The sequence below is a fragment of the Microtus oregoni genome, unplaced genomic scaffold (assembly GCF_018167655.1).
Source record: "Microtus oregoni isolate MIOR12 unplaced genomic scaffold, Mior012 000086F_ref0000336, whole genome shotgun sequence".
NCBI classification, from domain to species: Eukaryota; Metazoa; Chordata; class Mammalia; order Rodentia; family Cricetidae; genus Microtus; species Microtus oregoni.
Window position 1 is genome coordinate 1,104,309 of NW_024544552.1, and position 106,081 is coordinate 1,210,389.

A 106,081-nucleotide genomic window follows, 5' to 3' on the forward strand; every position below is an offset into this window, starting at 1 on the left:
TGAATATCTGCACTTGGCAAGGACAGAGTTTTCTTAGTTGGTGCAGCTTTACTTTTTCTGTGGCTCCTGAGTTGTGTGATATGAAGGCTGAGTGGTGTAGTAGCCTGAGCTCATCCCTCTCCACCCTAAATGACTGCCAGTAGAGCCTTGCTTTCTGTCGCTGTGAGAAGCTGTGTGATTATTATCATAGTTTGAGGCTCCCTAGCTCTTGAGGTTTGTGTGGTTCTGGTTAGGAGAGCCCTGGAGATCCCTGGAGATCCCTGTTGTCTTTCATCAGAGAAGGAAGAAAACTTTTCTTCTTCAACTTTATAATTTGTTCTCATTAGTTATGTGTAACATGTAGCCTCTGAAACATTTCTGCAAATCCTCGGGGATTTGCTGAGTGCAGAGTTCATCATGCCCGCAAACAGTGCTTTCTGCTGCTCAGTGGTATTTGTCTGGCAGGAAGCCGGAGTAGAAACTGGGACCCACAGTGCTCATTGAGTTTTTGTCTCTGACACAGGTGCTACTTTGAATAAAACTTTAATAAGTCCTCTTCTCCTTATTTCTTATTTAGACTTTGACCGCAGTCTGCAATGGCCACTCTTGATTGGCCTATATAAGCCAGCTGTAGCAAAAATTCTTGATATGTCAGTTCAGTGGAAAACTCCCATCTGATTAAATGTATCCACTGCTTTCCTCCAGGTGATTGATGTCTGATTATCCCAGACTGCATTCAACAAGAATTCTATTAGATCAGTTTAGCAGGAATCCCCTCTGATCCAGCATATGTTGCAGTAATTTCTTACCCACAGAAATCCCTCCCTGTGCCATGGCTAAATCTCTGCTTTTTCCATTCTGTATAAACAGTTGTGCCCGTGCTCCATTTGTAGGTGGATTATTTTCTTTCTTGATGTTTTGCTTTTAGATCTTTGTATATTCTAGATACTAACCTTCTCTCAGATTTATAGCAAGTAAATATTTTTCTCATTCTGAAGGCTGTCTCTTGACTCAAGTAATTGTGTCTTATGCTACATAGGAACCCTTTCCTTTCCTGAAGCCCCATCTATTAGTTGTTGGTCTTTTTATTGCTTTTATTGAGCTCTACATTTTTCCCACTCCTCTTCTTTCCTCCCCTCTCCCTTCCACCTTACCCCTTAGCCCACATGATCCCAATTGACTTAGGAGATTTTTCTTTTTTTCTCCTTCCTAAGTGGGTCCTTGTGTGTCTCTCTTAGGGATTGTTTGTTTTCTAGGTTCTCTAGGACTGTGAACTGTAGGATGGTTATCCTTTGCTTTATGTCTAGCATCTGCTTATGTGTGAGTACATATTACATTTGTTTTTCTGGGTCAGGGTTACTTGTATCAATATGTTTTTTTTTTCTGTTTCTATTCATTTGCCTGCAAATTTCAAGATATCATTTTTTTTTACTACTGAGTAGTATTCCACGGTGTAAATATACCACATTTTCCTTATCCATTTTTTTTGAGGGGCATCTAGGTTGTTTTCTGGTTCTGGCTATAACAAACAATGCTGCTTGTTGCTTTGAACATAGTTGAGCACATGTCTTTGTTGTATGATTGAGCATCCTTTGATTACATGCCAAAAGTGATATTGCTGGGTCTTGAGGTAAATTGATCCCTCACTTTCTGAGAAACTGCAGTACTGATTTCCAAAGTGGCTGGTCATGGTTGCATTCCCACCAGCAATTCAGGAGTATCCCACGTACTCTACATCCTCTCCTGAATAAGCTGTCATCAATTTCTTTGATCTTGGCCATCTGACAGATGTAAGGTGGAATATCAGAATTGTTTTGATTCACATTTTTCTGATGGCTAATGAAGTTGAGCATTTCCTTAAGTATCTTTCAGCCATTTGAGATTCCTCTGTTGAGAGTTCTCTGTTTAGGTCTGTACCCAATTTTGTTTGTTGAATCATTTGTTCTTTTGATGTCAAGCTTCTTGAGTTCCTTGTATAATTTGGAGATAAGTCTTCTGTCAGATTTCAGGTTGGTGAAGATCTTTTCCCATTCTGTAGGCTGCTTTTTTGTCTTGTTGACAGAAGCTTCTCAGTTTCAGGAGGTCCCATTTATTGATTTCTACTCTCAGTATCTGTGCTACTGGGGTTTTATTTAGGAAGTTGTCTCCTGTGCCCATGCATTGAGGGCTACTTGCCGCTTTCTTTTCTATAAGGTTCAATTTAATGTGGCTGGTTTTATGTAGAAATCTTTCATCCATTTGAACTTGAGTTTTGTGCATTGTAATAGATATGGATCTATTTGCATTTTTCTACATATTGATATCCAGTTATGCCAGTACTATTTGTTGAATATGCTTTCTTTTTTCCATTTTATAATTTTAGCTTCTTTGTAAAAAATCAGGTATTCATAGGTATGTAGATTGATATGTGGGTCTTTAATTAGATTCCATTGGTCCTCATTTTTTTTTGCCCAAACCAAGCTGTTTTCATCACTGTAACTCTATACCAGAGTTTGAAGTCAGGGGTGGTGATTCCACCAGAAGTTCCTCTATTGTACAGGATTGTTTTGCCTATCCTGGATGTTTTGTTTTTTCATATGAAATTGAATTGTTCTTTCAAGGTCTGTGAAGAATTGTGGATTCTGATGGGTATTGCATTGAATTTGTAGATTGCCTTTGGTAAGATTGCCATTTTTTACTATGTTAATCTTATCTATCCAAGAGCATGGAAGATCTTTATATTTTTAAAGGTCTTCTTTGATCTAGTTCTTCAAAGATTTAAAGTTCTTGTCTTACATGTCCATCACTTGTTTGGTTAGAATTACCTCAAGATTTTTTTATGTTATTTGTGGTTATTGTAAAGGGTGATATTTCTCTGATTTGTTTCTCAGTACATTTAACATCTGTATACAGGAGAGCTACTACCCCCCCCCTTTTTTGCGTGTGTTCATTTTGTATCCTGCTGCATCCCTGAAGGTTGAAGGTGTTTATTAGTTGTAGGAGTTTCCTGGTAGAATTTTTGGGGTTACTTATGTATAGTACCATATCATCAGCAAATAGCAAAAGTTTGGCTTCTTTTCAATATGCATCCCTTGATCTCCTTTTGCTGTCTTTATTGCTCTAACTAGAACTTCAAGTAATATATTGAATAAATATGGGGTGAGTGAACAGCCTTTTCTTGTTCCTGATTTTAGTGTGATCGCTTTGAGTTTCTCCCCGTTTAGTTTGGTGTTGGTTCTTGACTTGCTGTATATTGCCTTCATTATTGTTAGGGATGTTCCTTGTATCCCTGATTTCTCCAAGACTTTTATCAAGAAGGGATGTTGAATATTGTCAAAGGTTTTTTCAGCATCAAATGAGATGATCATCTGTTTATTTTTTCTTTCAGTTTGTTTATATGGCAGATTACATTGCCAGATTTTCATATGCTGAACCAGCCCTGCAATTCTGGGATGAAGTCTACTTGGTCATGGTGGATGACTTTTCTGATGTATTCTTGGATTCAGATTGCCAGTATTTTATTGAATATTTTTACATCAATGTTCATGAGGGAGATTGATCTGTAATTATCTTTCTTAGTTGTGTCTCTGTATAATTTGGGTATCAGGTTAACTGCAGCCTCATAAAAAGAGTTTTGCAATTTTCCTTCTGTTCCTATTGTATAGAACAATTTGAGGAGTATTGGTATTAGTTCTTCTTTGAAATTCTTGCAGAATTCTGCACTGAAACCATCTGGTTCTACGCTTTCGTTTGCTTGTTTGTTTGAGAGACTTCTAATGACTGCTTCTATTTCCTTGGGTGTTATAGTTCTATTTAAGTTGTTTTTCTGGTCTTGCTTTAATTTTAGTATATGGTACCTATCCAGAAGTTGTCTAGTACCTTTTCCAATTTTGAGGAGTACAAGTTTTTTTTTTCTGTTTTTCTCATATCCCCTTTTCATTTATAATTATGTTAATTTAGATATTCTCTATCTGTCATTTGGTTAATTTGGATAAAGGTTTGTATAATTTGTTGATTTTTCTAGATGAACCAACTCTTTGTCTCATTGATTTTTTTGTATTGTTTTCTTTTATTCTATTTTGTTGATTTTAGCTTTCAATTTGATTACTTCCTGCCATCTAGTCCTCCTGTGTAAGTTTGCCTCTTTTTGTTCTAGAGCTTTCAGATGTGCTGTTAACTCTCTAGTGTGAGATTCTTTTCATCTTTTTAATATAGGCATTTAGTGCTATGAATTTTCCTCTTAGCACTGCTTTCGTTATGTACTGTAAGTTTGGATATGTTATGTATTCATTTTCACTGAAATTTAGGAAGTCATTAATTTCTTTATTTCTTCCTTGACCTGTGGTGATTCATTGAGCATTGATCAGTTTCCATGAGTTTGTGGGCTTTATGCAATTAGTGCCATTGAATTCTAACTTTAAACCATGATGATCTGATAAGACACAGGGGGGGTTCCAATTTTTTGTATCTGTTGAAATTTTTTTTTGTTACCTAGTAAGTGGTTGACTTTAGAGAAGGATTCATGAAATGCTGAGAAGAAGGTTTATTCTTTTGTGTTTGGGTGAAATGTTCTGTAGATATTTATTAATCCCATTTGGAACATAACAGTTCCTTTATTTCTCTGTTTAGTTCCTGTCAGCAGACCTGTGGTGAGAGTGGTATGTTGGAATAGTCTATTGTTAATGTATAGGGCTTGATGTATGATGTATGATTTAAGCTTTAGTAATGTTTCTTTTACAAATGAGAGTGCCCTTGTAAGTAGGGCATAGATTTCAGTATTGAGACTTCATCTTGGTGTATTTTTCTTGTGATGAAATGACCTTCTTCATCTCTTTTGACTAATTTATTTTGAAGACTGTTTTGTTAGATATTAGAATAGCTATACCAGCTTGTTTCTTTGGTACATTTGATTGGAATTTTTCCCAACCCTTTACTCTGAGCTAACGTCTGTCTTTGTAGTTGAGGTGAGTTTCTTACATGCTGCATAAGAATGGATTCTGTTTTCTTATCCAATCTGGTAGCCAAGGCTCTTGTTGGAGTAGTATTAAGTACAGATTACTATGAACTGAAGATTCCTGCAGGTAAGTCATTTCTCTATCTGATTTTCTCTGTGAGAAGTTTGATAGAAACTGGTATTCCATTTAAACTTGAAAAGACTCAAGGTAAGTTGGAATTTCCCCACTCCCAGAGGTGCCTGGTGAACTGGAGGCTTTTGGAGTCTCACATAAGAACACTTCCAGGATGGGTAGGATGGTATAAACAGAAACACAATGGGAAATGGAAATTCTGAGAAAGTTCTGAGGAGAAGTCTCTTTCCACCTCCAGTGTGAACAGAGGTTGAGTGTGGAACTAGACTTCCAGGATCAACTGGTAGTGAAATTCTGATTTCCCACGTTCCTATGGAGTGGTACGGGGGGGGGGGGGGGGGGAATGCGATAAAATGAGAGATTTAAGTAAAATCGGAATTGTCATGATATGATTATCAGGTTTCCAGTCACTCATAATATGAACCAGAAAATCTTCAGTCACTGTTTTAAATCTCCCATTTCTTTGGTGACATTTTTTATTTGCTGAGTATATCTCAAATGCATAAACCTAAAGAAACACCCCCTAACACATTGGAACCAAACACGATCACCTTAAAATCATGAAGAAAAAGACAGGACTGTGGTTCGACTATAGAATGTGTCCACAGGTCTTTGTGTCTGAGTACCTGTTCACTGTTGCTGGGGCTATTAGGAAAGTTTGCGGACCCTAGCGGAGACAGAGCACCACTGGAGGAAGTGAGTGTTGGCAGGGCTTGGTTTAATAGCACAACCTCACTTCTTGTCTATTATGTGTTTCATGACTTTGGGTGCAATATGACAGCACAAGCATGTGCCTCTATGCCTTTCCCCCTTCAATGGACTGCACCTTCAAACTGTAGCTGAAATAACCCCTTCTTTCAGTAGACTTTCCCAGGCATGTTTTTTTTGTCTCAGCTACAAGAGAAATAACATAAGAGATAAACTAAATTGAAGCAGCACAGATTTCTCATAAAGAACTAAGGATGTGATCTGATTTTGCAGAGATAATTGTTTTTTCAATTGATAAGTGACATATTTTCAGATTAATAAGGCATGATCATTATAGAAAATTTGGATTTCTAAATTAAGAAACATCTTCATCTTACTAATTCCTTTAATATTAGATATAAATAGTTTAACTTTGACACTGATTTCATTTTAAGCTTTTAATAGTGGAGATAATGAACACATCAGTGGAAGATTACTGACACCACAGCACAACACAATTGTCTTGTCTTAAAAAGCCTGTCTTATTTTAGAACTGCCAAATCTAATGTTTTGTTTGGTTAAAAACTTATTCATCATAAAATAGAAGTAAGGAGACTTAACACTCAGTCAAACTGGATACCACATTAAAATGTAAAATAATAACTCGATCAAGTTAATTTTATAATGTATATTGTCTCTAAACTGCAAGGATTTCTTCCATTCTCTCTTTAGTGTGTAGCTATGATCCAAGAAGACATTGTTGAGCTTCATTATGTACATTTTACATTATTAAATCAATACTGTTTTAAAGTTCAGTTTTTATTTGCATACAGCAAAATGAGGAGAACAGGATTGATTTGCTGGTGGAGAGTGCTTGCTCAGGACCAGAGTTCAGTTGTCATCCCCCACACTAGAGGGCTCACAACTGCACATAGCTCTAGCTCCAAAGGATGTGATGCCCTCTTCCAGGCTCCACAGTCCCCTGCCTATTCGTGCCATTCATTCAAGTATACTTACACCCATATACAAAAATAAGCCATAAGAAAAGCAAAGGAGTTTATTTGTTTGTTTGTTTTGAGACAGGGTTTCTCTGTGTAACATCCCTGGCTGTCCTGGAACTCACTATGCAGATCAGGTTGTTCGCTAACTCAGAGATCTCTCTGCCTCTGCCTCCTGAGTACTAGGATTAAAGGCGCGCACCACCACTGTCCAGCTCTGTTTTCTTCTTAATGATTATATTTTCATTAAGAATAAAATATCAAAAAATGAAAATACAATTTCTGACTCAAAAAAGCAAAGAAATGCTAAAGTATATTCTTTGAGCCAGAGAGGAGCTCGCCCATGAGAACTTGTTACAGAAAAGCGTAGAGACTGCTGAAATGATGGACATTGTGTGTAATGATTCATGTCTATAAACATTGCTATAAATAATTTCATAATAATTTTAACTGGGATTAAAATGCATGCTAAAATTCCAAGATCACCAACTAAAACTGTCAAGAAAAACAGTCATAAAACTGCCGGGCGATGGTGGCGCACGCCTTTAATCCCAGCACTCGGGAGGCAGAGGCGGGTGGATCTCTGTGAGTTCGAGACCAGCCTGGTCTACAAGAGCTAGTTCCAGGACAGGCTCCAAAGCCACAGAGAAACCCTGTCTCGAAAAACAAAACAAAACAAAAAAAAAAAAAACTTGAATTTATGCTAATACTTAACTTCATTTCAAATATTTCTCATCTTTTGCATGTTTATAACTGGTGGAAGGTTATCAGGAATAGTACTGAAGTAGAAAGAATACTTTTTAAAAAATATCTTTATTATGTCAATATCTGGATATATACCTTTCAGCTTTGTAGAAAAAGAAAGAAGATGAAAATAGACAATGTTACTTTAAAAAAAAAAGAGTAGCAATGAGCAAGGGAAAGATGGGGGTAAAGGAATGTATTAACACTTAGAGATCAGGATCATCTTCCCAATGGCCTTGAGGCTGAACATATTATGACACGGTTGAAACAAACTCTGCAGTCCACAATAAGAAAATGTGAATTTCTGTTTTCTTATATTTTTATAAATTATACATTTTATCTGTGAATTTGAAAGCACAATTCCCAAGTACTAGGATCTTGGATGATCATTTCAACTTTACAGGACGCATTTTCCTGTCCAGAAAATATAACTTAACCTTCTCTTCATTATTCTAAATTTTAAAAGAGTTTTAGTATGTAAAAATAATATATTTATTGTATCCTAGATACACAAATTATTGTGGCTTGAATCATGATCTAGCTTCTCTTTGTTCACAACGCCCTTCACGGCTTTCCCCGAAAGGATCACCCCAAATGATAATAAGCAGCACAATTAGATGTGTTTCCTGAAACAGCAACCACTGGGACCTTAGAACCCTCCGAGAGAAGCTCTTTGGAGAGAAACAGATACAATTCACCACCTGGGGCTGAAGTTGAGGAAGGAAGCTTCCTGGTATCACTTGGAGACATCACGATGCTCAGAGTAGGAGCTTCTGAGCTGGACCACAAGTCTTACTCTCGCAGAGCAGTCTTCTGAGAGCTGTCTATGGCATGGCTACCAAAAAGCAGGATTCGGTCCCACTGTGAACTTCTTCATGTGAGTGAAGACTCCCCTTTTTCCCACAACACATCCTGCTCTCATTCATGCCTTGGCTCACAGCAAATCTGAGGGTGGGAAATGAAGTGGCGCTTGATGGCTGATCATCAGTTGATAGACGGCTGATGACGGCTGATCTTCGGTTGATAGATGACTGATGCACAACCTTGGCTTTACCCCATTCTTCCTCCAGTGCTTTGCATGTTGGTGACATGAAAAAGAAACTTGCTCCACTCAGGGAGGGGGTTTGCACAGGAGCAGAATGTCTTGGGGGGAGTAATTGTACAGATACAATCAATTTAGATTGTGCAAGGTACTTAATCTACACTTACTAAACATCCCACAGTGTCTGAAGAGATCAATCATTGTGTGAGATAGCAATGTTGAAGTATAAAACAGAAAATCTGTTTTCTAGTTCTTCTCTGCTTTGACTTCAAGTTACCTCTGTTAACCTTTCTTGCTGAATATAAAGAACATTTAAAATCCTTTCCCCTTTACTGTACTTTTTAGCAGGCAAAGTATTTGTTTTTGTCTAAATGTATATTCCCAGGTAGAAGGTCAGGATGAATGAATACATGGCGCATGTATTTTCAAACTTGCCTATATGTGAATACATGTGCATTCATTACAAAAAAGTACAATTTATTTTCAGTGTGGTAATTAATTAAAGAGGTATAACATAGTTTGAGTGTGAAGTGCATATATGTGTGTGTGTGTTTTCCTATATTTGCCTAAATGTACTTAGACATATAGGATTTTATGTTAATTTGAATGTAATGATTAACATACACAGACATGTATAGGCTGTACCTATATATGTTTGTGTCTAGTGCAGTACATATTTTTCTAAAGTTTAATTACAGTATAAATCAGAGATTCTTTTGTGTGTGTGTTCCCAATAGGCACAGAGAGGAAAGAATCCATCTCACCTGCATCTAAAGAGGCCAGACATCTTCTGGCCTGGTGGAAGAAATCAACAGAGTTAGCAGGACTATCAATCAGAATGGCACAGAACAATGCCACCTGCTGGAGGGGCTTTGTCTTCCTGGGCTTCTCTAGCTTTGGGGACCTTCAACTTCTGCTGTTTGTCTTATTCCTCTCTTTGTATCTTGTCACCATCACCAGCAACATCTTCATCATCATAGTGATCAGGCTGGACAGCCATCTGCACACACCCATGTATCTCTTCCTTTCTTTCCTGTCCTTCTCTGAGACCTGTTACACATTGGGAATCATCCCGAGGATGCTCTCTGGTCTGGTTATGGGGGGACAGGCTATTTCCTTTATGGGATGTGCTACCCAGATGTTTTTCTCTGCTTCATGGGCTTGTACCAACTGCTTCCTCCTGTCTGTTATGGGCTTTGACAGGTATGTGGCCATTTGTGCCCCACTACATTATGCCAGCCGTATGAACCCCACCCTCTGTGCCCAGCTAGTGGGCACCTCCTTCTTGAGTGGATACCTTTTCGGACTAGGAATGACACTAGTCATTTTTCGCCTCTCGTTCTGTAGCTCGCATGAGATCCAGCACTTTTTCTGTGATACACCCCCGGTGCTAAGCCTCGCCTGTGGGGATACAAGACTTAGCGAGCTGGGAATCCTCATCCTTAGCCTGCTGGTTCTCTTGGTTTCCTTCTTCTTAATTACCGTCTCCTATGCCTACATTCTGGTGGCAATCCTGAGGATCCCTTCCGCGGAGGGGCGGAGGAAAGCTTTCTCTACTTGTGCCTCACATCTCACTGTGGTCGTTATTCACTATGGCTGTGCCTCCTTCATGTACCTGAGGCCCAAAGCCAGCTACTCTCTTGAGAGGGACCAGCTTATTGCTGTCACCTACACTGTGGCAACTCCTCTCCTCAATCCTATTGTTTATAGTCTGAGAAACCGAGCTGTGCAATCAGCTCTGAAAAATGCTCTCCAAGGGAGTTTACTAGGTAAAGGAAGAAAATAAAAGACACTGCCCTTTGTGTAAGCAAGTCCTAGACCAGGTTCAATCCAAGGGGCCAAATATTCCAAAATTTTGGCAAAACCACTGTATCTCAAAGCCCACATCTCTCCTCTGCCTTTCCTCCTAGGATACCTGAAAGAATAAGACAGGATTTCCTGCTCTGGTCACTGTGCTCAACTTGATGAGCTCAAAAATCTTAATATTCACCTTCCGCCTCATGAACGTCATTCCCAATTATCAAAATTCAACAAGAAATATGAATTTTCTTTATTCATTAAGATCATTACGAATTTCCCAGCTGAGCTAAAAAGGCGAGGGAACTTCAGAGTGTTTTAAGTTCAAGGCTGAATTGTCAGAATCCAGGTACATTGGAGAGAACTGTAACATGATTACACAATGAGAGTATTTGACCAATAATGTTCTTCTAATGTCTGAAACTCAGCATGCAACAGTCCAGGAACTTCAAGGCAGACAGAAGCCCTGCTGTTGCATTTGCTTCTCACGCCTCAACCTAGCCATCATCTTTCTGACTTTGTTCTTGAACTGTTTATTTTGCCTGCTCTACCTTCTACCTGTAGCATTATATATATGCTACATGTTCTGCTGGGGATTGTTAGGGATAAATAAAAGTGACTTCTCATGGTGCCCCGGCAGGAGTGTGAACACAAGCTCCTCAACTAGCTGGGTAAGTCACTTGATGTTTTCAGCTTTGGCATCCTCATACTTTTTTGTTGGTGGCTAAACATGTTACACATAGATAAAAAATTTATCAATATACTCAAGTTATAGTCATTTTTTAATAAATGTAAACTGTCAGTTTTAGTAATGTAGTATGGAGAGGAATGTTGGTTTTTGGTCCATGGAAATGTTTCTCTAGGTAAGGACCTGCGAAGGCTTCATGCCTAAGGAAGCACATGACCCTGCGTTGTAAGAGGGCCACTTGTTGGTTTACGGCTGCTAATCACACAGATATTGTATTAATTAAATCACTGCTTGGCCCATTAGATCTAGTTTTTTACTGGCTAATTCTTACATCTTAATTTAACCCATCCCCACTAATCTGTGCATCACCACGAGGTCATGGCCTACCAGCAAAGTTTCAGCACATCTGTCTCAGGAGGCAGCTCTATGGCTTCTCCTGACTCCACCTGCTTTCTCCCAGCATTCAGTTTCATTTTCCTCACCTGGTTCTGTTCTACCCTATCAGCCCTCATCCTTTTCTGTTCCCTTCCCACCTCTCATCTACCTCCACATCCACTCCTCTGTTCAGAAAGGGATAGGCCTCCCATGGGAGTTAAAAAAGCATGGCTTATCAAGCTGAGGCAGGACCAAGCTCCTCCCCCTGTATCAAGGCTGAGCCAAGCATCCGAGCTTGGGGAACAGGTTCTAAAAGGCAGCTCATGCACCAGGAACAGGTCCTGATCCCATTGCTGGGGGCCCCACAAATAGATCAAGCTACACAACTGTCACCCACATGTGTAGGGCCTACGTCAGCCCCATGCAGACACCTCAGCTGTCAGTCTAGAGTCCGTGTACTCCCATAAGCTCAGGTCAGCTGTGTCTGTGAGTTCCCCTGCTATGATCTTGATAACCCCTTGCTCATACATTCTCTCCTCCCTCTTTTCAACTGGACTCCCAGAGCTTGGCCTAGGGCTTGTAACCAAGATTATTTTAACTGGCTCTTGTGGTAGGATGTTTTTCTAAAGATTGAGAAGGGGTTAATTTCTATGCAAGTAAAAGAATTGAGACTTATTATGGTAATTAAGGGTCAATATTCATGGGTGAGGGACTCTTTGAGTGAAATGCTAACAGTTTTACATAAAAGTTTCCTAAAAAACGTATCTGTCCTGAAAATATCTACATATAGTACCATATGCTCTTGGATTTTCCTTCTCCTTAATTCATAAATTCTGAACAATTTCCCTTACTCTTAGGAAAAGATAGAAATAAATAAATACAAGCATTATTTGTATCATATGAAAGTGTAAGAGAGTATCTGGGAACTTAGAAAACAAGAGGATATCCTGATATGCCAGAATTGTGTCTTTCTCAGAGCAGAAACACCCACTCTAAGGGTAAACTGTGAAAACAGGAAGGAAAGTTTTGTGTTATCTTTATGTGGTTCTGCTTCATAGAAAAAGATATAATGATACACATTTTTATTTTCAAACTGTAATAATTTACACATACTCCAAAGCTCCAAACTTTAAATCACCTTGAATTTTATTTGCTACTTTATTATCATCTTTCTTCATAGTATAATTAACTATTTGTATTTAATAATAATATGTTCCCCAAATGCAGAAGCACAATTTTAGTTAAATTTCCCCTTTAAAAAGAAATACTTCTCTAATCAGAATGCAGAAAAATCCTAAAGGTGTGCAGAACACACATACACACACACTAAAACCTTATCACCCTAGTTAGAGGCTAGGTACATTCAAATAATCATATAGGTAGGTGTCTGTCCTCTCTCTGCAACATCCTCTTCAATTTGACAAAATTTTAGATTTTTTTTTTTTTTTTTTGGTTTTTCGAGACAGGGTTTCTCTGTAGCTTTGGAGCCTGTCCTGGAACTCCCTTTGTAGACCAGGCTGGTCTCGAACTCACAGAGATCCGCCTGTCTCTGCCTCCCAAGTGCTGGGATTAAAGGCGTGTGCCTCCACCGCTCGGCTAAATTTAGATATTTTAATAAATGTAAAACACACATACACACACATACACACAAAACACACATGCACACAGAGCATCATCTTCTTTCCTTCCACACTTGTCTGCTTCTTCTCCCACATTTCCTGACCCACTATGATTTATGATGCATAAAAATATCTCTATCAGTTGCCAAAGAACGAATTGGTGAAGCCGACATAGTCGTAGCCAGCAGGTTGACTTCGACCCCGTGGGTCCATATATTGCTGCATATGTATGGTGCAGAACGACACTTGTTCTGGTGTGAGAGCCTGGAAAGAGAAAGACAGTTACAGAAATCCAACACTAGTTCTCTGTGTGGGCTCCCGAACAATCCTAAACACAGGAGATGGAGAGTCTTCAGGAGAAGCAGCCTTGTTTCTATCACTCCCCTCTCTCATAAATTTATTACCTCCAATGAATAAAAATGATTCATATTTCTACATGAGTCTTTTTCATATCTCCTTCTTTAATCGTTTTTGATAAAAATGAATATATGCTGCATTGTGTTTCATTATGGTCTTTCAAACACAGTTTAATATTGTTGATCTCATCCCCCATTCTTTTCCTCCACCTTCCTGCCTGTACAGTGCCCGTCTATTCTCAGAAGTCCTCTGTTCATTTTACATGTCGCATGTGCTCTGTCAGGCCCCAATTCTGCCTCAAACCCTCTTTTCCCCTCTGTGGTTCTCCTTCTAGTCTCTTGGTCTATCCCTATTCATACCCACCTATAAACATGCTTACAAACAACATCATCTAGGGCTCCAGGGTGAGACAGACTATTACTCAGACTAGCCTTTCTGACTCCTGATTGCCACACTTAACACAATAATTTTTAAATTCATTAATTTTCTTGCAAGCTTTGGATTTTTTCTTATGACCCATATGACCCAATAAATTTCACGCACACACACATACACACACCCACTCTACTTTATCTATATCTGAAAATGGACAATAGATAAAGGTAAGTACATAAATACATATATATCATATTTTCTCATTATCTATTCAATAATCCATGGGCATCAGAAACTTAAATCTTCCTATTATCTAAGTTAGGCTTATTAGGTAGAAATGATAATAAATTGTTGAAAAATTGAGTTGCAGGATTTGAACTGACTATAATAGTCAGTAGAAAACCTTTAGAGGTTTTTGATCTGGAGTAAGGTTAAAGATTTAACTGAAACAAGTGATACTTTGTTGAAGAGAAGGTCTGTGGCAATGTAATGGGTATGTGGGTGGGAGTTTATAGAGGAAATAGCCAAGGCTAAGGTGACTCAATCCAAGGTTACAGGGTTAGCACAGAAGAAGCAGAAATCTCACCTGTTTCAAGTCCTCTTTGGTAATATAGGCCTTGCCCTCTGCCAGGGCTTGGAATCCACTTTCTATGTCATCACTGGTCTTGATGTTTTCTGACTCCTTGTCAATCAGGAATGATGTATAGTCCTCCAGAGAGACATAGCCTTTCCTGTAGGAGAAAGAGAGCAGGAGCTGAGCCTTCTGAAGGCAAGCCATGTGTATTCCTTCCATCCTGTGCAGTATCTCAGGGCCAGAGAGAAGTCAGAGCCTCTGTAGTTCTCTTTCAAGCAGTCTCCCTGACACATGGGTTCTTGACTCCACTTTGACCTCTTATTACCTTCTACAAAATCTCTGAGACCCCAGAAGTGTCTACACGGCTTATCAGCCATGGTTTTTGTTTCATTTCCTATCAGTGCCCAGATAATAATCCCCTTTCCACTTCCATCTTTAGAATCAGAAAGAATTAGCTTCTTACTGCAACCTGGTTCTGTTACATCTACCATTGGCACCCAATACTCCACCATAAACTGTGGGCTTCGAATTACTAATTTCTCCTTACAGAAAAGAGAGGATACTTATTTTCTAGACCCTCTCTCAGAAACAGCTGGAATTTACAGAATAAACATAATCATCAGTTGAGAAAAGAGTAGAGCTTGGGACCAAGTTGAGGCCAGCGCCATTTACTTCTGAGCTACCCCAATAAGTAAGTAAGTAAGTAAGTAAATAAACAAACAAAGCAAGCAAGCTTTCCAGTTGTCTTATTTGCTTATTTTCAAGTAAGTTAATTTAGTGTTCCATAGACCATTTCACTCTTTGTTCATCTCCAGTCAAGTCCCAACCCAACCCCTAACCTCTTCTTCTTACCTCCCTGGATCCACAGCATTCAGGAATTTCTCAAACTTGGGCTCCGGTTCACCTTCCTCTACCATAGGCAGGTAGTAATTGAGTCCTCTCAAGCAGGACCTGAACTCTTTATGAGTTAAACGCCCTGTCAAATTCTCATCAAAGTGTCTAAAGAACAAAAACATTTTTTTTCAAGCTCAAAAAAGATCCACAATAGAACAAAAAAGATCAAGTCCTGTTATATTGACTAGATCTTTAATGCATGCCATAAGATTGCTGGAACACAGAGCAGAGAATCGATCTGTTTCTCTGAGTGTTTTGTTAAACCCAGTAAAGGAAGTACTAACATAAACTATTTAATAGTCATCTCTCAAGTTTTACCCCTATAAACAACTCAAATTCACAGAGAAAATGTATTCACTAGTTGAATAATGTTTTAAAGACATGTTTTACTTTCAAAATCCAGGATCTCACAGATTATTAAAATCAGATATTAAAAACTAATACTGATGCTAATTAACGTACCTAGACTAGATCTTTACTGAAGATACCATCAAGACACATAGAGGGGGAAGTTATTATTTGCAAACTTACTCTGAACTTTCTAGAATACAAAAGATCAACCAACTATGAATTTATACTCACTTATATGTGGTGCTAAATTCCTTCAGTGTCTCTTCACTCACACCTATGGTGTCCCTAGAAGGAAAAATATAAGTTAACTCTGGAAATGAAACAGGAAATGTCAAAGGACTGCCATATGAAAGGTAGAGGGATTGTAATGAACAATGTATCATTTGAGTGATCTAGTTCAGGGGTTGCCAAGCTATGCTCCAGGAGCCAAGTTCAGCCTCCTCTTGTTTATAAACAATCTATGTATCTAGAACTACTTTAATTATATATAGTTCCCCCTGGGAAGGAGAAATAGACAATATCTACAGACAAAATTAGGAGCATGAGGGTGGGGGAGAGGGGAGTGCAGAAAGGGAGGAGGAGGAAAGAAAAGGAAGGGGAGGAGAACTTGAAGGACTGGGATATTTGAGATGGGGGAAGGACAGAAATTGAGAAAAAGGAAAGACATAGTTTGATTGAGGGAGCCATTATGGGGCTAAGAAATCTGGCACTAGATAAATTCCCAGGAATCCACAAGAATGACCCCAGTTAAGACCCTAAGCAATAGTGGAGAAGGTGCCCAAACTGGCCTTGCCCTGTAGTCAGATTGATGACTATCTTAAATGTCACCATAGAACCTTCATCCGACAACTGATGGAGATAGGGACAGAGGCCTGCATAGGAGCACTGGGCTGAGCTTCCGAAGGACAACTGAGGAATGGGAGGACTAAGAATATGAGCAAGGAGGTCAAGACCATGAGGGAGCTAATGGGAGCTCATCAGCTCCTGTCAGACAGGGAAGGAACTAGCATAGGACCAAGCTAGATCTTCTGAATGTAGGTGACAGTTGTATAACTGGGCCAGACTGCGGGGCCACTGGAAGTGGCATCAGAATTTGTCCCTGCTGCTTGTACTGGCTTTTTGGAACCCATTCTCTTTGGATGTATACATTACTCAGTTTGGATATAGTGGAAAGGGCCTTGGTCCTTCCTTGGAGCAATATTCACTCTGAGGAGTGAATGGGGTGGGGTTGGGGGAGGAAGTCTGAGGGGATGAGAAGAGGGGAGTGGGAACTGGGATTGGTATATAAAATGAAAAATGATAGTTTTTCTTTTAAAAAAAGAATGTTTTTAGCATTTCTTTATAGTTGAACACAATCAAAACAAAAAATATTTCATGAAGCATGAAAAACAGGTAAAATTCATATTTCAATATCTACAAATAAAGTTTTATTGGAATACAGCCATGCTAATTCAGTTACAAATTTTCTTTGGCTGCTTTTCAGTACATTAGCAAAATTGAAAAGCTTCAACAGAAATTTAATAATCCGAAAAGACTTAATTATTTATAATGAGGTAATTTACAGAAAAATGACTGTCAATTTCTAATGTACAAAAAAAAAATTCCAAAAACTATTCAGACATAAACCTGTGATGATAGGTTTAATTTATCTAGGAAAGATTAATTTCTTCCCTTGTGTCCGTTAGTTCACAATTTGAAACTTCCATCCCAGATATTATATCTTCAGCATAATTTTATAAAAGGGAATGATTTTTTTATCTGATTTTTATTTTTATTTAAAGATCATAAGATGTTAAAGGAACCCTGGAAACTGGATGGAGGACATGAACGTCTAGAAAGACGATGTGTACACACGCAGGGAGGGGTACATCTCTTATTTCATAGTAGACCCTGGTACAAAGACAATTGGCCCAGTTGTGGAACAGAAAAGAGAGAATACTGGGATGGTAGGTAAGCCTAGCATCTTGGAAGTGTCCTAAGCCCAGCCTAGTTAAGCTGCAGTATCTAAAACCACCCTCCCCTCGCCTTGCCCTGGGTTCAAACCATCATTAATTACTTGGCCTGGATCTGTTGCTCCAGATTGTGTTGCATTCGCATTCCCAGCTGGTGCAGCTGATCCCACTGCTGGGCCAGTCCAATGGTGCTGTATTTGATGTCAAGGATCAAGGCCTCTTCCATGTTGTCCCCGAGATTTTCAATAGTAGTCAGATGTCGCTTCATTGCCTGGATCTCCTTTTGCTTCCTCTGGGAAAAAGACAAAGAAGGGAGGCAGTCAATCATGCCGGCAGTGACAACCTAAAAGGTAGGGAAAAGGGACTGAATTTCCCAAATTTGTTCGTCTTCAGAGGTCTTCTTATTCTCTGTGAAGATGAGCAACTCAGGAAAACTGCTTCACGTCCACAATCATCCCTTTGTTAAACAGTAGGGAATCTATAAGAGATGATGTCTGTCATCCTGGAACTCAGACACCACCAGGTTTAGTCATTGTACTATGAATTCTTTCCATCATTCACTGGGGCTGAGCTCTCTGGTTCATCTAATGCTCTCAGTGTATCCACTTCCTAGACTCCCTCATCGTCAGTGATGATGGCTTGATATTACCATCTAAGCACATTATGTAAAAATTTTCTACATTTTCCCAGAGCATTCTAACAAAGGGGAAATGTTCAGTAAGGAGTCAATGGAAAAAGTGACTCTCAGGGATGGGTGAAAACTTCAATGATATAAAGCAGATCAATGCTACCTGACATCTTATTTTTCTCTCACTGTGAAAAAGTCATATTTAACTATTTTTTTTATGCTGGAAAGAGGCAATAAAGCATACAAGACTGAGAAATACTCTTTAAAATCACTGCTTCCCTCAGTTGGAAGGAGAAGATTTACATTTAGTTATATCATCTGGCTACATCAAATAACAGAAATGTATTGATGTGCCAGGTTATGGGCTAGAAACATGTACATTTGCTCGTTTAGATAAGTACATCCGCAATATTTAATGTATATATTAGCTTGGTTTTATTGTTGCAGAAATTGACACTCAAAGATTGAATTAAACTGAGGCTTGTATCAATAATGTGGTGGCCTATAGTTAAAATGCAAATGGGCATGAGTAGGACTCCAACCTTGGTTTTAACCTTAGGTAACCTCTACCTAAAATATCACTGGGTTGCTTCTATGTGGTTTTCCCTGTCCTTTTTAAAATTCAAGCCATGTCTTCTGCTAGCTAACAAAACATTACTCACTTTATTTGCCTCGAGCTGGGATTCCAGAGTTCCTGTTTCCTTGAGCAATGATCTAATTAAGAATCAAAAGAAAACATTATTTGTTATAATAGAAATCCATAATTCACAGACCCATTAGCTCAAAGCCTTTGCAGTTCACTGCTTCTGTTTCTTTAAAATTACACAGGCTCCATAAAATAAAGTTTCACGGATCTTGATTTTAATAAACAAGCCTCTATCTGTCTATCTTTCTAGATAGTTGAAAAGGAACGTAAAGCCAGCCCTAGTTTTCTGGGTTTACAAGAAGATTCACATGTCTTTCTTAGTTCTACTCTCAAATGTACTTATCCCTTGGTATCCTTGAGAAGGCTCTATGGTGATCAACATAATGGATGTTGCAGTTACAAAATGGAAATGTGGCATGCAGTATGTGTATATAATCTTTATAGCTTATAATACCTGCTGCAATTTAAATAGTTGTTATATACTTTAAAGAGAAAGATGACAAAAAATAATGTTTATATATTCAGTAGAGAGAGTTTTTCTGAGCATTTTCAGTCCATAGTTGGTTGAACATATAGACACAGTTCTCCATGGATATGAAGGTTTTACATGTAAGACGTGTGAGAGAGGTGCCACCTACTATGGGTGCAGGAATAGGAGAAAATATGACTTTTTATGCTGCCCCCCCATCTTTAACTAGGAACTGCCAGATTATGATGAGATAGGATACTTCAGCCCCAAAGTTTCCCTAACTAATTATTGTAGGACAACATAATGAAATAAACACAATTACAGAAAAATACTGACCCATCCAGAAAGTAAGCCCTGTACATGATGGACCGGAGGATGAATCATGAGAAGAAAGAAGAAAAAATACATTAGCACACATAATAATTCTATTTCTTCATGTTGATGAAACATTTTAGGTCTGTTTTGGTCACATAATAGGAACCCATCCATCTATATGCTGCTTCCAAAACCTCTGGTACTTTGGGAAACTCAGAGACTTTGTAAAGTTCTCCCTTTTGGGACAAAGCAATCAGTATGCTAAATCTCTAGCATACACTACAGGGTAATGTAGGAACCAAAACCAGGGGCAAAGGGGGGGGGGATGCTTTGATTCATACAGCCTCAGCCAGATGTATGTTTTTAGAAAAAATGCAGTTTTTCTTCTTCTTTTGTGTAGAAGCATTAATTATGGATCATCCATCCAAAACACTATACCTCAAAATATCACATTACTGACCTACTTAATGGGCACAGTCTTCATACTTTGGCCATTTGTTCTAGCATAGTGTACTTTTTTATGTATCTCCTTTTCCAGGTCATTTACTCAGAAGATATGATACACATCATCTTTACATACATCTTGCACATAATAAATGAAATTAGGCTATATTATACTACTCCATTTTCATTATGGCTTTAGTTGGCAGGCAAAGTAATGGCTTGGTATTAGATGTTCACCGTAGGTTCTGTTTTTGGTCTTGTCAATAAGTACATCGGTGACCTTGAGTGAGACAATTTTTCTACTTGAACTTTCCACACTTTTAAACAGAGGAAATAAGATACATTCTGCACTTTTCAAGGTTGGTCTGACAGTTAAGTACATAATGGCTCTTGAAGTACTTTATAAAGTGCAATGTGGCATACAGTCACAGGACTATTGTGTTGAAGAATAAGCATACACAATAGGAGGGGAAGTATGAGTATCAAGAAGAAAATAAAAAGGGTGGGTGAGAAAAATGGACAAAATATGGGATTATGAAAAGCAGATAAACAGAATCAAAATATGGCCATAGGGACAGAGGTCATACTACTTTCTTCTGCCACATATGTTATCCCTTTTGAAAACAGTATATGTGGGGGTCTTGGTTTGAGGAAAGCACAGCAGACCTGGTCTCCTGGATCCACTTAAGGAAGTCACTGGCTCTCTGCTCAAACTCCTGGCACATTTCAAAGTTCTGGATCTGCCTAGCCTCTTCTTTCTTTAACTCCTGTTCCCGCTCCTACAAGCAACAAAGAGCAGAGCCGATTCACATGGAAGGAATAATTTTTATTATAAAAGAATCACTTTGTAGGTATAGGTACACATCTCTTTCCCAAAGTGAACCTGTCTTCCACAGGTGCACATTGACGTGCCCTATCTATCTATCTATCTATCTATCTATCTATCTATCTATCTATCATCATTTATATCTATGTCATCTATCTCAATCATCTATTTATACACCATCTATCTATCTATCTATCTATCTATCTATCTATCTATCTATCATATTCTTTGTTTACTTCAGTCATTTTTCATTTTTCCACAAACTTCAAGACAACAAACCATAAGATATATTTATTGTGACATAAGATATATTTATTGAAACAGGAAACTTTCCAGTTTTCCTTAGATAGTCTTGATTCTTGACTTCTGCCACAGTGTAATTAATGAAAACATTCCCCTCTTTTCCCTAGACCCCCAACTTCCATATGGGTTCACTGGTCATGTTTCCTGTAGCAGAAGAAGCCTGCGTTGTCCCCCAAGATACCTTGATGATGTCAGGCAGGTGCTTCCAGATCCTGTCCAGCACCTCCACTGTTAACCAGGCATAAGGACTGCTTGGTTGATTTAAGGCTTTAATCTGCTGGTCTAGCTTCACTAAATGGTTGAAGTCTTCTTGAGCCCCAGCTAGAGAGGCCAAGAAGGCCTCGTGTTCCTTTTGCAGCTGCCGAATCTCATTCAGGGAGACACAGTGCACAGGCTCTGACAAGTCTTCTTCAGCATTCTCACACCAGTTGTTGAAGGCTGAAGCCTTGTGTGCAAATTCCATGAATAGCTCCTCAGCCTGCAGAAAAAAGACACCCTCATTGCTTCTGATAGTGTCCCTCAAGAGAAGAGACTATTGAGGATAAAAATAGTGTCTTTAAATACTTGCAGGCAGCAATCTGAACTTGTGAGACTGAAATTAGCAGGGATGCTGTGGTTAGGTGAGATGAATATAAGTTAGAGGAACTACCAGGGTTTAGCCTTTTCTCATTGTGAAATTCTCTGATCTTCCCACAATGTACAGATGAAGAGAGTGACTGGCTCACAATGTTCTTTTACCTTTGTGACTCTGAGAGAAGCAATGGTAGTTTCAATCACCTTATTTCTTGTTTGAAAGTCTTTATCACAGTCCTACCTGGCAGGGGATACACTTAGAAACAAGTGATACATGAGAACCAAGGAGAATGAATGACACAAACCAAACAACTCAGTTCTATCCTTTACCCACTCCCTCTTCCTCCCCTTCAACTTTTGTAGATGGTTTACCAATACAATTCTTTGACAGGACCAAGTCACTTTCCCACATTCCTTTCCAAACCTTGTGATCTCATATGATGTCTTTCAATTTTAAAAGTCATGGATTAAACCCATCTTCTACACATTGACCTACGCCCCATGCATGACCTCCATGCTCCTACACTGTTGCCCAGAGCTACCCATATGCTCAAAGGATACTAAATTTATATGACTGGGAGACAGAAAAATCATAGACAGCTCCAAACAAGAAGTGATAAGGAATAATTCCAGATCAAAAGTACACTATGGGTTTTTAACTCAAGTGATTGAATTGTCTGCATGGCTTGTCTGAGCAATTATGAAAATAAATTTTCTTCTTTCAATTTAAACTAGTTAGAAGAAAAATTTTCTAACTAGAGAAGGTGATTATCCTGCACTAATTTCAGTAATTCATATGTTAAAGTAAACACAAAGAAAATGAATAAGATTTATAAACCATTTCATGTTTTATTAGGAGTAGTATAGATTGATTGAATATTTATAATAAAAACTTAAAACATGTTTTGTTATTCAAAATTAAGGAAAACTGAGTAAGAAAGTCAAGTAACTTTCTTTGTTGAATGTATATATGCACAGAAAGATGCCAATATAACTGTTTTATATTTTCACTTAAGATTTATTTCTGATATGTGTATATTGTTTAATAGAGTAGGGATTAACTAGAGGTTGAGACTTTGTGAGTTTCCCTGCATTAAATTATTTAAGTACAGTTGCTTCTCTCATCTAGAACTAGTGACATCACTGACTATTCTGAACCAGTTTTTCTGTGGTGCTGAAGATCAAAACCAGTGGTTTGTGCATACTGGGCTAGTGTCTTACCATTGACTTATGTACTGGAATTCACTACCAGTCTTTAAATTCTTTGACAGAATCTTGCTATACAATCCAGTCTGGCCTAGAACTCTTGATTCTTTTGCTTCTCTGCCTGAGTAAGAAATCTGGAATTTTCGGCATGCACAACCACATCCAGCTCGGCATTTTTTATTGTTGATATGCCTTATGATTGTCATTTAATATGCCTCAGAAGTTACCATTGGAAAGAACACTTTATAGACTCTTAGGTCTACCAGACCACTGCATTCCTAGATCCATTATCTCATCTAATAGGAAGAACTCAGAAAAGCAGAAAGGGATGAAAACATCTTCCTGTCTCTTAAAAGGGCAGAACAAGGTAACACACTCAAGGACGCCCTCCTAGTCTAGGAGATATCCTGAGAACATGTTTTACAGCTACCTTTCCAGTGACCCTTTTATCTAGGTTAGAGAAATATACAGAACTTGGTTTTGTGATAGTTTTAGTTTTGTGTATAAAGGCTTTCCACACTCTGGTTCTATCTACCTCTCCCACTGTATGTGGCTGGCTTCCAGCCTAAGTCAACTATAAAATCTCTTAACCCATTGAAAACCAAACAAAAAGACCTTCTATTCATTCAAAGAAAATTAATTCCTTTTGGCTCAATAATAATGTTTTGTTGATCGTTTTCTTTGTCCTGATATGTTTATAAATTTTTCAAATTAGGTTTCTAGTCATCGTGTCTGAATTCTCTGGCTAATAACCAGATAATTGAGACCCTATCATACTTCATTGCACTTCCTTTTCACCTTACTCTGTTTTTGTTCCCTCCCCCCCTTTCTCACCTTCTGTAAAGGCAGCTGCTTCTCTTGTAGTTTCTGCCTGTGAACTTTAGAGGCTTCCAGCAGTTGCTCCCAGCGCTTCAGCAAGGCTTCGTGTCGCTCCTCAATGGCTTTGCTTTGGCTGTGCTCAGCAGCCACAAGCTGGTCCTTCAGACTGGTGATTTCAGAAAGTCGTTCTTGCTGGAAGCTCTGAAGACTGGCATCCAGCGTGTCCTTAGAAGATAAAAACAGAAGCAATGAACAGGCTCAGTGATGCATCCAAAGAACCACACACATCTGTGTCCTAACAGACTTTTATCATGGTTAATGGCAATTGTTAACTTAATAGGGTATGTTTAAAAAAATGTGGTTAGAAAGTGGTCTGAGGACAAAAATTGTAATTTTGAGAATAAATATCTGAATTTGGAATGATGGTTAAGTACTAGTGTGTGTGTGTGTGTGTGTGTGTGTGTGCGCACATGTGTGTATATATACATATATATGATTATATTGTAGGAATAAAATTGTTAAGGGGATGGAACATGATGAGATATTTCAAATATTTACAATTAAAATAATGAGATTCATCTTATAACACACATATGTTCTAAGAATTTCTTACATTGTCACACTCTACTCTTAGAGTAGAGGCAGTACACTGTTAGGGGCCTTGGGTACATAAACTCAAGAAAACTCTGTACGTACTGGTTACAGAAAATTAAATTTTTGCAGAAATGTTAATATCAAAGCCACAAAATTCAGGACTGCTAAGTGAGTTTTAACAGAGTGACTTGCATCAGAACACTTCTATCTTCCTCCTCCTCCTCCTCCTCCTCCTCCTCCTCCTCCTCCTCCTCTTCCTCCTCCTCCTCCTCCTCTTCTCGTCTCTTCTTTTTATACAAATTCTCACTAGGTAGCACTTATTGGCTGGGGTGTGTCACTATGAATATCAGGCTGGCCTCAAACTAATAGACATGTGCTGCTGTGGAATAATGGTCCTGTACCCTGTGAGTTGTATTGTTTTACTAAAACGGCAATTGGCCAGTAGCCAGGCAGGAAGTATAGGCAGGACAACCAGGCAGGAAGTAGAGGTGGGACAAAGAGAACAGGAGAATTCTGGGAAAAGAAAAGAGTCAGTCTGCAGTAGAGACACAGAGGAAGCATGATGAGGATGCCACACTGACAAAAAGTACCAAGCCATGTAGCTAACACAGAAAAGAATTATGAGTTAATGTAAGATATAAGAGTTAATAAGAAGCTTGAGCTAATAGGCCAACCAGTTTATAATTAAGGTAAGCCTCTGTGTGTTTCTTTGGGATTGAATGGCTGCAGGACTGAGTGGGACAGAAATCTCTGTCAACAATGTGCCTTCATCTGCCTCCCTCTGCCTATGTCTCTCAAGTGCTGGGATTGAAGCCTAGCACCTTAGACTAATTCCCCCTTTGAAAATAATTAAAAATTTTATTTTATATTGATTTTATTATTTATGTGTGTGGTATTTTATCTGCATGGATACCTGCGGAGATCTGAAGAAGACATTAGGTCTTTTTGAACTGGAATTTCAAATAGTTGTTACCACCATGTGGGTGCTGGCAATTAAACCCAGGTCATCTAGAAGGGTAGTCAGTACTGTTAACTGCTGAGCCATCTCTCCAGCCCTTCTGAGGACAATTTTAAAATTATCAAAAAATTTATTGTTTGAGTAGATTCAGAATGCAACTGAAGTAGTTACAAATGGAGGGCTTATGATGCCTGAAAGGAAGAGTATTGCAGCAATGTCAATATTCACTCCACTTTTCCCTTCCCATGAATAAGCTGAGCAGGGTGAGACATTCAGAGGACAGCACCTCTGAGCCTTTGGCAATCACATGCCATTAAAAGGACAGAAATAGCCATTCTGGGGAATTGGGGCATCCAGTTTGGCAGATGCTATAGAAAGAGAACTGCAAGATTGTAGAGTCATTATTCTTTTGCATTTTAATTTCAAAGCACTTTAGATTCCAAAACTGAGCAGGTGGTGTCCTAGGAGTCAAACAGAAATTATATGAATAACCTCAGATGCTAGGCATGATTTCTTGTGATGTCCGAGAGCTGACTTCAGGATCTACCAAGCAGATGTTCTACCTAAAGTGCTTAGGAAAAGGAGCAAATGAGGTGTGGAAATCTTTACTCAGAGGATATATTTTGTATCCTTTTAATTCATGACCAAAAAGTAGAGAGTTTGGTGGAGCAGGTGTTAAGCATCAAATGAAATTTGTGAATTAATTACCTTGAATGTAATCAGATTTACCTTTCCAAGAAAGCAATAAATCAGAAAGTAGCATGGTATTCAAAAATATAGTATTTATTAAAGACACCATGTAAAAGGCTTCATCCTCTATGCAATAATGATGTTGTGGGTTCTTTAAGAGATAGTACTGAACAAGAGGCCCTTAGACCACTTGAACCAATGTGCACTGGAGAGATTTGCATTGCTCCAGTATCTTTCCTACTTTCTTTATGACCTCATCCTTCCTCCCATGATCTTCCCATTTGCCAAGAAACTTTGTTGTTTCTTGTACTGTTTGAACTAATAGCATTATACTATGAACAAAATACTCTTTTTAAAACAAGCTATATGTGCACTTATTGGAAGGTTGAACTCTTGTTTTCTGTCTGTGTGGGAGTGTTTATATGTGTGTGTGCCTGTTTCCATGCTGAGGCTATAGGTTGGCATTAGGTATTTTCCTCATTTCTCTGCATTGTCTTTTCTGAGAGAAGATTCTCTTGTTGAATGCAGAAGCATACATTTCCTAGATCTTTCTGTCTGCCTCCCAGGACTGGTGCTGGGTCTGATCTCAGGTCTTCAGGTTTGTGAAGCAAGTACTTTACCCACTGAGACATCACCTCAGCCCTAATCAAACAGTTAATTATGGCAACAAAATGGCCTAATTACAGAAATTAGTAGGATACACAAATGGAGATAATCAGAAAAGTAAAAAGTTAACTTTTGACAAAATTCAAGATGACAAACACCTTGAGCAAGGCCTCGAGGGGATGGAGATAGATAGATAGATAGATAGATAGATAGATAGATAGATAGAGCATATTATATGCAAATTGAATTATAAATATTGCCCCCCCCCCCCCGGTCCCATTGACATAGCATCTTTCTCTCACATGCTTTGCCAGGAGTGTGAGGAAGGCAGTGAGGTCTGCACCATTGGTCTTGGTCTTCAGAATTGCTTCCTTCTCACCTAGAAAACAAGGAGTCAGGAGGGAATATTAGATGATTATTTGTAGTAGTCAGTGAGAATGCTCTCTCCTTCTCAGAACAGGTGACTCTGGAATACACATGCAGTGGGAAGAATGGCTTCTGTCCTTAGGATAAAACTGAGGCTGCTAAGTGCAGAAGAAACACTGAATCATGGAATGAAGAAAAGTTGAAGATTGAACATGAATTACTAACAAATCAACATATACTGCCACTTCTTTCCTAGGAGATTTTGTGGAGGATTTTCCTTCCTGAATAGTACACGAATTTACCAGTCCCTAACAACTGTGTTCTCTGGGTTTATAACACTTAATTCTCTAACATCACTGTGTATGTGTGCACATGCACACATGTTTGTAATTGTGTCCAAAACAACTAAAAATGAGTAGTTTATCTCATCTCCAGAGATAAAGAATAAATCCTGAGACCATTCTTCAAATAGTATTCTTTGAACCAAGGATGGTAGCCCCAGCATCTCATACCTATCCACGATTCCACCACATCTGCCTTCCAGTTAAACTGCTGGAAGGCATGGTCATCGTCCAGTTGTGACTTCCAAGCAGCTAATGCCTTGGTCAGAGAAGTTGTGTTTTCATTCAAAATTTGGATCTTGGTAGAAACCTTATCCTTGTTTTGAGTTTCTTCCTGTGATACCAAGGTTGAAAGAAGGAGTTAGGCAGACATGCTGAGTGACTAGAAACGTGATTCTTTGGTACCAGTAAAAAGCTCTAAATTCCTTTTCCAAAATACCCAATTACTACACTCTAGGTCTATTGCAATTATTCCATCCCTGGTATGTATTCAAGAATGCCCATTCTAGCATTTGCACAATAGTGGCATATTTGTTTACTCAAGTGTGATTTTATTTATGAAGCTTCTGGAAGACACAGAGTAATCTCCATTTAAGGGATCAATGAGACGATGTAAGGATAATACAAACAAAAAAAAAAGACTTGAAAATTATTAGGAGGTTCTCATGTTGCCTTCTTCTCAAGAAGTCTAGCAGACAATGAATTTAAGGCTCTTGGGATACTCTATGGATGTATGGGCTAGTTTTATGTCAACTCAACACAAGCTAGAGTCACTTGGGAAGAGGTAAATTGAATTGAGTAAATGTCACACCCAGATTGCCCTATGGGTAAGTGTGTGGGTGGCATTTTACTGATTGCTGATAGGTGTGAGAGGGCCAAGGTCACTGTGGGTACAAAACAGGCTAAGAAAGCCAAGGGGGGCAAGCTAGTAAGCAGTATTCCTTCATGGCCTCTATTTCAGTTTCTGCCTTCAAGTTCCTGCCCTGCTTGAGTTACTGCCTGGAATTCCCTCAGTGATGGGCTGTTAACTAGAAGCTTACAATGAAATAAACTCTTTACTCCTCAAGCTTCTTTGATCCTGGTATTTATCACTGCAATGGAAAGCCTAACTAATATAATAGTCAAAACTAGTTTTAAGATTTACAGAGATTGGAAGAGATTCAACAATGTATTTTTATGGAAATCTGAAAGGGGCACATATAAGGACTTAAAAAATTAGTTTTCAGAAAATATCAATTGAGTGGGCAACATCCTGGTGGAGAAAACAACTGAATTCTGCTTTGAGGAGGTTAATAAAAGTCTGTGTTATGGGCTGAGCATGGTTGAGCACTTCATCAAGTCCAGCATTTAGGAAGCAGAGGCAGAGACAGAAACAGAGCCAGGCAGAGTTCTGTGGGCCACCCTGGTCTACACAGCATTTTCAAAGCCATCCATGAGTTACATGTAATTTCAAAAGAATCTCTATATAATTCTTTTTTTATTACTTTCTATAGGTAATTTCATCACTATTCTTGTTTCTGTATTTGGACCAAGTGCTTTGAGAAAAGGTCACAAACCCCTCAGAACTCACCTTACTAATGATATCCTCTCCTTGTGCACACACAAACCCCTCAGAACTCACCTTACTAATGATATCCTCTCCTTGTGCAAACCCCTCAGAACTCACCTTACTAATGATATCCTCTCCTTGTGCAAACCCCTCAGAACTCACCTTACTAATGATATCCTCTCCTTGTGCAAACCCCTCAGAACTCACCTTACTAATGATATCCTCTCCTTGTGCACACACATTTTGTACTCGGGTCTTATGCACAGCAAAGTCATTCTCCACAGCTTCATGCTTCTTTAGCAAACTCTGCATGAACAAATCAGCAAAGACAATAATGTTCAAGAATGGCCAACCTCCATTCATACGCAAGTCCACAGTATGTTATTCGATGGAGCTGGCCCAGTCCAATTAATGAACTTGTTGAGGGTGCACTTCCTCTGCAACAGCTCTATTAAGTTCCTCTTAAAAACTCTTCCCTGTCAGCTGGGCGGTGGTGGTGCACACCTTTAATCCCAGCACTTGGGAGGCAGAGGCAGGCGAATCTCTGTGAGTTTGAGACCAGCCTGGTCTACAAGAGCTAGTTCCAGGACAGGCTCCAAAACCACAGAAAAACCCTGTCTCAAAAAACAAAAACAAACAAACAAAAAAAACCCAAAAACTCTTCCCTGTCAAACAGGGTAATCTCACTGGAAGGAGTGACTGGTTTCAGAAATACTGTTTCTCATATCCCACATAGTTCTAAGAATTGTTCTCTTTTTATTTTGGAATCAAATGATTGGGGTGAAAAATGAGGATTTCTCTACATTTAGATTCACACAGCTCTCCAGCTTTGAAAAATATTAAATATTAAGAACATCTTAAACTAAGAACTCTTCCTAAAGGCAGGAGTTAAAGAGAACACAGTTCTCTCAGAAATTACAGAAAGAGAAGTGAGGATGGGGGCCTGAATAGTGCTTCTATCTTCTTATGAAATTTCCTCAAAATATTTATGCTGGCCCTCATCACCTCCGTTTACCAGTGCTACCACTTGTCATATAGGCAACTTATTAATACTTATTATTCCTATATAACATAGTAATGCAAGCTAATTAAACAAACATAATGTCTATACTTTTTCTATTTCCTAACTTCAAAATAAATTTCAACATATGAAGTGATTATGCATCAGAATAGATGCTTATTCCTTTTCAAATAATATAGGTTACATTGTGATTTTTATATCATTTATAAAAAAATATAATGGAGATTTGAAAGTTAACTCATATTGTAAAACTGAATGCTTTTTTAACTTTGAATTGTGTGTGTGTATACCATGAATATTGCTTGAAATAAAGACTCTTTAACGTTTTCATTTCTATTTCCAAATGACATGTAAGAAACTAAAATATAAATAAAATAAAGAAAAATAAAACTGATGTCACAAAAGAGAAAGGATCTCCAAAAATAACTACCAACAATTAGATGAAAATAAAACACACCCCATTGAATAGATAGATGATTCCTTGGAATGTAAACCTACCGGGAGTAAGGCATTAAGAAATACAAAGTCTGGACAGCAGTCAGAAATTAGAAAATGTCAGTATAGCAAATCCTGGGACCAGATGTCTTCACTGACTAATTCAACCAAACACTAAAATAAATAATGCAAACCATTCCTAAACTGTTGAAAATGTAAGAAAAAAGGACATCTCCCCCTCTTCTATGAGGAAGGCCTTACAGCTGTCAGGGTCAGATGAAGACACCGCAACAAAAGAAAGTTACAGGCCAAGTTTCCTGAAGAACCGAGAGGCTTTTGCTGTGCTGACGTTTTCTGATTTCTGACTACTGACCAGACTTTGTATTTCTTAATGACTTACTCCCGGTAGGTTTACATCTCCAGTAATCCATCCACCTATGAGATGTCGTGCACACTCTTGATTAACTGAGAGGCAGACTCTTCAAAAGAATGCCTGCAAACTGAATATGCTGGGGAATCAAAAGGCTTTTACAGGAGGACAAGTGGAATTCACACCTTAGATGTCAACGTGTCTCAGGTACACAGGTAAACAAATCGATACATCACATTAAGAAAAGAAATGAAAAATCACATCAGATCTCAATCAGTGCTAAAAAACCTCTCTTGACAAAATTCCACAATTTTTCCACTATAAAAATTTTTGACAAAATAGAAACATTGTATTACCTCAACACAATAAATTCCACATATTAAAGTGTACACAGCTAATATTGTACCAAAGAGTTTATAAAAATCAAAACAAACTTTCCCTTTAAGATCAGGAACAAGATAAGAATATTCACTTGTTGTACTTTTATCCAACACAATTCTGGAAGTAATAACCAATACAATTAGGAAAAAGAAATAAGATGATCTAAATAAGAAGAGAATAATGAAAATAGTTTGTTTGAAAACTCAGAAGCTGTAACATGTTAAAAACTCTATACTTCATAGAAACTGTGAAACCAACAAATCTAATAGAAAAAATCAAAATAGAAAGTAACACACAAACACCTCATTTCTATATATTAATAATGAACTACATGAAAGATGAATTTAGAAATTATTTCTTACATAAATCTCATAGAAAAACAAGGAAATTCCTGATCATAAATTGAACCAATAGAATCAAAAACGTATACATTGGAATTTAGATAATACTGATGTAAAAGTTATAAACAATGAAAATAAATAAATTAAATTCCCACTTTTTTTTTTACATTAGAAGAATAAAAATTGTTAAATCCACATATAATATGAGGAGATCTACGGATTCAATATAATCCTTATCAAAATTCTTAGGAATTCAGGTTTTACAGAAATAATAAAATCAATTCTAACACTCAGATGGAACAAGTAAAGACTAGCAAGAATCAAACCAAGCCTCAGAAGAAGACTAGTACTGGAGATCAAATGCCATGATTCAAAAGCATGTCACAAAACTATAGTAATGAAAACAATATGATACTGGCAAGAGGAAAGACATAAGTCCGCAGAACAGAAATAAAACATGCAGTCAACTGGTCTGAGTGGTCTCAAAAATACACCACAAAGAAAGTATAGTCTCTTCAACAAATGTTAATTGAAATCCAGTATCTACCACTGCATAAGAAACAGATAAGCTCTAAAAGATTCTAACTGGAAAAATCCACTTTTTGCCGGGCGGTGGTGGCGCATGCCTTTAATCCCAGCACTCAGGAGGCAGAGGCAGGTGGATCTCTGAGTTCGAGGCCAGCCTGGTCTACAAGAGCTAGTTCCAGGAAAAAAAAAAGAAATTCCACTTTTAAGACAGAATATTAATGGTAATGCACTTCTTATATTTGTAAGCTTTAAAAAACCCATTTTCACTATAAAAAAAGAAATAGATCAGTTCATTATTTTAAATAATAGTCTTAAAAATTCAGGTCAAATCTATTAAAGACTTAAATATAATGATGAAAAGAATCTCACCCACACCCGAGAGAACACATCCAAACACTTGCTTTGGCAGTTGCTGCATGTGTTTTACAACAAAAGCAGAGACACAGGAGCCACAAGTAGAGAAGTAGGAAAAACCTCATCAAACTCCAAAGCTCTGTGCAGCCAAGGGACCAATCAACAGAGCTGAAGCAACACCTGCAGAATGATGATAAACCATTTATCTTATGGGGGTTAATTTCCAAAATAGCCAATGAACTGCTTTAACTCCCCACTGAAATAAGTAAGTAGAGAAATAAATGACAGGAATATTAAAAAGAAATGCTCAATGGTTTAAAAATAAGATAACAATCTGAATAAAGCTTCTTCAAAGAAGACATAAACAGCTCACAGGTGTATAGCATATCTATTCATGATGACTGTTCAGGAAGGAATGGAATTTAAAGCACATGGGGTATCTATTGCCTCATGCCTAGGAGGATGGCGACTGACAAAAGCAAAAGGCGACACGTGTTACCAAGGATTTGGAGCCTTGGAGCCATGATATGATGTTGGCAGAGATGTAGACTAAACTGCTTTGAGAAATGTTATTGATACTGCTCAAGAAAATTTAAGTAAAATGTCCATATCATTCAGAAGTACATTTATTGTATATCACCAGGACTTTGAAAAGACATTGGCCTTTTTATGTTCGGTGCAGCGTTCATCGCAACTCACACATTTATGTGTGCAAAGCAATCTGAAAGTCTAGAGTAGTGATTCTCAACCTGTGGGTGGCAACCGCCTTGGGGCCGAACAACCCTTCCACAGAGGTTGCATATCAGATATCCTGCATAATAAAATAATTACACCATGATTTGTAACAGTAGCAAAATTATAGTTACAAAATAGCAACGAAATAAAAATAATTTTATGGTTGGCGTCATCACAAAATGAAAAATTGCATTAAAGGGTAGCAGCATTAGGAAGATTGAGAACCACAAGTTCGATGTAGACATAAAAATGTAGTACAGATTTTGATATACATATAAAACAGTTCATCCTTATGAAATTATGAGAGAGAAGTCCTTATAATTCATAATGGCAAAAGATCAACATTGTATAATTGTGCCAAGTAAGATAAGTCAGCCAGTTATTTAAAGGCGTTCTGCATGACTTAATGTGTAGGGGAAAATGCACAGACTCAGAGTAGGATGGCAGTGACCAGGAGCTAGGAAGGTAAAATATCCTGCTGCTAATGATTCATCACAACTTTCCATCAAACAAAGAGAATAAGAGCTTTGATACACACTGCACCTATATTCACCAATAATATTTTGTGTATGTATAGTTTTATTAAGATGACATATTTCATATGAAATGCTATTACCAAATGAATATGAAATGAAATTACCAAAACAAGGAAGTCATCCATGTAGAAATGGATACAGGTGGGAAGAGACATTTCACTGTGGAAAATACGTAGTTCTCAAACAAAAAACTACCGTTAAGGAAATGCCCATTAAAACCTCAGCACGATATCATTGTCCACTGCCTAGAGGAAAGTAAAAACAATGACGACATACAATGCTGGTGAGTACGTGGAGAAGCTGCATGACTTATGCATGGGTGATAAGAGTGTTAAATGATCAACCATGCTGGAAAACCGCTGAGCTTAATTTGTTGTTGCAAAACTCAGCAGGTGTGAACACTCACAGAGTCCAGCCATCCAACCCCTGAGCATTTGTCTCTGAAAACATTCACTTAGATGTGCTCAAAAATTGTGCAACGGTTTTTAAAATAGAGCTTTTCAAAATGGGCAAAAAGTACAACAACCCAGAAGAGTGGGTAAGCTGTAGTACATTGCTATATTAAAGCTACTCAGGAATAAAAGGAATGAGATTTGTTGCACATAGCGACCTGAACTAATCTCTAAAATATGCTGTATAAAAACTTCAAACATCTTCAAAAGTTATGAATATGTATCTCCTATGTTTTCACATCCATTCTGTTCTTGTTTTAAAACAGCAACTCTTCAGCCTATGGCTCCATATCCATCCTTTTGTTGCTGTATCAAAACAGCAGCTCATCTAGCCCGAGCTAGATTTGAACTCATCATGCTTATCATGCCTCAGCCTTCCAAGAGCTGAGATTGCAGATGTGAACCACAATGTTCAGGCATTCTTGAAATGACAAAACTATGCAAATGTAATAGCGGGTCAGATATGGTGTCATGAGACTGTACTTCCAGCTACTTGGAAGTCTAGGCAGGTCGATTATATGTTGAAGGCCTTCTTGGGCTAACAGTGAATTTAATACCAACATGGGCAACTTTATAAAAACTTGTCTCAAAATTAAAATAAAATGTTTGGGAATACAGTTGTGATAGAGCACATTCCAAGTAAGTGTTAGGCCCTATTTTTAACTTCCAAGATGAAAAAGTTATCTACATCGATATCATCTATATCTATTATCTCTCTAGCTATCTATCCATCTATCATTTATGTACCTCTCTACCCACCTGTTTTTCTAGAGAGAAGATCAAAAAAGTGAAGAATATCAGTTTGAGGGGTGAAGAGATGGGTCAGCTATTAAAAGCTAGACTCACAACCAAAACAGCAAGAATAGCAGTTTGAGGTGGAAAGAATTGGTAAGAGTTATAGAAGAGGGACCTTTGTGATGGTCATCTTGAAAATGTAAATATTATGATACTATATTGCAGCTATTTTAAAATGGTATATACAATTAGATGATGTTCAAAAAACAATTTATAGTTTCTCTGAATTATTAATTGTAAAGTATGTCAATCTTTGGTTTTCAGTATCGGAATTTGACAGTGCACAGTCAGGCACTAAGCACTTGGGAGGCTGCTTTGAAGACTGACGTGAGTTTGGGGCAGCCACTGTTGTTACATGAACAGTCTCTGCCTCACAGAACCAAAACCCCAAAACAATTAATAAAGCTTAATTCTTAGAGAAGCCTTTGGGAGTATTTGATACGGAACATTAAAAGGCTAGAGCTTGCACAAAACATGTTACAAAATATGTTTTGAACTAAAATGCTGATAATTTGACTCATTTGCCCCTCAGAATTTAAATGCTTTCCTGCAATTCTCAGTCTTCCTTTATGACCTCACGTTGACATGAACCATCTGCACACAGAGCTTTTAGCAAAGTCTGCGTACGTAAGGCTATGAAACACACTCAAAATCATGAGAACATTATTGTTCTGTGAAGGCTTTCTCTACAGTTGCCAAAATATACATTCACTAAAGATCACACCCAGAACTCATTAATTTCTTTATTCAAAAAGCCCAATAAAGGTAACTTAAAAGGATGTCTCTAAACGTGGAACTATTCTGTAAAGAAGCATTCTAAAATTCTTCTTCCCCTAAAATTATATATTTTGGAATCTGTAACCAATTCCAGACAAATGAGTATTAATTTTTTTTCAGATTAATGGAACATTGCTATCTGAGAGAAACTTTAGAATCTATCTACCTATTATCTATCTATGTATCTATCTATGTATCTATCTATCTATCTATCTATCTATCTATCTATTATTTATCTATCTACCTATTATCTATCTATCTATCATCTATCTTTTATCTATCTATCTATCTATCTATCTATCTATCTATCTATCTATCATCTATCTATCTATCTATCTATCTATCTATCTATCTATCTATCATCTATCTTTTATCTATCTATCATCTATCTATCTATCTATCTATCTATCTATCAATCTATCTATCTATGTATCTATCATCTATCTATCTATCTATCTATCTATCCATCTATCTATCATCTATCTATCCAATATCTATCTATCTATCTATCTCTATCTATCTATCTATCTATCTATCTATCTATCTATCTATCTATCTATCTACTATTTATATATCTACCTATCTATCATCTATCTATGTATCTATGTATCTATGTATCTATGTATCTATCTATCTATCTATCTATCTATCTATCTATGGACTCACTGTAAAGACTCATGCCTATAAGGAAAGGTCTTTCACCATATCTTCTATGTAGACAGTTCACAGGCTAAGTTCTGAATTCTGCTTTCATCCCTGTTTGGCTCCATAACTTGAGACAAATCAGATCTTACTCTATAATATTTAAAATTAACAGAAGCCTTCACATTTCTCTAACCCAGGAGACAGGCTCTAATTTTTACAGGTGAAAATACCATCTTCTTAAGGAGAGATCCAAATGAAAGAGATGAAACAGTTGACTCATTCTGCCTTTTCTTTACCTGAGTAGCAGCCAGTGTGTCTCCAGAATCCCCTCTGCTGACCATGGCATCCTTTTCACTCAGCCATGCTTCCTCTTCCTCTGTGTTCTCCATGAATTGCAGATACTGAAGAGACTCTTCCAACTGGGCCCCTCTGTAACAAGGTGGTCATCCCAACAGAAGTAGGAAGGGACAGGTAAACTGTGGAGCTACAGTGGGGTAACATAATTCCACTCCAGAAAAATCACTGGTTCTAAGGACAGACACAGTTTAACTGGACAAGAACATAGTCTACATCCCTATTGGTCAGTGGTGCTGATCTCCCATGACACAGGAGAGACTAGTGCTCTTGAATTTTATTTTGCAATATCATTGAAACTTTGACAAAAAGAAGGAAATTCCACCCAAACAAAAGTTTCAGGACCATGAACACTCCACAGTGAGGCAGTGGCTCTCTATATCAAGCACCATCTTTCCTCTTATTTGATGAAGGATAAGATCCAGAAAAGATCCTTGCTTTTAAAAATACTTATTTTTTTTTAAAAGTTATATGCATGTGTATATGTGCTGTGGGATTTCCCTCTGTATGCTGTGATTATCATTTATAAATAAAGAAACTGCTTTGGGCCTATAGCAGAACTGTAGGGGAACAGAGCTAGACAGGGAAAACTAAGCTGAATGCTGGGAGAAAGGAGGCAGAGTGAAGAGAAGTCATGGAGCTGTTGCCAGAGACAGATGTGCTGAAACTTTGCTGGTAGGCCAAGACCTCATGGTGATGCACAGATTAATGGAGATGGGTTAAATTAAGAGTAAGAGTTAGCAAATATGAAGCTAGAGCTAATGGGTCAAGCAGTGATTTAAATGATATGGTTTCTGTGTGATTATTTCAGGGTTGAGCAGCTGGGAACCAACAAGTGGCCTCAGCGCAACATATATGCCTGAGTACTAATGCTAGGCTGGTGATTCAAGGTGCTATAGAAAAGCATGCTGAGCAAATCATGGGGAGCAAGCTAGTAAGCCGCATCTCCTATAGCCTCTGCATCAGGTTCCTGCACTGCTTGAGTTCCTGCTTTTACTTCCCTTAGCAATGGAATGTGACATGGAACTCCAAGCCAGAATAAACTCTTTCTACTCCAAGTTGCTTTGCTTTATGATGGCAGTAGAAATATTAACTAAGTCACCACACACAGGCTGGTGACTGTCAGCCAGTAGACAGCCCTGTATTCCCTGGAACTGGAATTACAAATGGTTGTCAGGCATCCAATTATAGGTGCTGAGAACTGAATTTGGGTTGTCTGCAGGAGCATCAAGTGTTCTTAACCGCTGAGCCATCTCTCCATTCTGGTAAATTCCTCTTATTCCCTAGAAAGAAATGTCTGCCCATAGCCACCAGAGGACAGGTTCATGAGGAACTTGGTGTTTGTGCCAGAATTAATAAAATAGATGTTGGGCTGAAACATGTCTTCCAAACACCAGTCTAATTCCCCCAACACAGGACCCTCATTGGGATTTCTATAGTCCATCTCACCTGGTCTTGGCCAACTCTTTGAGCTTTTCCCAATGTTGAACAAACTGAGCCAGCCGCTCCTGGATCTCCTCCTTCCCCACAGCAGCCTTGTCTCTCAGGCTCTCTGCTGTATCCAGGACATTCTAAAGAACACATATTCCACATTATGTTATCCCATAATCTCCTCCTCTCATTTGGTCATAATTCATGGCAAGGGATTTAGTCTTTCTTTCCTAATGCCAGATTATCCATGTGCTCCTGGGACTCGGTCCTGGGACACTGGTAAAATGAAGAAAGCTAAAGCAATATCTTCTATGCTAAATGTTTCCAAATATATTGACAAACACCCAAGAAACCCAGTAGGCTACTCTTCTTGTTATTCTTTATGGGTTATTTTTTTCTTTCTCTTTTTTTATTACAATTCTTTTTTTTTAATAAAAAATTTCTACTTACTCCCCTCCTCTCACTTCCCTCCCTTCCCCGCAATCCCCATCCCCCTCCCTCTCCAGTCCAAAGAGCAGTCAGGGTTCCCTACCCTATGGGAAGTCTAAGGTCCTTCCCCCTCCCCTAGGTCCAGGAAGGTGAGCATCCAAACAGACTAGGCTCCCACAAAGGCCGTCCATGCAGTAGAATCAAAACCCAGTGCCATTGTTATTCACAGTCACGTGGGACTCTGCTTGCCAGTTCAGAATCAGAGTTATCTTTTACAGGCTTCTCAATCCACATCCCAAATGTCATGACTGTCCATTAGTGTCAGAATTAAACATTCTATGAAAGATCTTGGCATCCTGTCTAGATTCTTCTATTCAGAGAACATAAAATATGCCCAAGAGAAGAATTTCTATGAACTGAATGATGAATAGCTATGTTGGAACACTGCTTTTGCATTTTACTGTATGGATTTATCTATGATATGAAGAACTTCATTTAAGTGATTTGTGTCTCTTTAGGTCTGACATTCAATTCCTACCTGGACAGCAGGTTCATGTGCCACAAGCTCTCCCTCTAGGCGTTTGTGTTTCTTCAGTAAGTTCTGAACACTCTGAAGGTCTCTCCCATAGTCTTGGGAGCTCACTCGCAACAACTTCTCCCTGAGATCCAGAAAGAAAATGGAAAAAAATCTCCCTCTGCACTGGATTTCTTGCCTGCACACACTGAAGATGAAAACTGAAACTAATGTTTATTTTCAGGGAGGCAGAGGTTTAAAAGAATTATTGACATAAAAATAAATTAAATCTGTTTGGGGGTTACCCAGGGAGGAGGCGATACATACTCTATCCAGGCTTCCTCATCATCCAGGTCCTGGAAGAACTGGAACAAGGCATAGGTCTCTTTCAGCTTTTCATGGTGAGCAGCTGCCAAGCTCTGGACATTTTTGAAGCGCTCATTGACACCATTAATTTTCTCTTCTATCTGGTCAATATTGAAAGTCCCACTGGAGATCAGCTCCTTAGCCAGATTATTCAGCTCTTTGAGAGGGTCCTAGAAAATCCAGCATGCTTAGTGAATGAAGGAATATGTAATTATATAGACTCTATACTTCAGTCAATAGTGGTTCTATTTCCTTAACTAGATAGAAAAGATGGCTTTCGAAGACACTGATTTTGATATACATGACTAAGGGTTTCACACAAAGTAATTGGGTAAGAGGTGTATCGTCAATATAGATATCATGCCTATATTACTCCAGATCACATTTATTTCTAGTCAAACTGGCCTATCTATATTCTCTCCTGTTCTCACCACCAAGAATAACCTTCCCCACACACAGCCGTCTTCACAGTGTTGCACTTTATAGTTACTAAGCAACTGGTCAAAGTATTCAACAGTGCCCTCTTTTGTAGTATTTTTGGGCTGACTCCACAATACATTCAATGCCTTTATGCTTGTGTTCATGCTAGTGCAGCCCAATAATTATGTAATGGAAAATATTACAAGGTTCTGACACAACAAAACCAGAAAACTTTTGGCTTTTTGACTTCTTAATGTGTATCTTTGTTACTAAGTAAAACTAATTTTATATAAGTATCTGGTATGTAATCAATAGTTAATCCTGTCAGAATTTTTTTTACTGCCACAGGTCAGGCTGTAACTGGAATCCTCCATAGAACATACATATGTATTTATTGATGTGTTTCATTCTTATTGCATTCTCTCATCTGGCTTTATTTCTTTTCTTTCCTTTATAATGCTGACTTCTCTTTTCCTTCAGCTCAAGTGTGTAATTTCAGAAAGTAGTAAGTTTATTCATTAGCAAAATGATAAATAAGATAACTTTCAGGATCCACTTCCCAGAGTATGAAGCCTTTAGTCATTGGCTTCAGTGGTAAGTGATAATGACAGTCATGATGACTCTACCTCCCATGGATTTAACCTGCCTGCAATGGCTGCTGGTCAGTGATGTCAAGGCTGTATTCTCAAGTACTCTCCTAAGATAGGAGGTCGTAAATATTTCCACCCTGTCCAGAGGAGTGAGATTCCACCGCTTCTTACCTCTCGCGCCAACATCTCTGCTTCCAGTAGCTGATGCTTCTTAAGTAAGTTTCCTGCTGAGGTTAAGTCCCTGGCCTGATCTTTCATGGCCAACAAGCCTTCTGCCTGGGACCAGAGAAATGGGAAGCAAAGATTCTAGGTGAAAACTGTATTTATTTAAGGAATGTTCTCAGATATTTACCACGAAGGGTCAAGAAAATAATTCACATATAAATTAAATTACTTAAAGGGTATTTATTAAGTTCTAATGTTCATATCATTCTCAGGTACAGTTACCTCTGAAAGCCAGAACTCAAAGTCCCGGATGCTGGTGTTGAACCTTTGCTGGCGACTAGCCTCATTGAGCTTCTGCCCTTTGTCAGTTGTTCTCTCTAGGAGAAAGTCCCATTTTTCTTTTAGCTTGTCCAGTTGCTCCTAGGTCCAAGAGAGTGAGAACTCATTATAGTCCTTGGAATTCTGGGCCCTATAAGAACTTGAAGGGATTTGATGTGGGAAGTGGTGTTTGCTGTGAATATGTTTTATTGCCATGGGTTAATAAAGAAGCTGCTTTCATCCAATGGCTTAATGGAGTAAAGTAGAGAAAGAGATCTCTATCTCTATATCTCTATATCTCTATATCTCTATATCTCTATATCTCTATATCTATCTATCTATCTATCTATCTATCTATCTATCTATCTATCGAGAGTAGGCAGAGTCAGGAAGAAGCCATATAGCCGCATCAGGAGACAGATGCCTCTGCCAGAGTCTGCTGAAGCTTTACTGGTAGGCCACAACCTCATGGTGATGCACAGATTAGTGGAGATGGGTTAGTTTAGGATATAAGAGCTAGCTAAAAATAAGCTTAAGCTATTGGCCAAACAGTATTGCAAATAATATAGTTTCCGTGTGATTATTTTGACTCAGGGCAGTCAGAAAATGAACTATTGGCCTCTGCCAACAGGGATAATGTAGGGGAGAGTCTAAGTGCAATGGTGATAGTTGAATGTCATCCATTTCAAACTAGTAATATGAATCTGGGAAACAGCCAGTGTGAGGTGAAAGGAGAAGTTTGAAACCAGGATGCTGAACTTTATTCATTGGCTGGTGTTTGAATGCCAAAAGGTACTTGGCAGAAAAGAGAAAATGTCAAACAGGCATGGTTAAGCCGGAAACCTTGTTGGAATTCCAGGAAATGTGCCTATATTTTTACTTCTACCCAGGAAATATTGAAGGCGTGAAGGACTTCTCTTCACAGGCCTCTGAAGACCAAACTTATCTCAGCACGCACTTTACCTTCATGTTCTCTTCATCCCCGTCACAAACGCCCCGCTCAATTAGGGAGTTCCCAAGACTGATGACCCCATCAACCTGCTCTGCACGACCATTGACTTCATTTTCGAAGGCCTGATGTTTCAGATACTTCCTCTAAAGGCAAAGGGAAAAACTACATCAGCTGCTCATCTAGAGAAGCATTATTGGAGACTCATCAAGAAAAGCATGGTTAGACCAATGGGACAAAACAACCACTGTGCCTGCCCCCCCCCCCAACAACAACAAGCAATAAAACTAAACCAGCCACCTACTGTGTGTGATCATTCAAACATCAGTGAGAGTGAAGAGATTTTTCATGATTTCTATTTTGAACTTGCCTGAATGTTAGTTGCGTCTTTATAGGATTCATCACATGCTGTGGGCAGCATCTCATCAATCCATTCCTCTATATCCTCATAGTCACGATAGAACTGTTTCAGGTCAGCATAGTTCCCGAGCTTTCCCAGTTCAGCAAGCAGTTGTTCTTTGAGAGATTTCCATCTAAAAGATGAGGTCAGATCATTTTTTACCCAGCATTTTTTTTGCTCCAATGCTACATATATAACATTTTCCATCTTCCAACCTGACCCTTGACCTTTCATAGACGCTCACTATTTCAGGCATATAACCCAGTGGTTAAGCAAAGTAACCTATCAAGTATCTTTCATGCTTTTCATGCTGCAAGTCTAGAACAGGAGGTTTCCTAAGAAATAAATGCCCAAAGGACAAGAATTTAAAGGTATCTCCTTATCATGATGCTGATGCCGAGCGGGGACTTTGCAGGCCGGACCTGTCTAGCACTCTTTGGAGGCGAGCAGCAATCTCTTTTTTGGCATAGTGGTCATCATCTATGAGCCTTGTGGCAACATGCTCTAGGTCAGCAATCTTTCCTTCCTGCAAAAAAGGAAGTGAAAGAACACAGGTGCCTGGTGAGTAGGTCTTTGATATAATTCCAGGATCTACCCTAAAGATAAACATTGTGTGTGTGTAGTACTAACTTCCCTATATACCAAACTTTTCTCATGGTTATTGTAAAGATGAATCCAGTGTTGTGTAAGATGCTAAAATAGAGAGTAACATGAAGTCACCTTTAATTCTAAAGCCTGTGTTTTATAATAATGGAGACCTTAATATGAGAAAGCCAAATGTCCAGACATAATTTTTCAACCTCTTCTTCCTGCCCCATCATTGTCTGTAAGAATCAAGGGTGACTTGGGGATTACGAGACTGCTGAGAGTAATGCCATCTACCCACACAGGTGACACCCATTCAAACTATTTTATTTTACTTTAGTTTTTGATCAGCTTATCAAGTATCAAATTTTCCTGTGACTGTTTTATACATGTTTAGTTTTGGTTGACCCTTATTCTAATCCCTTTCTCTTTCCCATATCCCTGTACTTTCTCTGTGTCTTTCAGGCTTTCTACCCCCAGTATTTATTCCTGCTCATTTTCACATCACATGTGATCTACATGTGCCTAAGGAATCTTCCTTCCTTTCTGATAGGCATCATTCTACTTTTCTGGCTCTGCAATGTTCAACACCCATGCAAAAGCACATGTACAAAAGCTAGAAGCTAGGGTCCCCAGCTGGGCGATGGTGGTTCACTCCTTTAATCCCAGCACTTGGGAGGCAGAAGCAGGTGGATCTCTGTGAGTTCGAGGCCAGCCTGGTCTACAAGAGCTAGTTCAATGACAAGCTCCAAAGCTACAGAGAAACCCTGTCTTAAAAAACCAAAGAAGAAGAAGAAGGAGGAGGAGGAGGAGGAGAAGGAGAAGGACAGGAGAAGGAGAAGGACAAGGAGAAGAAGCTGCTAAAGGACGTTTGTCTAAGACGTTTGTCTAAGATGAGCCCAGCCCATCCCTAAGGATTTGTGTACAGTTCTGTGGGTGAAGGAGAGGTATCTGCTTCTATGGTGTAGTTACTGCTGAGGGCCTCTTCTTCGTATAAACAAGCTTACACCATGTTCCAGTCAACAACCTCATGAATGTCACGGGCCATTAAAGAAGAAAAGAAAAAAATATATGGAAGAAGAATGAACAAGGGCGAACTGAGAGGGAAGACAGCAAGTATAGGAGTGGGCAGGGGACAAGGACAGGTAACAGGAGATGACTATGCTCAAAACATGGTGTTTGTACATGGATCGTCATAGGAAACCCACTATGACATACAATTAACATGCCTAAAAACAATGCTTAAAGAGAAACAAATGCAAAGTAAAATGCCTTAAAAATCAGAAAACTAGGTAAGGGCATATACTATCTGTTATTATTATAATAGTTTGCTGTGGTCTCACTACAGTCTGGGTTCTTTGAGAGTGGGAAAGGGTGTCAGCAAAAGAATTGTGTTTGCCCACTAGATGAATTTCCCACAAATGACTGGCTATGAATACCTCAAGTCATATTTACTTATACTTCAAAAAATGCATGTTTTCCTCACCCTCTATGGTTAACCTCCGGTAAAAATAAATATGTTTTTTTTCTTACTTTTACATCAAAATAACTTTTAAACTAAAAACAATGCTCAATATTTTGTTAGCTTGGCTAAATATTGGGCCAAGCATCTCCTGTCCTTACAAAACTAAAAGGTGATAAACATAGGCATGCATTTTCAAGAACAACAATATTCAAATCTTAACAAAGCATGTTTACAGACATGAGGGTGATTTGCAATGAACTACTTGCATACAGCTGGGTTGCAATTCTCTAACTGTTCCCTTTTTATATAAAAGGGTCATGAATGCTTAAGCCTTTCTATAAGGAACCTGAGAACAATCAGTAACCAAAGAATTTTAGGGAAAATATTTGAGAAAAAAAGTGGGGTTTCTGGGAATGTTTCCATCTGTGTCCCATGAGCAACTGGCAAACTAAAACTAAAATCTGCCAAGAGCATCATCAACTTTATGAGGCATAAGAGTGGCTTCAGACTGCGTGGTCTTAGCAATATTCTGTGCTGTTTTGAGGTCTACTGGTCTTTGCTAAATGAGAGACCATCTCCACGGACTTTGCCCGTGGAGACCCGTTGGACAAGCATTTATATGCTGATCTGTAACTAGGCCACATGGCTCCCAATAATAGTTGGAACTGGAAATTTTAAAAATGATTTATTTTTATTTTATGCATGTTGATATTTTGCCTACGTGCATGTCTGTGTGAAGGTGCCAGTTCCCCTGGAGGCAGAGTTACAGGCAGTTGTGAGCTGCCATGTAGGTGCCAAAAACTGAACCCAGGCCCTCTGAAAGAACAGCCAGCGCTCTTCATCACTGAGCCATCTCTTCAGCCCCTGGTACTGGAATTTTAATATTGATTATTACCTGGGCAGTGATTGCTTTGTCCAAATCATCCCGTTTCTTCATCAGAGCTTGGAGACTGCTTAAATGATCCCTGTCGTCGGACCTTAGGGAATTCTCACGTGCCACCATCCAGCTCTCCAGCTGCTCACAGTTCCCTCGAAACAACTATAGGGGGTGAATAGGTGAAATCATAGGCAAACATACGGTTGGTTACTCTACAGGGGCCAAGGAGTGACTTTATTCCTCCTCAGTGGTGATGACACAGAGCATCTTGCCAGACCTGGTATGTCCTCTGATGAAGCATTCTTTTAATGAGTCTTAAATATACTGTTACTTTACTATTTTCTTACATGTTTTATAAGTCATAGCAAATGCAGTACATGTGAGGATACTGTCGCTATATGGTACATCTAGTAACTACTGACTGGCTCTCTCCTCTATCTCCCCCCACCTCTTAAAATTGGAGACAGACTCTTTGGTAGCCTCAGATGTCATCGAACTCAGTATGTGGCTGAAATTAACCTTAAAGGAAGGATCTAAGTTCTGAGATTTTCCATGTGTCTAACTTTCAGCTGGTTACTTCTTCAAAACTTTGTCAAATATTACCCATAGATGTGTCTGATATTTCCAAACACTCCCTCAAACATTATGATCACCCCTTCCTCTTTATCCTCAAAATATTCATACATTATTTGATTAGTAAAAATCCCCTATATTAGAATTATCTGTACTTCTTATGGAAAGAAACACACTCTAAGGATATTTGTAGTTCTAGGACCTGAACACAGAAGTTCTTATTGAAAACTAATCCTTCAGCTAGTTACTTAATTGTATTTAATGACAATAACCTCTTTTATGTACAAGACTGATTGCTATCTTTTGCACACTCTTTTAAAAAAGCTTTTAATGTTTAAAACTTCAGTTATTTATTATTAGTAGTAGTAATGCATCTGCGCATGTATGAGAGAGAGGGTTGTGGGAGGTTGTGCATGGGAAAGTCAGTGGACAACTTTGTGGAGTAGCTCCCCCTCTACATGTCTTCTAGAATGTCATTCAGCTAATCAGGTTGTTCAGCAAATAGCTTTACCCACTGAGCCATTGCATAGATACTTGTTTGTCTCTTTTAACAGAAACAAGAGCCTAGAACATAAGGATGCTTAGTCTACAGAACAGAGTGCAGTGTGCAACAACCAAGAGATGCTGGCGTCTCCAGCTCACAGAGTCTAATACAGTGAATGTCTGCAATCAGCATCTGAAACCACTCACTATATGGAGAATCCTATACCTGAAGTTCTAAGCACTGGTCTAACATCTTCTTGCGGTTTTCCCAATCCTTCTCCAACTCGTCTCTCTTTAACTTAATATCATGAAGAGTATTTTCAATTTCAGGGCTGTTTCGGTGGCCTCCGTCTATAAGTTCTGTGCCGAAGTCCTCTAAGGCCTGGAAGGTGGGGTCCTCTCCCTTCATGTCATCGTGATGCTCCTATGGGGAAAGGAGGAAATGTGAGGGAAGGTGATGGAGAAGACTGTAGGAAATTCTGAAGCGAGAAGAGAGTTTTACATCAGTGGTCAATAGCTGTACCTGGTGACGTTCCAGTAAGATTTCTGTGCCAGTTAAGTCCTCAGCCAGCTCAGGTGATGATATTACGCCACCAATGCCTTTGATCCAATTCTCCAGATCACTGAAGAAGGAAATATATTAGGATCAATTGTGGTTGTCCTTATTTTTCTCTGCCTCAGCAGAAAGAAACTCTATGCCCCAAACTCATCTCCTGGCAACACCTAGTATATATTATATACTTTACAGATGCTTACTCAGTTGGCCTGCTTACCTCACATCCTTAAAGAAAATGGTATTTTAGGGCTTGAAGCATTAAACCTGATTTTTCTGTGCCTCACTGGAGATGACACTTAGATACAGTCTTCGTAACCCATCAGTGAATAACACGTGTATCCAGGTTATTCCTAGGGTCTCTACACAGGGCAATGTGTAGAAACTGCCCATCTTGCCTGGTGAATGTCAGCCTTTTGAGTTTTACCTGGCCTTGCTGAGGAAGAGGAAGAATTTATGGGCCTCATTCAGACTCTCCTTTCGATCATTTGTTAGACCATGTAGGGTATCCCAGGCCTCATTCAGCTCTCTTCTCTGCTTCTGCAGGTCCTCAGTAGCATCTGGGTGAGACTCACATAGACGCTCAGCTGTCTCCCCCAGTGTGGTCACCTGGACAAACAGAAGAATTTTGATAGCAGCATGGTGGTTCTCTGAACCATACAAAATTGCTTTTGCTGTTCTGTCATTGTTGTTGCCTTTTAAATCAATTCTGCAAACTTCTGGGTCTTAATTCTTCATATGAAAACATTTGTGCTCTGTATGATGATGCCAAGTTATAGGTTGCCTCCAATGTATATGGAAAGTTTCAATCTTCCCTCTTCAGCTCTGAGGTAGCAATAATCCTATTTAATTAATGACCGAGGAAAAACTCCCTAATACCTAGACATAGTCTAGGTACAAATATTCATTTTCTCCTTGGCATTTGTTTCCACAGTTGGTTGCAAGTCTATTCACTCAACATTCTCTAAAGTATTCATTTAGACAGTAAAAGTTCAATAGTTTTTCCTGTGTTGATGCACAGAGGGCATGATATTTTAATGTTTTTCCCTGAGGGAGAGTGTACAAAAATTAGTATAATGCAAGATTTTAAAAGTGTATAAGTATAATGGATTTGTCAAGAGAAACAAAGAAAGGCACATTGCTACAGGCATCAACTTGGAGAAAGTATCGAGAAGGATTGAAAACATATATATCACCTTTTCTCCCAGGGGGATGATGTCTCTCTCAAAGACCTCATGCTGCCTTTGAAGGGCCTGGACACTGAGCAGGTCAGAACCAGGGTCAGCAGCACTAAGAGCCTGACACTTCTTATCAATCTGTTCCTTGATATCATCTGCTTCTCTGGAACACAAAAGAGTGAAGGACATAGGAGAATGATGTACTTCTCTTAGAGGGCTGGCTCACAAGGAAGCCAGTACCACCACCACCTTCAAATCATTCTCTTCCTTCGTGACATACTGGTACTTAGGCTGCTTTGATCAAGAGATATAGATGCTGTTATTACTTCCATTCTATGTATCAGAACACAGGAGTTTAAAGATTTCTCAAGATGCTATCACTACCAGATGGTGGAGCGCAAGTTTGAACCTAGTATACTAACTGCAGAACCACATGGTTAAACAATACATTTCATACTTTTGCACTGTAAGCCATTTTAAATAGCCATAACCATCCTTGTCTCTGTTTTCTTTTGGCATCATCAAAATCACATTCATATGCATGAAAGTATTTGGTTTCTTTTTAGTTTGCTTTATCATTTACTTGTAAGTGTGTGTTTCTTAGTACAGATGTGGATGTGAGAACAAAGCATTACAAAAGTTGCAGGAGTAGCTTGAGTGGTTGATGAGACCTGCTGTTTTTTATGAAGGAAAAATGGTGGAGCCATAGATCTGAGGAGGAAGGGAGGTGGGAGGAGCTGGGAGGAGTGGAGGGAAGCGAGGCTGATGTCATAATGTACTGAATGAGAGAGGAGTAAATAAAAAGAAAAATATAGCAAAAGAGGTGTTATATCTTCTGCCATTCTCTTTCCGTTTCTGAAGAACATAATAACTTAAACCCAATTTATCCTTCACACTTGATTCTCTATTATGGAATGATAGCTAAATCTCAAATTATATGTTATGCCCAATTGAATATTGAACTTGATTATCTTGAGGTGTCTAGTGTGTCCAGTGAGGAAAATTTGCTGAAGACAAATCTGGTCTATTAGCAGACTATCTCTTTTTGAAGAAGAGACCTATCTACTACCAGCTCTTCCCCATAGGGACCAGACTTAAAGGCACGCTGCGGGGGCTGCAGCAGAGCAGTACCAAGTGTGAAGGTTCTTACCTGTGGAACATCTCAACAGCATGGGCGCTGCTTAGCAGCTGATGCTGCTCATCTGCCAGCCTCTTCAAGGAATCCCAGCGGGTATTCAACTCCTTAAAGAAGTAGACATGTGGCTTTAGTCAGAGAGCTTCTTCAGACAGCTTAGTGCTGACAAGTCACTTCCAGCTTTCCTGTTAGCCCTTTAGAATGCACACAGCTCTGTTTCTCCCTTGCATGGTTTTAAGATAGAAAACCATGTTCTTTGGTTCTTGCTTGTTAAATGTGTTCTGGGGATCCAAAATTAGCTCTTCATAATTTGTTCAATAACCCATTACCAACAGAACACCTCTGTTGGCCCTCAGCATCCTGATACTGCCTTTTGAAGATACTAAGAATTTATTATTTCAGAATTTTTGTCCTTCACACTTCAACAACTGTGTGTGAAAACACAGAAGTAAACACTAAGTAGATCTGCGTTATTAAAGTTCTCTGAGACAGATAAAAATAACTGGACCATTTATGGTCTCCTCTCATTGGTCTTTTCTACAACCAGTTTCACACTGCCTTTACACTCTGGTCTTTGGAATAAGAAGTTAAATCGACCAATGTAAAACGAGGACTCCAGAACGCAATCTGGCCTTGAGCAGGAATGGAGGGAGCCTGTGATTACCTGTCGTATGTGAGCACCTTCTGGTGTCAGGAGCTTTTCAATCAGCAGTTCATCAGCTACCTTGTTGATATCGTTTAGCCGAGGCTCATTGCTCTTTAGATCCTGGAAAAGAAAATGCATCCAAAGTACTAGAACTCTTTTTCTTCGACTTGCTATTCATGCCTGCTACCTGGGCTCACATTTAATTAAATGCTACTAAAGCAAATGGTTAACATCATTTGTGATACACATACTACTCTGTCATTTGGCACCGCACTGTGCCCATAAACACTCTGATACCAGGCAGCTTTCCAATACTTGCCAGAACCTTTAGTTTTTGGAGTATGAAGTGTATATATTTATCTTAACTTCCTTAAGTTATTTTCCATGTATTAATTTATATTATCAAAACATTTTAAACCCCAGGTATATGCCTACATGCCAATATATATGCATATCTCCACATGAAGTATAACAAAAGAAAGAGACAGGAAGAAGAAGATTTATACTTATGCTATTTGAGATAATAGAATAAATATGAGTGAAGAAAATCGATGAAAATTTCTCAGGAGGTAAATAGTAATTTTCTGGCTGTGAAATTAGGTCACATCTCTTTTTACCTCAACTTCATATTTTGAGTCCACATGAGTCCTGTGACATCCCATCTCAGTCTGGGATTCATTAGTACAGTATGTCACAGGGCAAATTTTGAAGAATCATGGGAGGTCTCTGCACTCCCTAGGAAATTTTGGAGAGCCAGGAACTGGGGCTGAAAAGTTAACTTGAGTAGTTTCAGATGCCCTTGCTTTCTAGTTATTAACAATCAGTGAGAGTATTAACTGTGGAGGTCTCAAACACCATGGAGGATATCTAACAAATATGATGCAAAAACCTGCAAAAAATAAATAAATAAACCATTTAAACAAAGTCCTCTTGCTTACTCTCTGAAACTCATCAAATTTCTTCTGTAGCTCCCAGACATCATCCATTTCCACCCCAGTGTTCTCCGCCTTTTTCTCTAGGATCCACTCCAGCATGTCTCCTGCCTCATAGGCCAGCAGAAACTCATTGTAGCGTTGCAGCAGGCGTCGTCTTCGTTCTTCTGCTCGGTCCAGGAGGGAGTCATACCTGAGTGGAGGAATTAAGAAGGGAAAATAATGGGTTGAAAATACAGAAAGCGTAACAAATGAGAGTCAGGGTGAGAAAACTAGAAGAGGAAATGGATAGAAAGGAAAAGAAGACCAAATCAAAATGAGGTCAGTAAAACAGCAGAGAAATAAAATGGGAGTAAAACAGACATTAAGATGAAGAATATTATACTTAAAAATAGAAGTGTCTCCTGCACCCAAGGCTCAGGGAACATCCTGGAAGAGATGGCAGAAACACTGTAAGAGCCAGAGGTCTTGGAAGCCTTCTCTGAGAATGTATCTTCTAGAAATTGCTTCTTAAGCAAGACCTGAACAATGACACTATCAACAGACAAGCTAATACAGAAAGGAAAAAAAAAACCCATGGAGTCACACACCCTTAGATAAAGAACCACATCAACTCATGACAACTTAGAGAGGAAGAATTAGCCTCTTCCAGGGAAAAGCCTCCTCATCGGCTATTCAGTCCAAAATGATTGGCCATGAAATCATACACACACAGCAAAAATATATGCAACAGATTTTACTTACAAGCCTTCACATCTATCTATCATCTATATATCAATAATCAAAGGAAGAGAGGCCATCAATTTGAGGGGCAAATAGGAGGACATGGAGAAGTTAGAGGGAGGAGACATGGGAGAGGTAGAGGGGAAAGGGAAAGAAACTGTGTAATTATATTTTAATTGTGTATCTTTAAAATATCGATGGATGAGGAAAATGTCTTTTGCCATCACTTTCTTGTTATAGAAGAGAGAAGTTTTACATGCCAGCTAGATAGATATGGGAGTATACAACATTCTTATGGATGTCTGGAGACTTAGAAGGAAGCTGGCAGAGGAGTCGGAAGACATGGCTTCATTAAAGGTGTGACACTGAGACAATTAATGCTCCTGGGGTTTCCTTTCTTCATATACAAACTAAAGTGTGAATTTACATCTCTAAACTGAAAGCGGCAGGACCATGAGAGAAAAGCAGGGAATATTTGTCAGCCTCCATGAAAGCCTCCATCCCACAAACTTACTGGTCCTCTATGTGCTGCTGGAGCTGGGGGATGTTGATTGGCTCTTCTCGTCGTTGCTGCGGGAACCCTGGTAATTCATCGTGGGCCAGTTTCCTGACGTAGACTGCCGGCACAAAGCCCTGGTGATCATCAGCTTCAACCTTCCACCAGTCCTAAAGGGAGGAAAGATTCACACTCCTTTCTTAATCCTTCCAAAGTCACAAACCATAGAGGCTTCAACTCTCACCACATCCCCAGGAACAGGATCAGCTGGCTGTTCAGGGCTAAATATCACTCATAGATGGCACATAATTTCCATGTATTACAGAAAGGGTCGGGGAGGAGTTGCAGGAATTTGAAGGTCTGCTCCTGAACTTAACAAATCTAATATCTGATGTCAGATGGGCATGGCTCGCAAAAGCCAGGGCTGGGCCACTCTACTCCTCAGGAATTGGGCCTTCTTGGGGTGATGGTCTCTATGTTTGATAGCAGTGCATAGGAGCTGATTCCTCACATCCCACTTCCAAGGCACTAAAATATAGCAATTTCACCGAAATTCATTAATATAAGTTCTTCAAGTGCTTGCGCACTAACCACTCTGAAGTCTCGTTTCTTAGAGAAAATGCTCTGAACTGTGACCCAGGCGAAGAGGAAGTGGAATTTACTTAGAGTTTCTGATATGAAAATATCTTGCCTCTCTAAAACGTTTATTTATTTTCGATAATAGTAACAAAAATAAAAGTTCTGCTTTTCTTATAAAGATCTTTAGGAAAATAGTTACATGTTGAATATTTTTATGAGACACATACTGTAAAATTCCATTCATTGTTTTAGGACTGACTTTATATGCATATAAGAATTCAAGTCAATTAAAGATAAATTTCTTTCTTTCTTTCTCTTTCCTTCCTTCCATCTTTCTCCTTCCTTTCTTTATCTTTCTTTCTCCTTCCTTCCTTTCTTTCTTCCTTCGTTTCTTTCTTTCTTCTTCCTCTTTAAACATGGTGTATCTCTTTGTTGCTCAGGCTGACCTCAAATGTTTGTGATTGAGTGAGTCTTCTGTCTCATCCCTACAGGTGCCTGGGACTAAGGTGCACATCATCATTTATCGGGGCTTCTCCCAACCCTAAAGATGTTGTTTTATCAAATAGAAATCCTGTCACAGAAGAGGAATGAGCAAGGATACGGAAAGAAAAGATTAACTTAGTTCTGCAAGTACAATAATAACATAAGGTTGATGTGGGATTCCCCTCTGTATGCTGTAAATACCATTGGTTAATAAAGAAACTGGCTTGGCCTGATAGGGTAGAACAGAGGTAGGTGGGGAAAACTAAACTGAATGCTGGGAGAAAGAAGGGCAGGGTCAGAGAGAGGCCATGTAGCCCTGTCGGAGACAGACACTGGAACTTTACTTGGTAAGACACGATACACAGATTAATAGATATGGGTTAAACTAAGATGTAAGAGTTAGCCAATAATAAGCTAGTACTAGCCGGGCGATGGTGGCGCACACCTTTAATCCCAGCACTTGGGAGGCAGAGGCAGGCGGATCTCTGGGAGTTCGAGACCAGCCTGGTCTACAGAGCTAGTTCCAGGATAGGCTCCAAAGCCACAGAGAAACCTTGTCTCGAAAAACCAAAAAAAAAAAAAAAAAAAAAAAAAAGAAGCTAGAACTAAGGGGCCAAGCAGTGATTTAATTAATACAGTTTTTGTGTGATTATTTTGGGACTGAGCAGCCGGGGACAAATAAGTGAGCTCCTACAACATAAGGTTGCTTAACCCTTACAGATCTTTATGTTAATTCCCTAAATTTTTTTGATTCATTGTTTCATTAATGCTAAAATTAAGATTAGAATTTAAAAATTTCCAAAGGTATATCTAATATCTATCTATCTATCTATCTATCTATCTATCTAATCATCTCTCCGTTCTTGCACAGTACTTTAAGAAAAATACTACTTAATAAATTATTAAGAGAAAAGGATTAAATGTTGGGCATTAAAATACCTATCTGAGCCATGTGCTGGTGGCACATGCCTTTAATACCAGCCCTTAGGAGGCGGAGGCAGAGATGGATCTTTGTGCCTAGGAGGACAGCATGGTCTACAGAGCAAGTTCTAGAACAACCAAGGTTATAAGAGAAAACTTGTCTTTAAAAACCAAAAGGCAAAAGGCCAAACAAACAAAACCACAAAACCCACCAAACAAACAAACAAACAAAACCCCACCTATCTGGTGGAATTAGGAGAGAGCTACAGAAGAGCCATAGCCATGTTGCAGATGGTAAAAAGTTAAAACAAAAAATCACCTTGTTGATGGAACTGAGCAGAGTTAAGACATCATTCTTCTTCATGCTGACCTCTCTACGGCTTCGGGCTTCGAAGTCATATAGAGCTATGACTCTAGCTTCTCGACCAGCCTCATCCACTGGTGCTGCCTGCAGTTCCTGGAGTAAACAAACAAACCAGACGTCATTTACACACTCGAAGTTTTTTCCTGTACAGCTCACCAGTAGTGGGCAGTTCCCAGCCCCTCCCATGAGAGGGTAGCTGGAGTTCTGATGTGGCTGCTCAATCTGACATAGGTGATCCTCGGGGATGCTGCGCCACTGAAGCACCTATCAGAAAACTGGAAGATTGGAAAACACGGACACAATCACCAGTACGTAGGCATGCTGTCAGAAGCACTGTTCCTTAGTGGGAGGGGCAATAAATGACTGTTCTTTAATGGGAGGGGAATATACTACTGTTCTTATTGGGAGGAGCAGTATACTGTTCTTTAATGGGAGGGGAATATACTATTGTTCTTATTGGGAGGAGCAGTATACTGTTCTTTAATGGGAGGGGAATATACTACCGTTCTTATTGGGAGGAGCAGTATACTGTTCTTTAATGGGAGGGGAATATACTACTGTTCTTATTGGGAGGAGCAGTATACTGTTCTTTAATGGGAGGGGAATATACTACTGTTCTTATTGGGAGGAGCAGTATACTGTTCTTTAATGGGAGGGGAATATACTACTGTTCTTATTGGGAGGAGCAGTATACTGTTCTTTAGTGGGAACAGCAATGCACAACTGTTCTTTAGTGGGAGGGACAATGTATTTCTCTGTGCAGATTCAAAAGGACCACACATGACCACCTATCAGAAGCCTGAGAACATGACAAACCCTCCTCACTTCCTACTTTCCCTTAATCTTCACTAACAGGTTTCCCCACCTGCTTGGTCTTGCATCATTTTGTTAAGGAATCATGAAATTCTTACTTTAGAGATTTACAACCTGCAGCACAGAGAAATTGACAGAAATTTAAAAACTGTGAATATAAGCATAGCATGTTATTAAAATGTCTCTATCTTTACAGAGATCACTCTGTTCTAGGATACATATTCTGTTTTAAATTCTGTTCAGTGTTGTTGTCTCCTGAGCATGTTCCCTGCGGGTTGATGTTAAAGGCGAATCTCCTGTTATAGATTCTTTAACTTATTGCCCCTTACCTGTTGCATTCCCTCATGATATATATCTATCTGTCTATATCCAGGCACCCACTGGGTATAGCCAGGTACAGGGGCAAGCAGGAGGGCTGTAAACCTATGTTGACTTGCCATGCTCAGTGTGTGTAGTCTGAGCGTGTGAACTCTCAATCTCTCCGTAGAATAATTCCATATCAATGTATATATGGAATATATATTTCTCTTTTCCTTGTACACAGCAAGCTGTTTTTATTATTTAGTTAATTCCAAGCTTATCACTTTTGATCACCTCTTTCATCCCATTTCTCACATATACTTGAATGGCCTGTGTTGTTGAGCATCAATTCTCATGGATTATAGGCTATAAAATAGCCTTTCCATATCTTGATTATAAAACAATATTCTTTTCCTGGCACTTACATTCCATGTGAATAGAGGCTCTTTTCTACTGTGGTCCCATTTTCATTTTCTTCTTAGGCATGTATTACATAGGCTTTAAAAATACCCCTTAACAAACTAATTTTCTAATATGATTATTTTAACCAAAACCTGCACCTTTATATTTAATAACTCTTGAGGTTCAAATAAATGCTAAGTCACAAAGCAAGGAGATTAAGAGGATGCAAATGAAAGGCATGGATAAAGGAGATCAAAAGGAGTGAAAGAAAAAGTCAAGATGTATATTGACCAAATTTCATAGTTACTGAAAAGTTCTTTTGGCATATATCTTTAGAGATGCTACACAGAGCTTAGAATTCTTACCTAAAATAATTACAGAGCTAGTATTTTCTTTGCCATTCTTTCCTGACTTGTTGAAAGGGAAAAAATAAAAGAGGAGTAAGCAAGAGAATTCCTTTTCATCATAGTAAGAAGAGAATTGCTTTACTCTATAGTGAGAATTCCTTTACATATATAGTAAGAAAATTCCTTTACATCTATAGTGAAAAGCGAACATCTATAGTTAGAAGAGAATTCCTTTCCATTTACAGTGAGGGAGGTGGCTACCATAAGAACCCAGCACTTCTTACCTGGCAGGCTTCTGCCTGATCCCTCAGATCCGTTATGCTGTTCCCAAATGCATTGAGATCCACCAGGAAGGCCTCATGCTTCTTGAGAAGGGCCTGCATTTTTTGATGGAAAAATAATTAGAGCAAATATCAGAGAAACAGCAAGATTGCCAGGGAGGTGCTTCCACTACTATTATTTGTTAATGGATTATGTGATTGGGTTAAATCGCTTACTTCTATACTAGAAAATGCCTTTTCATATAGCATTTGCAAGACTCAAGGAAATTTCAGCAAACAAATGAATAACAATTTCAATGTATTTGATCAAGTCAAAATTAACTAAGACTTACACACTTTTTAACCAAGACATATCACAATGGTGACAGGGTGCAACTGTGGACAATAATACATGGGTAATGTTACTTTGCAGGACTCATATCAGAAAAACTTAAAACACACACTGTTTCTAAGGCTAATGAAGTCTATAAAGGCTTTCTATATGACACCGAACAAATCATAGTGGCATATGTAAGATGGACAGAAAGTAATTTATGATCCTTTAGATTCTTCCTATCCCAACTTGTCTGTCTGAATTTATTTCAATAAAGAAATTCATATTTCCATTTTAAAGGACTAGTTAACTTACAGAAGTTCAGGGTGACTTTGAAAAGTTCAGAATAGGACCAAGACAGGTGTAGATCTTTGATCACAGACTTTGGATTTAGGTCCTCTTTATAGGATCTATAAATTTCTATGACATTAGGGAAAAATGTGATGTTCTTTTGGTGTCTTTGCTAACTTTGGGTATATCACAGCAGATCAAGGCAAAAGAAAAATAATCGCTGCTGAAACATCAGATAATCTAGCATTTGATGGAATTTGATGAGCTTTCACTAAACCATGGCCGTTCCACCCCTCCTTACCCCAGCTGCTTCCTCATCAGCTCCATAGTTTTTGTTGTCTACGATTGGTTCTTTCTCCTTAATCCATGCTTCTGCTTCATGCAGATCCGCCAGGTACTGTTGGAGCTGGACATTGGCCTTGAGATCATTCTCCCGTCTAACAGCTCGTGCATGGAGAGACTCCATATTTTTGTTCAAGCTCTCAACCCTAGACGCTATGTCTTCTGCAGCAAAGTGTCCTATGGAGTAGGTACAGATATAGTGAGTATGACTCTCGTTCATAGCTGCCATGTTCTAATCCTCATCAAACCTTGGAGAAAAGAAAATAGGCAAGATGATGCTGAAGTTAGTCAGGATCACAATAGAATTTCTGGGATCTGGGATGTCTTATAGGTGGGGTATCAATGTATGTATGTGATGGGGAGTGAGTAGGTATGAGCTGACAAATACAGACAAAAACAAAACACCCACGAGTGCTGTAAGACTCAGCGTGAAAACCATTTCTTCTCTAGATTCAGCAGAAGGACTAGCTGATCTCCACTCTCCTTTAAAAGTAGAAAACAGGTCAATATGGTAAGTATAATTATTTTTAAAGCATTAATAAAAGAAAAGGAAAAAGCTGAGACATTCCCTAAGGATATAGCTTATACCCTGAATCATTTGGAGATTCTTTGCTAGGACACTAATCTAAGCTAAACCTGAGTTGCTGAGATAGAAAATGGAAAATTCAGGAATATGTGAGAAAGAGAACACAAGAGATAAGGTCTTCACAGAGTCGTGGATTCAAAGACATTCAGGTCCATTTGGATGTTGGACTGATGCCTCATTTGTACACATGCAAAGAGATGATGAAAAATGATTCAAAGGCTGACATAACACCATCCTTAGGACTCATCTAAATCTGCAGATAGTTAAAACTAGGACCCGATAAACAGAAAGGATAAACACAAAGTAGGGCCATTAGAACAGTATTGTAGTACTAGATTATCTCTGAAATAGTCCAATAATACAATCGGTCTGAGGAATCACAATGAAGACCCAAGAAGTGCTATGACTATCAAACTGAAGAAAAAAGTATGAGTGATAAAGAGGAAAGTTTAAGGAGTTTGGAAAAGAAGATTCATGGCAGACAGTGGACAACATCAGATTTCAGATCAGAAACTGTGAATCTGAGGGTAGCGTACTTGCATCTTTAAGGAAGCTACTTTGACATGTAATGAAAATACACTTGAAAAAACGAATGTAAAATAAATTAAGATAGTCATATGAACAGAAGCAAAGGGATTTATGGTTAGCTGCAAGGACCGACAGAGGAAGCCCATCAAGTAGGAAGAAAGCAGTACAGATAGTAATCCCAATGAGCACAAAGGAACAAAGAACAGCAGAAGCGGTAAATACATGGAGAGAACTTTCGTATTTCTCAATGTTATTCAAAGATAATTGAAATCTAAAGTAAAAATGATGTTAAAACATTGAAAGATTTATGATGTAACAAAATTAAAATGCATAATAATAGGAAAAAGAGAGAAATGGAAGAATGCACTAAAGGATGTTTCATTACAAATGAAATGCTATACTATCTGAGGTTAAATGTCATAAATTAAAATATGTATTTTAAACCCTAGAATAATAGCTCCCTGTGCTTTGCTCTCAGAATATCTATAAAAACTTAAACAATGTGTAGTACCCCTAATAAGCTGCCATACATATGATTATATTTACCAGTAGTTATCATACAAGAAGGTAAACATGAAATTTTGAGGTAAAAACTAATTAAAAGACAAACCAAATGATTACATTGAAAACATGAATAGATTTCAGAAAAAGTAATATTTCTGGGAACTAAGATGGATATTTCATTTTGTAGAAATAACAATTGATCAAAAGGACAAATACCTCAGCTATATTTGCATATCCTAGTAAGCTTTCAGACATCCTAAAACAAAATTGATGATCTTATAATAAGAAATAGAAAAATATCAACACCTGTAGTCAGAGAATTAGAGAAACAAAAATTTACTGTCCATGGAAAGATATAATTAAAAAACAAACAAATGATTAAACAACAAAAAAGGAAAATAAATTTCATTGGTTTACATAACTTAGTTCACAACTGAAAATTTTCAGCAAAATTTAATTCAACCTAAACTTTTTAAAACTAAATACTAATAATTGATTAGTTAACAGAGAGCAAATATTTTAGTGTAACCTGGATTGCTTGTCCATACCTGGCATAAGATGGTCAAATCTAACATCTTATTTAGAGAGTAGAGCTTTCTATTTATGGACAATAAGCACACAAATAGTCAGTAAAGTTTCATAAAAAGAGAAATTTAAAGGAATGACCTTTCTACTATATTCATATAATGAGAAGCAAGGCTTTTAGATATTTGGAAAGTCTTACTTAGGGAAGAGTCTTGTGTTTTATAAGACTTTGAAACACAGATTTGAATTCTGTATCTTCTCCAAAGAAGTGCATTGATAATTAGACTAAACTTGATTTATTTTAATGATTTTGGATTTACAGTAGTAAAGATTTAATAATGTGTTTGAACATCTTCTGCTACAGCAGGATTATGAAAAACATAATGTATACTGCTTTGTCACAAACACTCAAAGGGAATTTCTTCATTAAATTGGAAAGTGATGTAATCTAGTTTTAAACTCACTTTGGGTACTAAGATTATCCAAACTTCTTTCCAAAGTCTATCATAGTGGAGTTTGGGCAAATCAGTCAGTGTCACACCTACCTTCCTCTACCATTTGGTCCCCCCTCTCTGTTATCACTCGAATGCGTGGCTCATGGCTCGAAATGTCTGCCAAGATGACTTCATGTCTGTTCAGAAGATTCTTGGCTGCAACCAAATCCTTGCCTACAGAGAAAAATAATTCAAGGTTTAATATTGTCCTTGTGAATGGATCTTACTCATAATACATGCTTTATCTGTTGCCCAGTAGTAATATCACACAAATATGACCACTGAGAATTTAATCCATCTCTATCATCCCTGCATACTCAACATGCTTAAACCCTCTAATTTCCAGACTCTCTTTCCTGTAGTTGGCACTAAGATACTCTCCAGACACTCTCCATGCTATTTCTGAAGGTTTTGTAGACAAATCTCTCTATGGCCTTTCATTGAAGCTCCCAGTATATCTGATAAAGTTGTGTCATATTTGTGTGTGCTTTTTCTTGTACATCAAGGCAACTATCCTGGAAGTTACACTTATGAATTAATACGTTCTAAAGTATAAAACAATTGTACAGCTATATTTCACTTTTGAATCTTTGTGGTAGGTCACATAGTTCTTAAAGGATCACTAATAACCCAGACAAATACATTCACTACTTCAAGCATTAATCATTACTTCTTAGAAAAGAAGTATCAACAAATAAATTTTAGCTCAATCTTTAGAAAGCTAAGCACCCCAGATCTTTCTACAGGACTGAATTCATGTCACGGTTCATGGCTATCTTATAAGGCAAATTTGTTGACACAATTTTTAAGTATTAAAGCTTGCTGGAGGCCATAAAAAAATTCATGAGTTTGGTGTGAAAGAACCAAGAGGAACTTTCTATCCCCTCACTGTTGCATCTTGTTCTCTCAACCTGGAGACCTTGGTCCTTTCCTGCCTGCTCAGTCTGATGATGCAGAACTGACCGAGTTGGGTGGAAGCTGCTGAGGGCTCAGTCTCCTGGATCCAGGCCTCCTCATCTTCTGAGTCCCTGCAAATCTGCTGTAACTTGAGTAGGTCTATGAGTTTCTTCTTCCTGGTGGTCAACGGCTCTTTCAGAGCTTCAAAGCGGGTCACCAAAGACTCCTGCCTTGCACGTATGTTCCCAGACTCGGGATGACCTATTTCTTCAAAATGTGCAGCCATGTCTGTGAGGGTGTCCACTTGATTCTGATGGAGAAAACAATGTGTGTTAGGAAATTATAGAATTTGTTAAGAATTAGATGAGATTCCCATGTGCTGAATATCCCTGTGATATTTTTTTAAAGGACTGGTAAGATCGCTTGGATGGAGAATATCAGAATAGGAAGCTCTTAGTTATACGCGATAGTTAGTATTGATACAGAGTAATGTGAGATTAGCTACAATTGAGCAAATGCAAAGTAGATGTCAAGGGTGTCTAAAACATCCTAGGATTCTAGACTGAGAGAGTGGTGTGATATTTAGAAGAGTTAATAATTGTTTTCGCTAGTCATCACTTTCCAGTATGACTTGCTCAGAAGAATGAGAGGACTCGGGAGGTACTGGGGAAAGGCAGTTTGCCAACTAAATTTTTGAAAAATATCCTTTGGTTTCCTGATCACTTAATAGGAATAATAATAATTACAGATTATAAATATCTGCTGAGTATATGTTCAGTTTTCTACAATTAGCAGAAAGCTAAAAACGAACCTGACGAGAAGCCACAGCTGACTCAAGAAGGCTGTGTTTCCTCAGGAGATTCTGCACATCTGCCAGGCCTTTCCCATAATCCTCAGAGGTAACCTGCCACTCCATGTCCTCTAGCCAGTTCTTCAAGTCTTCTGCGTTGTTATCAAACTGCAGCAGCTGGTTAGCTTCATACAGCTCGGTCCCTATGGGAGGGCATCGGGTGGAAGACAGAAAAAACTAAGGCTTTTTCTCTGCACAATGTAATACCCATCCCTCAGTTTAAGGAGGAATATATTTGGATATTCCAAAGAGAAAAAAAATAAGAGAACCATCTCACATTGCACTATAGAAGAAGCCATCATATGTTGGAATTCTGGTGGTATTTGGTTTTAAATACAGAGTTGCTAACAAAGCACAAATGATAAGTTACATCCTTTGGTGAATGTAGTTCTACTTGCTAGATGTCAACTCTTTTGAGTATTTACAAGTGCCATTTGGTAAACAGTGTACAGACCCTTCTTTGGATGAGATTTAAATTCAGACATCATATTTGCTCAGTCATGGAGCTGGTATGTATGAAATTCTGGGGTTGTTTGTAGTATGGCTGGCCTTGTAATTAGTGAATGTCTTTCATCGCACGCCATGGTTCATCATTTTATTTTCTAGAATACCTTGGTGATTCCCGTTATGTTTGGCCAATTCTTTATTCTATTACCTTGTAGCTATCTGCATTATTATTCTTCAAAGCAATTATTATGTCTTCCATTGTGAGAAGTAGCCATGACATCTTATTATTAAGGAAGATTATATTTTTCCCTTAATCAGGATGACATCCCCCAAAATCAATATGACTTCTTCTATACCCTTTTCTGTACCCAGGTCAATATCCTGTCATATAAAAAGAATTATTGTCATAAAAAGTACCAATAACATACCAACAGAGAAAACATCACTTGTAAAAATTACTGACAGACAAAAGCTTAATTTCCAAATGTAAGAGGCAAGATAAAAATAGGTGAGAGATATGTATTTAAAAACTTATAATAGGGTCTGATCAGTTTTCATAGGCAAAAAAGAAGCATTTTATCAAACTCTATAAGAACAAAATACATAGAACCATTGAGTGTGATACAAATAATCTTTTCATTTCTAAACTCTTAATGTCCATTTTAACATTTTATATTATGACCCATTTATAATCTAGTTTATATAATCAAAATATGTTAAAAGTAACTCTAGTATACTAGGGTTAGATACAAAGCCAATACTGAATTTGTGGCTTTCAATATTTCAACATTTATGTAAGAAAAAAAATCTAGGAGAAAATTGAACAAAAAGAGAAGTTTCAATGACAACAAAACTCCAATTTAAACAAAGGAAGCATTAAAAATTAAATATATAATGTGATATATTTAGACTAGATTTTAAATGTTGATGATCACATGACACAGGGAAGCAAATGGCTAGGGTCCCATTTCAGACAGTTCACCAAACAAGGTAAGGACAGAATTAGTAGATTTTATAATTTAAGAATTTAATTATCTTTTATCCAAACCTTTGTTTCTAACCTTTCTGTGCTGTTGCCTCCAACAACTCCTTCCAGAGGTTGGCAACCTCATTCATGCGAGCAGCCACAGCTTCAGAGGCGTAGTGACCATTCTCAATCATCTCCTGGCCAGTTTTCTCCAGGTTGTTGAGCATAATCCTATTAGCTGCCAGTTCCTCTTCAAAGTCCAATTGCTTCTGAACCCGGCTCTTCAAGTTCTGCACATCCTGAGAAAAGACAAGAAAATCAAGGATATCATTGCTCGAGGAAGGAGGGACAGACAGTTTTAGGAAAACCAGAACTAGATGATGAGATGCTATAAAAATCAAGGTGGAACTGAACTGGAAGATTATCTCCATGTTCACCATCTTTCACTGCACCAGAAGGTACCAATCAGGCTAATAGAGAGAAGGCACTGACGGTCTTACTCAGCTATGAATCCCACTACAAATAACACTAACCTGCAAGATAAATGTTCCTAATAGTGAACTAGAGGGAGGACTGCCGTAGGGGTAAACAACTACTCTCTGTTTAGACCTGAAGATTGTTCTCCCAAAAGGAACTCTCATTTGGTGCTGTAAAGCTAATCAAAAGCTCATGGCAGAGGGAGTCTCAGTCCCTAGGTGTATATTTAGTATTCTTGTAAATTGCTATGGTGTCAAACTGTCTTGATATAAATATACATTAAGCATGCATATATCTATATATACTTATGTTTATACCTGGAGACAAATGTTACTCCCAGCCTTAATCAGAGAAGCATATCTGTACAATAAATGATGGTAAATGTAGATATAGATAGTTATTGAAGATGTGGATAACAAAGAAATTTTGAGAGCTTAGCCCTAAACTGCCTATAAGGCTCAGGGACCATCTCAAAAGAGAAAGTAGAAAGAATCTATGAACTGAAGGATAGGGAGAGGGGCTGTGAAATGCTGGGCATGACACAACCAATGCAGCCATGATCTGTCAGAAAGTGTGGCTGATTGGAATGGGGCTGCATTAAACAGAGCCAATCAACAATCAGTCACAGATCAGCAGGAACATATGGGGCCTTACCCTTCACTGCTTAACTATTGGATACTGATGGGTCCTAGGGGAAGATTATTTATTGTCTTCAGTAGTTCATCTAGTGAAGCGTTCACTAGTCTCCAATGAATACATAGTTCCAAATCCATGTTCACACAGATGATCCAGGTTAATAAACTCAGTGGCACATGTCTGCATGTGTGTGCATGTGCACATACATGTTCACACACACACACACACACACACACACATCTAAGGAACATAAACCTCAAACCAAACTCACAAACACAAAACAACAAAAAATTTTACAAATGTAGAAAAGGAGTTTGTAGGGGAAAGAGGTGGACTAATAGTGGTGGGAGAAAGATAAGGGAGGGTGGAAGTTATAATACTAAAATAAGGAAAATGCATTTTATCCATCTATGAATTGTTGAAGAACAAATTCAATAAAGTTATTTAATTACATATGTGAGTGAAAGCATACATGGCACAACCCTAAGGAAGAGAAATCAGCAGCCCAAAGCAAATTTCACAGTCACAGAAACTAAGACTACAGGTCAAAATTTCCAGCCTAGGTTGCACTTGAGAGTCCAAATGCTTTCAATCTTTGTGGTAACATGCTCTAAATAACTAGCTATCTTTGGACACATTCCAGTTCAGAAGCTATCTTCTTCATTCGTGCAATAAAGGGTTCGTTCCTTCTAGTCACAGAGCTGAGGTCATAAGTCTACATTAACCAAATGCTTAAGTTACTTCTGAGTTGACTTTATCTTAAATTATTACAAATGAGAGAGGTGTGGAGAGAAGCAGAAGGTATACTAGAGGAACTATGAGCATCGAAGTAAGGAGCATCCCTGTCCCTCATCCTGTTAAGGACACTAGAAGGAGGTCCAGTTGAGAAAAGAGAAAGAAATATGGTATGAGATAAACCAGAATCCTGACCTTTGGATTTTACCTAAGTGTGTTGAAAAAGGCTGTTTGGTCGCTTGTTCATTTCCTGGCCACCCAGACCCCCAAAATAATCACACAGAAACTGTATTAATTAAATCACTGCTTAGCCCATTAGCTCTAGCTTTGTATTGGCTAACTCTTACATATTAATTCTACTCATTTCTATTAATCTGCGTATGGCCATGTGGCTGTGGTTTATCGGCTAAAGTTCCAGCATCTGTTTCCAGCGGGGCTACATGGTGTGTCTCTCTGATCACCCTTCTTTCTCCCAGAATTCTGTTTAGTTTTCCTCTACCTAGCTCTGTTCCCCTATAGTTCCTCTATAGGACCCAAACAGGTTCTTTATCCATTAACCAAAAAAAAAAAAACCCAACATATAGACAGAAGGACCTCCCACACCATAAGTGTACATTTCCAGGGAGCCATCACTTTTTTTCAAGCTCTGTTTGTCATTGTAAATGAAAAGTCAGTTGCCTTTGGCTCTAACCTACAGTCTATGAAACAAACTGTCAATATGTATAAACAAGGTTGAACAAATCTCCCTACCTTGTAATCTTCATCATCAGCCAACTTTTTCTTCTTATTGATCCAGGTCTTTAGGTCATCCGAGTCTTGGTACAGTTGTTGGAGAAGCAAGGAATCTACCAGCAATTTTCGTCGAGTGGCAGCCCTTTCACGCAGAGCGTCTCTCCTGGCCAACAGCTGAAACACACACACACACACACACACACACACACACACACACACCCTTTAATCTGTGAACAAGCTCACAGTCAACAAAAGCATACATAGAAACGTGAGATCATTGCCCACCCTGACTACCTTTCCCCCAAAGCTTTTCTGGATCCCAGTGCCCAAGCAAAATATTGCTAGTTTTGGTCAATTTGTACAAACTAGAGTTATTAGAGTCATCTGGGAAGTTCAAACTTTAGGAATTACCTCTATAAGACTGACCCTGTGGGCATAATTGTAAAGACATTTTCTTGATTGATAATTCATGTACCTATTGTGGGCAGGGCCACCCTTGGTCAAGTGATCTTCAGTGTTGTAAGTAAGCGGGCTGAGCAAGCCATAAAGAGTAAGTGAGTAAGAAGCATTCTCCAATGATCTCTGCTTCTGTTCCTGCCTCCAGGTTCCTACCTTGGCTTCCCTTTCCAGTGTATTGTAACTTGAAAACCAAATAAACCCTTTCCTCCCCTAAGTTGCTTTTTGTCACCGTTTCATCGCAGCATCAGAGAAGGACAGACGACAAAGGCTCTGGGCCTTGGGCATACCCCATCACGAATAGTAGCAATGTTCTCAGAGTCATAGTGGTCATTGTCGATAAGCTTGGTTGCAGTCTCATCCAAGGTCTGGAAAAAGAATACATTGACTTTTCCTCAGCAACACCTAAATGAGTGGCCCCAGTTTGAGTATCCCTTTAAGATAAAGAATACCAATGAGTAAGTCCAACAAGCTTACAGTCAGAAGGCCTGGATCTTAGTGGTGAATTCTAATACACCTGTACTTCCAAATGTATACTTAGGCTTGATGATAATTTTTTCTGCACTATAATTTTACCAGTCTATGTTACAGTACATGAATTCAGACATCACTGTAAGTAAACACAAAAGAAGGTACTCCCAAGGATAGAGCCAATATCATTTTCTTACCAGCTCTTCTGTCTATCCCATCCTGTAATTTATTATATTCTTCTGTAGCTACATCTCTGTTTATAGTTACACTGGGATAAGGAGACAAGAAGTGCTGAAATGAAATTTTATCCATATTCATTCATCCGTCCCTCAAACTGCTAAATCTTAGAATGGATTTATTAATTGGGATAGGAAACTATATAACATGTGATAAAACAAGAAAATGAATTACCCTATATGCAACTTTTTACCAGTGAGTACCTATACCAAGTACATGAATTAATAAAGTGTCACTTTATGTGTGATATTAATAGAGGAGACTTAGAAGACTTATAATTCAACTATTGTTTTATGTGCCAGTGTTGAGGGTATATATATATATATATATATACATATTTATATATATATTGTGTGTGTGTCCATCTATATATATACTACCCTAAGAGACAATTAAAAATACAGTGTATTTTATCATGCTCTTGAATTCCTTCTCCTATATTGATAAATTTATATAATAAGTTCCACAGAAAATTTATAATAGTATTAGATAAAAATTAAAATTAAAATATATTATAACAAATTATTTTTTGGGGAAAAAATGAATATGATCAAACACATAAACTTTCCAAGAGGAAAGTACATTAAAATATTATTGAAAAGAAAAAACACATTTTAAACATTTAAATGTAGAGTCTATATTAAAACTAGACCTACTGTTTTTATTTATATGTCAAAATACATAATACAAAGTATGTACTCCATTAGAAGAAATGATATTCTATCATTTTGAAACCCCTTTCTAAATATACTTTGTAGATCAAGAAATTTAATGATAAAATGGGTATTATTATTATTTCTTCTGATATTCTCCCCATATTTTTCTGGTGGTTTCTCAGGATATTCGGGATCAACCTACCCCTGGACCCAGCAATACCACTCTTGGGAATATACCCAAGAGATGCCCTATCATACAACAAAAGTATATGCTCAACTATGTTCATAGCAGCGTTGTTTGTAATAGCCAGAACCTGGAAACAACCTAGATGCCCTTCAATGGAAGAATGGATGAAGAAACTATGGAATATATACATATTAAAGTACTACTCAGCAGTAAAAAACAAGGACTTCTTGAATTTTGCATGCAAATGGATGGAAATAGAAAACACTATCCTGAGTGAGGTAAGCCAGACCCAAAAGATAGATCTTGATTTGGTTTTCACTTTTACATAGTGTTTGAAGACATGTAAGCAGATATTATCAATAAACAAAAAAGGGGTGGCCATTTACAAGGAATGGCCCTGATGTTAGGTCCTGTAGTCACAACAGTGATTCTGTTTAGAAGCATGCATAGAAACAGTACATGTAAAGAGAAAACAAATGTCCAACCAGAACCATTACTTACTATAATCTTTTCTTCCTGGGCAACAAATGCTTCTTCGAAGTCATCATGCTTCTCAAGAAGGGCTTCTACACTGCCCACTGAGTTCCCCAGGTCCTCGTTTTCCAGGAAGGCCTGTAGAAGACAGAAAGACACTTCTCAGATTTCCTCATTGGCAAGACCCTTTCTTTTCGGAACTTCTTAGAGACAAGGACAAAGAAAGGAGTCTAGGGAACTGGAGAGCAAGGTGAGAATTAGCACAGATAAGACTATTATGCTGAAATTAACTTCAAATACACTGAACTTAGACTCATCATCTTTAATACTTGCACTCAACTTACTCACCTTTATCTCTAAGTCTATTCACATGAAATTCTCTCAACTAACTAAATATTATTCAGAGTTCTCAAAACTACCTCAAGATGACTAATTTCTTCCTTTAAGAAGTTGTTCATCAACACTGTCTGACTTATTATAAATTTTTTCTTTCTGAGCCAGTACCAATTTGATAATTGTTTTATTTTTCTTTAATTATAAAAGTCAAAATCTCTGTGCCACATACTTAAATGCAGCTTTTGAGATAGCGTCAGTAGTTTTTAAACATCTGATTCTCCTGCATACTCAGCATCCTGAGGGGTGGGACTGCATGTGTGCTGTGGGAGCTCCTTTTGCTCCTTCAACCAATAGCCTTTAAGATACCAGCCCACTTGGGCGTGGTCTCATTTGCTTTAAAAATCAGCGGTAGCTGTTCTCTCTCTCTCTCTCTCTCTCTCTCTCTCTCTCTCTCTCGCTTCCAGCTACTAGACTCCTTTCCTGATCGCACAGAGGGCTATTTTCTGGGAGGGTGATCTGTAAGTTTTTTCCCTTTAAATAAATAACCATTTTATTAATCATAATTCCAAACTGGTGTGGAATTGTTTGTGACTTACGCCTTCACATGTGTGCCCACTATACCCAGCTTGTACTAAAATATTTTATACACCTTTGCACATGAAATAGGATTGGAGCAGCAATCTTAGACAGCTTGCTCACTTTTTGCCATGGATCATCCTCCAGTTCCTAAGAAAACTTTGTACTAAAGAAATGACTTTGAGGGTGCTAATAGTAGTCAAAGAGGTAGATAAAGAATGGAAGAAGTGATATCTGAAGACAGATCCGGTGCCTTCTGTTACCTCCTGTCTGCTCATCCAACTATCCACTTGTTCACTGTCTCGGTAGAAGAGGTGGAAATCCAGGGACTGGCGGTACTGATGCTGACACTTGTCCCACAGTTCCAGCAGGGCGGCCCAGTCATTGGCTAGTCTTGTCATCTTAAAAAAGGTAGGGACGTTGTATCAGAAAAAATTAACTAATACATTTTATCCTCCGTTTACTGAGCAGTCAATAAATGCAATGCCATTAGAAAATTGCAAAAGTGAGTAAGAAGTAAGCTACTTTTCTAAGGCCCCAAGATTCAAGCAGATAAGTGCAGTATAGGAAAAATAGGATAAATACCATAAAAGAGATGTATCGTGCTTTATATGGTTAAAACAAAAAGAAGGTATTAATTCAGATAGGGAGAGCTAGGGAATGAAAGTACAGGAAGTATAAGGACTGCTATACTAAGAAATTTGCAGAGTTAATGAGCAGCATCAGAGATGAAGAATAGCATTCCCTATGGAGGGATACATTTCTCCACCTAGATATGGGGGGTGTGGGCTTGCTCTTGCCTCAAGAGATGTGACAGACTTTGTTGACTTTCCACCGGAGACCTCACCCTCTGAGGAGTAGATGTGGGATGGGGTGGAGAAAAGATGGGAGGAGCAGGAATGACAGGAGGGAGTAGTAACTGGGATTGGTATGTAAAATATGATTGTTTTAAAAATATAAAAAGAATCATAAAATAAAAAAATTACATTAGACCATAAGAAAATTATATTGTCAGGACATGAACACTTAGGTTATACTTTGCACTTTGAAGAAAAATGGAGTGGCTAAAATAGGTGGACATTTGATGATCCTCATCAGTGTTGAAATATCAACTTAATTTGAGGTTGTATAGAGGAGAGCAAAAATGGTATCACTGGTCTAGGCATAATAGGACACCCAACGATTATCAAAGAACATGCGTCACTGAATTTACCATCTAAAATTGAGTGTAAAGATGTGATAAAATAAAGCAATGACGTAAAATGGTATAAAGGTTTCAAATTAGGTGTAAGTAGGAGAATTGATGAAGTCATGCCCAAAGCAGAGCAATTGCTCGGGGATTTCATGTGACTCAGCATAGTCAATGTGATAAGGACTAGGTGGACTCCAGACACACCATTAACAGGCTTAAGTGTCTCCTTTCCCCTTTCCAAAGAGAGATTATCATATACGCATAAGGTAGATGAAGGTAGAACATATTATTGAAACTTCACACACTGCATGTAAGCAGTTTACCTTCTCACGAATTTCTTCAGAAGCTTCGTGATTGCCATCCAGCAGATCTTGACCAGTTACATCAGCGGATTGAAATCGGTCATCATAGGAGTCAATCTCATGCTGTGGTCACAAAACAGAATGTCCCAAATGCAGCAAGAACTGCCAGGATTTCTCAATGTTGAACAAAATCTCACTATCCTTTCTCCTACTAGGGAAGTTTTAGATCCTTACCTTATGCTGTTGGTGTCTGGCTAGTAGGGCTTCACCGCTGGCTACATCTGTGGGCAGCTCATCAGCATTGATCAGAGCAGTCTTTTCCTTCATCCAGCCTGAGAGCTCATCATAGTCAGATAGGAACCGATGGTATCTGTGAGAAAAATAGGATAAAAAACAGGAAGTAGATGCCTGCTTTGAAAGGACTGTGATCAAAAATTATGGATGGCATAACCAATGGCATATAAGTTTCACCTTGTTCTAATATTATGTGTTTCCTTTCCCTTCTGTGGAGTAGGTTATGAAGCATTTCTACACAGGGTTGTAGATCCTAAAGTAGGTGTATCCTTGTGTGGGTTACAATTCTGTCACCTTAAGGTCACACCTACCTAAGAGTAAAATCTCATGATGCAGTCAGAAAATGGATACATATAATGCAAGTATCAGTGGAAATAGAGTTGGTTTTTCTCAAAAGTATCTTAGCTAATATTTACTCTACTAATCAAGAAAACTTGTAAGATCATTATCTATTCAAAAAGTTAAATATTCATCATTTGGTTATAAATCATAATGATAACTTGAATACTATATTCTATCTCCTGATGGTTGGATTACTATCTCTGATAATTAAATGTTAAATTTAAGCCTTCTTATCACAGATTTTTAAAACTTTTAGCTGGTAGTCAGGATACAGTTCTGGGGTCATTTTGACTCTTTAGCTTGAAACTTTATTTCCAACTTTTGCTGGAGTCAAGATCTTTCCAGTTTTATAGGCTACTTTATAAAATCTTACAACTACCCAGACAGGAAAGATAAAGGGTGTAATTGAGGGGATGTTTGATACTGAATATTATACCAGTTTGCAAAAGGGCTTCCTTTGCCAAATTAAAATTTCCTTTGCCTCTACAGAGCAGGCAGATTAACTGAGAGTCCTTTCAACCCTCTTCTGCTTTGGAACTCCCTGGAAGAAGTAGAAGAAGATGCGCAATTTCTGACCCATAAGAAGCCTTCAGCTTTGCATATCTGTTAGTGGCCAAGGCACGGATGCGTTCCCAGTTGGAGACCAGCTCCTCTTTCATCTGCTGGATCTGAGCTGCATCTGCAGGATGGGAAATCATCAGCTTGTCTGCTTTGGCACACAGTTCCTTCACCTGTGGAATAAGAAAGGAACCTTTTTAAAGTTCAAGCACTGTGACTCCTGGCAAAGCTTTATTGGAGAGAAGGTAATAAAAACAATCACATGAATAGTGATAATTAATATGTATATTCATATTAACAATATATAATACAAATATATTCTATGCTAATGACAATTTTTAAATCCTTATTATCCATACTATGTTTCACACTCTACAAGCATTTTTTTCATATTATGTTGTTCATTTAATAATATCATATGAAACATTCTTTTCTTTTTTTGGAGAAATTATTCTTATTTCTATGTTATATGAGTGACAAAAGAGAAGTACTGTTTTACTCATTCAGTCATTCTGCTCATGTCTGAAGCAAAATTTGGAACAATGGTTATCCCTCACCATCTCTCTATGACACCTCTGTAGATGTTATAAATCTATAAAGTCAGAAAGGACCCGATTGCCCCAAACCTTAAGAAAACCACAGAACTCCTTTAGAGTTTTAGGCCAGGGATACTATAGTAAAATGCAGACAATGGTAACTTTTCACATGCCATCGTTATTTCTTTAGTTATTCTCAAACGTAACTAGATATTGTTGAGAGTTTGAGATCTGGTTACCATTACACATTAAATCCTATAGGGGAAAATAGACCAACAACAAAACAAGAAATGAAGAACAATGGAAATGGGACAGTGGAAATTGTCCCAGGGACAGGCTTTATTCAGAGCAAGCAGGTTTGATCTTTTTGTACTCTGCCTCTTTTTTAAAAGCCTATGGGTGTCTGCCCTAGTTGAAACTGAAGTTGTAAAATAGAGTATTATGGTAAATTTTGATTACCAACATGATCAGCTAACAAATGCCTAACCTAATAAAGCACTTCTCTGGTGTCTGTGAGAACAAAGAGATTCTAGAGACAACTAGAGCTCTAACTCGTCAGTGAATCAATCTCTCGATGGATTTATAATCTGGTACTGTGTGTCTGTGTGTGTGTGTAGTGTGTGTGTGTGTGTGTTGTAGGCTGATAAAAGGTAGGAGGTTGGGTCTAGTTTGAGAAAGCAGTTCAAAGAAGGCATGTTCTTGGGAATTCTATTTAGCTCTATTCTTTTCCTGTATTCTCCTCTCTACTTCTTAATCAGTCATGAAGTGAACAACTGTCCTCCACTGATTTCCCATCACTATGAAGTTCTTTTTTTTTTTTTTTTGGTTTTTCGAGACAGGGTTTCTCTGTGGTTTTGGAGCCTGTCCTGGAACTAGCTCTTGTAGACCAGGCTGGTCTCGAACTCACAGAGATCTGCCTGCCTCTGCCTCCCAAGTGCTGGGATTAAAGGCGTGCACCACCACCGCCCGGCTATGAAGTTCTTCCAAAACACATGAGTCGGAGGATTGATAGACTGAAATCTCCAGAATTGTGAGCCAAAGTAAGTGTGTCTACCCTAAAATAGTTTCTGCTGGATACTGTGGCCACAGTGGCAGGAATATCAGTAAGAGTGGAAGAAACAAAGGATGGAAACTGTCCAGGAATGTAGGCTTGCTCTGAGTTCTAGTGTGTCTGGGTCTGTTTCTCTAGACATAGAAATGAGAGCTTTTCAGATTTTAGAAGGGAGTGAACTTGGGAATGTACCCAAAGGATGCTCAATCATACCACAAGGAAACTTGCTCAACTATGTTCGTAGTAGCAATATTCATAATAAAAAGAACCTGGAAACAACCCAGATGACCCTTAAAAGAAGAAAAGATAAAAACAACGTGGTACATTTACACAATGGAGTATTTACCCAGCTGTAAAAAAAAAAACAATATGATATCATGAAATTTACTGGTAAATGGATAGAATTAGAAAAAAAAATCATCTTAAGTGAGGTAGCACAGACCCAGAAAGACAACCATGGTATATATTCACTCATAAATGGATACCAGATGTAAAGCAAAGGATTCACTCCAATGCTTCAGAGAACCTAGATAACAAGGAGGCACCTAAGAAGGACACATGGATCGCCCTGGGAAGGGGGAAAGAGATGAGATCTCCTAGGTAAACTGGGGGCAGGAGGGTACAGAAGAGGGGACTGGGAATGAGAGCATGAAAGAAGAGATGGGAGAGTGGGGAACCGAAAGAGAAGGGGAATAATAAAAGAGATATCTTGATCGAGGGAGCTATTATGGGGTTAGGAAGAAACCTGGTGCTAGTTAACCACAAGGATAACTCCAGCTAAGACTCCTAGCAATAGTGAAGAGGGTGCCTTAAGTGACCTTCTATAATCAGGTGATAACCACCCTAAATGTCATTATAGAACCTTCTTTCAGTAACTGACAGAAGCAGATACAGAGATCCACAACCAAGCACTGGACTAAGCTCTGAGAGTCCAGTTGATGAGAGCGGGACCAGGATCTTTCCATTGTGCATGATCTGGCTTTTTGGAGCCCATTCCCTATGGTGGGATGCCTATATCAGTCTTGAGGAAGCAGGGAGGGGCTTAGTCTTGCCTCAACTTGATATGCCAGACTTTGTTGACTACCCATGGGAGATCTTATCCTTTATGAGGAGTTAATGAGTGGTGAGTAGGGAAGGTAAGAGGGTGGAAGGAGGGGAGAGAGGGAAACTGTGGTTGGTATGTAAAATTATTAAAAACTTTTTTTTTTTAAAAAAAGAAGGGAGTAAGAAGATAGATTTAGATTTTAAAATCTCTCAGTTTGTTGTGAAAAAAGAAAATTCTTCCCTGATTTACAGTATGAACGGCCAATCTAGGAGCCAACTGCTACAGAAGAAAATGTGTTAAGTGGGATAACTCTAGTCCCAAGGTATTTTACTGAGGAGAGGATAATAAATTATTCTTGGAGGCATTTTATTTAGTTCCAAAATATATGACAAAATATGAAAGCATATGAAACAGATGTGTATGTTTAAATAAAAGTAGTATGAATAAAAAATAAGGACTTGCGGGACCACTGAACAAACATGAATTAGAATAAGGAGACAGACTGTAATGCCACAGAAGAATCCATCTTTTATTGAAAATGTGACATTACTGTGTCTTCTTGAGTATTGTGCTAGGCAGGAGGATCAGCCCGTACCTTTTATAAGCCAAAAGCCAGCCATTTCTCCATCAAAGGCTTACCTTGTCATCCATGACAGCGAGATTCCTCTCAAGACCCTTGTGACTGTGAAATAGTGCCTCAGAACTAACAAGATCTTTGCCATAGTCCTCAGAGGTGAGTAGAGGCTCTTTCTCTTCCATCCACTGGATGGCTTCGGTGACATCCCTACCAGACAGTGTCATGAGCATCAAGAATCCAAGATGGCAGGAATGACAGGGCAAACAGACCCACAAGACCAACATACTTTTCTAAAGTAGCTACTGCTCTATTTTTCAAGAGGCGAGCATGAATTGATTTAAAAAGTACTTGCTTGTCATTTTTTTTTTTTTTTTGGTTTTTCGAGACAGGGTTTCTCTGTAGCTTTGGAGCCTGTCCTGGAACTCCCTTTTAGACCAGGCTGGCCTCGAACTCACAGAGATCCGCCTGCCTCTGCCTCCCGAGTGCTGGGATTAAAAGTGTGCGCCACCAACGCCTGGCTCAGATATTTTTTTTCAATGGCATGTTCTACTCTAGGGGTTCATGGCTATTAGCTGTCAGAGACACTTCCCATGAGAAGCTGTTCACAAATACCACTCATTCTTCCTCTCCAACTCATCTAATTCTTACGTACCCTTTCAGCTTCTGAGTACCAATACAGCAGTGCTATATTTTTTATTGTTTAAATACCAAAGTCTAAATATTGGATATCAAGTTGATCTTTATGTTCTTAAGTCATTTGCTACCTCAAAGGCAATGAAAGGAAGATCTTTGGCCTTTGAGATGTTCATAAGTAATTGCTGACAGGAGTAGACAGAGGCTAATACAAATAAATCTGATGCATGGCCATCAACAGGGCCCAAGGTCATACTTTTTGAAGTACTTATTCAGTAGTTTCCACTTGAGAAATGACTAGGACTATAGTCTGTTTGCCTCTACTACCTTACTTAAGATGGCAATGGGGATCCCAGCTAGGGCCTCTGGTGCACATGCCTTTCCCACTGGGCTATACCTCCAACATCCTACCTTTTGAATCTTTGGAGGTCTGCAGCCTTTGACAGATTTTCTCGTCTCTTGAGAGCCAGGTTCCAGAGACGATCCCAGGCAGCATTGACCTCATCCTGTTTTGCCTCGATCTCAGGTAACTTAGGATGTTTCTCCTAAGAAAAGAAACCACAGAGATGATATCATACCAAAAAATTACTTTAACACCGAAGTTAGACATCACACCCTGTCACACTGTCATATAAAGAAGCATGGCTTCATAAGCAATGACGGACCATCGTCATGGCGTGCGTGTGTGAACACACACACATGCACACACACACACACACACACACACACTACCGTTTTCATGGATCAGAAAGGGGAGAATGTAATCAGAGGAGAGAAAAAGCTGCTCATGGCGTGTTAGTGCATGCAGGTGCATCCCTCTATTTTCTTACAATGTCACATTCCTCTCATAACCCACCATGAGTGAGCATGAGTTCTTTCAGACCACAATCTTTTTTCTTGGAATGCCTCTTTTGTTTCCACCTCACCTGAGCACACTCATTAGCATACTGGTTCACTTTGTCCACTTTTCCCTTCCGAGCTGTCAGTTCTTCCTGGAACTCTTCGAACTTCTTATGCAGGACTTCAGTTCTTTCCCAGTCATCGCCCAGCTCCACTAATGTCACAATAGCTTCCTGTAAGTATGAAAAACATACAAAGATTCACCAGTAAAAATAATCCAGAGTTATTTTTGAAGATCCAAAGTCCCAAGACCCTGTTGATTTTTCAGGATAACTCATATGGAGACCCTTTCTGAAAAAAGCCAGAAGCAGGAGTAAGTCTGGGGATGACAACTTGATCTGGGGATTAGTGCCTTCTGGAATAATCCCTTGGTGAGATTGTTGGGAGAGTCTCTGAAAGTTCTTCCTATGTGTTAGAAGACAAGTGGACAATTCTTCCTACTCTGCCTCCTTTTGAATCAAGCATCTGCCAAAAGCCCAGCACTGAGCTATTGTGTATATCAGACTTTAGCCCCAAATGTGGACTATGCTTGAAATAGTTGTAGGTACTGAGAAGCAAGAGTGGAAATTAATTGAGCCAAGAACCAGAGTGTCTTTGAAGTGGGGCAGTTCTGCAGCATGGGGAGAGAAGGGTAATGAGTTTAGAGCATACTGAAAGCACAATGTTAGGTCTTGTCTTTGCCATAAACACACCCATAGATTTAGGTTACAGCATTGATCTTCAGAATTCCTCCCAAATCTTTGCCAAAATTTACTTTTCCCCCAAAGAATGAAGTTCAGAAACAGATTCTTCAACTATTCAAGACTACCTAGGGCACTGTAAAGAGTTACTATGGAGTGCTTGGACACAGCCATCAGAACACCCAAGAGTATGTGTGCCATTACCTTTTCTTTGATCCACTCCAAGATATCTTCACAGTCTTGCGAGTATTGGTAGAATTTCAATGCCTGAAGCAGAACATTGCTCTTCTCTTGCGTCAGCTCCCAGAGCAGATCCCACAGGTGGTGAAGTTGCTTCAGATGGGCCTTTAAGGGAGAGAGGCAGAGTAGCTGGACTGGCAAATAACTCAGTGGGGAAAAGCATTTGCCTTGCAAACCTGCAGCCAGAGTTTGAGTCCTGAAAACCATGGTGGAATGAGAGAACCCTCTGATTTCTCTGCAAGCACGCCATGCTACATACCATAAACACACACACCACACACACACACACACACACACACACACACACACACGTATGCCCACATACAGTGATAAATAAAATATGATTTAAAAATAATCAATGAAGTGCAGAAATATGGAATAGGTGAAGAATAAAGCACTTTTGTAGAAAAATGACTGGATTGATAATAGCCCCTCCTATTCATTCATATACTAAATTTTCAACAAATATCTAACAAGAGAATACACACACCACACACACACACACACACACACACACACACACACACACATAATTACTAAGCTAAACCATGTATAATCTTCCATGGGAGGAAATTTTATTAAAATGTCTTGACAAAGAGGGGAAGGGTGAACAGAAGAGTACTCATTTTGACTGAGTCTTGAGGACAGAAAGATTCCTGGTGTATAGACAAAAAGTAGAGACTGTTCTATGTACAGCAAGTAGCCATAATAACATCATAGGAGAAACATTTGAACTCTTTTCAGAAAGTTTAAAAGCTACAATTCTGCTGAGTAACTGGCAAACTCTTTCATTAAAACAGAAAGATTATTTGGAGACTATATAGTTTTGACAACACGTAGAAGAATTCAAATGCCAGATTAGACCAGAACATCATGTTCGACCAATCATGGGAAACTGGTTAGCATTGTACCACCCTTCAAAAATCTTGTACTTTCAGCCCTACAGTGGTGGCACACACCTTTAATTCCAGAACTCAGGAGGCAGAGGCAGGTAGATCTCTGTGAGTTCAAAGCCAGCCTGGTCTACAAGAGCTAGTTCCAGTATAGGCTCCAAAGCTTCACAGAGAAACCCTGTCTCAAACAAATAAACAAAAACAAACAAAAAATTTTTTGCTATAAACCACTTTTCTCTGAGCCCTACTGTAGTGTCCAGTATCACCTCAGTGTTGATAATGGACAGTTGTTTTAAACACCTCAGGCATTTTGATTTTGTTTTGCATTATAGGTTTTTAGAAAACAGAATCTCACTATGTAGCCCAGACTAGGCTTGAACTTACCACACTTCTGCCTTCACCTCTTCTCTCTGGGGTAATAGGCATATACATCATATCCAGTTTTAAATATTTTAAATAATTTAAGCATTTAGCAAGAACATTGTAATGGAAAAGTTCTATTTTAAGTAAAACGACAAGACCTGAGATTTTCTTGTTAATACTTTCTAATCAGATTATTTTTCTAGTTAAAATCATTTTTCTATTTTGCTAACACTAGCATGGGCTAGAATATTTATAATGTATATAAAAAGACTAGCCTCAATTGAAAGTTATGCAATGCATATTGGTGATGTAATTTAAAAATGCATAAGATAAAATTTTATGCACACAAAACAAAAAAATATGAATTACTCAGAAAGTAGCTACGACCTTAAGAAAAGGCACACAGTGGTAAGTAATTATTTAAGTGACTATGATGTTCACGTTTTGACATCCAAGAAATTTTCTGAAGTTGTTAGGTTTTAAGGATTTTTGTTTTGTTTTGTAAATAGAAAGGAAAGTATAAAAAAGTTTACTGTCAGAAATGGGGCATGATGTGTGGACAAAAAGCAAACCTTCACTGGCAAAGAAGAAGAATTCAAAGATTCAAATGGGAAAACATCACTTGGAAGTCAGAATTAATAATTATGAGAGTCTTTTTGAAAGTCATTTTATCTGAGAAATGTGGTACTGTGGGAGGGAGCACATTCTGCTCCTTCAGCCAATATACCGGCCCACTAGGGCGTGGTGTCTTTTGCTTTAAAAAGCAGTGGTAGCTGTGCACTTGCTCTCTTGCTTCCGGCTTCCGTTTCCGGCTGTTCTTGCTCACGCAGAGTACTGTTGTCTAGGGCAGTGATCTGTACATTTTCCCCTTAAATAAATAACCTTTTTATTAATCATAATTCTAAACTGATTTGGAATTGTTTTGTGACTTACGCCTTCAATGTGGGATAGGCTAAAGTGGGCTTGATCTTGACCCAAAGACAAGTATAATAACTGCCAAATCATATTTCTATACCATAGTTCTTTCTCCACCTATGATACACAAGAGTAATATGTTATTTCTCCGGCCTCCATTTCAATAAAAACACAAGTGCTTTGTGCCCTTTTTCTAAGGCAGCTACATCAAAGTTTACCTAGTATAATCCCCTGAAACCCTGATGACATACGTGGCAAGTGGAGACTTGTCTTTGAGACCCTACAACTCCTTTACCTTGGTGTCTTCATGGGCAAAATGGTCTTCTGCAAATCGGGTTTCCCTGATTTCTTCCAGTTCAGGAAGCACCCTTGATTTGGCTTGCAGCTCCGCTACAAAGGATTCGTGCTTCTGATACTTCCCCTGCGTTTAGAAATCAGAGATCTGAGTAACGGAATGCAATCTCATGGGAACACCAAATACTTTTTTGTTCCTCCTCTCTGTTTTAAGCAGACTTCTCACATCCAGTCCTGTACTCAGCAATTTCCCTCGGCCATAGTAGAAACAACCACATTCTGAAACAAACAAGTATGCACTCAAGGTAGAACAGCTGAACACAACCCCTCAACCAGAGGCCACACAGATGGTCTTTTCTTTTGTAAAATTATCAATAAAACAATATTCTACTCAAGGCTCCATAGACTCCTATGTGAATAAAACCATGTAATACATGGCGTCACTGAATTCGCTTTTAAAAAGTGCCGCCACGATAATGAAATTATCCATTAACAGCTCACAGTGAGCTTTGCTCTTGTCTTATATTAATTAATGCTGCACATATAGATAACCCGGATGTTGCTGCATTATTCCCTTTTTAATATTAATCACCAATTATGATCTTGCTTTGCAGTATGTCAACAGACCAATGTGGAACTTTCCACCAAACTTGTTCTACACCCTTTAGTTTGAACATAACAACAGCCATAAAGGTCTATTTTGAGGGAAGTAAGAAAAGTCCCCACTGCTGAGGAGAACAGACAGCAGCTGCTTTCGAAGCACTAGTGAATTTTCACTCTCTTAAAAGAAAGTCAATTGATTCATCATTAATGTCACAATACTGAAAGCACAGGGTATGTCAAGTTTCTTGTGCTTTCTGCCACTATTTTGTGTAGCAAGCTCTCGAAAAATGCTGACGTGTCTGAGTATTATTTGTAGGTAGGGTTCTAAAAGTTAAGAAGTAGAAGTGGCCATCATGTAGAAGTAGAACTTTTGTCTCTCGTAAGTGGTCTAAGCTTTCTATGACATCTACATGCTTAATTATAAGAATGTGAGTTCTGAGTTTTGAGACTTCAATGTGATGCAGTATGATTCTGTATTTTCAACAGCTGATATGCAGTCATTTCTTTGGTGTCTATTTTCTTTCTTCTGTCTCATATGTCCAACATATACAAATCCTTTTCCTAACTGAATTTGTAAACTTCCTATCCCACCACTTTGGCTATGTTCTGTACATAGAATTGGGTTGCGCTTATCCATTGCAATCTTCTGTCCTGTCCTGCCACCTAGGTACCAAGCCCTACCCACTCCCAATTACCAGACCCATGGAGGAGGCAAGAGTATCTCCAGCCTCTTCTCCAACCCCCACCCCAACTCCATAATACTTTTACCCATTAAATAAACTCTATACCCAAGCTCTCTCTGCATGGCATAGCTGTCTGTTTCCCAGGCAGGCAGATTCAGGCCTTCTGCCACTGCCCCTCCTGAGACCAGCCTTGGGACCCTGAATTATGAATGCTAACACCCACCCCTCAACATTAACCTAAAGAAAAGCTCATTTCTTTCTCTAGAGAATGTAGGGTCAGTTTGGGGGAACATTCCTGGTACTAAGTCACCTGTATGTTCGTGGGTTCATAGCTCTTATCCTTTGCAATGTCAAGCTTCTCCAAGATCCATTTCTCCAGGTCATCTGCATCTCTCCTGAAAACTTGATAGTGATAGGACTCTTCAAGCTTCTGACCCCTCTCAGCAACACGCTGCTTGAACCTGTGGTACTGGTCTAACACCTCCTGTCTTCTCTGCTGGATTTCTTCTGCTGTTTCCAAAACCTTTGGTCCACTGCTTTCCACAGCCTAGAAGTTAGAAAGTCTCTTCATGTTTTCAAATATTGTTGTGTATTCCAAGATACATATGTGTGGTAATTATGTCAAATAAAGATTATAAGAAGAAAAATAATAATGCTTCTGCTGCTACTTATCATATTTATAATCCTATTCTTCTTATATATTCCAAGACATTGACCCACATTGAATCTGTTTACACATTCTTAAGTCTGTTAATTTATACTGTTGGAGGGGCTGTAATATAACCTATAATTTTTAACTAAAAATAGCTATTGCTTAAATTAATAGCTCTTAATCATCCGAAATATCCTATATAAAGAACAAATTTGGACTGATGGAGCAACATCACAGAATTTCAGATAGAAAAAAAGAAATATTTTGTTCCGTTGTAAGACTAAACAACATAAATAATTAGTAAGTGCTAACCATACTGTAAATTTAAGGAATAGTCAGGGATAGTTTGTAATTAATTTAATGAATCACACACACAACCAAGAATATTTTTCTTCATATTCAAAAGTATAGATTATGTATTATATACTCTTCTTATTTGATTTACTAAGGAAATTTTAAAAGCAAAAGAAAATCTAAATTCCACCAGTCTTCTCACTTGTCACAACTGTAAATAATTACTGTTTCAGTAATTGGTTTTTGGAATATAAAATGTTATATTATTATCAAGACAAAATTATGTTTTAATTTAAAGAAATGAAGTTTGTGTTTAACAATATCCAGGAAAATTTTCATAGGGCAGAGTTTATATTTTAATGTTTTTTTATTTTTCATAAATAGTTTTCCATGGCCAGTAATTATAGTCATTCCACAGAGACACAAACTATTAAAGGTATCATTTGGTTTCAAATTACCTAGTTGTTTTGTATATGATATATCTGACTTTAGCAAGTAATTGTTGAGTTTTTATTATTATTAAGTGTAAAGGTCTAGGTCATTTTTAAAAGTGAAACATTCACAAAATAATTAAAATCAAACTTTTCTCCTCATGTAGAGTCAAAAAATGTTATTTTTAATGACCCTGGTAAAGATGGAATAGAAAGTTCAGAGGAAATGACTTTCCTAATTGCATCATGGATGAGAATTCATTTGTACTTACGGCTTCCTTTGGAGGGTGCTCCATCTCTCCCCAAAGTCTAAAATTCTGCTATATGAAATGTAGTGAAGAGAGAAAAATTGTTCTTTGAACGTCTAGTCCACCGCACATACAAATGTTGGAAACATAAATGTGGCAAAGAGCAAGAGAAAAAAAGTTTTAGAATCCCGCCAAGCACAGACAATCAGCATTATCTCCAGGGGACAGTTTCTGTTGAGGCTGTGGCTGACTTCCACAGACAAGGTGACTCAGCAGTTTTGGGGAGCTGTGGCTCTCATGACCTCAACAGGAATTTACAAAAGAAAAGAAAACAAAGTTTTCAGATGCAAAAGTACAGATGCAAGAGTGACCAAAGAAAGGCAAGGGGCTGTGTTGGACTGTGTTTTATTCAGTGATCTTTTAAGGTAGGAGAATTTGTAAATCAGGAAGGAATTCCAGGTTGCTTCTTCTTGGTTTCCACAGAGGAGAGCTGAGGGAGTTCAAAGACATGGATTTCTTGTTCTGATCTTTCTAGGAAGTACACAAAACAACTTTGTCAAGACCCAGCTTCAAGTATTTAACTACCTTTTACTAAATAATTTATTTCGAATTTTGCTCTAGGGTCTTTCTGAAAATTGAGAAATTTTATTTATGATCTCACAGATTAGATTCTTAAAAAAATTAGATGTAAATGAACCTTTAATCATTCAAATAGAAAGTACAGGATAGTAAGATCTATGAGTGTGTTTATTTTAAAGTTAATTAAACAACATTTTAAAGTTAATTAAATAATAATTATTGTTGGGAAATATATATAAACTATTTATAGCACATTTAAACATGCCAATGAGTCAGAAACCAAATTATTTTACATATATTTAAGGTGGTAGAACTTCCTTTCTATGTATAGTTCCTTTTGGTTACTTTACTAAAGAAAAATAAGAAAACAAAATATGATCATACAATGTTTATTACTCCATGACAAAGCACAAATGTGCTAGCCAGCTCCACCTTTATCCCATTTGCTCTTGTTGTTCATGTTATTGCTTCTTTATCTTTGAAATCATTGTCAAAACCTGTGTCATAAAGCTTTCTCTAGGTTTTCTTCTAACAGTTTTATATTACACTTAAGTCTTTCATATAATGAACTGAATTTTAGTGTAATTTAGGATGCATCCAATTTTTTATTTATAAAAATTTTATTTATAAAAAGTAGACATCAAAAAAATTCAAAATAGTAAGAGGAGACATTTTAAAAAGCAATAGCCCATTAGGCTGGAAAGCCTAAAAGAATTGGATAAATTTCTAGACATATATAGAAATATGCATCCACTTTTTTAATGTTTTTGTGTTGATATTTAATTTTCATAGCACTCTCTGTTGAAGAACTGTTTTTTTAATGACACCCAGTCCAGCCAATTAGGCCATGATACATGGTACATGTGTGTGCCACTATAAGTTATTAAACTTTTTATTCTTATGGCAAGATGGACACAGAATGTAGAGACCAGAACAATAAATGTTGATGAACTATGAGAAGGCTGTCTAAAATCAAGGAGGAGCAGAATGCCATGATATTCATATTGGTGTGGTCTTGGCTTATTAAGTGACCTCAACCATAACTACAAGATGTAACTTTATATTTCAGTCTCCTATTATGCTTCCACACATCCATTCCAGAATCCTATAAAGTTAATATGAATTAATCATATCAATATATATGATAGATATTCAACAAATCTCTTGAATAAAAATAAAATATTTTCTTTCTCATTTCAACTCTAGGTAGTGGTTCCTGAGCATTGTGATACAACATATTTTCTCAATTGCTGCCTTTGTATTTCCTATCAACTTTTATTTGAATATATTAAAACTAAATAAAATCCCTAGAAGAAAATATGAAGGGGCTTCATGAAACTTCTAAGTAATGACTTCTTGAGTCTGAAAAAAAAAAAAAAAACTGCAGGAACCACAAAAGACAAGTGGTAATCAAGTTGAAAAGCCTCTGTACAGTCAAGAAAACAATAAACAAAATCCAAAGGAAACAAGAGAAAGAAATGAATTAAAATATATTTGACAAAACCATAAAGTCATACCAATATGACTGCCTATACATGATATGGACAAGGATGGTACCAATAGTCACGCCAAAGTGGATGGGAAACTCACAAAGCCTCACCCTAACAAAGAATTACAGACAACTAAGGAATGTTGAGAGTGGGAAAAATAGTCTTCCCAGAAAACACACAGGGTAATATTATACAAAATGAGCAAGATTATATTTAGGTATGAATATGTATATACATATATGCATGTAGCAAAAGTTAATGGTAAAAGAAGCCATTAATTTAAAAATAAGCAATCAGGGGTATATGGGAGCATTTGGAGTGAGAAAAGGGAGGAGAAGAAAAGTTGTAACTATAATCTCAAAATTTATAAAAATCTTTTTAAAAAGGTAATGCTTGGCAGATCCCACAGAAAGAATATATGGTCAAAAACTGTATTCAGTAAGTGAGATACATAAGGGTATATTAATTTTTAATTAAAAACTGAGAATGGATCATGTACATCTGGGTTAAAGAGAAGGCCCAGGAAGGGAATTATCCAATTAAAAAACAGTAATTAGAGTAATGCATGTATGTTCAGATATAGTTACAAGAAAACAGGCTTCGAAGACCTGCAATGATCAAGAGTCAAAGTTAAACCCGAACTTCAAAAGGAGATTTTAATTTAAAAAGTAAATTTAAAATTTTAAAATTAAAAATTTTTAAATTGTTTACTGTTTTGACTCATTTTTTAATCAAACCTTAGGGAAATTATAAAATGAATGATTTTTTACAAGAGAAGTCTTTGGTGCATGGGTGGGGTAATTTGGAGGACTATCTTTCTGGGTCTTAGTTATCAGCCTTGGCCATATCTATATTCATACAGCATTAATCAGCCCTGAACAGCTTGCTTCAGCTGGGCTTAGGCGTTGGGACAAAGTGAGGTGTTTGATGTTCTGCTCTTCGACTCAGAGGATCCAAGAGCTTCATAACCAAAAATTTACACTTTCTATTCTGTAAACTTATTCTCAAGTCAAATTTTTCTCTACTCATTCATCGACAAAAACAAAAAGACTAATTTAATATGAACTATTTTCCCATAGAATAGGATAAAATTATTAAGCCATTCTCTTGAGATTTTACCTTTTATTTTGCTGGAGCTACTTCATACTTTAATTTTTCTTTGATTTTTCACTGTTAAGTGGGCTAAGACAATAGAATATATTGTTCAGCAGCCTTTCATAGGCTTTCTTCATGTGTCAAGCTTCAACTCCTTCTCACGACTCCTTCAGTACCTGACCTTCTACTGCCATTGAGGGTACACTTCACCAGTGACCTCTCCTGGCTTCCCACAGTGCCAAGCCTCAGCTACCCTCCATGGCCCTTTCATGCCTTCAAAACCAGGACCACCTGGTGACGCTTACATGTTATCAGGTCCCACAACCTTGGCCACTGCTGGAACATAACTTCTCTCTCAAAACACTTCCCAGATTTCACCTCAGTGACGCTGGTCTCTTCTTAACCACTGCTAATATGGGAGATTATTGGAATGATTTCCATAATGCAGTCCAATGATGACTAGCTCTGAAGCGAAAGTCCAAAAATCCAGTAGATGCTCAGTCCCTCGAAGCTGGGTGTCTTAGCTGGTCTTCTTTAGATGCTGGAATCCAGAAGAAGTAGACTCCAGTGCCAGTGAAGGAATGAATTATTGACAAGGCGAAGTCAAACAGGCAGAGACTGAAAAAAATGCTTCCTTCTTCCATCACCCTCATGTGAAAGGTGTGACCCAGATTAAAGGTGTGCCTTCTAGCCTAGAGATTCAGATTAGAGATCTCAAGTTCTAGATCACAGGTGTGCCCCTATTTCTGGATTGTAGTTCATTTCAGATAAAGTCAAACTGACGCCTAAGCATAGCCATCACATAACCCAAGAGTTGAGGGTTGACATGTAGAATTTGAAATCTCTTTTACTGGCCATCACCAACTGCTAATGAATAAACTATGGGTTCAGTGAGTGCAGGTCACTGCCAGTCAAGAACCATTATAGGAAGTCTTTAACTTGAATAGTAGGTATTGTAAATTCTGAACTCTAGATATTGGAGCTGCAAACTTCTAGTTCTTAAGATTGCAAGCTATAAGCCTTTGGAGCTCATAGTCAAAATCATGGGTCTCAGGAAAATCCTCTGAAAACCATGTCTTGGTATTTGTGATTTGCATGATGATAGAGCAAATAGAACCCCAGTCAACTAATCTTCCAGGTAATATAGGACTTCTCTATTTTCACAAAGCAACAGTATTAGAAAATACTTCCTGGGTGGTTAAAGCAAAGCTTTTGGAGAAGGTTACCTCTGGATTTGAATTATAGCTTAACCTTTTGTAAAAAGTCACTTTACTGCTATAAACCAATTTTCTCTTTTATAATAGGAATGAGAAAAATGAATATTACAAATTACTTTTTAAAACACTATATTGGAGACAATTAATAGAGTGCTTAAAATAGAAATGTGCAATAAATAGAAAATTGCATTGTTAGTTTCAAAAATACAAATACAAGTATGAATTCATATTTTTATTTTATTTTTGCAAGAATATTGGGTTAATAAATGTAGCGAAATTTTTGTTAAACAAATATGTCAATAACTTAAAGTCAACAGAGAATGTGTTAGTAGCTCCCATTATATCCAATCAGAAAGCATATTTCTTGAATTCTGTATACTTATGAAGATTATATTTACAATGTAATGTACCATTAATGTCACCATACAAGTTTTAACTTCTCCCTTTTCTCTATTTTTTCCATGAGCTTGGAATAGTTTGTGCTAAACACATGTACACACACACACACACACACACACACACACAAATGCGTGTGCAAACACACACACAAACATGCACAAGCAAGTTAATGAAAGGGCTATAATAATTTGCAGTGATTGTGTTTGACTTGGAAGGTTTCTAGGCAGAGTAGCAAACTAAGATGTACATTTCAAGAAAAAAAACATTCTGTAGAAAGTGGGAGTCTTGGCTTCAATGTTGGAAAGTGTGGAGGTAAGAATTAATTAGCTATATTAATTTCTAAAGGCATTGACTGTATCTAGAAAACAATTATGTAATACAAAATTTAAAGGTGTCGTGGTCAGAAAAAGAAATGAGATAATTTTTTCATACAGCAGTTAATTATAAGCATCATTTTTATAACGATACTACCAAAAACAAGGGAATGGTGTTCATAAAGTACTAAAGGAACATCAAAATTCAACATTTTTCTTTAAATTTTGTGAAATTGCAAATTTAAAGACTTAGAATGTATAATATTAAGGGAGGTCACACATTCCCAGATGGAAAAATAATCACAAGTTCCAACAGCATTGCCTGAATCCCCTTGTTGTTTTTCTCTCATTTCAAAAATAAAGTATCCTGTGCAGTCTTATTTTAACTTCTTCTACCCACAACATAAAGCTTTTTTCATTTTCCTCCTTTTCCCCAGTCAAGCTCAGTATTAAATGGCTCTGGGTATTGAAATGTAAGACCTTCCTTGGTATCTCTGTCTTTCTATAAATTTTAGGAATGAAGATGAAAGATTGTGATACAGAAGCAAGGGAAGTAGGCTGGCGGCTACAGGATTTTTGCTAGAGGAAGAAAGATGGATAAAGTTTTGCCAATATATACAGAGTAATGAGTCTTATCCTATCCAAACTGAAGCATGGGTACTGGAGAAAATGGCTCCTAATGAAACACACATGACAAGATGTTAGCAATGGGAGCCTAAATATGGGAGTTAAAATACTGAACCACAGAGAGTATGGGATCTTGAAAGCCTAGAGAATAAATGGATTTCTATTCAGTATGTTGACCTGTTAGCTGTAACATTAAACTTAGTGTGGTGATGATGGTTTAGTAGTTAGACATTATTATATACATTGCTTAATATTCATGACACACAAGAGTATACTGAAAACATAAATTTTAATTTATTATGAGAGACTGATCATTTGGTGTGTAACTTAATTTAAATTCAAATACTCAATTTATAGGTTAGTGTTGTTCCTCGATTCTATACAGAGTGGCACTTCATTTTATGAAGACTCTACACTTGATGTCCAACAAGCAATTTTTTTGACAGGGTCTCTCTATGTAGCCCCAGCTATTCTGGAACTCTCTAAGTAGACAAGCTTGCCTCAAACACACAGGGGTGCACCTGCCTCTGCCTCTCAAATTTTGGGGTTAATGTTGTACACCACCCCATCAGCCCTGTTGTCTTCTTTGTTGTTTATTTGTATTGAGGATAGACCTCAGGGCCTCATGCATGTTAGATCAGCACTTTACCAGCTGAGTTTCATTTCAAATCATAAAATAACTGTTCGGGTTATGTTCAAATTAAAGTGTTTATCAAGATAATTTCAGCAACATAAAGTTACTGTATATAACTTGAGTGGCATAATGTTCAATTGATGATGTTTGAAATGTAAGACCTTTCTTGGTACCTCTGTCTATACCCCAAAATATGCAGGGTTGGAGAAGATTAAAAAGAAGCTATCAAATTTAGGAGCTGTGGAGATGGCTCAGGTGTCAAATCCTTGCCATTAAACCAAATCAGGGCCCATCAACTGCCATGTTGAGACAATGGGTCATTAGGCTTCCTGGCTAGACAATTCAGCCAATGGGCAAGATCTTGATTCAGTTAGAGATCTTGTCTGAAAAATGGTGGTGGAGAAGCAATTGAATAAGACATCTAACATCTACCTCTGGCCTTGTCACGTTTGAACACATGCATTCCCATACATGTACACGTATCCATGAGCACCTAAGAAAATCAATGATAATTCTAATTTAGTTGTTTGTAAGTATCATGAAACAGGGACATTTGGGAAACACGTTTCAGTAAAAGGCTGATAAAAAGATTTCTGAGAGGTGAGAATGAAAGAGAATCAATACGGCCTCCAAAAGACTCCGTGTTATGTAAGGTTCCTGCTCTTGTTAATTAAGATGCTCACTTGACCTATGTGCTTTTTTATGGCTTCTTTTATCTCCTTGTTCCTCAGGCTATAGATGATGGGATTGAAGAAGGGGGATAGAACAGCAAAGGCAAGAGCAATGGCAGTGTCCCAGAACAAGGAGTAGGTAGCAGAGAAGCGAAGATACATGAGAGCCACACTGCCAAAGAAGAGCAAAAAGACCGTCAGGTGGGAGACACATGTGGAAAATGCTTTGCGGCGGCCTTCAGCTGACCGGATGCGCAGAATCACAGCCACAATACCAACATAGGACATGACAATGAGCATGACTGCTGTAATGATCTCAACAGCATGGATAATATCTACCACCTGGATCATGACAATGGTGTGGGTGTCTGTGCAGGCCAGGCGCAACACTGGGAGGAAATCACAGAAGATGTGCTCAAGGTGATTCGAGCCACAGAATGGCAGCGTAGCAATCCAGGCAATCTCAGGGAGGGGTGTGAGAAAGCCACAGACACAGCAACCTAGGATCAGTTGGGCACACATTCTAGGAGTCATGATAGTAGGATAATGAAGAGGGCTGCAGATGGCCAGGTAGCGATCAAAGGCCATAGCTGTCAAGAGGCAAACCTCACTGATGCCTGTAGAGTGGAAGAAATACATCTGCAGGACACAACCATTCAGAGTAATACTCCTTCGCTCACTAAGCAGGCTAGAGAGCATCTTTGGGATTGTAGCTGTGGTATACCAAATCTCCAGGAAGGAAAGGGCACTGATAAAGAAGTACATGGGTGTGTGGAGGTGAGTATTTCTCTGGACCACTGTGATGATAACCAGGTTTCCGACAATAATGAAAGCATAGATGAAGAGCAGTGGGATGAAGCAGATGACAGAATCACCCCAGGAGCAAGGGAAAGCAGAAAAAATGAACTCCTGAGCAGCGGTCCAATTAGAGAACTCCATTTCCAAGTAAGAAGTGCAAGTGTCAGCAATTCCTAGTGGCCTCAAACTCTTTAGAAAGTGTATATTATATTCCGAGGGGACACACACTTACCAAGTGCCAGCCTTTCAGAAGTCACCTGCACTGTGGCTGTGGATGAAGAGAAATGAAGAATGAAATCATATGTATTCCACACTGGCTTTCAACTAACCTTGTCATAAGGGAAAAAAGAAAACAAAACCTATATTTATACCTGGTAATTCCAAAGTCCTAGCACTGCTCAGAATCAGTGAGTGGGCTGTCAAAACTTAGATTCCCAGTGCCCTCAATGAAAGTTTTATTTAGGAGGTCCGAGATAGAGCCTGAAGATTCGCAGGTAATGTTTATCCACTGGTCAGTAAAATATATTTTAAAACCATCATGAAGAAGACTTGAAGAAACAGGAATAAAAATGATGATCATTCCTGAATTCCAACCTTTTCCCTAACAATTTTTTCTGAGACAAGGTTTCTCTGTGTAACACTGCTAGCTGTCCTGGAAATAGCTCTTGTAGATCAGGCTTGCCTTGAACTCACATAGACCCACCCGCCTCTGGCTCTTGAGTGCTGGGATTAAAGGCGTGTACCATCACTGCCGGGCCTCCATCAAATCTTTACCTCTCAACTCAGTTCATCTGATTCTAAACACATGGTCTGAAATGATTTTTCTTTTATTGAAAAATGGATTTTTTTCACACAATATATTCTGATTATAGTTTTCCCTCCCCCTACTCCTCTCAGTTCCTCCCCACTTCCCCTGCCACCCGGATCCACACTCCTTTTGTTTCTTGTTAGAAAACATACAGGTGTCTAAGGGATACTAATAAAGCCATCACAGGGGATTTCTACCCATCTTCTGCCCTTTCTTCTAATTAGCTTACCTCCTTTTCCTATTACATATTTAAAATGATTCAGAGGATGAACTATAATGGTGTTTTGTGCTGTTGTTTGTTCTTCATCCTCCTTCATCACTCTTCATCTTCTAAAGAGAGACTTGAAGGTGTTTTGTTCAAGAAATGTTTGTCAAAATGACATGGTTTGTGAATTTAATATGAATATATAAGCTGTAAGGGTAGGCTTGCCCTCACAATTTTGTGGGGCACAGTGGGAAAGGAGAGCTACAGAGTGCTACAGATTCTAGAACACAGCACAGGACAGGGCATTGTCTCTAGCTAATTATTTACTCTTCTCTCACAATGATTTGTTTCACCTTCTCTACTGATTTATTTTTCTTTTAGGATGAAATATGTTCACTTGGAGGACAATGCTTCTCTCTAAACTATTTTTTCTTTTTTATAAAGCTTGCTTCCCAATGCCTTGGGTAATTTTCTCTGATTTTCCCAATCTCTTCAAATAAATAATCTACCTTCATCTTTTCATATTTGCTTCTGTTCACCTCCAAAGGCCAGGAATGCAATGTTCAGTAGCCGTCTGTTTGTCAAGACCATCCTACTAATGTTTCCCTTCCTGGATATTCCATTTTTATTTCCCAAGTATATAGATAGCTCAATATTCTATTCTTATTTTATTCTTCTCATCTCTATTCCATTCCACACAGAAGAGTCATTTTATCTCAACATTTTATTTATCCGAGATTCCCAATTTCCATTGACCTTTGTTCTTTTTAATTAACAATACTTTATAAATCGCTGTTCTGAATTTCTCTCTTGGCCACACATTGACCACCCCCCCACCCCAGAAGCTTTACCTTCACCCAGCTTTTAGTGCCACATATTGTGTCCTGAGATCTTCCTTCTTGAATACCACATGTTGAGTTTCTAAGCCCCAGGATCTCAGAGTATGTTTGCATTTTCACACACAGCATCTAAGAAAGTAATAGAGCTTAAATAAGGTGACTAGGCTTGGTCCTACTGACTGGTGTTTCTGTGAGAAAAAAAATTGGGACGTTTTCAGTGGAAAGACTGAGGAAGACTCTGGTAATGATGGGCATTTTTTGTTTTAACCAAGCATACATGCCTTCGAAGAAAGCAAGCGTATCAAAACCTCGAGCTGAGCCTTCACTCTCAGACTACTGGGAAGTTACATTTCTCTTTTAAGGATGCTCCAAGCTGGTACATGACTTCAGTATCAGCATTCGGTAAGTTTCCTCACTAACTTTCTTATTTTCGTTCCTGAGTGTGCCAGTCACACTCAGTTTATAGCTATCTTTCCATTGGTTTCCAAACCACATCAATTGTCAAGTTATGCTTAATTTTTCTTATTGTATTAAAAATTTCCTTCAGTTTCACCATCAATGAACTCTCAATTATGTGATTAAGTCCCATCAAACTTCTCTTGCTTGCATACAAAAGCTATCATTTTCCTTTATGTATACTGAAAGTAGTTATTTTCTGCAGAAATAAAAGTTGCTTTATCTCCTGTTGCTATAGGAACTTGCTACTTAACACATTTAATTTAGAGAAGGGAATATTATTTTATTCATATAACTTATATTTTCTAGTTGCTGAATATCTGGAAGAGGAGTCACATTTTCCAGAAATATCCTGTTCTTATTTCCTTTCAATTCTGCTTCCTTTTGCTAACCAAGTTCATTTATTTCTTGTAGCTTTTACATTGTTGTTCACTCCATTACTTGTGATATATTTGTATGTATATGGTAGGGGAAAGTGGCTTATTCTGTTATGTGTGTTTATACACACACACATGTCACATATATATGCTCATTATTTAAAGTATTTTTAACTTTTCTTGATTTTATTTTTCAAAATTTAAGTCTTGATGTTCTCAACTGTAGCCAGCAAGTCTTGTAACTATGACTCTCAGAACCTGGTTCTAAAATGTGAATCACACACTTGCTCAAGAAAGTAATTTCTAAGTAGACCCAGACCTTTCTGTAATCTCTAAGTTCACGCTATTAAGGCACAGAAAGCATGAGGAACCCTGAAGCAAAAGCAGCAATACTTATGTTTACCCATTGAATTCTGTTCCTTCTCCAAATTTTGGTAGTGGTGAGTCTAGAGCAATTGCCAGTGACATTAACTTCCAAAACCCGACAGGAAAACACATGTAATTATGGGGACATTCCTGAAACATTTCAGAAATCCATCTTTGTGCCTATCTGTGTTAAATTTAAAGGGGTCCTTTGTATAGAGAAATCTACTAATCCAAACCTTTATATGCTGTATTGGCACTTTCATATCTCTTAAAAGCCATCCCACCAAAGGCCACTCACAGTATCTACAGACCTGGAGGCATTGTCCGTTACTATTGTGGGTGTGTTGTTTTTTCCTCTATATTTCTCTCATCACCCTTCAAATAGCTAATCCACTAACCTTGTTGCTGCTGGTGTCTAAGGTCAGAATAATCATGAACGAAGACTCCATCTTTGCTCCATTGATGTGTGTGTGCCACAGGAGAACTAACTTCCTTCCCTAGGATTCCACCCTGAGACCTCATTTTAAACTCAGTTTCTCTCATCATTCAGTGATATAATAGATCTAATTCTCCTCATGGGTCGTCTCCCTTTTTCTCCCCCTGTTTTCTTTCTTAAAGATGAGTAAAATGATTGCCTCTCTTGGGAATTGTCAATAAATGACTAAACATTAGTAGAAAAACAATCATCCCCATAACGGCTTCAGTTGAGAAAAGCAGCTCAGCTTAGTAATTAGGAGAATCCCAGGTCCAAGGATCTCCAGCTCATTTCAAATGGGCCTGGGAGTTCCTAACATGGGAATCAATGCACTCTTTTCCTTTTATTATTATTATTTGCTCTCCTTTCTGTGCCTCTGTAATGGTGTCAATGCTTTAGTGAATCAAAATGAGAATGATCTAAGACTCAGATTTGAGTGTTGTTGGTACAGTAAAGAAGGGGAGAGCTGTGGAACAAGGACGCGAGGAAGGAGACTTGGTTACTTCTGCCTTTTCCTAGGCCAGTCATCTTAGTTTAGAAAAATCATTTGGTCATTTGAATATTCCATCTACTTGCTGCTTATTGGAATTTAGGATAATAGTGTTGATTGATTGATTTTCTTTTGCTTTATAACCTTTGTGCATCGAAGTCAGGACCTCTCAATGGAGATAAATGACAGGCAAGGAAGGTTCCCAAAGACAAACGCAAATTAATAATGAAATATGATGACTTTTCAAGACTGTTTAAATTATAGTCTAAAGTGTCACAAAATCAACTGAATTTGTTCTCCTCTTAAATATCTCCTACCCTGTGATACTATAAGGCCTTCTTTAAAAAAAAAAAAACCTTCATTCTTGTATGGAAAACCAAAATTGAAACATATGTATGAATTTTAGGAAAAAAATTACATTTTTTCTTTAAGTAGTATGTAAAAACAGAAGTGAGGGTGAGAAAGATTTTTTTCTGAAATTCATGTATTCAGACTGATAACTTTAAATTAATGTTAATATTCTGTTGGAAATGCTTATTAATCATAACTGCACAATTTAACCTGTTTTATATTTGAATATACTTGACTCTTAAATGACAAATGATTTTTATTTTTTATTTTAACAAAATATACCTCTAAATCATTTCAAAGAAAATGTGACTAGGAGACAAATAGTTACCCCTAAAGCTCCACGATATTCCTCATTACATCTCAGTGATAAGACCTGATGTGGAGTCCCCTCTGCATGGTGTGAATATGTTTTATTGCCATTGGTTAATAAAGAAGCTGCTTTTGGTCAATGGCTTAACAGAACATAGCCAGGCTAGAAAAGGTATATAAAAAGAATAGGCAGAATCAGTGAATAGCCATGTAGCCACCAGAGAGAAAGACACAAGCTGCCAGCCAGAACCTTGCTAGTAGACCATGAGCCTCATGGTAAAATATAAAATAATAGGAATTGTTGTAATAGGTGTGGCGGGGCTGTGTCCCCAGCACCCTGGCCACCTGGCAAGCTTATGCCCGAAATAACAACACACAAACTGTATTCATTTAAACACTGCTTGGCCCATTTCTATCTAGCCTCTTCTTGGCTAACTCTCACACCTGGACTAGCCCATTTCCAATATTCTGTGTGTAGCACCCCAAGGTGTGCTTACCACAGAGATTCTAGGCTACGTCCATTCTGGGTCAGAGCTTCATTGCGTGTGTCTCAGAGAGCAGAGCTATCACGTCTACCCGGGAGAGGGGAGCATGGCGTCTCTGTTCCAGAGAGCAGAGCTGTCGAGTCTGAGCTCACTTCCTCTTCCTCCCAGCATTCTGTTCTGCTTACTCCACCCACCTATGTTTTAACCTATGAGAGCCAAGCAGTTTCTTTATTATAATTAACCAATGACCTTCCTCCATCAAGGAATGGGTTAATTTAAGATTTAAGAGCTATCTAAAAGAATGCTTAAGCTATTGGCCAAACAGTATTGCAAATAGTATAGTTTCAGTGTGATTTTTTTTTTAGAGTTCGGGTGATCAGGAAACAAACTAGCAGCCTCACCCAACAAAGATTCCTTAAAAAAAGGGGGGGGGGGGGGCAAAGAATACTACAACTAAAAAACCCAGTTCCATTACCACTGTTTGATTAAGCAGGTATCCAACAGTGTTTGCTACAACCTTTCCCCTCATTAACTGTTATTCTCAAAGTAAAATTTAAATTTAAAACTAGAATATTTTTTGTATTGCATATGATTTCTGAATTTTGAAAGCAAATAGTCTATTTACTTCAAGAAAATGCTGTTAAAACACATAACATTACATTATATGATGATTAATTATGTATTTAAATATTGGTGGTCTCCCATTTACACATAATGACACATCTAGGAAATTCATTAGTTGCATTTTAAATTTACTGAAAAATAAATAAATTACAATATTTAACATATATAAATTTTAATACACCATGCATACACCATTCTTTTAGATTTTCAAACATTGTGAGATTAATGAAATATATAGACTCCTTTCCCCCTCCAGATTACTGCTTTAATAAGAGATCTTTTATATTTTGAGAAAAAAAAAAGACTTGAAAAATCAGGCTCTTCAGAAAGGTATCAATAGTATCCTCTATAGTAAAAGTATATAAAGACTATTACACCATTTTTAAAGGACACCTTTCACAGACCAAGTCCCACTCACATAGTTACATTGCTACATTTTTGCTGAAAAGTCCCCCAGGGTACTCATGGGGAATAATAGACATTGCTTTAATTAAAAGTTGCTCTCAGCTGCTACAACTTAGTAAGATTTTCTTTGCATGAAGGAAAACAGCCATGGCTGATTTAAAAAAAAAAAGTATGCTACATTATTGGCATAAAGATACAACAAAATAAAAATCAAAAAGGTGTCAAAACTAAAAACAAAACTTTCAGAATAAAATTGAACAAAAACAGATTTAATATTAACATATTAATTACAAATATTAAATAAATGACACAATAAAATTCACATCAAGGAGCCAGGTCTGGGACCATACGAATGAATAAACACAGTAAAGGCAAGGGGAGAAATATTGAGAACGTGCAGAAGTTAACTAGGAAGATCTAGAATTAATCTCATTTAGGTCAAGTGTCTAGGTAAAGAAATAATGAGTTGAGACTTCTAAAGCCCACTATGTCCTTAAGTGTCTCCTCATCGTTGGTCTTGTCTCTGTCATTCTCTTCTTCCTCAGCCTCATTTTCATCATCCGTCATAAGCTCCATCCAAGTGGTCCTCTGCCCTGTCTTCATTGTTACCCTCTACCAGACCCCTTCTCTGATCTGCCTCAGATTCCATCTTCAGTGTGGTCTCATCTATCCACATAAACTGCTGTTCTGCACCACCTACGATTTCTCATTTTCCATCTTGTGATTGCTTTTTCCATTCGTTTTCAATTATCCTCCTTCCCATGCTGTTCAGTATGGAATCCACTTTGTTGTATCTGGGTGAGCTTCTTCTCAATGTACCAAAGGCCATTTACTTCTGACTTTAAAGGCTTCAGAGAAGATCCAGCATTCTTAGAACTGAAGTCACTTTTGCTCGTTTCCTTATGCATGATAATGTTTAGAGGCTACCACAATAGAAGCAATAGGAGGAGGAAGAAAAAGAAGAGAGGAGACTAAAGAAAGAGGAAGAATAACACAGGCTGGATGCAAGGTTGAGAGTAAAGCAGATACCCTGGGTAAGTCCGACTAGGAAACACTATGTAGAAGCCTAGGATTGTCCAATAACTCCTCAATAGCCAAATAGGAGAAAAATCCATCTAAAGTTATGAGACAGGAAGATGCCTACAGCCTATTGAGAGCCTATTCATTTCAAGGCTATGAATTTATAATTTTTATACAAATGTGAAGAACTGAACCCTATATTTTAATGTATCAGAATTCTCTTTTAGCTATGCTACACCTTTACTTCGCCAATGATCAAATCAGTAGGTTCCACAAAATGCAGATATCAGATTTAAACTGTAGATCAGATGTCACTCTACAAGTCCTACTGGCAGCTTTACATTTATGTGTCAATTATAAAACAGTTTAAATAGTCAATGTTTAATCAAGAATGGTAAATATTTTTATAATTTTTTTCTGTAATATATTGACGTCTTGAAATTTATCTTGAAGCATTGTTCAAGAATATAATTATTACTAGATTTATAAGACCACGATATGGAGAAAACCTGTAACATTTCAAGTTACAAGATTTCAGTATAATATCTCGTAATTAAGCTATAACAAACACTGTATAGATACACATATCTTAGTATAAAATTCCAGGTTTTGTAAATATGTACTATGAAGTAAAATATGTACAATATTAAATATACTACAAAATTATGTATTTTGCAACTTCAAAGGGAAAAGATACAAAATATTTTAGAGTGATTAATGAAATACATGCATTTATTCAGTCTCAGTTTACTCATATTGACTTTCTATATAATTCAATTTCTTTTATAGTGATTGACACAATGCCAAACATAACCTATAATTTCCTGCTGATGAAATACATTACAGAGATACATGTGTTTTAAACAATCAGAACACTAATGTAAAGGAGAACAAGTTGAAAGGAAAATGTCTATAGTTTGGACACAAGGAAGGTTTCTTTCTCCACAACCTGTTCAAAGGCTTTGGACTAATCACTCAACAACAGAGAGAGTTATTATGCACTGTGATGTGGCATGTGTCTATGAAGACTTCAAGGTTATTGTGAAGATAATAGTGTAGATAACAGTAGCCAAGAGACTGCGTCAAAAAGATAATGCATGTAAATGTTCTTCATAGTTGTAAACCTAACCATTCTGGAGTACTTATATATGTTCATATATATATGTATGGGATTTTTATACCTTTCAATGGTTGGAAAATTTTTTTTAAAAATTGCTAATTTTACAATCTCTGTAAATTCTCAGAAGATACAATTTATGTGTCCATCCATCAGCTCATTTTAAAAAAGTGTTTGATCACAGGGCAATGGTGGCACATTCCTTTAATCTCAGCACTCGGGAGGCAGAGGCAGGCGGATCTCTGTGAGTTCGAGGCCAGCCTGGTCTACAAGAGCTAGTTCCAGGACAGGCTCCAAAGCTACAAAGAAATCCTGTCTTGGAAAGAAAAAAAAATCAATTGCATAATCTTTTAATTACAGTCATTCTTTGGGATCATTTTTTTGGGTGGGCGGAAATCATCTTGTTTAGCTTAAAAAGGCATAAGCTAAAATTACATACCTGATTCATTGATCACCTTTTGAGGGCAAAAGAGTTTTTTAATTGCATCTTTCATGTCCTTATTTCTTAGGCTATATATAAATAGGATTGAAAAAGGGAGCAAATACAGAAAATGTAAGAGCAATAGTGTTAACCCAGAATGGTGTATAAGTGGCATAGAATTGAAGATATATAAGGGCCACACTGCCAAAAAAAACAACAGGAAGACAGTAATGTGGGTGGCACAGATGGAAAAGGCCTTCTTACGTCCCTCTGTTGAAGGGATGCTCAGGATAACAATAATTCTTACATAAGAAAGGGAAATAATCAGACTTGTTATCAGAATAGCGAGAGCATAAATCACATCTTGAACCAGAATCACAGAGGCATCTGTACAGGCTAACTTCAACAAAGGGGTGAAATCACAGAAGATCTGATGTATTTGATTGGGACCACAAAAGGGTAGAATAGAAATCCACACAATCTCATGTAAAAGGATGAGAAAGCCAAATATACAAGAACCAGGAGTAAGCTGAGCGCACAGCCTCAGTGTGATGATGTTAGGATAGCGGAGTGGGTTGCAGATAGCAACATACCTGTCAATAGCCATAAGGTGAGAAGTGTCCTTTCAGTGTTTTCAAGTAAGTGGGAGAAGTACATTTGTAAGAGGCAGCCAACAAAGGAGATGGTCTTGTGCTCAGTGATCAGATTGGAGAGCATTTAAGGATGGTAGCTGTTGAGTACCACATCTCAAGAAATAAGAAGATGCTTATGAAATTATACATGGGATTGTGAAAACTGGTGTCCAGCCTCACAGCAAAGAAGATTATCAGGTTTCCTGCCATAATAAAGATGTAGATGAAAAGTAAAGGGAAAAAGTACAGGAGGCCACCAGTCTGGAGCTGGAAGAAACCAGAAAAGACAAATACAGTCACTGTTGATAGATTTCCCATTCTCCATATCTCCATTTGAGTGACCTGTGGATGAGGGAAAGGCCATGTTCAACTAATGTGGAAGAAGTTAAAGAGGTACAAATGTAAATATGGAGGCTTGGAGATAGATGGTTAAGTTGGTAAAATGTTTGTCAACCAAACATGAGGACTTGAATTCAGGCCCACAGCATCCATGTGAAAATATTCGCTGTGAATATTCATGTTTATATTCCCAGTGCTGGGAGGTTGGCAAAGCCGGATCCCAGAAACTTTCCTGCCAACCAGCTAGTCAAATCACTCAACTTCAGGTTCAATGGGAGTACCCGTCCCCAAAAAGAAGGTGGAGAATATTGGAAGAGAATACTTAACATTGACCCCTAGCCTCCACCTGAGTATGTACACACACATGTGCCCAATTTATGCACACACATGCAAACCTTTACACACTTATATATACCAAATACACACAAATTTAAATGCTTCTTTCTTTGGGTTATATTTCTAATTTGATACTCTGAGATTAAACAAAGTAATAACCTGCCTATATTTCTAGGTTTGCTTTTGGGTGAACATACTATAATGTTTAATGGAGTGGATTTATGTCAAACATACAGAGCCTGAATTTTATTTACTATTGACTGGATACTGGCCAACTTACATAACTTCTCTGAGCCTTACATTTTTCACTGTACATGAAAACTACTTGTGTTGAAGAGTGTTTGTCAAATGAGTTAACTTATAAAAGAACCCATCATTGATATCAGAATTATTTATTTCCTTTATAGACCACCTGCCTAAAAGAATTATGTTAACCATAGCTTCTGTAGATAGTGCTCCTTCCCCTTCTTTGATCATTGTTCAGGTAGGCTTTTTTGTTTGTTTGTTTGTTTTTGCTATTCAGAAAATAATAGCAAATACAATAGAAATCACAGTCCTCATGTTATGATTATACTTTTGAATCAGGTATAGCAGCCTACGACTCTTTGAAGGGTTTTGTTATTAATTTCCACTAAGCCATCATTCCTGTGTTTCCTAGATAGAAATCACTGTTTAAATCACTGTTTTGTACTTCTATGTGTTGAAATTCATGTTCATTGCTCATTCTGTATGTCTGCAGGAACACTGGAGTCTTGATCTTCAAGTCTGCTAAATACACATTTTCTGTTGAAAAAAGTACTCTCCCATAGTTTTCCATTACCTCAATTCTCTATCTTTTGACAGATCTATATACTATTCTCTATTTTTACTTTCTAATATTTCACTGTGGCAGTTTCAAATTTCACTATGATATGCTCTAGAACTTTGGTGACTTTTTAGCTTTTTTTTTCTAGGATACCTCTTTGCTCATGCTTATTTACCTGGCTAAATTTGATCTATCCTCAAGTTTCAATTCAGCTCTTATCTCTCATGAGAAGGCTACTGACTGTTGCTACTCACACACACACAAACACTTATACATACACTTATACACACAGAGTAACAGACACTCACATACACATTCATACACACACACACACACACACACACACACACACATCTTAGTTTATCTTTACACTTAGTTTATCTTTACTCCAGATAGTCTCTATCATCATTCTGACACTATCAATGAATGCACTTTGTGTTATTGTTTTTAATGTCACTAGATTCTATTAGGGTACAATTTACCCTTGATAGATGCTGGACACGTGAAAATAGCTTCTTTTGTAATGAAAACATTTTAACTGGACTTCAAAATGAAATTATAACCAAAGAAATCTGTAAAGGAGGTAGGCGGGAAGGGAAAGTGCCCTCATTTACACTCATGAAGCTGAGCACAGGATGAATAACTAACTGCTATTTCCTGCTATTTCCCATTCAATTCTACAGAGCCTACAGCTCCGAAAATGAAATTCTCATAAGCTCAAACCAAGTTTCAAATTCCACACCTCTAAAAGTTCTCAGTATTTAAACCCTCAGCGTTCTGTTACTGAGTGTCTCATTTCAAGTAAGAAATGAATACACTCCTTTGACTTCAGGAGCCCCAAACTCACCTCTGTCAAGTTGGGCTTTTTTTCACTCTATCCCTGGACCTCTCTGTATTTCTTCCTTCAATATTTCTACAAAGTTCTTATAAACATCCTTGAAACATCCCGAAGGGAATGGAAACTCCACTGAGGTTCTATTTCCTCAATAATAGAAAGAAAACACTTCTCTCCTGGGGTCAATTGGCAGAAGATCACGCTCTGTGCTTTCTGTTTATTAGATCCTCAGGTAATGGAGAGCCAGTGCCCAGTGGGATGAATTCTTACAGATTCATCTGACAGTTGTCACTCCCTTTCTTACCAGTTTTAGAATTGAAAAAGCCATTCTATATTTAGATATGGCACTAGGAGTTGCTGTGCCAAAAAAAAAAAAAAAAGGCCGTAGAAGGATGCTGTCATTGTTACATTTTTTTAATAAAGAAAGAGTAAGTGGGGCAGTATTGAAGATGATTTTCTGACAAATGTCATCAGTAAATTAATGAGTAGAACACAGAAAAATTTCAATTAAAAATTTGTCAGTCAGCATTCAAAGAAGAAAGTGAAAATAACGCATTTTTTTTTCTTCTCAAAGGTTGTAGTAGGTCTGTCTAAATTTGTCCAATTGATCTGCTGAACTCTTAATAGTTCTTATTTTTCACTGTAAAATGCATCAATGGCTGGTTTCCTTTTACCCTATTGTATAGTGTCTTTCTATTTATTTTCTTCTTTTACTTCTTTACTTTCTTCCATTCCTAAAGAGAAAACAGCACCAACAAAAGATGGCTACATTGAATTGCCATCAAATTTGAATTGATTTTGTGCATCAAGGAATGATCATCATACAACATTTTCTAATATAATGACTATTTTGCCATTCAGAAACAAATTCAATGAAGTTTAATTGTGTGTGGTACAATGAGTAACATGTAAAAATAATTGGAAAGCAGAGAAGAACTAGAGGATCAGGTAAATGGCTCTGAAATAAAAAAGAGAAAATGAATGCATTTTGTAAGGAAATAGCAATTCATCAAAGGGGAGGAAGATTCAATTCAAGCATAATACTGTTATAAGTACATAGTGATAGCTACAAAACAATAGAGCATATTTATCTTTCAGTACTACTTTCAAAATGAAGGAACAAAGAGAAGAAACCAGCTTATAATTCATGAAAATTTAGGAGTAAACATGAACACGATTCAGTAAAGATTTTCTCCTTGTCTATATGTCTTATAAAAATAAAGCATTTAATTGGTGACATGGTTCAAGTTTTCAAGGGTTAGTTCATGATCATCACAGCAGGGACCAATAGGCATGACACTGGAGCGGTCACTGATAGCTTTACATTTTGATCCACAGGCAGCAGAAAAAAGAGAGAAAAAGACTGGGATTGGCATAGACTTCTGAAACCCCAAAAACTCACTCCCAGTGAACCACCCCCTCCAACAAGACCACACCCCCTCCAATAAGACCACACTTCCTTCAACAAGGTCACACCTCTTAATACATGGGCATGCCTCCAAATCTTTTCTCAAGTGGTCCAATAACTGGGGCCCAAGCATGCAAACATATGAGCCTATGGGGGCCATTCTCATTCAAACCATCACAACTGCATTTCATATTTCTAGTGTTCATATATTGTTCTTTAAGAATATAGCTTTAAGAAACTATCTCAAAGCCGGGTGATGGTGGCGCACGCCTTTAATCTCAGCACTCGGGAGGCAGAGGCAGGTGGATCTCTGTGAGTTCGAGACCAGCCTGTGGTCTACAGAGCTAGTTCCAGGACAGGCTCCAAAGCCACAGAGAAACCCTGTCTCGAAAAAGCAAAAAAAAAAAAAAAAAAAAAAGAAACTATCTCTACCCCTTAATAAGGTGGATTTCTTAGGAAGCAAATTTGTCCTGAAAACGTACATTGGGATATCAGCTCAGTATGTGTAGTATTGGGTTTGTTAACAACTGAGCTCTGTACTATAGCTTTCCTATGGCTATTTGGTGGTAATTAAAGACTTTAGGTACATTATACAATGTGGAGGAACTGGAACAAACTGTAACCTTTGGGTAAATATACTCATGTGACTCAGGCAGGTATTTTGCAGATAGCAGTGAGTAAGAAGCACATAGGGTGTCTACATTAAATTGAGAAAAATTTAAATGTTTTTTTAGAATAGACATAGTCTGTTTCATGAGAAACAAGTTAATTTCAGTTTCTAAATATCCTTCTTTCCAGAAATCTAATGATCATATACTATACTTGGATTGTCAAAATAAATGAAATTAAAGCATGAGGTGGTATTGCAGAAGATTGAAGATCTGTGTGTGTGTGTGTGTGTGTGTGTGTGTGGTGTGGTGTGCATTGAATAACAAAAGGGAGAAAATGTGAGAGAGACAGAAGATGAGGGAGGGAATATACATTTCTGATCGCAAAATATAAAGATGAAATTAAGTGACCCAATTGCCCATAGTAAAATGAAAGCGGGTCCCAGAGTCTAGGAAGGAAATGCCCGCTGTGATAATTTGCAAGTTTCAAATGTCTTAGCATCCTAGGAGCTACTGGATACATAAGCACTTCTCTACAGTGTGTTTCAACTTCTTCTCAGACTTTTAATCTCAATAAATCCAGTGGACAGGTCAACTGTGAAATGGGAAATCCCACTTGACCTTTGATTTCGTTTTAACCACCCAGAGTTCCTCAACAGAACATTACATCTCAATCTCTGATTATCCCTTTCATAAGAAAAGTGTAGTTTTCCATCTAGGATCTCTTCCGTTTTCTCTTGTAACATCTAGCAGATGCTCCTTCCTCACTTAGGTCTCACTTGCATTTGTACCTGAGGCAATCACTTGAGAAAACTCACCCTCAAGGAATGAGAATATTTTGTTTTTGTTTTTGTTTGACTTTTTCTGTTGTAACATTGCTGATGTTTTTAAAGTGAATGTCTTTGATTATTAGTGTACTATATAATAGAGAGAATTAAATAATGGTTTTGGTGTTTTGCCCAAAAGAACTAGTATTACTTTTCCATTTCTTGAAAAAAAATAGGATTTTTGACATTTCAGGCTGTTTAAACTCCATCTCTTCTATGATAGGTTCTTTTTCTTTAGTTACTATTGTTACATATATGTGAATAATTATGCAAAACCTGATGAATTTGTTTAGTGTGGCTTGTGTGCAAAAAATAAAATATGTGAATTTTAAATGTATCAATTATACCTTGATGAAACTGTTAAGACCCCAAATCATCCACAGTGTTAAAAACTCCATCTCAAATATACTGATGCAATTTTAAATATTTAACTCTATTATCTTTGAAAAATTTCAATACTTAGTAATCCTAACTTCATGTTAATTGAATTTGGGGGTGAAATAAAATTTTAATACCTGGGTATTAATTGCTTTATTAATAAGGGAATCTACATTTGAATTGTAGAAAGCAATCTAACCCATATATTATGAAAATAATGCGTCTCACCAGGCAGTTCCTATCTATCTATCTATCTATCTATCTATCTATCTATCTATCTATTATCTATCTATCTATCTATCTATCATCTATCTACCTTTAATTTTTTTGTAATTATGTCAAGATCATTTTGAACAAAAAAAGTCTAATTAAGTTGGATGAATTTAACCAAAATTTTCAAAGGGAATGAAGGTAGAATTTTTCCTGGCCTCTGAGAATTAATAGGAACAAAAATGATAGAAATTTTAGCCACATATAAGATTCCTAAATATATACTTTTAATATATTTATATTATAGCATTACTTAAAACATAAGAAACCATTGAACCATTTTCAATGACAAATAGTAGCAGCTAACACTTGCTTTTAACATAATTCCAAAATGGCTTTGAATAGCTCACTTAAT

At 37.9% G+C, this 106,081-nt stretch overlaps 3 protein-coding genes and 1 pseudogene across 3 annotated transcripts; 1 reads left to right on the top strand and 3 right to left on the bottom strand.

The window, feature by feature from the left end:
• Nucleotides 1–9,354: 9,354 nt before the first annotated feature.
• Nucleotides 9,355–10,302, top strand: LOC121441995 (olfactory receptor 10Z1). Its single transcript, XM_041643434.1, has one exon. The coding sequence runs from the start codon at nucleotides 9,355–9,357 to the stop codon at nucleotides 10,300–10,302; it is 948 nt and encodes a 315-aa protein (XP_041499368.1).
• Nucleotides 10,303–12,944: 2,642 nt separating this feature from the next.
• Spta1 (spectrin alpha, erythrocytic 1) lies at nucleotides 12,945–82,764 on the bottom strand. The gene is made up of 52 exons (XM_041643436.1): nucleotides 82,741–82,764; nucleotides 81,402–81,638; nucleotides 79,807–79,932; nucleotides 77,305–77,445; nucleotides 76,447–76,593; nucleotides 75,932–76,065; nucleotides 74,950–75,094; nucleotides 71,697–71,851; nucleotides 70,719–70,854; nucleotides 70,506–70,607; nucleotides 69,254–69,391; nucleotides 68,106–68,216; nucleotides 66,344–66,421; nucleotides 65,616–65,771; nucleotides 63,112–63,316; nucleotides 61,565–61,746; nucleotides 60,820–61,063; nucleotides 59,908–60,030; nucleotides 57,179–57,396; nucleotides 56,277–56,369; nucleotides 54,086–54,223; nucleotides 51,802–51,953; nucleotides 50,571–50,757; nucleotides 49,651–49,752; nucleotides 49,002–49,093; nucleotides 47,870–48,014; nucleotides 47,101–47,282; nucleotides 46,644–46,743; nucleotides 46,347–46,544; nucleotides 45,083–45,226; nucleotides 42,560–42,663; nucleotides 42,108–42,270; nucleotides 41,752–41,883; nucleotides 40,753–40,890; nucleotides 40,477–40,581; nucleotides 39,257–39,465; nucleotides 38,954–39,074; nucleotides 38,005–38,126; nucleotides 36,498–36,630; nucleotides 29,039–29,137; nucleotides 27,454–27,616; nucleotides 26,878–26,954; nucleotides 23,743–23,952; nucleotides 21,311–21,607; nucleotides 20,667–20,779; nucleotides 19,578–19,595; nucleotides 18,789–18,840; nucleotides 17,603–17,790; nucleotides 15,778–15,831; nucleotides 15,154–15,300; nucleotides 14,314–14,458; nucleotides 12,945–13,259 (listed from the first exon to the last, which is right to left on the bottom strand). Exons 1-52 carry the CDS (start codon nucleotides 82,762–82,764, stop codon nucleotides 13,134–13,136), a joined length of 7,251 nt encoding a protein of 2,416 aa, XP_041499370.1. The 3' UTR covers nucleotides 12,945–13,133.
• A 6,951-nt stretch (nucleotides 82,765–89,715) lies between these two features.
• Nucleotides 89,716–90,681, bottom strand: LOC121441997 (olfactory receptor 6K2). The gene has a single exon (XM_041643437.1). The coding sequence runs from the start codon at nucleotides 90,679–90,681 to the stop codon at nucleotides 89,716–89,718; it is 966 nt and encodes a 321-aa protein (XP_041499371.1).
• Nucleotides 90,682–99,298: 8,617 nt separating this feature from the next.
• LOC121441998 lies at nucleotides 99,299–100,238 on the bottom strand (annotated as a pseudogene).
• Between the last annotated feature and the right edge of the window lie 5,843 nt (nucleotides 100,239–106,081).

Excerpts from the sequence above, each read along its gene's own strand:
- LOC121441997 (XM_041643437.1), bottom strand. The coding sequence starts at position 90,681 with ATGGAGTTCTCTAATTGGACCGCTGCTCAGGAGTTCATTTTTTCTGCT.
- LOC121441995 (XM_041643434.1), top strand. The coding sequence starts at position 9,355 with ATGGCACAGAACAATGCCACCTGCTGGAGGGGCTTTGTCTTCCTGGGC.
- Spta1 (XM_041643436.1), bottom strand. The coding sequence starts at position 82,764 with ATGGAGCACCCTCCAAAGGAAGCC. Across the intron at positions 51,954-54,085 it reads TGCTCAGTTCCATCAACAAG|GACTGGTGGAAGGTTGAAGC; the intron begins GTGATTTTTTGT and ends TCCTCCCTTTAG. Across the intron at positions 20,780-21,310 it reads ACCTGCCTGACATCATCAAG|GAGCGGGAACAGGAGTTAAA; the intron begins GTATCTTGGGGG and ends TGTTGCTTGTAG.